This window comes from Lithobates pipiens, unplaced genomic scaffold (genome assembly GCF_037356315.1).
Source record: "Lithobates pipiens isolate NorthernLeopardFrog02 unplaced genomic scaffold, aLitPip1_a1.2 Scaffold_13, whole genome shotgun sequence".
In the NCBI taxonomy this organism is placed as follows: domain Eukaryota; kingdom Metazoa; phylum Chordata; class Amphibia; order Anura; family Ranidae; genus Lithobates; species Lithobates pipiens.
The window spans coordinates 383898890-384043068 of record NW_027507718.1 but is presented as its reverse complement, the minus strand read 5'-3'; the positions used below and the strand labels follow the sequence as shown (position 1 = coordinate 384043068).

The 144179-nt window shown below is 44.2% G+C and overlaps 1 protein-coding gene across 2 annotated transcripts; it reads left to right on the top strand.

Moving 5' to 3' along the window:
* Positions 1 to 76314: 76314 nt before the first annotated feature.
* Positions 76315 to 132595, top strand: LOC143975179 (cytochrome P450 3A24-like). Of its 2 annotated transcripts, XM_077477278.1 has the most exons (13): positions 76315 to 76477; positions 84546 to 84639; positions 93377 to 93429; positions 100835 to 100934; positions 101960 to 102073; positions 107734 to 107822; positions 109270 to 109418; positions 109538 to 109665; positions 111092 to 111176; positions 125699 to 125859; positions 126953 to 127179; positions 131414 to 131576; positions 131821 to 132595. In XM_077477278.1, exons 1-13 carry the CDS (start codon positions 76407 to 76409, stop codon positions 131914 to 131916), a joined length of 1530 nt encoding a protein of 509 aa, XP_077333404.1. In that variant the 5' UTR covers positions 76315 to 76406; the 3' UTR covers positions 131917 to 132595. The 2 variants fall into 2 exon arrangements, with proteins under 2 accessions (XP_077333404.1, XP_077333405.1); XM_077477279.1 differs by lacking the exons at positions 76315 to 76477; positions 84546 to 84639; positions 93377 to 93429 and adding an exon at positions 99622 to 99780.
* The last annotated feature ends 11584 nt before the right edge of the window (positions 132596 to 144179 follow it).

Below are 144179 nucleotides of genomic sequence, written 5' to 3'. Positions count from 1 at the left end.
CTCCCACTGGGCTGGTTTCGAGAAAGAATGGCACTCAATGTGCCTAGCTAAACTGCAGTCTCACACTTGCCAGTAGTGACAGCGACACCTGTGGCCAAGCAGAACCCAGTGCAATGCAGCTAGACTGGCACTAAAACCATAATTTGGTATAATTTACCCTAAAACCCAACTGTGGCTTTAGGAATTTTAAATAGAAAAACCCACATAGCGAGTGCTTTTCAGGAGCCGGCGCTACATAAAATTAAACAAATCCATCAAAAATACAGAAACATAAGTAGGGGAAGGGAGAGCAGTGGTTCTTAACTGTGACCATGCCCAGCCAAGGTAACTGTGCCAATAAAAGTTCCCCTGTGGCGACCAGGGGTAGATGCAAAGTCTGGACGTATATCTAAATATAATGGGATAGTTGGAAAAAAATAAATAAAAAGATTGCTCATACAACATGAGATGAGAGAGAGAAGGAAAGAAGGAGATAAAAGAAAAAAGAAAAAGGAAAATAAAGGAGTATAATAAAAGAAGAGAAAGAAGGAAGTGGAAAGCAGTAAGAAAAAAGTAAAAAAAAAAAAGTAAAATAAATCCAGAATGAATAAAGCTAAAGAATGGGGAAGGAAACGAGGAGGAACAAAGAAAGGAGAGAAAAAGAAAAGAAGAAAAAGGGAGGGGGGAGGAAATAGAGGAGAGGAAGAGGGGGAGTGAAGGAGGGGGGTCTGAAAGGGAAGGGGATCTGGGAAGGAAGGAAGGGAGGGGAAGGGGGGAGAGCGGAGATGAGAGAGTGGAAACAGAGAAGAAATATGGGGGGGGGAGGGGAGGAAAAGGAAGGGGGAGCAAAGTAAAAAGCGAAAGAGCAAAGTTGTGTAGATAAACTAACCTTAAGGATAATAAAGCATGATAAGGATAAGGGGCAGGAATGAACTCAATATTAAGAGTCCACTCCTGCAAAGGACTGGCTGCCACATTGAGGGGGGGGGGTAATCAGAGCTGGTGGTCAAAGCCAGCTGCTGAAGAGGGAGATCCCCCAGTGAGGTTATCTATAAAAAAAGTTGTTGCCAGAATATGGTAAAAATATAGGGCTACCTGAGTCTACTCAGAGGCACAAGGTGAGGGCTTGGATATGGAAGATACTTACTTGGATATGAGAAGTACAGCCAGAGCCCCCTGGAATCCACACCCAGCAGCATCAAGAAGCAGGAGGATTCCCCGCTGACGTAAGTCCGCAGGGGAGGAGAAGAGAAGGAGAGAGCCAGCGGGTCAAGTGAGTGGCAATCGCTGCTCTGAGAACTGGTAAAGAACAGTTTATTTTTTATCAAACACAGGCACAAGGGCACATAGACGTATAAATAGGCAGGATGGCATAAACATTAACTGAAATTTCAGCAGAAAGATGGGAGGGGGGTGGCACTGACACAGGAGCAGACAGGCAGGGTGAGAGCGGTGTCAGGGCACAGCAGCCATTATACATTGTGGTCAGTTAACAGGGGGAGGGCAGAACCAGGCAGAATCAGTCAGGGTTTTTAGTTATTACAGGGGGCCAAATGACACAGCACAAGCACTGTGCTGTATACCATGCTTTCGGGGAACAGGATCGATATTATGGCCACAAAAATGTCTGTAAAAATGCTGTACCAAAAAAAAAGAAAAAAACACCCTCAGCTCAAATGTGGCTGCAAAGGTTGACAACATTTACATACATATTGACATTATGCAGTATTGCTTCTTTTATTATACACTCTGGATATAAGTCTCTGTTTTTGTGTTTTGTATGAAAATTGAACACACTCACATCACCTGCCCTGCCATCTAGTGTCATTATTGCTTATTGCAATAATTAATATAACAATAGGCGTTACCAAATAATTTAGTTAACACATGAAGCTGAGGGAGGGTGAGGGAGGGTGAGGTAGAGGGGGCTGAATGAGCTTTTAAAGGAAGGTACATGAGCTTTTTTTTAAGACCAAAATCATTGGCATGTTATTCATAGTTACATTGGTCGAACCTGAAAAAGTGCAAACATGCTTAAAAAAATGCTCAAAACTGCTCCCATCCCATGTTTTTATTCCCTGGTCATGAGCTTTTATAGGCAAAAAAGTATTAGGAGAATACGCTGAATGCTCAAATGGCCAAAAAATGGAACAAAAATGTCTGTAGAAACGTTGTACAAAAAAAGTAGCCTGCAGAACTACCCCTAGATCAAACGTGAATGGAAAGTTTGACAACATTTAAATAAATATTGACATCACATAGCAGAGCTTCTTTTATTATACACTCTGGATATAATTCTCTGTTTTTGTGCTTCGTACGGAAATCTAACACATTATCACTTCACATCCTCTGTATGCTGGGTGTAATTGTCAGTATCTGTTCTTATTCTGCAGGTATGGACACCGCACTTCTCTTGTTCGGTATGTGGGATGTAATCCTCAGTACACGGCTCTTACTGTTCCTATTCTGTATGCTGAGAGTCGGGGACATAAGTAGGAATTTGAAAGATCCGGTGAACCCCCTGGGCACCCTAATGCTGGCCATACACTATATGAAAAATCAGCCGAAATTCAGTAATTTTTTGTTCAGTTAATGGGCACAAAATTGATAATCGCTGAGACATTTTTGAGCTGAAAAAACAAAGGACAAGTTTGAAAATTTTCAGCTGAACGAACGGTAAATTGAAAGGTTATTGTGTTTCCTGTCCGAACTGTTTGCACTAGGTATATGTAAAAAAACTAACAAAAAATTGATTCATTTATGTCCACTATCATTTGCTCTCACGGCTGAATGTTCGTTTTTTAAGAAAATGGATTTGGCCAATTTTTCGTATGGTGTATGGCCAGCATAAGGAGTGCAACAATGCAATGTGCTTGGCACGTCACAATAATGGTCGGTGTGGTTAAATTGTCCTTACAATGGGAGGAGCTTAAAGTGGTATGGTTAAACCCTTTATGATCAAGGTCAAAACAAAACTTAAAGCGGAAATAAAGTTTCACTGTCACAAACAGAGAACAGGCAGGCTCTTTATTGCAGAAGAGACATGCAATGCACATGTGCAGCTCAGCTTACACCTCTGGCTTGGTCTCTGTGTGCTGGAATGACTGATTCCTGTGTATGCACAGGAGTGATGTCATACTACGCTGGCCCATGAAGAAAACTGAAGACCGGCACACAGCTGAAGATGCTGGCACTGTTGAGGGGCGGTGCCGCTGAAGCAAAGGTAAGTTTAGTTCTGTTTTAATGTGATTATAAAGTCTGGAAATCTTTTACCTTAATGCATTCCCTGCATAAAGCTAAAAAGTTTCCCAGTGTTTGTATCACCCAATCACCCAATTTTATACTTACCTATGTCCTTTCTCAATCCAGGTAAGCGTTTCCAGTCCGACAAGGTGCCCCCTGAGGTACAAAAATGTCCCTGGTTTCTTCTGGATACAAGATAGTGTTTCTTTCTTGTCCGCCAAACAGATTTTTTCCCTCCAACCTTCAACTCGTCGGGAAGCCCTGTTTGGGGCAGTACAGTACAGGCAGTACAGGACCTGCAGCTGCACGGGGTGATAATGCCTGTGCCAAAAGGTTTCAGGGATTCTACTCCAATCTTTTTGTAGTCCCAAAGAATAAAGGGGTCCGTCCGGTCCTGGATCTCAAGGCCCTCAACAGCTTTGTGAAAGTACAAAGGTTCAGGATGGAATCAGTTCGCTCAGTGGTCACTGCACTCCATCAGGGGGATTTCCTGGCGTCCCTGAACATCAAGGATGCATTGTAGCTGGCCAGCTAAAACCTGTCCTAGGTTGCTAATGTGATTTACATGCATATACAGATGGACCTGCTAATAACCTTAATACAGTTTATATGCTCACATGTGAGAGATATAAACAGAGTTATTTACTGTGACTTTATATATGAATGTCATATAACAGTTATATATTGTGTTCAAATAACCAAACAAGAAACATATGCCTTTTAAGATTCATTAAATGACAGTAATAGGTAAGCTCAAAAAACAGCAGAATTGAACCAGAAAGCATAGAGTTAAACTTTTGTGACTCATCGTGAGTTTTGGCCAATCACAGCCAATCTCACACTGATCAAGAGTCTTGGCCAATCACAGCCAGCCTTACACCTATTATTTTGTGTGCAAATTACCCAGCACATGGCTAGAACTCATTACACCAGAGAGAGGGGATCTGTACAGATTAACCCCCCTGACGGTATTCCCGAGTCTGACTCGGGGTGGATTTTTCATACCAAAAGCGGTATCCCCGAGTCAGACTCGGGACGGCATCGCTGGATCCAGGAGGAGGTTTACTTACCTTCTCCCTCGGATCCAGCGTTGTCTCCCCGCTGTACGAGCGAGCCGTGTCTCGCTCGATGCATTACATTGCCGATCTCCGTGCCCTGCGAGCGTTGCGACGCACGGGCACGGAGATCGGCGCCAAATTCAAAAAGTGAAACAAACAGTAAACATACAGTATAATGTAATCTTACAGATTACATTGCTGTATGTAAATATTTCACATTCCCTTTGTCCCTAGTGGTCTGCCCAGTGTCCTGCATGCAGTTTTATATAATAAAAACTGTTCTTTATGCCTGGAAACTGGAGATTGTCCATAGCAACCAAACTGTCATTTTACATCAAAAATTATTTTAGACCAGCTAGAAAACAGCGATAATAAATTAGAATCACTCGCAGAATTGAGCGATAGCGATTTGTGGGGAGATCCGTCATCAAATACTGAAAAGTAATGACAGTGACAATTCTGCAACTGAGCAAATTTCAGTGTTTTTGATTTGATAAAATTATTGAATAATTTTTATTATTGTTATATTATTATTTGGTACAATTATTTATAATTATTTATTATATTATAATTTATGATTTAATTTTTCAAACTTTATCATACCCGGGATGTCTGCTAGACTCTGGTTTGGACAGATTTAAGAGAGTTATTCCTAAGAATTACAGGACTACAATATAAAACGCCAAATTTTCATGCAAAATAATGGTACTGCTTTTAGCACCTAAAATCCGAAATAATCGTACCGCCAGGGAGGTTAAAGATCCAGCCAGAGTTCAGTTTTATGGAAGCAAGTGGCCAAAATAGGTATTTAATTCAGTTATATGTGTTACTATTGTTAAATAATGTGATTAGAACTGTATACTGAACTAGTTATGTGTTCACTTGTAGTTCCACCAGACAAACAAACAAGCATTATCAAACAAACAATCGAGCAAACAGACATCATAGCAAGCGTTCAAACAAAACTATTTCTTGAGCCTCAGATATACCTCTCAGAGAGATCATAAAGTGTCTAAAGTATTTAAAGTGAAAGTACAGATACTGAAGAGAGAACTATACCTACCATTTTATGTAGATTGAACAGTAGAACCGCTGTTTGTTATACTTTATTCAACACGTTTGTACATGCACTGCCTGCTGCTAAATTGTCAAGTGTTATATATGAAGAAAAGCTGCAGTTAATAAAGAAGATATCATAGAGGTTTGGTGTGTTCTTTAAACCTACTGCTTCCATAGAATAGTGCTAGAGGAATTATAGAGTAAGAAATAGTCCTGTTTGGACTAAAAGGTCAGAGATTAAAATTCTTCTAATACCACAGCGCATAAGGCACTTCATAGTGCCGTGCCTGCCACATGCATACTTGCATGTCCCCATATGCGTCAGCCATCAGAGGTTTCTGCGATTTGCGGTGGGACGAGCGCTACTAATTTGTAGCTCAAACTTTGGCCTAGCGTCAGCACCAAGGGTCTTCACCAAGGTGCTAGCCCCAATTCTGGCATTGCTAAGGCAACCAGAGATCACAATCATGGGTTAACTGGACGACCTTTAGACTTTTTAGCTTAATGCAGCGAATGCATTAAGGTAAAAGATTTCCAGACTTTATAATCTCTTTAAAACAGAACTTAACTTACCTTTGCTTGACGAAAAATCTGCTTCTAGGGGGAAAAGGAGGGCGTGGCTCCTTACCTTTCCTGGACAAAAAAAAAAGGGGGGGGGGGATTTTTGGTACTTTAAATGATAGTATAACACATGCCTCCATCCCTAATTCAAGTGAAAATTGGAAAGGTTAGGACTTTAAAATGAGACCATGGGCATTGTGGAGGTGATTTAGATAAAAATACATATTTATTAACCATAATGAAATGCATGACCACAATCAAATCAAAGACAGAAACCACATGTAAGAAAGACATTGTAATAAATATAATTTCATAAGTTTTTACACCAACATATGTATGTATATATGTAATACTGACATCAGAGGTACATCACATATATAACGACCTGCCGTCACATAGTGGTCTCAATTGATAGATTGTACATTAAAAAATGTCATATATATACATATCAAATAATTGCAGCACTTGCAAAGGGAATAAAAAATTTCATAAAAATAACACCATAGAACCATGATTAAGAGGTGAAAAGGTATCCAGAGTTGATAATGTATTGTAAGCGATAAGTCTGCATCCAAATTTCCGACGCGTTTCATGTAAATAACACTCATCAGGGGCGGATGCTCTAAAAGAGATGTAACAAAATATAATTACTCAAGTTGTACCTAATCATAAACAAGGAGAGCAGGTAAGCCCATTCTAAGTACTCACATAAAATGCAAATAAGGTGAAGCGGGTGTAAAGGCCAGGGCCAGCAGGAATGTCCGTGCCGGGAGCTGAGGTATAGTGGGGCTGTGCGCTAGCGGGGCGCATACAAAAAGCCCCCCCTAGAACATAGAAACTTGGGTTGATGGTATCCATGGTGAGACAAGAGGCTACGGCAGTAATAACTGCCTAAAAGTAAAAGGATATATAATCAATGTATCAAAATATACCAAAAAAATCTAAAGATAATATCTATCTATTGGTAATATTTGGAGATCGAAAAACTGTGTGAATGAAAAAAATAAAATAAATAATAATAAAAAAATATAAAAAAGAGTATAATCACATCCAAACACATAGTAAGTGTGGTGTGCGAAAAACAATAAGTAAAAAAAAAAAAAACACACACATTAAAAAGTCGTTACGGTTGCCTCCAAAACCAAGTAGATAACAGAAAACTGGCTAACAAAATAGTGGGTAATGAACCCTTATATTGACTTGCATAAAGCCCAAAAGAAAAATGGGGAAGATACAGATATAGTAAAATGTAGCATCTCTCATCCATGAAACCCAAACTATGGCAGGGGGGCAAGATATACCCAGCCCACACACGCGCACACCGCACCCACACCAGCGTCACACGAAGGCACGGCACCGAGTGGGGAGGGGCTCCAAAGCGGGTGGTATACACCGCTCGTTAGGAACACCTACATTCCCCACCTAAACTGGCTGAGGAAGAAAAAAGGTCATGCTCCACATCATGACGCAAATATTAGCGTCAGATGTGCAGTAGAGAGTGTAGCGCCGATGCTCCGTGGGTGCCTGCACCCCCCCCCCCCAATGCATACACTCCCACCTGCACAAATGGGGCGGGGGAGGAGAAACCCAGAGGGCATCGCAGATTGCGATTGCATATTCACGCTATAGTAAATTACCCCCCTGAGTGTCGGTGTAATTTACTACATGAAAATCCTGTTCAGACCAGTGCACAGCTTACCACCAGTAGCATTCATAGCTTAGTGCCTGCCAGGAGGATGTCCTTTGATTCTCCTTAACCAGGTGATTCATAAAAAAGGTGACTCATTCCAGGAAGCAAGGTATGACCTTAAATGTCCCCATTCTCTTTTGTTGTAAAGCATACACATACACAACTTAGTAGACTACTACTCCGTATTTCTTGTAAAGGTACTTAATAAAGGTGTAGAGTATGAAGAAACTTAAAGAGAGGCCTTTTGTCTTCGTATATAAAAAATATTTATTGTGTACAATAATCCTTATCTAAATGATAGAATAAGCAGCGCTGCTTATTCTATTGTTTATATAAGGATTATTGTACACATTTTTTTATAAAGTGGCGTAGTTAGTTTAAAGTTTTTGCTCATCGCAGTGGTTATACACAGTAGATGGGGAAAGAGTGAGTATCTTTGTTTTACAAGAAATATTTATTAGATCACTTGGATAAAATAACATGCATATGGATCCCCCTTTTATGAAAAAGAGATCCAATCTCATAAACTGAGCATACCTGTATATATTCAAATATAAAAAAAAAACATGTAGATATGTGCTGATATTTACCCAATGGGTAGCAAATATTGAAACACTGGCCCACCCAAACAGAATGATAAATCATATAAGATGATCCCCCTACAAGATACAATACCATAAAGAGAATTCAAACATAATATTGTAATTGTAACAATCGACCTTAGACAAATAGACTTGCCAATAATAGTCAACAATATGTTATGATTGATTCCACGAACAGTACGCTGCTTGGATGGAAAGGTAGCTTTTTGTTGAAGACCTAAACAATGTTCAAATAGAACTGCTTCAAGAGCAGGGCCGTTTAAAAAAAAAAAAAAGTCAGCAGCTGCAAACACTGCAGCTGCTGACTTAATAAGCACACCTACCTGTCCAGGGCGCCCGCGATGTCGGCCGCCCGAGGTCGACCCGTCCCTCGGCTCTCGGGTCCGGGCGCCGCCATTCCTTCTAAGGGAAACAGGCAGTGGAGCCTTACGGCTTCACTGCCCATTTCCTACTGCGCATGCGCGAGTGAACGGTTTCTGGAACACACAGTTCGCAGAACACAGCGCGATCCATTACCCAGAAGACAACACGACGAGGAGAGAAGACCAGAAGATCTCCGCGGAGGAGGAAGAGGAAGATTAGGATTATGTGCCTAGCAACAGGCATTTCTGGTAAGTAAAAAAAATATATATTTTTTTATTTTTATTTTTTCAGGGTGGCTCTCCACTTTCACTAGTATAAAATACATGTAAACATAACACCAACGTCATTTAAGCAGAAGAAAGGCAAAGCACAATATCACTGGAAATAGATATGTCATACAAAAGGTGTCCTTGAAATAAGATGATTCACCACAATATGAGACTACACATGGAAATCATTCTTGTTGCCCCTATGTGCTGCCAGTGCTAGAACCTGTATTGCACCCAAACTGCATATTTATGTAGCACTAACCCCCGAAGGAGCTGCTGAATTTTTCTGGGCTTACCAATTACCTCCTCCAGCTTGCACTTGTTGTCCTTGTCTAGGGGTTCCCAGGGTTGATGACCCAGTAACTGTAGAGACCGACACCTGAATTCCTTGTTAGGATTTTATATTTTGCATAAAACAGTTGAACAAACTCAGTCTCTAAGTTGGGAATAGAGAGTATCAGGGTAAAGTTTAGTTCAGGTGCTTGGATTGGCTGACTTCAATAAAAGTCTCTCTCTCTCTCTCTCTTTAACTGTTGAATAAATCCTTAAAGTGGCGTTGCCACCAAAAAAAAAAAATTGTTTAAAATTCTTTAAAAAAAGTAAAAAAAAAAAAGAAAATTGGAATTTTTTTTTTTTTTTTACTCACCTCGAAATACCTGTTGCTAGGGGGTCCCTCGTAGTCTGCCTTCTTCCTTGCCCAGGCTAGTGACATCACTTCCCCTCGTGCCGCACAGCCATCTGGGACCTGTCACGTGTCCCAGGTGACTGTGCGGCGTATCACGTCGCCCTGCGCCGCTCGCGCATGCGCAGTGGGTGCCTAGGCTGTGAAGCCACAGCCGGGTGCCCACAGTACGAATGACGGCACCGCGAGCAGAGCGGGGAACGGGAGGGAGCTTCGTTCCCCCGCATCGCTGGACCCTGGGACAGGTAAGTGTCCGATTATTAAAAGTCAGCAGCTGCAGTATTTGTAGCTGCTGACTTTTAATTTTTTTTTTCTAGGAGCACCCCACTTTAAGTTTGGGTTTAGCAGCCAACAGGTAATTCTAGCTTTTTCAAAGTCTCTCATACAGACTTGGTTGGAAACTTGGAAATGTAGTTACAATTGGAAGGATAGAAGTAGGAACCTTTCTTACTGTACCAGAATCTTTCAGACGGTACTGTAAGAATTGTGGATTCAATCAATGTCCATGGCAGCTCAGCTTCCAGGCTCTTACCAAGCAGCCAGTCTTGAGCGTGGCTCTCTTACTAAAGAGTCCTCCCCTGGTCGCGTGTAGAGTTGCTGGGCCTCTCCAAACCCGAGATGGCACTGGAACACCTTAGAATCCTCCTTCCAGTTACTGTGCCTCGAACTAGCCAGTTTTGAGGCTCGGAAACAGATGGATCTGCACCCCAGGGCCCCCGGGGCTGGTCAGGAGGACCAGGACCATGGAGTCAGCAATAGGGCTGAAATGATTAATCGATATTATCATTATTTTCATTATCGATTAGTTGGTCCGCACCATGTGATCCGCGGAGCAGGCCGCGGCCTTAGAAAAGGCCGCGGCTTCGGCCTAGCTTCGGAGCTGGCGGCCATCTTGGTACACCCGGTGGCGCCGAGCTGCGCGCTGACGTCACCCCCACCCCAGCGTGGCGTTCAGCCTGTGTCAGCCCAAGTGAATGAATTCTGGAGGAGTTCTTCTGTCCCCGCACATCCCCCGTCCTCTTCTTCTGTCCCCGCACATCCCTCATCCTCTTCTTCTGTCCCCGCACATCCCCCGTGGCGGGACTACCGGTCGGTTCTCCCTGCTGTCTGTCAGTGTTATTGTACAGTGCAGGATGAGTTCCTCAGTTCTCACATTGCTGGGGTCTGTGTATGGGGGGAGGGGGATTACTCTAACATTAACCCTTTCCATACAGCCTGCCTTGTCAAGTAGCAGAAGTTCAGCCCGCACAGACTTCACATCTTCCCTCCAACTTTCCTAAAAAGTCCTGAACTCTTCTGTCCCTGTGCGGTCTCCTTCTTCTGTCCCCACACATCCCCGTCCTCTTCTTCTGTCCCCGCACATCCCCGTCCTCTTCTTCTGTCCCCGCACATCCCCGTCCTCTTCTTCTGTCCCCGCACATCCCCGTCCTCTTCTTCTGTCCCTGCACATCCCCGTCCTCTTCTTCTGTCCCCGCACATCCCCGTCCTCTTCTTCTGTCCCCGCACATCCCCCGTCCTCTTCTTCTGTCCCCGCACATCCCCCGTCCTCTTCTTCTGTCCCCGCACATCCCCGTCCTCTTCTTCTGTCCCCGCACATCCCCCGTCCTCTTCTTCTGTCCCCGCACATCCCCCATCCTCTTCTTCTGTCCCCGTACATCCCCGTCCTCTTCTTCTGTCCCCGCACATCCCAGTCCTCTTCTTCTGTCCCCGCACATCCCCTGTCCTCTTCTTCTGTCCCCGCACATCCCCCGTCCTCTTCCTCTGTCCCCGCACATCCCCGTCCTCTTCTTCTGTCCCCGCACATCCCCCGTCCTCTTCTTCTGTCCCCGCACATCCCCCGTCCTCTTCTTCTGTCCCCGCACATCCCCGTCCTCTTCTTCTGTCCCCGCACATCCCCGTCCTCTTCTTCTGTCCCCGCACATCCCCCGTCCTCTTCTTCTGTCCCCGCACATCCCCGTGGCGGGACTACCGGTCGGTTCTCCCAGCTGTCTGTCAGTGTTATTGTACAGTGCAGGATGAGTTCCTCAGTCCTCACATTGCTGGGGTCTGTGTATGGGGGAGGGGGATTACTCTAACATTAACCCTTTCCTTACAGCCTGCCTTGTCAAGTAGCAGAAGTTCAGCCCGCACAGACTTCACATCTTCCCTCCAACTTTCCTAAAAAGTCCTGAATTCTTCTGTCCCTGTGCGGTCTCCTTCTTCTGTCCCCACACATCCCCGTCCTCTTCTTCTGTCCCCGCACATCCCCGTCCTCTTCTTCTGTCCCCGCACATCCCCGTCCTCTTCTTCTGTCTCCGCACATCCCCCGTCCTCTTCTTCTGTCCCCGCACATCCCCGTCCTCTTCTTCTGTCCCCGCACATCCCGGTCCTCTTCTTCTGTCCCCGCACATCCCCCGTCCTCTTCTTCTGTCCCCGCACATCCCCCGTCCTCTTCCTCTGTCCCCGCACATCCCCGTCCTCTTCCTCTGTCCCCGCACATCCCCGTCCTCTTCTTCTGTCCCCGCACATCCCCCGTCCTCTTCTGTCCCCGCACATCCCCCGTCCTCTTCTTCTGTCCCCGCACATCCCCGTCCTCTTCTTCTGTCCCCGCACATCCCCCGTCCTCTTCTTCTGTCCCCGCACATCCCCGTCCTCTTCTTCTGTCCCCGCACATCCCCGTCCTCTTCTTCTGTCCCCGCACATCCCCGTCCTCTTCTTCTGTCCCCACACATCCCCGTCCTCTTCTTCTGTCCCCGCACATCCCCGTCCTCTTCCTCTGTCCCCGCACATCCCCCGTCCTCTTCTTCTGTCCCCGCACATCCCCGTCCCCTTCTTCTGTCCCCGCACATCCCCGTACTCTTCTTCTGTCCCCGCACATCCCCGTCCTCTTCTTCTGTCCCCGCACATCCCCCGTCCTCTTCTTCTGTCCCCGCACATCCTGGTCCTCTTCTTCTGTCCCCGCACATCCTGGTCCTCTTCTTCTGTCCCCGCACATCCCCCGTCCTCTTCTTCTGTCCCCGCACATCCCCCGTCCTCTTCTTCTGTCCCCGCACATCCCCGTCCTCTTCTTCTGTCCCCGCACATCCCCCGTCCTCTTCTTCTGTCCCCGCACATCCCCCGTCCTCTTCTTCTGTCCCCGCACATCCCCCGTCCTCTTCTTCTGTCCCCGCACATCCCCGTCCTCTTCTTCTGTCCCCGCACATCCCCCGTCCCCTTCTTCTGTCCCCGCACATCCCCCGTCCTCTTCCTCTGTCCCCGCACATCCCCCGTCCTCTTCTTCGGTCCCCGCACATCCCCCGTCCTCTTCTTCTGTCCCCGCACATCCCCCGTCCTCTTCTTCTGTCCCCGCACATCCCCCGTCCTCTTCTTCTGTCCCCGCACATCCCCCGTCCTCTTCTTCTGTCCCCGCACATCCCCCGTCCTCTTCTTCTGTCCCCGCACATCCCCCGTCCTCTTCTTCTGTCCCCGCACATCCCCCGTCCTCTTCTTCTGTCCCCGCACATCCCCCGTCCTCTTCTTCTGTCCCCGCACATCCCCATCCTCTTCTTCTGTCCCCGCACATCCCTGTCCTCTTCTTCTGTCCCCGCACATCCCCCGTCCTCTTCTTCTGTCCCCGCACATCCCCCGTCCTCTTCTTCTGTCCCCGCTTTCCAGTGCTGCCGTGATTGGAGGTTGTGCTCTGCAAATGCGTGCATCCATCTCCCGGCTTCGGGGTGCCCTTCGCTCCATTTGGAGGAGTCGGCCGAGTCAGGTGTGGCGGGTCCGGACTGAGACTCCGCCCCACACCACCCCGGCACACCGAGGAGGAGCCGCTGTCACCATGAAGGGGTGAGAAAACCAGAGACACCGGAGGGGGGGAGGGGAGCACTGAGAGGAGGTGGGGCAGTGACACCATGTGAGAGGGGAGGAATGTGTCATCTATACTGGGGGGGGACACGTGTGTGTGCGTGTGTGTGTGTGTGTGCGCGCGCGCGTGCGTATATATATATTTCCCCCCCCTTTTTTTATCCGATTAATCGAAAAAATAATCAGCCGATTAATCGATTATGAAAATAATCGTTAGTTGCAGCCCTAGTCAGCAACAACTTCTGGACCGGAACCCAGAACCACGTGACTACGGCACCTTTAGTACCCTTTCCCGGATTATGCAGTGAGACAAACGTGCCCACTGATTGGCTCCGAGATAGAGATTGGTACCCAATGCGTCCAACCAGACTGCGTTCTAAAGCCACCGACAGGTGTACAACCCAACTTATGACCAGGCAGAACTTCTATACAGCCCAGCCAAACTGATGCCAAAGTACAATTTAGCACAATTAACCCCAAAACTTACTACAGTTTTGAGCAAAAACTAGATTTAAACACATAGTGCATACTCATTAGGAGTACCGGCGCTACATTTAATATTGTCATACTGACCTGTATTCTGAGAGATATTTTATTACGAGTAGATCTTGCAGCAGGCACAGAAGGTCGAGATTACAGTCAGGACCAAGGTAACAGGAATTTGGGTATTTGACCCTGTGGTCATAGCTCCCAACTGTCCCTGATTTCAAGAGACTGTCCCTGATTTGCATCCTTTTTCTCCCTCATTTGTCCCTCATTTTGGTCTGATCCATATATTGTATATAAAACACAAGTAGAGAGGCGCCTCTCTACTTGTGTTTTATTGCAGCTGAGGAATTGGTTTCTACCCTATCATGATGGTAGCCCTGTTTGCATTTTTTGGACGCTTTTTTTCCTTCGTCACCATTCCTAAATAGACTTTCAGCTGATATTTATTTTATGGACTGACCAGACTCTATTTTTATCATTACTTCCCTCCTTTTTTTTTCCTTTTTTTTTATTTTAGCAGATTTGTATCAGAATGTTTATGATGTCTGACTTGTTTTGCACCTATACTTGTTATAATATATATATTGTATATAAAATGCACTATTTATCTTTCAAAAAGTGTTTCACAGTGCTAAACCTTTCATCCAATTTCTAAATTGCTGCATTTGTAAATGTCAAAAGATTTCATAAAATGAATAATAGTGGTAAAAAAAAGCACTTGTGTATTTAACCAATTATTTTTGTATAATTCTCCTTCAATCAATTGCCGACCACACTATAGCCGAATGACAGCTACGGCACGGACGACTAGTTCCGGGAGGCCGTCATATGATAGTGCCCACCAGTGCTGCCAATGTGTGCCAACCATTGCTGCTCATGTTTGCCAGCCAGTGCTGCCAATCAGTGCCCATAGTGCTGTCAATAAGTGCCCATCAGTGCTGCCAATCAGTGTCCATCAGTGTCACCTATTAGTGCCGCCTACCAGTGCCCACCAGTGCCGCCTACCAGTGCCACCTATCATTGCCTATCAGTGATACCTATCAGTGCCTGTCAATGCCACCTATTGCCACCTATCAGTGCAGCCTCATCAGTGCCCACCAGTGCGTCCTCCTCATTAGTGCCCATCAGTGCAGCCTCATCAGTGCACATCAGTGAAGGAGAAAAATGACCTGTTTCCAAAATTTTAGAACAAATTTTGATTTTTTTTTTAGGAAACAATAAAAAAAACTGTGGTGAATAAATACCACCAAACGTAAGCTCTATTTGTGTGTATCACTGTTTGGGTACAGTGTTGAATAACCATGCAATTTTTAAAAGTGTGACAGCGCTGAAAGCGGAAAATTGCCCTGGTCAGGAAGAGGGTAAAAGTGCCCAGTAGACAAGTGGCTAAGGGGGTGTGTCAGGAGGATGTGTCAAATGACTACATACATTTGCCAATAGGTGTCCTTCATTCCCATCTCAAAAGTTGGAAGGTATGCCTGTGGCCAATTCCCTCCCCATGCATTATCCTAGTGAGGGCATATGGGGTGGCAAGGCCCCAGAAAGACCACTATATGGTAGTCAATTATGCAGGATTCAAATCTGTTTACTTTCAGTCCAATATATAGACTGTATGCAGGGGCGTAACTATAGGGGGTGCAGCAGTCGCGACCGCAACTGGGCCCTGTGATGCAGGGGGCCCATGCAGCCCCCTCTACATATGGCTGGCAGCAGCATAGGCAGCTAGCACACACTATTACATACCCCCTCCATATCCCCCCCTGGGGACAGGGACCCCTTCTCATGTGGGGACAGGGACCCCCACCTCCCCTGGAGACAGGGACCCCTTCTCACCTGGGGGCAGTAACTTCATCTGCCCTGGAGAAAAAGACCTCATCTCTTCTGGGGACGGGGACCCAATCCTGCCTAGGGACAGTCCCCCAATGGGGCACCTAAAAATTTAAAAAAAATAAATAAATAAAAACTACTGATACCAGTGGTGGAACTACAGGGCTAACAAAGGTCATACCTGTGATCACGCCCTGGAGTTCCACCGCCGGACTCGGAGGGAAGGGCCCTGGCTGGGGTTCAGGGGGGCCCTTCATGGTTTCTTGCACCGGGGCCCTGAAGCTTCTAGTTACGCCACTGACTGTATGTTCAAAATATACTAGGTTGAATAGGTTAGCTGGGCAGAGTTAAATAGTAGTAAAGCATTTTAAGGAATTTATCTGCATAGTAAAATAAATTAAAGATAAAATGCTGAAGCTTCACTTTAGGAAAATGGCACTGGGATTCCATCATAATGTAGTCCCAGAATGGCAGTAGCATTGGGGCAACATATATTATTAATGATTTCCATCTGCATCTTCAAACAACTCTTCTAATTGTCTGCTCTACTAGACCCCTCACCTAACTGCTGTGGGTCTCTCACAAAATGGCAGTAATTTTGCACATGCACAATTTACACCATCCAGTCAGCAGGTTTACTAAAATAGGGTGGCATTACTGCACATGCACGTTAGTAACTTTGGACACATCAAAATGGTGCCGCTCTTGTGTGAATTTGCAGTAATGGCTTTCAGGCCAGCAGAACTTTGAAGAACTATTAGAAAATGGCACCAGGTATACTTGCACACTCACCTCCTTTCTATATAAAAGGAACAAACAGTGATAAACAATAAATCTTTAAAACAGAAGGCTGGTGTACATCAATAATCAGTATATAACAAATATTGGCTGTTTGACAACCTACACACAAGACAAGGACGCAACAAACCTAATGCAAAGGAGACAGAATGCATCTGTGGGGATGAGGTGATAGAGGTCATCACAAAAACATTGTAGCCATGGAAAAATGTGACAGGACAAAAATCCTTCATACAGTTTGAAAAAAAAATAAGAAAAACAATTCAAACTAACAGTGTACACAACAATCAGAGGGTAAGTATCAAAGAGGAGCGATGCCCAAGGTATGGTGTATGTTGCAGAAATATGTCATCACATATATGACTGGTCTATATAATCATAATGAATGATGAAAATATACAGAGTATATTGCTAAAGGGGTTGGAAACATTTGCAAAATGTAAAACAAATATCATAGCTATGGCTCCTTGTCTTGAAAGCTTGCAGTTATCCATTAAATGGTCCCCATAACATCAGTGCTCCCCAAAGTCCTCACTTGTCCTTGTTCTTGCCAAATCCTCAGCCCATTCAAAACTGTCCATTTCACTTTTACTGAAAAATACAGGCATATACATTATCTCACAAAAGTACACCCCTCACAAATTTGTAACTATATCTTTCCATGTGACAACACTGAAGATTACACTTTGCTACAATGTAGAATAGTAAATGTACACTAGTTACTGTCCCTTCAAAATAACTCAACACACAGCCATTAATGTCGAAACCGCTGGCAACAAACGTGAGTACACCCGCTAATTGAAATTGTTTAAATTGGGCCCAATTAGCCATTTCCCCTGCCTGGTGTTATGTGGTGTGAATGGGTAGCAGGTGTTAAATTTGGTGTTATGCCCCTCACTGTCTCATACTGGTCACTGGAAGTTCAACATGGCACCTCATGGCAAAAAACTCTGACAATCTGGAAAAAAGATTTGTTGCTCTACATAAAGATGGGCTAGGCTATAAGAAGATTGCCAAGACCCTGAAACTGAGCTGCAGCATGATGGCCAAGACCATACAGCGGTTTAACAGGACAGGTTCCATTCAGAACAGGCCTCGCCATGGTCAACCACAGAAGTTGAGTTCACGTGCTTAGCATCATATCTAGATGTTGTCTTTGGTAAATAGATGTATGAGTGCTGCCAGCATTGCTGCAGAGGTTGAAGAAGGTGGGGGGCTCAGCCTGTCAGTGCTCAGACCATACACCGTACACTGCATCAAATTGTCTGCGTGGCTGTCGTCCCAGAAGGAAGCTTCTTCTAAAGATGATGCACAAGAAAGCCTTTAAACAGTTTGCGGAAGACAAGCAGACTAAGGACATGGATTACTGGAAGCATGTCCTGTGGTCTGAGACCAAGGTAACCTTTTTGGTTCAGATGGTGTCAAGCATGTGTGGCGGCAACCAGGTGAGGAGTACAAAGACAAGTGTATCTTGCCTACAGTCAAACATGGTGGCGGAGTGTCATGGTCTGGGGCTGCACCAGTGCTGCCGGCACTGGGGAGCTACAGTTTATTGATAGAACCATGAATGCCAACATGTACTGTGACACACTGAAGCAGAGCATGATCCCCTCCCTTCGGAGACTGGGCCACAGGCAGTATTCCAACATAACAACCCCAAACACACCTCAAACACAACAACTGCCTTGCTAAAGAAGCTCAGGGTAAAGGTGATGGACTGGCCAAGCATGTCTCCAGACCTAAACCCTATTGAGGATCTGTGGGGCATCCTCAAACAAAAGGTGGAAGAGCCCAAGGTTTCTAACATCCACCAGCTCGGTGATTTCATCATGGAGGAGTGGAAGAGGACTCCAGTGGCAAACTGTGAAGCTCTGGTGAACTCCATGCTGAAGGGAGTTAAGGCAGTGCTGGAAAATAATGGTGGCTACATAAAATATTGACACTTTGGGCCCAATTTGGACATTTTCACATAGGGGTGTACTCACGTTTGTTGCCAGTGGTTTAGACATTAATGGCTGTGTGTTGAGTTATTTTGAGGGGACAGAAAATTTACACTGTTATACAAGCTGTAGACTCACTACTGTACATTGTAGCAAAGAGTAATTTCTTCAGTGTCACATGAAAAGATATAATAAAATATTTACAAAAATGTGAGGGGTGTACTCACTTTTATGAAATACTGTATGCATGTACTTATGTTTTTATGGTTTTGTGTAGTCGGGTGATGTGTCCATCAAACCAAATGGAGAGAGATAAAAGGTATAGGAGGCGTATGGTGATGTGTGGGCATAGAAGAACCAGTCAGTGATCCAACTTAAAGTGGAACTACACTGTATCTGAGCACCACAAACGAAAAAACTATTTAATTCATGTTAATATTCAAAGTAAACTCACCCTTCCATCCATGTCTCCATGTTTTATATTGCTGAGAAACCAGTTTGAAAAACACCCTCCTAGCATTTCTGGCCATGGCCATCCTGAGAAAGGGCAGATGATTCATGTAGCACTTACTTCCTGGAATCTATCTTCCCTTAGATCATGCATGCAGGCGTGAGGGTGTGTTTAACTGAGAAATCCCCTCCTCTCCTCTTCCTCTCCTGAAGACTCCGGGGATGTATGACATAATTTGCCTAGACCTGAAAACCAGTAAGTAACTAAAGAAATGTAAACAAAAGTTTAAAACAAGTAAATATGATATACTTTCCTATTTCTATTTACTAATGTTAGCAGCATAAGCATTAAAAACTGTCATTGTTGATTGAGAGAGTGAAGCTCCACTTTAAGACTGCTACAGTGTGATAAATTTGAAGATATGATAGACTCGCTCCACCCTCTAGATTTGTTGGACCAAACTATCATGGCATAGATGAGCTGCAGTTTGTCCAGAGATAGTTAATTAAGGCTGTCCTTAACATGGCAAGATGTCCCTTTTTATTTTTTTTTTTATTTTTTTAGAGGGACATCCTGCCAATTCAAGAGTGTTTCGTTGTGGTCCAAGAAAGTAGCCTACATTAGGTAGAGACCAATAGGATAGGTAAATAAGCTCATACATTTTATCTATGTGTGAAGAAATGTGCACATCCATTTATTTAATTGAGTGGGATGCCTATGTAGTGTTCAAAAAGTCATGAGGGTTGATTTACTCAGGGTCAGTTCACACCAGATGCAGTTCCATGTGCTTTTTTCTGCACTAAAAATGCATGCAGTGTTTTCCATGTATTTTAATGGCTCTAGTTCACACCAATGCAGTTAGTTGCAGGTCAGTTTCTGGTGCAGAAACTGACCGGAAATTTACTGGACCTGACCGCACTGGTGTGAAATAGAGCCATTGGAATACATGGAAAACACTGTGCATGCATTTTTACGGCCAGTTCACACCACAAAAATGCACTCCTGATATGTTCCAGATCAATTTTTGCTTACAGTTCGCACTACTAGGGATGAGCCGAACACCCCCGGTGCAGTTCGCACCAGAACCTTCGAATGGACCAAAAATTTGTCTGAACTTTAGAACCCTATTAAAGTCTATGGGACTCGAACATTCAAAATCAAAAGTGCTAATTTTAAAGGCTAATATGCAAGATATGCAACAGACAACACCCACTTTAACTCCTGCAGATGCCTGTATTAGAGAACACCAGCAATAAAGGGTAGATACAGGTATATACTGTGCTGTGCTGGAGGCACACAGCACCCACTAACTCCTGCAGATGCCTGTATTAGAGAACACCAGCATAAAAGGGTAACTACAGGTGTATACTGTGCTGGAGGCACACAACACCCACTTTAACTCCTGCAGATGCCTGAGAAAAGAACACTGTCCCTGCCTATCTTGCTCTTTCCCTGCACATTGGAACACACTACACAAGGCCACCGCGCTGGTGGCCTTATATAGTGTGAGGAATGTACTAAACCCCCTGAGTTATAATTGGCCACAGGCAATTATGGCTCTCCTCGCTGCCGGCGCTGTGATTGGCCAAGCATGCGGGGTCACAGTGCATGCTTGGCCAATCATGAGCCAGCAATGCACTTCGATGGCGTAGCTTGTGGGCCGTTTGTGCCATATGAATTTGGTGCGAACGGTCCACAAAGTTCTGAATTCGCCGCACAGACGATCGGCCGATGTTCGAGTCGAACATGCATTCGAGTCGAACACCGAGCTCATCCCTACACACCACATGTCATTCCAACGCAATTCTAACACAGTTGCGTTTTTGATACAATTTGCTATGTTCCGGTACAGTTCTGTGCAGAAAAAATGCAGAATGCTCTACTTTTGTTTCTGTGCCGGAAACTGACCTGGAACTGACTTCACTGGTGTGAACTAGAGCCATTGAAATACATGGAAAACACTGTGCATGCATTATTAGTGCAGAAAAAAAAGCACACGGAACTGTACCTGGTGTGAACTAGCACTTACTGGAGAATGTGAAAATCTGGTGCAGGTGTGCATGGTAATCAATCAGCTTCTAACTTCAGCTTGCTCAATTACTGTAGGATTTGACAAAAAAACAAACAAACTGGAAGCTGATTGGTTTCTATGCACAGTTGCACCAGAGTTTGCACTCTCCAGTTTTAGTAAATCAACCCCTATGGTCTTTAGGCAGCATAGAGACATCTAGGCATTGTGACTTTGTGGTATCATTTGGAAATTAACCAAGTGTCCAAACTCTTAATTCTTTCAATATAGAGGGAAATCCAATTTGGAGGTTTGACACATATACGAGCGGGTCATCTTTAAAAAGGCTTCATTTGTGTGAAGTGTCTTTAATTGTATTGCCTTCTATGTAGGTACTTGCTTTCAAGGCATTGGCCAAGTGATCCATGGCTAAGATGCATAAAGATGGAGAAAGGAGGCATTATGTTATAATAAAATGGACACAGAGGTGGTGAAAAGGACATTAATCCTTCCCTCAAGGATCAACCAAACATAATGAAAGCGGTAGTTAAATAAAAGTAACTTAATGCAAATAAATATGCAGTTAATGCACAATAAGTACAACCATTGAAAATATTGGTGAATTTCATATAAACTAATAGTTCATAAGTAAAAAAGGGCCTATTACCAGATCAAAATGATCTTGAATTACAGAGCTCTAATGCGCTTGTTGTATATCACAGGCAAGATCAACACTCTCACAGTCAGAACCTTAGGGTAATTAAAATGGATGGAGATAGAACACTTCGCATGTGGGAAGATCCTGTTACATCCTCAACTCCGACTGCCGGTAACCAACACTTACATGTATAGGGCATGAATAAGGAGAGCGCTCATAGTGCAGTATGGTTCAACAAAGTTTTATTGAAAGAAAATATTGCACTTACATTAATGTTGAATAAAACAGGCATTAAACGAATCAATGTTGCCGCTAAAACCAGCCGAAGTGCCACAATATCATGACCGACGCGTTTCCACACAACTGGCATCTTCTGGGATTGGAGATCCTCGAGCATGTGGGTCATCTTCTGTTAATTTGTGTTAACTAAATTTTGGGTGCACACTTGTTTTGTACAGCTGCACAATCTGCATTATTTTCACTGAATTCAGGGCTTTCTGTGATCGAAATAGGGAAGATTTTGATGTCGATCTGTCCTCCAATCACAGAGCCCAACCCTAACGACTTTTAGGTACCTAAAGCACTGTTTTCGTATTGCTTTCCTTTGCTGCATCACCTTGCCACCGACCTCCTGCAGCCTTTTTCAACCACTTCCTTCCTACCGGCATAGACTTCCATAAATGTAATTTATTTTATATTATTTTGAAAGAATATTAATTGCTCAAAAAATTATGATTTCCTTCTGTGTAATGCTAAACAAAATGACATACATACATTACTTATTAATAAGGCTTTATACTATCTGGCTGTTACAGGATTATTAGTATCTAATTTAACTTCTGTAAACTTCTGTAAACCATAAACTGACTCCAAGGATGAAAACAAAAATTGTCATCAAGTCATAGTGACACCTACAATATCAGAATGTGTTCAGGTTATATATTACCTTAGAACTCAGATAAGGTTAATGTTTGCATTGAACTATATACATACAACGTGCTATAACTCACATCCATATCTGGAAAATATTAAAGGTTAATCATAAAACATTAAATAAAAATATTTGTAAAAACTGCGCTAAGAAACATCTAACAAATACATTTAAAAAGCAGCAATTAACATGTGCAACACAACACAAACGGTGATAAAAATAAGTAAAAAATTGCGATGAATTCGTAAAAAAATCTACAAATGATTTGATAAATGTGTGCAAATAACATAAAGTCCAAAAAAAAAATATATATATATATATATATATATATATATATATATATATATATATATATATATATATATATATTAGAAAGACGCTTAATTGTTAAGTGAACAAAAAAACAGAAAATCTAAATAATCTGAAAGTACAAATGCAAACGTGTCCACAGTAACGATGTGATGAAATAAATCGATCTAATTGGTGTCATATTCCATCCCCCATCACCAAACCAATGTGAATCCACCAACAGCTGTATGAACTGCTTACCAGCTCCTATTGACCCCTTGTTATAGGAGCCAATATACTCCTGTGGCTTAACACCCAGCCGGGGCCTTTCTCCACGTCTCGACACTGCTCCGCACTTCCGGTGTCACCCGTCAGATAAGTATGGAGTGGGGTACCAGAAAAAGAGACTAAGAGGCTCTGTATAGCGTAAAATCCTTTTGGAGGTTTATTATATAAAATCCATAATCTCATAGCATAAAAATGAAGTAAAACGGCATACTCCATACTTATCTGATGGGTGACACTGGAAGCCCACGTACACACGGTCGGAGATTTTGCCAACCAAATCCGTCGGATTTTGCCCGTCGGATTTAGTCCGACGGATTGTGTCTGAAACTGTTGCATACACACGGTCGGGCCAAGTTGGCAAAAAATCCGATCTTTCAGAACGTGATGACGTAATTTCGTTACGATGGGACTACATTCAGGCTAGTAGCCAATAGCTTTGATGTAGGAATTTGATCTGAGCATGCGTGGCACTTGGTCCGATCAAAATGCTATACACATGATCGGATTAGGTCCGTCCGGCCCAGTTGGTCGGGAAATATTTCCAACATGTTGGAAAATTGGGTCAGACGGAGATTCGGACGGAATCAGTCCGATGCATACCACACACAGTCGGATTATCTGACGACACGGTCCGATAAGACTCATTCCGACAGATTCTCCGACCGTGTGTACAAGGGCGAAGAGCGGAGCAGTGCCGAGACGTGGAGAAATCCTGAGGCTATGTCATCCTTTTATGTCCTCACATTGCTGTCTATGGGATTAGAAGAGCAAACCCTAAATGTTGTAATTCACATTATGAACACCGCTATCCTTTACATTACCTTAATGGCGTTAAAAAAAAAATGTTTTTATTATTTATCTATTATTTATATTTATAAGACATAATAATATTCTGTAGAATTTTACTTTAGAGCAGGAATCACTAAATGGCTGAACGTAGTCTGCAGACGGACCAAGTCACTGTCTCGTTTGGTTGCACCACATAGAAGCTGATTCTCCCCCTCCAGCTGTCACCACCATCACCCTCATAGCAGAGCCAACACAGTTCTGGACAGACAGTGGGAGCTGCCCGCTTTTCAAATTAAGAAGCAGGTGATTGGTTGCCAGGATACAGAGCAGTCCTTACAACCAAGCTTCACCCCTCAGTCCAGAACGGCTGTGCCTCCCACCCTGTATATCTGTGTAAGGTAGGACAGGAAAGAGGGCTACAATTCCTGTGAATTTTAATAACAAATACTTTAGGGAATGCCATGCCATGCAAAACAAGCTCAGGGTATTGTCCCTTCACTGCAAATAAGGGGCCAAGCCCAATCTCTGAAAAACAACTCCACACTATAATCCCCCCTCCACCAAATGATTTGGACCTGTGCACAAAGAAAGGTCCATAAAGACAGAAGTTTGGGGTGGAGAAACTTGACTGGCCTGCACAACGCCCTAACCTCAACCCTATAGAACACCTTTGGGAAGAATTAGAGCAGAGACTGCGAGCCAGGCCTTCTCCTTCAACATCATTGCCTGACCTCACAAATTTTTCAAGCAGGCTTATACTGGATTGCCATAAAGAACTATTGTTTCTATTGCTATTACAAAGCTGATGGTATAAAATGAAAGTGTATACTGTGACCATAGAACTCCTTTCAGTTTTCATCTTCTCTCTGCTCAGGTAAGCTAAGCAATGCACTTGATTAAAGGGGTTGTAAAGTTTTTTTTTTTTTAATAACAAACCTGTTATACTCCTGTGTACAAGGGTTTTGCACACAGCGGCCACGATCCTCCTTTTCTGGGGTCCTCAATTGGCGCTCCTGGCTCCTCCTCCAGATCTCAAATTTTGTGTTTTGGAAATTCTGATGGAAAATGTCCGATGGAGCCTACACATGGTCAGAATTTCTGACAGCAAGCTCCCATCGAACATTTTCCGTCGGAAAATCCGACCGTGTGTACGAGGCATTAGAATTCTTGTCAGGTTTTACAGGTGCCCCACTCATCCTTCCCACAAATCCTGTCCAAGGGACAAACTTTTCACCAGACAGACGTGAGTGGGACTCTCAAACTGCTACACAGAGAGAAGTAAAAATGTTTTTATGTTTTTTTATTTTTTTATTTTAAGTAAGGGAATGTTAGAACTTTCTCTAAGGCCCTGATCACACCTGAGCATAGCAGAAATGAGCCTTTCTGCTTGTGTTTCTGCGAATGTGGTTAAAAACATGTTAAACACACATTGCGCTTGAGGTACCATGACCAGTGTAGACTAAATGTTCCCCTCTCTCTCGTAATCCTGTTAAACCGATATATTGCAACCCCCTTTACCTTCCAACATAAAAGATGAGACCACACCTTTCTTTGGAGTAAAATGGCCACAACAGCCTTTATTAACAAACTTAATATCACTCCAAACAAAATATATAAATATATATACAACATTAAAATAACCAACCTTAACATGCCCAGTCTGGTTATCTTTGACGGTGACCCATAATTCCAGCAGTATTCCATCCACCGTTCTGGAATACAACGGAAGGGCCGATACTATCGATGAGCCCCTCACACCTTCAGATCACCTCTGACTTACTGTCAACTGTCAAAGACCACCAGAAACACCGCCACAGCTCGAAAGGGGGGCTACCTCAACCTTGAGGGCAATCCCACACCCACAGAGCCTTCTGAATTCCCTCCTGTAGACCCAAGGACCATAAGTCTATGCCCACGTCAGAGAGATGCACGCCATCTCTCCTCAAATAGAGCCCTGACATTAATCTCCAGCTCTCTGTGCCGAATGACGATCCTGCCATTCTGTACCACGAACCTCCCCACCACCTTATTGATCTTGATCCTGGTTTTATTAATACTTGCTACAGACCTGGCCCCTCTCCACACTTTTCTGACCACTATGTCTGAACAAAGCAGAATGGTATCTGGGAACTGTACCCGGAGTCGCATAAAATCTGCCTTGCGCACCCCCAGATCATTCCCAACCGCATGGATCACTAGGATGTCCGGGGAACTGTCCCTCAACTCATACCTCTCCACCTCCCCCATCACTCTCCCACTTCATCCCTGGGGACCCCAGCCACCTTAGACAAGCTTCCCTCCTGGAAATACCCAGTTGCCTGCCATCCGGTCTTGCGTCACCTCTCCTGGCCCCCCAACACACATAGGAGTGCCCTAAGATCCAAACAAGGCATGCCGAACCTCCATCTGGAACAAAAATCATAACAAATAACATTTGTGGCAAACACATCCCAAACTACACAGATCTACGGTCCCCTGCATAAATATTCCCCCCCCCCCCCCGTTTTTTTTTTTTTTTTAAAGTTAAATTTACTCCACTGCCAACTGTGGCCATATATAAGTACGGAATCTTCTGGATTCCCATCGCCCTATCCTGCAAACTGCGCCTCGTCCAACCCGCATCTGGCAGCTTCCGTGGCAGCCCCAAGGCGGAAGGAGTGCGACGCGTATTCCTTGCTATCCAAACCCACTTCCTTCAAACACCTTCTGAAAACGGACATGAACTGGAATATCGACAGAAACGACCCGTCCTCATGCTGCAGGAATGGTCTTTCCCCTCCCGGCCTCACCTTTCGAAACTCCCGAACAGCCGCTATGGGGGCACACGCTAGATCCAGGTAACGCAAAGAGTGACACCACCATCCCCTTACCCTGTTGGTCAGTTTTCGACCTACGCAACCGTATACCAACTTCCCCTGTACATCCTGATCCAGCAGTCCCCCGGCTGAACCCTTGGACGGGCTCACAAACTCCCCGATCCTAAAAGCCCCATAAAACGCCAAAGAGAACGCCGCTCTAAACAGCAACGCCTCGTAGCGTGATTTACAAACAAAGCTCAACCGGTCACAAATTGCCGTCAAGTTAGCGAATGTGACCGGCCACCTTGCACCCCTATTCCTATGCAGTTTCCCATAGTCCTTCAGCGTTTGCCGAACCCAAAAATCCTTCGTCCAATCCTCCCCCAAGCAACTTGAATAAAATGCCAATCCCGCCAGCTTACGGTCAATAGATGTGACCGACAACCCCCTTTCCATGTTCCTAGCCACCAAGTACAACACCAATAACCGCCAATCGGATCCCTGATCACTTACCCCTGCCTCCTGAACCAACTCCAACCACTCCATCCATACCTTTGAGTATGCTAACCAACTGGACTCACTCAAGGACTGCCGAATCCTTGCGATTCCAAAGGCAGCTCCCAAATCCTGTTCGGGCAAGGTTCCCCTGTCTTCTCCGCACCTGGTGCCAGCTCCCTAAACTTGTCCCACTGAAAACGAGACAGTGAGTCAGCCAATGAGTTTTCGACCCCTGGGATGTGGATGGTATAAACATCCCTGATTGTGGCTTGCATGTGGATTTTCTGAACATAAGTGGATTTTTTTGAACTAAAGTGGAGAGTTAATAACCAGGAGTTGTGCTTTGACTGCTTCTGCTTGACTGCTTCTGCTTGCAAGTGTTGTTTTTGGGGGTGTTTTATTTTCTCCCCTCCTTTATTTGATACATTTGCTAGCAGTTTTTAAAAGACCTTTTTTGCTGACACTTTTTAAACAGCATTTTTTTTCTCCCTTCTTTCTTCCTCCCAAATTAGGGGAGGGGTTATTTGTTCACAGGTGTATAAAGGTAGTTATACAAACTCCCCCTTGAGCTTGCTCCCTGATTGTGGCTTGCATGTGGATTTTCTGAACATAAGTGGATTTTTTTGAACTAAAGTGGAGAGTTAATAACCAGGAGTTGTGCTTTGACTGCTTCTGCTTGACTGCTTCTGCTTGCAAGTGTTGTTTTTGGGGGTGTTTTATTTTCTCCCCTCCTTTATTTGATACATTTGCTAGCAGTTTTTAAAAGACCTTTTTTGCTGACACTTTTTAAACAGCATTTTTTTTCTCCCTTCTTTCTTCCTCCCAAATTAGGGGAGGGGTTATTTGTTCACAGGTGTATAAAGGTAGTTATACAAACTCCCCCTTGAGCTTGCTCCCTGATTGTGGCTTGCATGTGGATTTTCTGAACACAAGTGGAGAGTTAACAACCAGGAGTTGAAAACAGGAGTAAAGACAGGAGTCTCTAACCTCTATCCTACATCCATCCTCCCCTCCATTTTAAAGATCCCACTGCAAGGGGCAACCAGACAGCTTTCCAGAAATGTCAGGCTGACAGCAAGCCAGATTCACCGGATCAGAGTGTTTTAAGGGGACAACCGCAGCCAGGTAAGCTCACACCTCCACTCCCCCCCCCCCCCCCCCCAGTGATTGTTCCAGGGACTCCGTCCGACCGCCTACGGGGATCAGGAAGGAATTTTTGCCCCACTGGTGCATTTGGCTGCTACTGTCAGGGGTTTTTTTGCCTTCCTCTGGAACAACCATAGGTTAGCATACCCCTACCTCCGGCCTCCTTTCCATTTTTTACGCTATCCTAGGACGACTATTCCAGATCACAGCCAGACTTCTTTTCTAAGCGGAGACCTCCACCTTAAGTAAAGGCAGCTGGAACAGCCAGCAACCGAATACAACAACTCCTTCCGCATCCATATAGGCATTCCCTGATCAACTTGCGCGCTAATAGCCTCAAGCACGGCGGCAAGTCTGATACCTAGCCCCACCTCAGGATCAATACCCTGATCAGGATCATAATCTTAAGCCCATAGTACCATCAACAGCATCCACAAACCATGTGCTACTTCAAATACTCAGCTGAAGTTCTGCACAGACTAAGGAACATTAACACCACATTGCCATCTTCCATACAAAAAATACTTCAAAGAGAACAACTATTAAAAACCGGACGACAAGCAGCTCCCAACCACAGGAAGACATCTACTCGACCACTACAATTAGATTGCGCCTTGATTAACGCCAGGTCTGCAGTCAAACATAGACTGGAAGTACACGACTTCATCATCGAGAACAATGTAGACTGCCTCTTCATCACCGAAAGCTGGTTAACCTCTGACTGCAACACCATCCTCACCGAATTGGTGCCGGAAAACTACAGGATCCTAACCGAACACCGGATAGGGAAAAAAGGAGGAGGCCTAGCAGTGATCTTTAAAGGTCACCTGGATCTCACTAAACCATCATCTCAGAACCCAGTGTCTTTTATGGAAACCCTGACGCTACATTTTCAACCAACACCCCATGACACCACTCATATACTACTGTGCTACAGACCACCGGGACCAAAGTCTAATCTTCTTTCACCCCTCACGGAATCCTTTGCAATGCACACCCTAAAATTCAAAAATTTCCTGGCACTCGGAGATTTCAACCTTTGGGCAAACGAGCCTAAAGACCCCATCGCGACTGCCTGCATCAATCAACTAGAAGAACTGGGTCTACAGCAACTGATAAAGACTCCCACACATGGGTCAGGACACACCCTGGACCTCATTTTCAAACAGAACATCGACGTCAACATACTCGACAACATAACTCTGCCATGGACGGATCACCACGCCATCAAATTCAAAATCACTACCAACATCACCAACGCAAAACGGAAGCCTGTAACAACGCACTGGACCAGATCGCATAAAAAACTGTACTCCGAAGCCTTCAAAACCACTCTGTCCAAAAAAATATCTACAATAACCTTAAACCACTCTACGGAGGAAACACTCAACTCCCTGAACAAGGCATTACTGCAATCAGCAGACTCGGTAGCACCAAAACGCAGGGCTCTCATCAGGAAGAAAAATGCTGGATGGTTTAATAGCTCCCTCTCCGTACTAAAGCAAGAACGCAGAAGAGCGGAAAGAACATGGAGAAGAAATCCCACCGAGGAAATCCTATTTAACTACAAAGGTCTGACAGAGAATTATCGGAAAGCAATCTTCAAAGCCAAAAAGGACCACTTCTCATATACAATCTCAACGGCCGCAAACCAACCACGGGAACTGTTTAAACTGGTTAATCAATCAATGAATCCGGTGTGCCTAGAACCCCCAGAAAGCGAATCCCAGGATTACTGTGACAAACTGTCAGATTTTTTCATCGATAAAGTCAAAACCATCAGGGAAACAATTTGTCAGAAGAAAACATCCAACCTCAGCCAGCAAATACATAAAGAGGATGTCCGCACCAACATACCGCAACCGCCAAAATTTTCACTATCCCCAATTACCGTAGACACCGCAAAAAACATCATTAATAAACTGCGTGACAGTACCTCACCTATTGACATCATCCCCACAAAACTACTGAAAGAATGCTCCGACATCGTGGCTCCAACCATAACCCACCTCATAAACCGATCATTCCACGAAGGGATTGTTCCCAGCATCCTCAAACAAGGCATCGTCAAACCTCTACTCAAGAAACCAAACTTGGACCCTCAGGATCCAAACAACCGTAGGCCAATTACAAGCATCAACACCATTTCTAAGATCATGGAGAAAGCTGTAGTACATCAGCTACAACTTCACCTGGATACTCACAAACTCCTGGACCCGCTGCAATCAGGCTTCCGCCCGGGTCATGGAACAGAAACAGCTCTCCTCAAGATTTGGGATGACGCCCTCGAAGCGGCAGATGACGGAGAGCCGTGTCTCCTCGTACTGCTAGACCTAAGTGCAGCGTTTGATACAGTAGATCACAATACTCTACTCGTCCGCCTCACAGAAGTAGCCGGAGTCCAAGACATAGATCTCCATTGGTTCACGTCCTTCCTAGGAAATCGGTCACAGACAGTGAAACTAGGAAAATTCCTCTCCGAAACTCGGGCAGTCACCTGCGGAGTCCCTCAAGGCTCTCCGTTGTCACCCGTTCTCTTCAACATTTACATTCGCCCACTCCTTCAAATCATCAGATGCTCAGATCTCTGCTTCCACTCTTACGCTGACGACACGCAACTTTATTTCCGGATCAATGGAAAAAAAGATCACCAACAACAACTTGAAAACTGCCTCAAATCAATAGAGGACTGGATGACCACCAACTCCCTCCAGCTGAACCAATCAAAGACAGAGCTTCTTATCTTACACCCAAATCATAAGCCCGCAACCAAAACCTCCTGGTCTCCACCAACCGTCTTTGGGCAGACTATCTCCCCAAAGACCAAAGCGAAGAGTCTCGGGGTTATTTTAGACGCACAAATGTCAATGGATGCGCAAATAGGATCTGTAGTCAGTGGATCTCACCATCTGCTGCGCATGCTTCGCAGACTCATCCCTTTTATCCCAAAGAATGACAAAGCAGTGGTAGTTGGAACAATCATTAATTCACGACTGGACTACGCAAACTCGCTTTACATAGGATTACCACAATATCAACTTGCGCGATTACAACTGATCCAAAACACAGCGGCAAGGCTGATAACAGGAAAAAAACCCTGGGAATCCATCTCTCCTTCACTGAGGAGCTTACATTGGCTAACTGTAAAAAATCGGATCACGTTCAAGACCCTTTGCCTCACCCACAAATGCGTGCATAGAGAAGCTCCGCAATACCTAATGGAGAAAATAAATCATTACACACCAAACCGCAGTCTTCGATCAGCCAACAAAAACCTCCTCCTCGTGCCCAAAGCCCGGTATAAATCCAAGGGGGATCGGAGATTCGCTGTCCAAGGGCCTCGGCTATGGAATGCTCTACCAATCAACATCCGCCTGGAAGAAAATCACCTGGCTTTTAGGAAAAAACTCAAGACCTTCCTCTTTTAGCAGATGATCAAAGCTCGCCACAGCGCCTAGAGGCGATTCAGTTCGCATTGTGCGCTATATAAGTATTTCATTCATTCATTCATTCATTCAAAAACATTCAACTGTAAGCACCTAAACACCAATTGCCTCAGCAGCCGAATGACCGGAGGTGATGAAGCCGACATGCGATTAACGACCTGTACGACCCCCATATTATTGTAATTTATGTGCAGTTTCAGATTTTTGAAGTCCTCCCCCCACAATTCCAAGTCCAGCACCACCGGGAAGAGTTTGAGCAACACCAGGTTCCCCAGAAACCCAGCCCTACCCCAGGACTGCGGCCAAGGTTCTGCACTTAATTTTCCCCAAAAGAATGCCCCATAGCCCGTTGAGCCCGCCTTATCAGTGACCAAGTCCACATCAAAATTGCTCACTGGGCCAGACATCCACATTGCCCTGCCGTTATAAGAAGACAAGAAATCATGCCACACACACAAGTCCTCCCTGTGTTCCTTACGCAAACGAACAAAGTGATTAGGAACCTTAACCCCTGCAGTGGCTGCCGACAGCCGTTGGCAGAAAACCCTCCCCATGGGGATGATCCTGCAAGCAAAATTCAGCTTGCCCAGCAATGACTGCATAGTCCTCAGTTGCACCTTGTGCCGTCCCTGGATCTCCCTGATCTCCCTCTGTAAATCCTCCAGCTTATTTATTGGCAACCGGCACTCCATAGTCCCTGAGTCTATCACTATCCCCAAGAAACTCAGCTCAGATGTTGGGCCTTCCCTTTTGTCCTCCGCCAGGGGTACCTCAAACCTGCCTGCAATGTGCTGCAACGTGGAAAGCAGAATTGCACACACAGCGGAGGCAGGTGGGTCCACGCACAGAAAGTCATACAAATAGTGGATGACTGACTCCAGGCCCGAAACATCCCTCACCACCCATTCCAAAAAGGAGCTAAATGCTTCAAAAAATGTGCACGAAATGGAGCAACCCATGGCCAGACACTTATCCACGTAGAACTGGTCTAGCCAGCGGCACCCCAGGAGCTGAAAGCTGTCCGGATGGACCGGAAGCAGGCGGAAAGCCGATTCAATATCCGCCTTCGCCATAAGTGCTCCCCAACCGTAGCACCTCACCCATCTGACCGCAGCGTCAAATGACGTGTAAGAAACCGTGCATGCTTCCGGGTCAATAAAGTCATTGACCGAGCTCCCTTTTGGAAAGGACAAGTGATGTATCAGGCGAAACTTAGCAGTCTCCTTCTTGGGGACCACCCACAATGGGGACACCACCAAGTCCTCCCAAGGTTTAGTTACAAATGGCCCCCCCATGCATCCCAAGGCCACCTCTTTTCCCAATTTCTCATCCACCACCCCCGGGTGCTGCAACGCCGATTTCAAGTTCCTTGCCACTGGCAGTGCCACCGCCAATGAACATGGTATCCTGAAAAACCCAAAGCCAGTAAACGTGCCATCTCCCTGTCTGTATACTTACTTAGAAAGGGAAGCATCCTTTCCACTTTCACCAGCGTTGTCCCTTTGGTGGGCAGGGTCGCTGGCCCGCTTCCCTCTCTTGAAACACCTGGACAGCATGTGGGCTCCCCCAAATGCTGAGCACTCGTGCTTGAACTTGCACGCTCCACCGAATTTGCAGGTTCCTTCATTGAACTGCCAGCATACTCCCCACATCTTTCTGGCCGGCAGTCCTGAGGACGGCGCACTCCCGCCCCCCCCCCTGGAGAAACTGAGGCGGGGCCTGCGCCGATGACATAAGCCTCATCCAGAGGCTGATGTCCTTGTGGTCCCATCGCAACTCCGGCCCGCCTTCTGCTGCCTGAATTGCTCGTCGTAACAAAGCCAGGCCACTCCCCCATACACGCTATGGACCTCCCCTCTATATAGCAGAATAACACAGAGCAATGCTCGGGGTTCTTCTCGCCTATGATGCTAGCCAGAATGGCGAACGCCTGTACCCAATTCGCAAAAGTGCTGGTAGCCGATACCGCCGCTTTTCCTCATCTTTCTTGGAGCTATCAGGTTTCACCCTATCGAGATTAAATTTCTCCAATGGGAGCAGCGAGAAGATCTCCACATACTCACCCTTACATATCATCACGCGTACCTCCTGTTTCAAGTGCGCTCCCAGCAGGGCCCTTGAAGCACACATATACCTCGCACCTTGCCGCATCAACAATCCTGACCACGTCGGTCCTTACAGCTGGCTCCTTGTCACCTTTCTCTGCCGCCTTGTCTGCGACCACCCCCTCCCCCGACTGTCCCACTTCTGGAGTTGCGGAGGGCGCATCCCCCCAGCACCCCCGGAAAACTTTTCATGAGCAGCGACCACTGGAGCCACCCCACGGGGCGACCTGTCTATGCTGTCCTTGTCCCCCTTCAAATCTCCCCACCAGAGCCCGCAGCCCCTCCAACAAATCCTTCACCTGTGCAGCGGGCCCAGCCACGGCAGGGACGTTCCCTGCCGGTTGGCTGGTCCGCTGCCGCCCCTTATGCACTCGTGCTAGGCACTGCAGACTCCCCCGTGCCCACCCGGACCACCCCCAAAAAATCTTGTAATGCATTAGACACAGAAAGTGTATTAGTAGACTCACCAGGCTGACCGGGAGCTCTCCCCACAACCGGTCCGCTGCTCTCCCTCGCTGGCACCTGCGGCTCCTCATCCTCAGAAATCTCTCCCTGGGACCTTTCCTCACCTTCCCAGGCTGGTGATGCTGGAAGCTCCTCGGGGGAAGGAACCCCGGAGGCCGCGCCCCCAGGCAGCAATTGGTCTTGACTTCTTGCTGGCATACCCTCTGATTCAGGCCGGCGGAGCAAACCGGACCTGGGAGCCTCACGGTAGCCTGCTCACTGACTTCCCTCGCCTGATCCTCCTGCCGAACGACCTTCCGGTGGGCCCCGCCCCTTTGCCATCTGCCTTGATCCCCGTTCTTGCTGTTGGCCCCCTTGGTCCCTCTGCTCAGCTCCCCGTCTCTCCTGGCTGTCCCACTGGCATTGCTGGGCCCTGCGGTAGCTGCCACCGTCGCTGCCTTGCCGCATGTCCCAGGCAGGGAGACATCGCCATGCCGGCCCATAGCCCCTCCCCCCACGATAGGCTGGCGGCGTTCGGACCGCCCGAGGCCTACTGCATCCTACTGTGCTCGTTTTGCAGGGGGGATCAATCTGTCCTCCCCTGGGCTCCTGATCACACGAGGTAGCCAAGGTGCAGGCCCAGGAGAAAAACGCTCCGGAGGCCGCGACCTCCGTTCGTGCTGCTGCTGCTCACCCGCCCACGATCCCTCATCCTCCTCTGCTGTCATGGCCACCACTTGCCTTTGCAGCCATGCCGATCCTTTCATTACTGCGGCCCTCCTCAGCTTTGTCAAGAGAACTTCTACATCTGCCATGTTTGGAGGAACAGTTGAGAAAAAACTGCCTCCTCCTTCAGCTTCCCTTTTGCAAGTGACTCTCTGCTCCTCCCACCCCCTTTATATGGCTCCTCCCCTTCCTTTTCCAGTTAACTTACGTGCATACCTCCTTTGCTCTGCTTCACCCTGCTGCACTTTTAACCCTATTTGTCCCCATTAGTCATCCCTGTCATGTCCGGCCCTCCATTAACCCTTGCAGTCTCATGCGCAGTGGGTATCCGGCTGCGAAGCCACAGCTGGGTGCCCACAGTTACAATGCCGGCGCCACCGAACGAAGGGGGAGACGAGCAGGGCTTCGATCCCCCGCATCCCTGGACCCCGGGACAGGTAAGTATCCAGTTATTAAAAGTCAGCAGCTGCAGCATTTGTAGCTGCTGACTTTTAATTTTTTTTTTATATAATGGGAACACCTCTTTAACTAAAAAGTGCATTCTAACCATCCAAAAATATAGAAAATATACCAAATCAAATCATTATTTAACCAAAAAAATAATGTCAAAGCAGTAACTCCAAGGCCAATAATAAATAACACGTTATCTCCTTCGATTCCGCAACATGTCTGGTTGACGAATGGCCCTTCAGAAACTAACTGAAAAGTGTGAATTGAAAATCACGAAATGAAAAGCGAGACGCAACACTCACCAAACTTCTATTAAGGCGAAATTAGCAGAAGGAGCCCAAAGGGTGGCGCTAAAGAGCTGAAAAAACACTTAGTATGTCAGTACATTTGTGTTTGTTGGCCGTTTGTTGAACTTTCCTCCAGTTACTTTGAGGTCAGTCCCTGTGTTCTTCATTTTGGCTTCATATTGAAAAAAACTGTCTTCCTGAGCTTTATTGTTTCCCCTTTCCCTTCTTTCCTCCAGACTGTACATATTAAGACAGCAATTATGTACCATAATGGGACCCTCCAGCACAACAAGCCCTCCCCAACAAATAAGCCCCAAGTTCGTCCAATACAACAGCTGACTCCATTACTCCCTTTTACCATTAAAGTTGGCTTTAGAAAATTGATACAGCCATGTAGCTGGATTATTCAACCTAATTACACTGTTGATAACATATAATCAAAGAAAATAAAACATACAATAAAATATTATTAAGTAAAAGATTTGTCTTGCGCAAACCAGTAAAAGTTTCAAGACTGGGATGACTCACCGCAGAGGCATGTCAAAACAAGTTGCCAACGTTCAATCCAGTTCAACCACTTCAGTACCAGCCTGTAATACCTGTTTATTAGCAAAATATGGTTAAAACATGGAGATTGGTAATGGTGTACTATATACAGCACATCATTAATGTATGCGTGGTATAAATTGGGAATGGTTTAAGGGGGGTTTGGTTTAATAGAGTCTGAGATTACTTTCATAGTGCAGAATGTAGTCATGTTAAATAGGGAATGTACAGTGCAGAGTGTACGGCGGTAGGTAGTATGTGCTAGAGGGGTATAGGGGTATAGAGTGTATGGTGGTGAGTAGTATGTGCAGGAGAGGAGGAGTGCAGAGTTTAAGGAGGTAGGTAGTATGGGCAGGAGAGGAGTGTGGAGTGTATGGAGGTTGAGAGTATGTGGAGGAGAGGAGGGTGGAATGTACGCCTGTGGGTAGTATGTGCAGGACAGTGTCAGTAGGGCAGTGGGCAGTGTCAGTAGTTCTTTATTTTTATTTATTTATTTATTTTTTACAATTATTTTGTATTTTTAATTTTTTCAAAATGTTTTTGGGGGCCCGTGGATGGTGTCAGTAGAGTAATGGGCATTGTCAGAATTTTTTTTATTTTACAATTTATTTGTGTATTTTTTTTTCACAGCAATTTACTATGCTCAGTTATCAAAGGACACAGGAGCAATCGATAGCAGGAGGTCGGAGGAGGAGGACACAGGGACCAGAAGAGGAGCACACAGGAGGGTCACGGAGGACAATCAGGAATGATTGTGGGGACAGTTGCAAACACCAATCTTCCTGTATGGATTTTCAGATAACAGCTTCGGGAGGGAGAGTAGGATAAGTGGCTGTCAGCTGCTTCATTAAAGGCTATACAGGAAAATCAATGCTTGCAACTGCCCCCTCTACCTGCACCGATCACCCCCGCCTATCAACCAGGGACAACCATCCATGGATACAGTGTGGGTCACAGTGCCCCCCCCCCCCCCCCGGGTCCGTGTTCAGTGAACACCCTGCACCTATGGATGATATGCCACTGAGTGGGAGGATGTAGATGAAATGTATAAGGTAGGAGGGGGTTGAAAGGGTCATTAAAACCCCTCAATAAGATAATTATGCGTAAGATAATTTTACAATCTAAGAGAGAGGGTCAAGTGATACAAAAGGTAATAACTGTGGGGGAAGAGCTGATGGAAAATGTAAAAAGACAGTTTATTAGTTACGTTTATTACAGGCATACCCACCTTTACGTACCCTCACTTTATGTACACTCGCAAGTACAGATATACCCGTGAGTCTACTGCCTCGCAAGTACAGACACATTGGCGTCTATGGGAAATCTTGGTTAGCTTGACATGGCACTGCTCCTGAATAGGGAGGGACACCAAACTTGGGGAGCACCGAGAGAGGGCCCAGGACTACAACACAACTGGAATCGGCCAGCTTGCCTGGGTAATCTACCATGTCATAGTCCTGGGTCCCCAAGTTTGTTGTCCCTGTCACTTATGGTTTGGGATCACTGCCATGTCAAGCTGACCAAGATTTCCTATAGAGCTACTGTATTTGCATGCATTGAAAACATTTAAAAAAGATATTGCTTCAATTTAAGTACATTTTTGTTTTCTTGTTTTTTTTTCAAAACTATTTTCATTGAATCCAAATAAGGTGTACAATGAATACAGTTATACATCATTTAATAGCGTATAAAAAAAAAAAAAACTGTGTTAGAATATTTTATGGATAAAGCATGAGGCTACGGGAGCTGTTAGGTGAATGCATATATATCAATGCAAGAGTATAATTGACATAACATGATATAAGCAGATATGGATTTTCCTATCTAGAAGTATAGTTGATAACCATGGAGGAGGGGTTAGGAGTCCAGAACCTTTCCAGACACCCTGCGTGGAAGAAGTTCCAGAGGATGGGAGAGGCTCTGGAGAAATCCTAGAGGCAAGCATGGGAGGAAGTGACAAGGAAGCTATAGAGCAGGAGGTTTTGGAAAGAGCAGAGAGAATGGTTTGGTTGGTATTTTGAGACAGGGTTGTTGATGTAACTAGGGGCAGAGTTGTGGATGGCTTTGTTGTTAGTGTAACCTTGCTTTGCAAATTTATGCATTGCAGTAAGATTATAAGTAAGAGTTTGGCTTTCTCTAGCGTCCTTTCCATTTTAAGACTTTTGTTTGGTCTCATTAAAGCCATGTTCCAAAGCATTGTGGGAGATATAGTGATTGAGGAAATTACTCATGTACTAAAACTCAGTTTGTGAACTACCTACCCACAATTCCAGGTCACAGAGCAGCCTGCTGGGTAGTGACATAAAAGGGGCAGTGTGGCCATTTTCCGGTCTCTTGGGGCGCCGTTTAAAACCTGCCTGCAGTGAGGTCTGTGTGTGTGACTGGGCCGGTAAGGTGCAGAATGGAATACTTTGGCCTCTGAGGACTTCCAGAGCACAGTCAGCTGGACCAGCGTGCGGATGTACCAGAGAACCCCAGATTTCTAGAGGTTTCCTGCATTACAGTCACCAGCCATCAGAAGGAGCTGTGTGGTGTGATGGTGCCAGCTTGGACCGGACTGAGACATCAGGAAAAGAGCCTCACAAGCATCTGGGCCATTGTGGTGAGCGGGCACTTGCTTAGATCAATAAAGTACACTGTCACTGTGTGAATTAGTAGCAGACTGCTGGTGGGACTTGTAGTCCCACAGGAGCGATCTCACATATCCATAAGCTGTATACAGTGGAACTTCAGGGTCCGCCTTCCCTGTGTTATAAAGCCAAATGCTGAATCACATTCACTGCTAAGGAGGAAGTATTATAAGTGCCTTATAGTAGCAAGTACACAATTACCAGTGCATCATTTACCCTACAGTCTGCTGTCTACTGTTTCCCTGTTTGAATTTGCAGTCTAATACCATAAGCTAGCTGAAGATCAAGAAGACAAAGGAACTTTTATCACCTGTTACAAAGCTTTACAGTTCACTTTGCATTTGGGACATTGCATTACAACCCAGGGGGAGCCCTTGAGTATAGGATATATACATATATAAAATTATAAATTATATTGTACCATTGCATGCTCATAACTTTTGCTGCGGTTCTGGTGTGTGCATTGAGGTTTCAGAGGAAAGGTGTTCAGTACCAGTTTCAATGATATTGAGCACTTGTCCTACTGCACGCCTGTTTGCATATACCTCCTATGGTAATCTTTGAATCCTCAGTTTTTGCACATATTGGCTGTTATCTATTGTCATCCATTATATCTGAATTGTCACAGTGTTCATTGTGCTAACTATATTCTTAGTAAATTTCCTAAGTGGTTAATTAACAATTTGCGTGAGACAACATCTATTACTACAGTTGGTGGAGTGACGGATCCCAAAGCTACGGTAAATATATTGCACAGTGAATCATCACTGTAATCTTTGTTCAGTTATACTGTGTGTGTGGCTCTCATTGATAACGTTGCAAACTTTCTAGAAAAATGGAACCTGAGGAGTCAGAGGTGAGAGAGGACCTGCAGAGTCGGGGTAGCTAGTGGGGTTTACAGTCAGTCAGCAGTCCCTACGGGGGTACCACTACATTAGCATTTTGAATTTTATTAGTTGGGCGAGCGGAAACCAATGGAGGGATTGGCAGAGGAGGGTAACAGACACAGCATTTGGTAAGGCGGGTAAATCTAGAAGCAGAATTCATAATGGACTGAAGGGAGTATAGTCTGTGTAAGGAGATTAGGGTAAAGAGATTACACCTAAACACTCTGGCATGAAGGGACGGACTGATAGTTCCTGTAAAAAGAACACACAGGAGGGTGCAAACGCTTAGTGTATTGCCAAAAGTTTTTATTAAACTGAAACACAAATGCAGTCAATCACACCAAACACAATGCGACGTTCAGTTGGCAGGCTGATGCATTTCAGAGGACACGCCCCCTTCTTCCGAGTTATGATTTAGTGACACTTCATTTGGTTTGTATTTGGTGTGATTTACTGCCCGTATCTTATCACTTTTGTGAGTATTCAATTGGAATTTGCATTTCAGTTTAACAAAAGCTTTTGGTTATGTACTAGGTGGTTGTACCCTCCTGTTTGTTCTCTTTATGCTGCGTACACATGGCTGGACTTTGTGGCAGACTAAGTTCGAAGGAATCAGTCCGTCAGACAATCCGATCGTGTGTGGGCTAATCCGATATTTCTTCATTTAAAAAATCCAACGGACCTAGAAATAGAACATGTTTCAAATCTGTCCGACGGACTCGATTCCTATTGGGAAAACCATCCGTCTGTATGCTGGTCCGACAGAGCAAATACGACGCAAGGGCAGCTATTGTCTACTGGCTATTGAACTTCCCTTTTTAGTCGCGTCTTACGTCATCATGTTCAAAACTAACGGACTTTCGAACGGACTTCGTCTGTTCGTGTATGGCCAAGTCCGTTCGTTTGGAAGTCCATCGGAACTCCGCTGAGAAGCCCGTCGGGAAGACCATCAGACCTAGTCTGCCGGAAAGTCCAGTCATGTGTACACGGCATTACAGTTGTTTGTTGAGATTTCCCAGTCCAAAGAGGGCTGCAACGGCATAACATTCCAGCTGAAAAAACATGAGTGTTCCAAATTTTGCACATTATTGGGACTATGTGGATGCATTTATCATATGAGAGCTGACATTTTTTACTCATGAAAAAAATCAAAAATCATTAAAAAAGAAATATATGTGTGTGTGTGTGTGTGTGTGTGTGTGTGTGTGTGTGTGTGTGTGTGTGTGTGTATATATATATATATATATATATATATATATATATTGTGAGGGGGTTAGCTCGGTAGCGGGTGTGTGTGACCCCCTGGATGGGTTCACAACACAAAGTCAGGCACAGCAGACAGCGGTGTAGGTGCAAAAAACAAAAGATCCGGTTTATTTAGGCTACATGCAGTGATACATATAACAGCCAAACAAAATAAAACAAGAAAATAAATCCTGGTCAGCTTGACCTCTAACTACACACGTAGACTCCCTGTCTAACAACTGGGTGCAGCCTTGTGCTGCCCCAGTCCCTGTCTCTATTGTAGGGGTTTGCCACACAGGCGTTAACTCACCGCACAGAACAGATCTCAGACTCCCCAGTCTATACACACAAAACTGGTTCCAGGATGGAGCATTTCCCTATGCATGCTGGGGTTTTTTGTAGAGGCCTTAATGAGCCCACTTAATTCAGCTGGGCTCATTAACTCTTCCCCTCTAATTGTAAAAGTCTGCATAAAGCCTGAATCTAGGACACACATTTACCATCCTGGATACAACCAGGTGACTTTACCTGCCTGCTGCCACATACCCCCCCTCTTGTTTCAACCTTGGGGTTGTAACACCAGCAGTCAGACACGCATGTATCCGAGACAAAGCATCCACATTCCCCATTTTAACACCAGGGCGATGCTTAACTGTAAAGTTAAATTCCTGTAGGGCTAGGAACCACCTATTTACCCTTCTATTGGTCTCCTTGTTCTGAGCCATCCACTTTAAAGGAGCGTGATCAGTCACCAGGTCAAAGTGCCTACCTAGCAGATAGTACCGAAGGGAATCTAGAGCCCACTTCACTGCTAAACATTCCTTCTCAATCGTGGAGTAATTTACCTCATGGGACTTTAACTTCCTGCTGAGGTAAATGACTGGGTGCTCTTCCCCGTTCCAGACCTGGGATAACACTGCTCCTAACCCAACGTCTGATGCATCAGTTTGTACAACAAAGTCCTTAGAGAAGTCTGGTGAGTACAACACTGGCTGGCTACATAAGGCTGTTTTTAAGGACTGAAATGCTTCCTCAGCCTCTGGGGACCATTTAACCATAACCGACTCTTTCCCTTTTGTCAGGTTGGTGAGGGGCACAGCCTGAGAAGCAAAATGGGGAATAAATCGTCGATAATAGCCAGCGATTCCCAGAAAGGCTCGTACCTGTTTCTTGCTGTTGGGACGTGGCCAACTCTGTATGGCCTCGACTTTATTGACTTGGGGTTTTATCACCCCCCTCCCAATAGTGTACCCAAGATATTTGGCCTCCTCCTGTCCAATGGTACACTTCTTTGGATTGGCCGTAAACCCAGCTTCCCGGATAGAGTCTAGGACTGCTTGTACTTTTGGCAAATGTGAGACCCAGTCTGTGCTATGGATAATCACATCATCCAGGTAAGCTGCAGTATATTTCTGATGGGGCCTCAGAATCTTATCCATTTTCCGCTGGAATGTTGCCGGTGCATTCTGTAACCCAAACGGCATTCTCTTATATTGGAATGCCCCATCTGGGGTTACAAACGCAGTTTTCTCCTTGGCCGACTCGGCCAGGGGAATTTGCCAATACCCTTTGGTGAGATCAAGAGTTGTCATATATCGGGCTGTTCCCAGCCGGTCAATCAACTCATCTATACGTGGCATGGGGTAGGTGTCAAATTTTGTAACTTTATTTAATTGTCTAAAATCGTTACAAAACCGCCAGCTCCCATCAGGTTTGGGCACTAGTACAATAGGACTGGACCAGTCACTCTGGGACTCCTCTATCACACCCAATTCCAGCATCCTTTGAACCTCCCCACGTATTGCCTCCCGTCGGGCCTCTGGTATTCTATAAGGTTTTAGTTTTACCCTTTCTCCTGGCGGGGTGATAATGTCATGCTCTACGCCAGATGTTTGTCCCGGAAGCTCAGAGAAAATCTCTTTGTTACGAAGTACAAACTCTTTAACCTCCTGTTGTTGGGGTTTCGATAAGGTGTCTGCTATTCCAACCTCAGGAACTAAGCAATCAGGCTGTACTTGTGACAAAGTCTCTGCGACTAGGGATTCCCTATCCCTCCAGGCTTTCAGCAGATTGACGTGATAGATCTGCTCCGGCTTTCGCCTTCCTGGCTGTCTAACCCTGTAGTTCACCTCACTAATTTTTTCAATTACTTCATATGGACCTTGCCATTTGGCCAGAAATTTGCTTTCAACCGTAGGGACTAGCACCAAGACCCTATCCCCCGGGGAAAAAGTACGGGTCTTGGCCCCACAGTTGTACACTCTCTGCTGTGCTAACTGCGCTTGGGTTAAATGTTCCTTTACAATTGGCATTACCTGTGCAATTCTATCTTGCATCAGGGCGACGTGCTCAATCACACTCCTGTGAGGAGAACTCTCATTTTCCCAAGTTTCCTTGGCGATATCCAGCAGCCCTCTTGGGTGTCTCCCATAGAGCAACTCGAAGGGTGAGAAACCCGTAGAGGATTGGGGTACCTCCCTAATGGCAAACATCAGATAGGGTATTAGACAATCCCAATTCTTTCCATCTCTATCCACCACCTTCTTTAACATTTGTTTTAGGGTCTTGTTGAATCTTTCAACCAACCCATCTGTTTGGGGGTGATACACAGATGTACGCAATTGCTTCACTTTGTACAACTTGCATAATTCTTTCATAACCCGGGACATAAAGGGTGTACCTTGGTCCGTAAGCAGTTCCTTACAAATACCCACGCGGCTAAAAACAAGGGATAGCTCTTTGGCTATGGTTTTGGCCGAGGTATTTCGGAGAGGAATTGCTTCCGGATAACGTGTGGCATAGTCCAATATAACCAAAATGTACTGATGCCCCCTAGCAGACTTCATTATCGGACCTACCAAATCCATTGCGATCCTCTCAAAGGGGACCTCAATGATAGGAAGAGGTACCAGTGGGTTACGGAAATGTGGCATAGGTGCCGACTTCTGACACACAGGGCAGGAGGAACAATACTTTTCTATTTCCTTCATGACCCCAGGCCAATAGAATCTCTGCAATACCCTCTCTCCGGTTTTCTCTGTCCCCAGATGACCTCCCAGAATGTGTCCATGAGCCAATTCTAACACCAACTTCCTGTAAGGTTTGGGCACTACAAGTTGCTCAATGGTTTCTTCTGCCCTTTGAGCCACTCGATATAGCAGGTCCCTTTCCATAGTGAAGTAAGGATAAGGGCAAGTCTTATCTGGGTTCACTAACTCGCCATCTACTTTCACCACATTTCCCCGTGCCTTTATTAGGGTGGGGTCTTTTAACTGTTCTGTGGCAAAATTTTCCCTGTGAACCTCAAGATCCGAAAACTCCACAGACGGCATGTTTTCATCTGAGGATGTTGGCTCCTCCCCAGTTTCTCGAGTTTCCCCCGCCAATACCGACAAGGGAAATTCAGGAGAGTCCTCACCACTCCCAGAGGAATTCTGGTCATCTTCCTGGTTTATAGGGGCACCAATGGGGGCCTCAGGACAATCCCAGATTTCCCAGAATTTTGGAAAATCCCTTCCCACAATAGCATCATGTGGTAACTGAGAAACTAACCCCACCTGATGAGAGAGGTTACCTTTGGGGGTCTCAAAAAACACTGAAGTTACAGGATACTCTCGGGTGTCCCCATGCACACAAATAACAGCCACCCTGTTCTTCCCAGAGACCTCTGTAGTAACTAATTCAGCTTTTATCAATGTTACCAGGCTACCTGAATCTAGCAACACATCAACATGTCTACCATTAATACACATTTTACATAAATGTTTCTCAGGTCCCCGAATGGCAGTGCATGCAACTGTCGCAAACAGCGACTGACGTCTCTCCTTTATAAAGTCACATTGCATAGGCTCATCCACAACTGGGCAATTGGCTGCAATATGTCCCTCTTGTCGGCAGCGGTAGCAAATAATCTTTTTCGCTGCCTCTTGCAGCATGGGCTTCCTGGGCTGCTCCCGCCAGACCTTAGGTAGAACTCCCACCCTCTCACTCTCTCCACCCTCACCCCTTGGAGTCATCTTACCCGCCACTGGGGATGATCTGGTCTTAGGGGGGAAAGTCCGTGAGTCCCTGGAAGAGGTGGTCAAGTTCTCTGTAGCCAAGTACCTCTCAACCAGATCCACAAGTTTATTTGCATTTTCTGGGTCTCCATGGCTTACCCATTTTTGGATGGCAGTAGGAAGAGCTCTCAGGAAACGATCCATAGTAACACGTTCCACAATGTTTGGTGCGGTCAAAGTCTCTGGCTGCAGCCACTTCCTGCTCAGGTGAATGAGGTCATACATTTGAGACCTGGGGGGTTTTTCAACCTGAAAAGTCCAGTTATGCACACGCTGAGCCCGGACTGCCAGGGTGACACCCAGCCGTGCCAATATTTCTGCTTTTACCACCACATAGTCTTTTGCTTGGTCAGGCTCTAGGTCATAATAAGCTTTCTGCGATTCCCCAGTTAACAGAGGGGCCACCAGTCCAGCCCATTGCTCCTTAGGCCACTTTTCCCTTTCAGCAGTCCTTTCAAATGTGGTCAAAAACACCTCCGGATCATCCTCTCCAGTCATTTTTGTCAGTAAACGGCTCACACCAAAGGATGCGGTATTATTGTAACCACTTGCTTCATTGGTCTGCGGACGTTGCTGTATTAATGTCTCTATTTTCTGTTGAAAATTCTGCTCTTGCTTCTGCAACAGGTCTATGAAGCGGGCTTCAGATCGCTGCTGGGCTTGTTGCTGAGCTTCCAAACTCTGCTGCAAAGTTGCATTTGTCTGCTGCTGATTTGCATTTGCCTGCTGCTGGGCTTCCAAACTCTGCTGCAAAGTTGCATTTGTCTGCTGCTGATTTGCATTTGCCTGCTGCTGGGCTTGTTGTTGAGCTGCAAGGCTCTTTTGTAAAGCTGCATTTATTTGCTGCTGGTTTGCATTTGCTAGAGCCAGCTGTCTCAGTATCTCCTCCATGCTGGCCTTAACAAAAAAAAAAAAAAAACTGCCAAAATTCTCCACCAACTGTGAGGGGGTTAGCTCGGTAGCGGGTGTGTGTGACCCCCTGGATGGGTTCAAAACACAAAGTCAGGCACAGCAGACAGCGGTGTAGGTGCAAAAAACAAAAGATCCGGTTTATTTAGGCTACATGCAGTGATACATATAACAGCCAAACAAAATAAAACAAGAAAATAAATCCTGGTCAGCTTGACCTCTAACTACACACGTAGACTCCCTGTCTAACAACTGGGTGCAGCCTTGTGCTGCCCCAGTCCCTGTCTCTATTGTAGGGGTTTGCCACACAGGCGTTAACTCACCGCACAGAACAGATCTCAGACTCCCCAGTCTATACACACAAAACTGGTTCCAGGATGGAGCATCTCCCTATGCATGCTGGGGTTTTTTGTAGAGGCCTTAATGAGCCCACTTAATTCAGCTGGGCTCATTAACTCTTCCCCTCTAATTGTAAAAGTCTGCATAAAGCCTGAATCTAGGACACACATATTTACCATCCTGGATACAACCAGGTGACTTTACCTGCCTGCTGCCACAATATATACATAAATACACACAGACTTTTTGCAATGTTTAGAATAACATACCTGAGCGTGACAAGGAGATGTTCTTCAGCTGACATATTCATCCTCAGTTGGATGTCTATGTGATTCAGAGTGGGTTGCAGATGTTCAAGAAGCTCATCAAAGGTACCAATGGAAATCCTCATAAAATTGAAAAAATTTTCAGGATATTTTCGTAGCTCCCCATAAATACTTGTAAAGTATCCTGAAGAAAGACACTGTGACATTAAAGACTTTGTCCACTAACGACGACTGGTTTGCTTCTCTTCCAGTTGTCTCTGTCTTTTCACCCTCTGCAACAAAATCAGCAGGATTATTTTATGAACCATGTAAGTGATGGGATCCATGCTGAATGCAATCTAAAAAGACATACAGCTCTCTGCTCGTATAGGTAAGTTTAGTCTACTGCTCCCCTGAAGATGGTACTATTTCTTAGCTGCACTGCAGCTGGAGGGGAAGCCAGAAGGAGCATGGTTCCTCTATGATTTCCTGAGTCACTGGGGAAATGATCCAATTGGATGCTGCTGCCCCATGTGACTCAAGCAGCCATCTTGGGTCAGGCAGAGTTGATTTAACTGCTTGCCGACCCCGCCCACCATCAAATGATGGCGGGGCAGTGCGGCTCTCATTCTGAGACACCATCATATGACGGCGTCCCAGAACAGCCGCTCTTGCGCACCTGCAGGGTGTGCAGCAGCAATTGCGGCAATCGCGGCTGCACCGCGTTTCTAGGACATGGCACGACCCCGATCTCTGTAAAGAGCCAAGTCCATGGTTCTTTAACCTTGTGATCGGTTGTATCCAGTCACAGCCGGTCACATGTAAACAAGGAAGTCCCGGTAATCGGCTCTCCTCGCCTCACACTGACAGAGCGTGAGGAGAGGAGAGCCGATCAGCGGCATCTACTCAAAGAGGGACATGTAGGAATGTAATCAGGTCAGTGCCCATAAGTGCGACATATTAGTGCCTCCTCATCAGTGCCACCTAATTAGTGCCCATAAGTGCTGCCTCATCAGTACCCATAAGTGCCACCTCATCAATGTCCACCAGTTCAGCCTATCAGTGCCGCCTCATCAGCGCACATCAGTGAAGGCAAAAAATTACTTTGTTACAAAATTTACTGACAGAAAAAAAGTAAAAAACATTTTTTTTCAAAATTATTGGTCTTTTTTTTTTGTAAAAAATAAAAAACTCAGCAAAGATTAAATACCACCAAAAGAAAGCCCTATTTGTGTGAAGAAAATGATAAAAATTTAATCTGGGTACAGTGTAGCACGAGTGTGACAGCTCTGAAAGCTGAATAATGGCTTGGGCAGGAAGGGGGTGTAAGTGCCTGGTAGGCAAGTGGTTAAGGCCCTGACTCCCAGGCTTGGTGTGCATTTTGCAAGTTGGCAGAATAGGGATAGGTACCCTGTCTGTAAACGTTAGGGAAAGGTTCCTTATGAGGAGGGGAAACATAGGGTAGCTTCTATTCTATACACTTTCCAGATTGGGCACTAGACAGCCAGGCCGAATTCTGTCCCCTCTCAACAGACGCTGTCATTCCAGCTGGAATCTGCTTCTTCCACATGGCTGGAAACTGTGAGTGCACCTTGCTGGGTAGCCTTCCCATTTGTTGTGAATTGTTACGGCATTACTTCAATACAAGTGTTCTTCTATTGCATCTGCATGTGTGAATTATTGCCTCTGCACCACGCTGCACCAAATCTACACTCTCACAATGCTCATACTGACAGACTGGGAGAAGGATTATGACTAGAGATGGGCTCGGGCAAGTTTGGCATCCCACATGCCCGATCCTGCCAGGAAGCCGACACTGCAGACCGCTAATCACAAGCAGTGAGACATTTCCTGCTCTGTGCAGCTGTGGACTGGGAATTATCTGACTCCCTGTAATTAGTAGTGTGCAGTGTCGGCTTCCTGACGGGATCGGGCTGGTTGGATCCCAAACACGGCCAAGTCCATTCTTAATTATGACAGAAGGGATCAATGGGGTATTTTCCATTCTAAAAAACCTGCTTGTCAGTGTTTTTTTTTTTTTGTTGGAGAATTTAATTCCACTTTAAATGAATGAATGAATGAATGAATGATTTGTATAGCGCTACAAATGCGAACTGAATCGCCTCAAGGCACTTGGTCCGTCCTGTGTTGTCCCACTTATTATGCCGCGTACACACGGTCGGAGAATCCGTCGGAATGCGTCTTATCGGACCGTGTCGTCAGATAATCCGACTGTGTGTGGTATGCATCGGACTGATTCCGTCCGAATCTCCGTCGGACCCAATTTTCCAACATGTTGGAAATATTTCCCGACCAACTGGGCCGGTCGGACGTAATCCGATCATGTGTAGAGAATTTTGATCGGACCAAGTGCCACGCATGCTCAGATCAAATTCCTACATCAAAGCTATTGGCTACTAGCCTGAATCTAGTCCCATCGTAACGAAATGACGTCATCACGTTCTGAAAGATCGGATTTTTCGACAACTTAGTCCGACCGTGTGTATGCAACAGTTTCGGACACAAACCGTCAGACTAAATCTGACGGACAAAATCCGACAGATTTGGTTGTGGAAATCTCCGACCGTGTGTACAGGGGCTTAGAAGAGGTGGGTCTTGAGTTTTTTTCTGAAGGCCCGATGGTTTTCTTCCATGCGGATGTTCGTGGGTAGAACGTTCCATAGCTGTGGTCCTTGGACTGCGAATCTTCGTTCTCCCTTATATTTGTAGCGGGACTTGGGGATGAGGAGGCGGTTTTGGTTTGTTGATCAGAGGCTGCAATTGGGGGTGTAGTGTTTTATTTTCTCACATAGGTATCGGGGAGCGTTTCCTTGTGTGCATTTGTGGGTAAGGCAGAGGGTCTTGAATGTGATCCTATCCTTTACCGTTAGCCAATGTAGGGTCCTCAGGGATGGGGAGATGGATTCCCAGTGTTTTTTTTAACGTGACTAGTCTTGCTGCTGTGTATTGGATGACTTGTAGGCGTGCAATCTGGTATTTAGGTAGTCCTATGTAGAGGGAATTTGCGTAGTCGAGTCGCAAATTGATGATTGTTTTGACTACTACCGCTTTCTCCTTTTCTGAAATGAAGGAGGTGAGTCTATGTAGCAGGCAGAGAAGATGGTGGGATCCACTGACTACTGATCCCATTTGTGCATCCATAGACAACTCTGTGTCAAAGATGACTCCGAGACTTTTGGCTTTGGTGCTTGGGAAGATGGTCTGTCCAAGGATGGTGGGTGGTGTTCATGGGGTCTTAGTTTTTGTATTTCAGTTTGCGTTGAGGAGCAGAAGCTCTGCTTTTGATCCATTGAGTTTGAAGCAGCTTGTGGTCATCCAGTCATCTATCAATGTGAGGCATTTTTCTAGTTTCTGATATTGGTCTTTTTGTCCGGTGATGCAGAAGTAGAGTTGAGTGTCGTCAGCGTATGAATGGAAGCATAGATTCGATTTGCTGATGATTTTGAGGCGTGGACGGATGTAGATGTTGAACAGCACCGGTGACAAGGGTGATCCTTGAGGGACTCCATAAGAAATTGCCTGAGTTTCAGAGGTGAAGGCTCCTAGTTTCACTGTCCGTGAACGATTTCCTAAGAAGGAAGCGAACCATGGTAGATCTGAATCTGTAACTCCTGCTACTTCTTTGAGGCAGATGAGAAGAGTATTGTGGTCCACTGTGTCGAACGCTGCACTAAGGTCCAGCAGTACCAGGAGAAAAGATTCTCCATCATCAGCTGCTTTAAGGACGTCGTCCCATGTTTTTAGAAGTGCTCTTTTTCTGTGCCATGGCCTGGGCGGAAGCCTGATTGCAGTGGGTCCAGGAGTTTGTGTGTGTCCAGGTGGAGTTGTAGCTGTTGTACTACGGCTTTCTCCATAATCTTGGAGATGATGTTCAGGCTTGTTACCGTTCTGCGGTAGTTAGGATCTTTGGGGTCGAGGTTGGGTTTCTTTAGCAGGGGTTTGACTATGCCTTGCCTGAGGGCGATCGGAACAATCCCTTCTACAACTGAGTTAATAGATGTGTTATAGTAGGAGCCAAGATGTCGGAACATTCTTTCAGGAGTTTTGTGGGAATGATGTCATTGGATGATGTGCTGTCTCAGAGGCTCCTGATGATGTTTTTGGTGGTGTCAGTGGTGATCGGGATCTGCGAAAAATTTGGTGATTGTGTGATGTTCGAGCGGATTTCCTCTATTTGCTTTGGTTGAATAAGGTTGCTTGTTTTTTTTTTGTTGAATTATTTTCTGAATGTTGTCGATTTTGTTGATAAAAAAATACGATAACTCGTTTCAGAATTCTTGAGTTTCGTTTGCCGGGGGCTCAAGGCAGGTAGGGTTCATAGTCTGAGCGACTAGTTTGAAAAGTTCACGCCGGTGGTTTAAGGCTTTTGCAATGGTGTTTGAGAAATGTTCTTTTTTTGCTTTGAAGATTGCTTTGTGATATTTCTTTGTGAGTGCTTTGTAATTTTTGTGATTTTCCTTTGTAGTATTTCTTCTCCAGGCTCTTTCAGCTTTTCTGTGTTCCCGTTTCAGTAGCGTAAGTGTGCCATTAAACTATCCAGAATTTTTTCTGCAGATGAGTTCTCTACGTTTCGGAGCGACTGAGTCTGCTGTTTGTAGTAATGCCTTTTTTTAAGGAGCTGAGTGTTTGTTCTGTTGAGTGGTTTAGATTTAGCGTTGCTATTTTGTTTGATAATGTGGTTTTAAAGAGTTCCGAGTGTAGTTTATTCTGAGATCTGGTCCAGTGTGTTGTTGTTGACTGTTTCGATTTCTGGAGGGGGGTGTTGGTGGCAATTTCAAATTTGATAGCATGGTGGTCCGTTCATTTTAGCGGTACGTTGTTTAGTATGTTGATGTTCATATTTTGTTTGAACATGAGGTTCAGAATGTGCCCTGACCCAATCGTGGGGGCATTTATTATTTGCTGAAGACCTAGTTCTTCCAGTTGGTTAATGCAGGCGGTGGCGTTGGGGTCTTCGGTGGAGTTTGCCCAGAGATTGAAATCCCCTAGTACCAGAACCTTATTGGTTTTCAGGGTGTGTAACTAAATGAATTCAGTGAAGGGTATCGGTATATTTGTCTTTGGTCCTGGTGGTCTGTAGCATAGCAGTATGTGAATGGTGTCTTGGGGTGTTGTTTGAAGATGTAGAGTAATGAAAGACACAGAGTTCTGTAGAGTTGGTTTGATGAGCGCCAGGTGAGATTTGAAGATCACTTCTAGGCCTCCTCCTTTTTTTCCTATTCTATGCTCAGTTAGGATCCTGTAGTTTTCAGGCACCAATTCTGTTAGGATGGTGTTGCAGTCGGGTGTTAGCCAACTTTCTATGATGAAAAGGCAATCTATGTTGTTTTGGGTGATGAAATCATGGATTTCCTGTCTGTGCTTGACTGCAGATCTGGTGTTAATCAGGGCGAAAGCTAAATGTCGCGGTTAAATTGTAGTCTTCCTGTGTTTGTTGGTTGATTGTGGATTGATCTTTAGTAGTTGTTCTTTTCGTAGTATTTTTTGAACGTAGGTCGGTAATGTTGAGGTGATATTTCTTATGCCGCGTACACACGACCAGACTTTTCAACATCAAAGGTCTGACGGAACGATTCCGGCAGACCATTCGATCGTGTGTGGGCTGCAGTGGACTTTTGATTTGCAAAAGTCTGACAGACTTTAGAAATGGAACATGTTTCAAATTTTTCCGCCGGAACTCCGCCGGACCCAGTTCCTACCGAGAAATCAGCTCGTGTGTGTGCTAGTCCGATGGACAAAAACCGACGCGAGGGCAGCTATTGGCTACTGGCTATGAACTTCCTTATTCTAGTCCGGTCGTACGTCATCACGTTCGAATCCGTCGGACTTTGGTGTGATTGTGTGTGGCCAAGACCGTTCATTCGGAAGTCCGTCAGAACTCCGTCGAAAGTCTGTCGGACCTAGTCCCTCGAAAAGTCCGGTCGTGTGTACGTGGCATTAGTCTATGGAGGGTATCTGCTGAGTATTTGAAGTTGCATGATGAGAGAAAAAAATTGATGTTGATAGGATGATACAAAGAAGAACTGATGTAGTGACAATGAGGTTGCTGAGGAGATGATGGTCCTGCGAGAAGTGGCTGATAATGGGGGTGGTGATGCTGATGGTCCTGCTGATGGTCTGATCTGAGCTGGAGGAGAATCCCTGTTGACCTAAACCACGCTCCCGCGATCCAGAGGAATGTGAAAAACCCCTAGCTGAGCTGGCCAATTGCTGCAGCAGAGGGAAAAATTCCTTCCTGACCCCCCGAGAGGCGATTGGATGTTGGTTCCTGGATCAACTGCTAAGTAGGTGGCCCCCAAGATACTTACCTGACCGGGGGTGGTCCAGGGATGAAGAGAGGGTGGATCAAGATGGTTGCAGGGGCTAGGCCTAAGCCGTAGTTATCCTGGCGCTCGGTAGCTCCCAGTGTCGCTACGGTGTGGTCCTGTAGTGGAGGGGATGGGAGGGGTGCTCCAGGGTTTAAAAGGGTCTGCTGGTCCACTGGGGGGTCAGAGGATGCTTTTTGGATGGTGCCGCAGTGTAGTTTTGCTGTGAAGGATGGTTTTGGGATGGCTGGTGAAGTGCTGTGGTTAGTGCTGTGGCTGGGTCTGTGTGTACCAAGATGGACGCCGGGCTAGGCCCAAGCCGCCACCTGTCCAGAATCCTGGAGCGGATTGCAGTCCGGTCTGCTGATGCCGGTGTTGGGTTCAGGTAGGAGGGAGTGTGCAGGGCTGCCGAGCATGGATGGAGGAGCGTGGTGAGGCGGTGAGGTGGTTTGGCAGGCACTGGGCCGGATGTTAGGCCGGAGCCGCGGTTAGCCTATGCGGCTAGCGGGCTTTGGCCGCGTACACACGGGCGGACTGTCTGTCCAACTTAGTCCGCTGAAACAATCCGCTCGTGTGTGGGCTTCAGCTGACTTTTTCAGCGGACAGTCTGGCGGACTAAGTCTTTCGGAATTTCTGTAATACAGTCTGTCCAAACTTGGTTTCAGCGGACAGTCCGCTCGTGAGTAGGCAAGTTGGATGGACTAAGTATGGCGCATGCTCAGAAAGGATTTACACGGCCGAAGGTTGCATTGCAGTGTATTGGACGTCGTATTTCTAGTCCCGTCGTACGTGCTGTACACGTCATCGCGCAAGCTTTCAGCGGACTGTCTGTTCATCGTGTGTGGTCAAGTCCGTTCATTCAAAAGTAGGACGGACTGTCTGTCGGATTGTCTGACGAACTTAGTTGGCCAGACAATCCGCCCGTGTGTACGCGGCCTTAGAGGCGCGGCGTCCGGATCGCATCTGTGGACAGCACGCTGGAGGGCTGAGCTGAGGAGTGGGGGGGAGGGTCGTGTGGTCCCGTGTGGTCCATTCCACTTCCCCCCGTTCCCGGTACAAGCTGCTGGGGGGTCCGGAATGAGTCCTGGCTGGCTAGCCGGCTAGATTGGCTGGATGGCTGGAGCTGCTGATACCTATTTCCGTCGTAAATCTTGCTACTGATGTTTTACACTGGCATCAGTGGCAAAAGGACCCGCTTCTTGATGCCAAAAATAACCCCTAGAAAAAAATGCATTTTTTTTTTAAATGCACACTATTGGGTTTTTAAGGCCCCTTTCTTTTCAAATATTTTATTGAATATAATGCAATAAAAAGAGTCATACAATAGATTTATAGTTAAGTAGAATGTATAAAAGTGTGAAATGAGGCTTCTCAGTATATTAACAGGAGGTGAATACTATAATAACAGTCATGTAATTTGGGATATATTAGTTTAACACATTTTAGCTAAAGATAAACATGTATAAAGTTTAATAACTGGATTAGATACATAGTAAAAATTGTAGTTTCAAAGTTTAGGGTTGGAGGAGATTTGGTATAATATAGGGTAAAAGAAAGGTTGTTACCAGGAAGGTATAGAGAGGTAAGTAGATAATTCAGGGCCAAGATCCAACCATGTGGCTTGGTTATTCCCTGAATAAAAGATACTTAATTAAACCATCCCTAAAATCTCCTCTATAGTAATAACATTAGGGAATATATAACTCATTAATTTAGCTTGTACATCTATATATAGTAAACGGAGAGGGTGTGGGGAAAGCAAGGGTGGGGGAAGCATATATAAGGGTTGTGGAGGGAGGAGACCACTCCGAAATAAAATGGTATGTTAATAAATTCTACATGTAACATAGGGGTAAGATTTATGTTTGATTAGTTGTTTCATGAGAATATAAGAGATTGGTCTAGACCATGTGGTAAGTAGTGTTCAATCCAAGGAAGCCATAATGATTCGAACATGGGAACTTTATCTAGTACCGTTGCCTCTATTTTAGCGTGAATCATGGCTTGCGTCACTCTGTTTGAATGATACCATGCATAAAGTGGGTGTTTTGCAGGCTTTTGCAATATTTTGTTTGGCAGCCGTGGTTATCGATAATAGAAGTTTAAATTGGTGGTGAGTTAAAGTTTGAGGTTTATTATTCAGGAGTGCTACCGTAGGGTCTGGTTCTACTGTGGTTTTGAAAATGATAGAAAGAATTTAGAATATTTCTAACCAAAAAGCTCTGACTATGGGACAATCCCACCAAATGTGTAAGTGTGTGCCTAAGTCAGCACATCCTCGAAAGCAGTTAGCTGGGTATTGCGGGAGGAATTTTGAAATCCTAGCAGGTACTAAGTACCATCTAGAAAGCACCTTATAGTTAGTTTCTGAAGCTACTATATTCGGGGAGGCCGATCTAGTAGCCTGCCATATGTGAGTCCAGTTTAGTTTGTCTGGTTTAAGATTTAAATCATTTTCGCATTTAGATGTATAGGTTGGAGGGGAAGAGGTTGTATGCTATAATAGTTGGTTGTACAGATTTGAAATGAGCCCTCGTTTGTGAGGATCAGATTTGCAAGCTTGTTCACAAAAAGTGAACTTGGGGTAGATGGATTTGAAGGAGTGTTTTGGATTAGAAATTGTTTTATTTGTAAGTATCTAAATGTTTCTTTTTGAGGTATAGCATGTGTTTTTTGTAATGCAGCAAAAGGGGTAATAGAAGAGGATTCAAAAAAGTGATGAGAACGGGTTAATTCTGGATTTGACCAAGTAATGAAAGATGATGGAGAAGTCCAGGCAGGATAAAAAGATGGGTTATTAAGGAAGGAAAGAAGGGGGTTATGTTCGGATTGGAGACCAAAACGAGCTCTTAGTCTGTCCCAAATTGAAAGGCTATGCTTAGTAATAGGGTTAGTAATTGTTTGGCGTTGTGCTGGTGGGAGCCAAAGAAGGTTTGCAGTTGATAAAGGATCACATTCTACTGATTCAATTATAACCCAAAGGGGAATTTCTTTTGTAGCGTGGTATTTAGGTAACATGGCTAATTGGGCAGCATAATAATATTTAGAGAAATTAGGAACGCTCAATCCACCACCAATACGTGGAGTGTGAAGGGTAGATTGTGGGAGGCGGGGCTTAAGTTTTCCCCAAATGAATTGGGAAACTTTCCTCTGTAATATGCGTAAGAAATATGCTGGAACCTGTATTGGAAGCATTCTGAAGAGATATAGGATCTTAGGAAGTATTGTCATCTTAATTACAGAAATTCTACCCATCCATGCCAATGGGAGAGAAGACCAGGTTTTCATTAATGTTGAGAGGTGAGTTAGCATGGAGGGGTAGTTTGCCGAATATAGATTAGTTGGGTTAGCTGTAAATATAATTCCAAGATAAGCAATTTGTGTTGATGACCATGTGAATGGGAGGGAGTCTTGCAATTGCGCCTGCAAGTCAGGTGGGATAGAAATGTTTAAGGCTTTGGACTTATGAGTATTTATTTTGAGTCCTGATATTGATTCAAATTTGGTTAGGATATCTATAAGATTTGGGGCTGAGGTAAGTGGTGAAGTTAGGAAAATAAGAACGTCGTCAGAAAACATACATAGTTTGTGTTGATAACCTCCTAGTTCGAGGCCTTTAATATTTATATTGGAGCGTATAAGCTGTACGAGAGGTTCGATTGCCAAAGCAAATATAAGAGGGGAAAGGGGGCATCCTTGTCTGGTTCCTCTCTCAATGGCAAAGGATTCGGAATGGTATCCAGAATATGAAACATATGCTTTTGGCTTTTGATACAGAGAAGAGATCCAACCTCTAAATTGTGTTCCGAATCCCCATCGGATTAGGATGGAGTTGAGATAGCACCAAGAAATAGAATCGAATGTAAATATAATTCCAAGATAAGCAATTTGTGTTGATGACCATGTGAATGGGAGGGAGTCTTGCAATTGCGCCTGCAAGTCAGGTGGAATAGAAATGTTTAAGGCTTTGGACTTATGAGTATTTATTTTGAGTCCTGATATTGATTCAAATTTGGTTAGGATATCTATAAGATTTGGGGCTGAGGTAAGTGGTGAAGTTAGGAAAATAAGAACGTCGTCAGCAAACATACATAGTTTGTGTTGATAACCTCCTAGTTCGAGGCCTTTAATATTTATATTGGAGCGTATAAGCTGTACGAGAGGTTCGATTGCCAAAGCAAATATAAGAGGGGAAAGGGGGCATCCTTGTCTGGTTCCTCTCTCAATGGCAAAGGATTCGGAACGGTATCCAGAATATGAAACATATGCTTTTGGCTTTTGATACAGAGAAGAGATCCAACCTCTAAATTGTGTTCCGAATCCCCATCGGATTAGGATGGAGTTGAGATAGCACCAAGAAATAGAATCGAATGCCTTTCTTATGTCTATTGAGAGGAAGCAGGTAGGTATACGACGGGATCTTGCTATGTGGGCTAGGAGGGTAGCACGGCGAATGTTATCACCTGCTTGTCTAGAGGGAATAAACCCTGTCTGATCTTTGTGAGTGAGGGAGCCTATTATTGGATTTAGTCGGTTAGAGAGGATCTTGGCTAGAATTTTAATATCTAAATTAAGTATTGAAATTGGTCTATAATTGGACCAAGAAGTGTCATCAGTGTTCGGCTTTGGAATCATGGCTATGGATGCTAATAAGGATTCATCACGAAAGGAATGGTTTGTGAGAAGGGATTTAAAGGCCTCTACCATAAGGGGAGATAGTATAGTAGTAAAATTTTTATAAAATATAGCTGAGAAACCATCAGGGCCTGGACGTTTGTGGATTTTCAGAGTTTTTATTGCTGTTTGGACTTCAAAATCTGAGATAGGTTGATCAAGAAGTTCTTTTTGAGCAGTCGAAAGGGAGGGGAGTTGTATAGAGGAGAGAAGGGTATCAAATTTTGCTTGGTCAAATTTATGAGTATCTTGGTATAGGTCAGTGAGTCCTTTACTAAACTTATGGATAATTTTGAGAGGGTTACTAGAATAATAATCTTTGGATAATTGGAGGCGGATCGGTTTAGGGGTATAGTTTGCCTTGCGTAGGGCTAAGGCTAAGAAAGTAGTCGGCTTATTGGCTTTCATATAAAAATGTGCTGATTTTCGGAGAATCTTTTCAGCGGAGTCTGTTAAGAATAGGTCGAGTTCTAATTTGGCTTTTTCATATAATTGTTTATTTTGCTGTGAGGGTGAGTTTTGAAAATTCTCAGAGGCTTTATAAAAAGCATCATCAAGTTGTGCATGTAGTTGTTTTTGTTTTTTCCGATGATATGTTGCTTGGCTAATGCAGACCCCTCTGATAGATGGTTTAAGGGCTTCCCAAAGTGTCAAAGGGTTTGTATCTAGGGGATTGTTGTTAGCAAGGTAGTCTTGTATAGCATTTTCTATATCTTGTCTGTATTTAGGTTTGGTTAGTAGACTGTCATTTATACACCAGGCACGGTAATTAGGTCTTGGAATTAATGATGAAAAGGATGTCATTACAGCATCATGATCTGACCAAGAGCATGGTACAATTTGAGAGTTAAGGATAAGGGAAGAGGTACTAGTGTTTATAAGGAGATGGTCAATTCGAGAGAATTGTTTGTGAGGATGAGAATAGTGCGTATATTGTTTCCTTATAGGGTTATGTTCACGCCAAGTATCTAGTAAGGAATGCTGATTAAGAAGGTTTTGGTATGAAAGGCGCTGAGCATTTATTGGAGTCGGGGATTTGTCTAGGAATGGATATATCACTTGATTAGAGTCTCCACAGAGCGTTAGGGTACCAGTTTTATCTGTATCCACTAGTGAGAACAAGTGAGAGAGGAAAGACAATGGATTCTTATTCGGGGCATAGTAAGAGACTATGGTAACTTCGCAGTCTAGCAAGTGGCCAGAGAGTAGTAGGTATCTTCCCTCGGGATCTTTAATTTCTTTTTTAAGTATAAACGGTGTGGTACGGTGAAAAGCTATTAAGTCACCTCTCTGTTTGGTAGAGGCCGAGGCAGTATATGTCTGGGGGTATTGTTGACTGAAGAATTTTGGGAAGGATTGTGTTGAGAAGTGTGTTTCCTGTAAACATACCACTTGTGCTTTAAGCTTGGAAAAGTATTGGAACGCTTTAGTTCTCTTTGAGGGGGAGTTGAGTCCCTGTACATTTAGGGTTAGAATATTTAAAGTCATTTTTATGAAGAAGTGGAATATCAGGAGAGTTGTGGGTATTTGGTTAGGGCAAGGAAGGGTATATGGGGTAATGTAGATAGGAAATGAAAAGTATGAGTTGAATCTGGTAGTTGAAAGGGGTATGAGAAGCTTTGGTGTAGAAAAAAGGGTGGCTCCTATGTGGAGCAAGTATTCAGTGGGTGGTAAAAATCACCAACCAATGGATACTGTAGGTCCAAAGAGTATCCGATTACAGCATCGGGTACTCGAGGATCAAGTTGAATGCACAGTACGTTATGACCGGGATTATGACAGCCATTCAAAATAGTCTATAAATTTGTAAACAAGCAAGTTTTTAGAACTATTATATAACTATATAATTATACTCTGTACATTAACAAAAGTACTAAAAAAAAAAAAAAGTGTATGAAATAAAAATAGAATTAGTGAAGCATCTCTGAGGTCGATTTTAAGATGATTTATAGTGCTTGTCTCATTAATTATAGCTGTCTTGTACCCATTAATCAGAAGTAAAACCCCCGACAACAGGTCCAGGAGAGGATAATAATATATATAATTTCTCATGAAATGAAGGTGTTGCAAATATACTGAGTATTGGCACTATATTAGCATTTAAATTAAGAACGTTATATTATGTTATGGTGTAAGACCCATCGCAGTGTTATTTACTGATGATGTCACTGATTATATGATTTAAGGCAGAACATGCCCTAGGGCATGGGCCCTCAAACTGCGGCCCTCCAGTTGTTTAGGAACTACAATTCCCATCATGCCTGGTCATGTCTGTGAATGTCAGAGTTTTACAATGCCTCATGGGATGTGTAGTTTCACAACAGCTGGAGGGCCGTAGTTTGAGGATCCCTGCCCTAGGGGTTCTATATCACATATAAGAATATTAACATCAGTCCATCTGTTCTTCTTGAGCTGATGGAGGTGAAGCAGTACGGCACCTTTTATGCATACTGGGATGATCTGAAAGATTCGAAGTGTCCTGTGGTTGTTTAGGAGAGTTAGATGTTGCTCGACGTTTGGATCCTTCAGCTGTTCCCTCTGATGTTGACAGGCGAAGATCTTGAATTGCTTCAATGAGATCATCTTCCGTTTTACAGGTGAAGGTAGAACCTTGGTGAGCAAATGGGAAGTTCCAGCGATAAGAGATGCAATGAAGTTGGAGAATCTGCAAATGTGGCTTCATCGCCTTTCTTTTCATTAGAGTTTGCTGTGAGAGGTCTTGAAAAATCTGATATTTATGCCCCTGAAAGATTAAGGAATCTTTACTACGGGCTGCTTCCATTATTTGTGCTTTAGTACGGAAATAGTGTAATTTTATTACAATGTCCATCCTCTTTTCTGGGAGCCAGGGTTCTATGAAACCTGTCCATTTCCAGGCGCTCTATAGGAATTGATGGGACTAATTCCTGGAAAAGCACAGTAATAGCGGATTGGAGATCTTCTATAGCCTCAGGGATGCCACGGATAGGAAGATTAGATCTCCTGGCTCTATTTTCAAATTCCTCGAGTTGGCTGCTGAGGGAAGAATTTTCTTCCCTAAGGGCTTCTATTTCTTCTTTTTGATTATTTGTAATAACTTCCAATTCATCCATTCTCTGTTCTAGGACAGATGTGCGACGGCCCACCTCACAAATCTCTCGTGTAAGTCTCTCAGTAATTGTATCTGAGGTGTTTTGTAAAGCCTTTTGTAAAACTCTCTCAAATTGACATAATAAGTCAGAGCCAGGAGGAGAGTTCTGTAAAGTAATGGGAGTCATTCCAAAATCAAAATCTGTCTCACCTTTCTGTGTAGAGGGAGAAATCCTTATTTGTGTCTTTTTCTGTGAGGAAATATTGCAGGGGGATGATGTTGTCGCCATTTTAGCAGTGGTTCCAGTCAGAGATGTTTGGGCTTTTAAAGTTTTAGATTTAGATTTTTTCCCACTGTACATAGTATCAAAATGTGCCCTGATGTCTCAGTGACAAATGTAACAGTTTTGTAAAGCGGTGTGCTGCTATAACTTGCCGTTATTAGCTGTCAGGTCCCGGTATCCACAGAGCTCTAAGCAGCCATGTACTGCTCAGTTAGCCGCGCGCATGTGCACCCCATTTAAGGCCCCTTTCACATTGATCAGTTTTTCTTTCGTTTTTGTCTTACCAAAAGTGAAACAAAAGTGCATGACCATTAAATCCTATGGAGCTTTTTACACTAGTCAATTGCAGGTCAGTTGTATTTTGCATTTTTGATGTTTGTTTGGCGCAGTACCAAAAACACATCACCCCATTGAAAGGCAAGGAAAATGCACCAAAAAGGCATCCAAGGTCCTTTTTTCACAGCTGCAAAATGCACTGGAAACGCAGAAAAAAGACATGCGTTTTTACCATGTTTTTGCAATGGAGTAGTATGAAAGCAGCCTAAAATGAACATAGGTTTAAATGATTTACTAATATTCAATCTGCAAAGTAGATGTAGTACCTTGATGTTTAGGCAGGGTTGCCCTTAAATGTATCTGCCAAGTGATAGTTGCTTTGGCCAATTGCTAGGAGATCAATTTATTTTGCCCTAATTCTGGAAGAGCCTATTTATTTGGGTGAATTCAGGTGATCGGGGGTTCTATGCCACCTGGACGGCTGTCTGGGTGGACGTGTGTTGTATTGTTTGGGCCAGGGGCCTAAGGCCTATCCGGGGGGCATCTGGCTGCTAGGCTGTCTGGGGGCCTATCCAGAAGCAGGAGAGCACTGTAGGATTGGGATTGCGGCTTGCAGTTCAACCAGAAGTGACGGTTCTGCCGGCCGGAGAACCTCTTGTGGTCGAATGTAGAGGGGAAGCTGTCGCCAGTAAGGGACCAACCACCTTATTACCAGGGACCACTGTGAGTAGCTGAAGCAAGTACCGGAGCAGTATTCTCACCACCGGGGACTGTGAAGAATTGAGAAACTTCAGCAGATATGAAGCCAGGGACCCGGACAGTGGAGGTGACGCTTGCAGAGCAATATTGTGTGCCAAGCCAGAGACCGAACAGGCCAGTGGGGTGAAGCTTGAGGAGTGTTTGTGAGTGCCAAACTAGGAACCCAGCAGGGATGCAGAGGTGATGCTTGAGGAACATACTCGGTGAGAAGAGCTCAGGAGATCCAGTGGCAGTGGATCAGCGGTTCTAAGTGATAGACTGGGAGCTCAGTTGAGTGAAGATCTAAAAAGGAGATTTTGAAGGAAGTGAAAGAGTTCATTACAACCTTTGTTAGAAACTGTTCAAGATTGTTGCCATAGGAGACAGCGTTTCTACCCATGCAGATGTGGGGTCCGGCTGGGTGCCTTTCCCTGCATGGCTGTCTACCTATAGAAGTCTCAAAGTCTGCTAATTAACATTGCAACTACTCAAGGGTGTCCTGGCCCTAACCCTCTCTCCCACAGATCTGTTTAATAGAAAATAAATCTCTTTGCATTCAAGAAGTGTCTGGTGCCCATTAATCTACCTTAAATTGCACCCACCATACCTCGTAACCCACTCTACACAGAAGGATGTCAGCTGTCCCTAACTCTGGAGGTCACCATTAGGCCTGGAGAGGCCCAGGACTTGGCTACATAAACAACATACACTTGCTAAGTGAACAGACTTTACTCCTTCAATAAATAAGACCCATGGTGTATTTATTGCTGGGTAGATTACAGTATATTACAATCTATTCCTAATTATTTTACAGCAGTCCTGATGTGAGACTTTGACCTAGGGTCATCAAAGGCAAAGTTGTAGAGATACATAGGCTTCACTAGGTCTCAGCAGGTCTCTGAATTAACCAGTTCCCGACCAGCGCATGCCGATGTACGTCGGCAGAATGGCACGGGCAGGCATATTGGCGTACAGGTACGTCCAATCTTCAATGCCGCCCTGCCACTCACCCCCGTGAGTCCGGTCACGGGACCCGCGGACTCTATCGCCGCGGGGATACCCGCGATCGTCTCACGGGACGGCTGAATGGAGGAAATGCCGTGTAAACAGAATTTTTCCATTCTGCCTAGCAACTAGTGACGCTGATCTCTGCTCCATGTGATTGGAGCAGAGATCAGTGTTCACTAAATGAAAGCCCAACCCCCCCCACAGTTAGCAACACACCCCTAGGAACACTTAACCCCTACACTGCCACCCACTGGTTAACCCCTTCACTGCCAGTGTCATTTACACAGGAATCACTGCATTTATATAGCAGTGATTACTGTAGAAATGACAATAGTCCCAAAAATGTGTCAAAAATGTCCGATGTGTCTGCCACAATGTCGCAGTCACAATAAAAATCGCTGATCACCGCCATTACTAGTAAAAAAAATAATAATAAAAAATGATTAATAAAAATGCCATAAAACTATCCCTATTTTGTAAACGCTATAACTTTTGCGCAAACCAATCAATAATCGCTTATTGCGATTTTTTTTACCAAAAATATTTAGAAGAATACGTATCCGCCTAAACTGAGTGAAAAAAAATGTTTTTTTATATATTTTTGGGGGATTTTTGTTTATTTATATATTTGTTTGTTTATAGCGCAAAAAATAAAAACCGCAGAGGTGATCAAATACCACCAAAAGAAAGCTCTATTTGTGGGAAAAAAAGGACGTCAATTTTGTTTGGGAGCCACGTCGCACAACCGCGCAATTGTCAGTTAAAGCGACGCAGTGCCGAATCGCAAAAAGGGGTCTGGTCTTTGACCAGCAAAATGGTCCGGTCTGTAAGTGGTTAAGCCGCAACATGAAACTGTACTAAAAACAACCATGATGCTGAATCCTATTTTAGCAATTTTTTTCATGAATGATTTAAGTTGCTTTATCATTATGTACTGATGGACAATTCATTATTTGTACACAGTCTCACTACTATTATGCAATCTGTTGTATACTGCACAGTAAGAACCCTTTCACACCGGTGCGCCTAAAAATATGCATATTGTGTTTTAATCCAGCTCCTTAACATCCAATGTCTCGTCCCTTCTGCTGACTCGTTAGTACACTGACAAGTCCTAGCTGATTTAAATGAAAGGTGCATTTTTGGTGCGCTTATTTACCACTTAAGGACAGCCCCACATACATATACTGTGGCAGGGTGGCCCTTAAGCGCAAAATCACATACCTGTGGCTCTGGGACGCGTGTGGCACAGCAGGAGCAAATCAACAGGTCCGGCAGACCTGATGTACACTGGAAAGCGGCGATCATTCTGAGAGAGGCAGAAAGGCGGTCTCTCTCTTCCTCCAGTTAAGCCAACCCACACAGTAAGGCCGCGTACACCCGCGGGGACTGTTCGCTCAACTTTGTCCGTCAAACAGTTTCAGCGGACAGTCCGCTCAAAATTAGCATGGACGGACTTGCCCACACACGACGAACGAACCAGATCTCAAATTTTATGTTTCAGAAATTCCGATGGAAAATGTCCGATGGAGTCTACACACCATTGGAATTTCCAACAACAAGCTCCCATCGAACATTTTCCATCGGAAAATCCGACCGTGTGTACGGGGCATTAGTGTCAGATTTGTCCGTCGCAATGTCGAAGTCCCTCTAAAAATCGCTGATCGCAGCCATTACTAGTAAAAAAAATAAAAAGTCCATAAATGTATCCTATAATTTGTAGACGCTATAAAGTTTGTGCAAACCAATCAATATACGCTTATTGTGTATGTTTTATAGCAGAAAGTAAAATTTTTTATTTTTTTTGTTTATAGGGCAAAAACTAAAAACCGCAGAGGTGATCAAATACCACCAAAAGAAAGCTCTATTTGTAGGGGAAAATGGACGTCAGTTTTACCTGGGTACAGCATAGCAATAGTAAGTTAAAGCAATGCAGTACAGTATTGCAAAATATGGCCTGGTCATTGAGGGGGTAAAACCCTCCGGGGCTGAAGTGGTTAAACAATGCACCAAAGGACTTTTCAAAATGCACGTTAAACACAGCGCATCAATGTGAACAGCTTCATAGGATTTAAAGGGGAATCATTTTCATGCACTTTTGTCACCCTGGAAAGATATGTTCAAGCATGGCAAAAGTCCACCTGTTCGAAAGGGTCTGAAGAAAAGTATTCTGACAAACGCTGGATGTGCAGACTATAACATTTTTGTTGGATGTGAACACAACGTCCAATTTTTGTATAATTAGTATGATTTTCTTTTAAAAATAAATCGTAAGAGCAAGACTACGCATGCTCAGAAATGAAAGAATGCATACAAAACTATTCAAACACATTACGTCACTTCTGAAGTTGTATTCTGTCGTACGAGAATTTTCATATGGTGAGTAGGGATGGGCGAACGGTTCGGCCCGAGCATAAGTTCTGGCCAAACTTTCGTTGTTTGGTCGTTCACTGAACAGCCGAACAAACGGGATGTTCAACCGTTTGTTCGCCCCCCCCCCCCTCCCAAACCAACCACAATGCATTGCGGCGCTGAACAGTCCATTGCAAGCCCTGATTGGCTGAAGCAGTGAAAGCTTCAGCCAATCAGGGCACAGAGCACTGTCAGAGTCATAATTGGACACTGTCATCATGACTTTATCCAATCATGGCTCATTCACGCCTCATATTATAAAAGTATTCTTTCAATGGCAGCCATTTTCAGTGTGATTTTGGCGTGGAGATAGAACAGGGCTCTGTTTAGTGCTATTAGTTAGTGTGCCATACTGTGCTATTTTGCTTCAATTGTCAGTGTAGAATATTAGTTTAGTGTCTGTCTAGGGATAGTGTGAGTGTAGTGAGGAGGACCATCATTCAACTTTGCATAGTGTGCAGATAGAGTAGCTCAGATAGTTTCACTGTAGTGTAGCAAGACCGTGCCATTCATACATACAGTAGTGTAGAGTAAGAACAGCTCATATAGTTTCAGTGTAGTGTAGTGAGGCCATGTCAGTAATCTAGACTTTAGTGTATAGCTAGGGTAGGGACAGTTCAGATTCAGAGTATAATGGTTGGCAGGTCCACGGAACACACTCGCAATGGATATTATATGGCAATGATCACATGTCCCATGCCCTTTGTAGCTGCAGGCACTGTGGAGCAATTAATTCACAATGTTCACTGCAGAACCACTCAGTGACTCAACTCCTCATGCTCCTCCCATCAGCAACTCAACAATGGTGGAGGAGGAAACTGAAGGTGAGGCGGCATAACCCCAAGGAAGCTGACATCAAGGAAGAGTAGAGGGCAGCCACCCTATTCCATCAAATTTTGCAGCTGTTATCTCCCGGCCCACTCCCCAAAGCTCAGCTGTCTGGGCCTTTTTCAGCACATCTGCAGCAGATCGCACTGTTGCTATCTGCAAACTGTGTCTCAGGCACATCAAACATGGCAAAAACACCAACATTTGGGTACCACATGCCTAACAAGGCATTTAACGTCCAACCACTAAGCCCATTGGCAAGAGCACCTAAAAGCCACACAAAAGGGGCACAAATCTGTCCTTCCTCCTCCTCATCCACTTCAGTCTGCCCTGCGATACAGAGTCATTAGCTTTCAGCAGCCTTCACTGACAGGGATGATGATATAGCACAGGGTGTCCCAGGTCCTAGCAGCGCATCTACCAACAGCACACCACCAGCTGTAGACTGTAGCTGTCAAATTTCTCTGCCCCATCTGCTGCAGCGGGAAAAAAAAATACAGTCCCTGCCACCCACATGCCCAGCATCTGAATGCTAGCTTGTCAAAGCTGTTGCCTCTCCAACTTCTGACTTTTAGCCTGGTGGATTCTGGCCCCTTCCATGAATTCGCACAATGTGCTGTACCACAATGGCAGGTTCCCAGTCGCACTTCCTGTGCTGATGTCTGATGTCATCCCACACCGATCAATTAAGAGGCCTGAAGATGCTGACACTGGCGAGGGACCATTGGGCAGGTGAGTATTAATCCTTTAATTCCCACTATAAATTGTTAATCAAGTCTATCCAAATCTACTAAACCTCTTTCCAGATTGGCAATGTGTGAAAAACAAGTATATTGTAGTGCAAAAGGCGAACCAGTATTTACAACATAAAAATAATTCAATAACCAAATGTCCATAACCAGTCTTAAACAGTTTAGGCTGTGTCCACGAAAGACCAAGAACATATAATATAGGTAGTCAGGTGATGCCACCCATCCAGAACTATCCTCTTCATATGGCTCCAGAGAAGGCAGCAACACAGATCAGGTGCAGCAGTGATTGTAGACCTACTATTACTGGTGCACTGTGTTCTGCTAAATGCTGAGATGCTGTCAGGGCTGGGGAAAGGTCATCTAGAGCCCAGGTGAACATGCCAAACTGCACCTCCCCCCCCCCTCCCCCCCCAAGATATATGAGCATTATGTGTCAGCAAAAATCTCCACACAGAAACACTGAGCACTAGTCTGCATGCTTAACATCTAAGCATAAATCCCCCTACTCCCAGTCCAAACTGCCCATTCTGAAATCCCCCCACTCAGTACAAATATTTGCCCAAATCCCTCTTCCACACACACAAAAAATTCCCCCCCTCCCAGCACAAATTCCTCCCCCACCTAGCACAAACTTTCTTCCCCCTATCCCTCTGCCCAACACAAATCACCACTATTAGCACTCCACCCCCCAAAAAAATTCCTAGAACAGTACTTACCCCCTGCCTCCCCCCACATTCCCCCTTCCAACACAAATCCCCTCCCCCAATTCTCCTTGTGGTGCCCCTCCCCCCCCCCACTTCACATAATACCACAGTGCCCAGGGCAGCCGTTCCTCCTGCCCACTCCCTGTCCCAATCTCGTATGCTGTTATCTTCAGTTTGAAGAGTTACAGTTTACTTGTATAATTTCTTGACCTCATATTATTTGGTTTTAGGTAAATCTAATGCCACGTACACATGATCGGAATTTCGGCCAGCAAAAGGCGGATGAGAGCTTTTCATCAGAAAATGCGACCGTGTGTATGCTCCATCGGAATTTAGCTGGCCGAATTCCTGCCAGCAAAAACTTTCTATCGGAAATTCTGATCATGGGTATGCAATTCCGACATGCAAAAACTCACGTATGCTCAGATTCAACTACGAGATAGAAGCTATTGGCTACTGGCTATTGATCTTCATTTTTCTAGTCCCGTCGTATGTGTTGTACGTCACCGCATTCTTGGCGGTCGGAATTTGTTGTGACCATGTGTAGGCAAGACAGCTTGAGTGGAGTTCCATCGGAATTCTGTCAGGAAAACCATCAGACCTTTTGCCAACCAAAATTCCGATCGTAGAAAATTGTATATTGTATGGCCAGCATAAGTGGGTATCTTTTATTGCTTATTTAACCACTTGCCAACCACCCGCTGCAGATGTACTGAGGTAAGGTGGCTCGGCTGCACAAATCAACATACTCGTACGGGAATTCGTGCACTTGTTTTTGTTAGTGCGTATGGCTCCCACCAGCGGGGGAGCCAATCAGCGCTCGATCGTTCACCACAGAGACAGAATGGGGATCTGCCGAAAGAAAACAAGGCAAGCCTCCATTCTGTCAGGTGATGACACTGAGATCTGTTGTCCTGCTAAGCAGGAAGATGGATCTGTGTGTTTCCCCAGTCACACAGTCCCCTGTACAGTTAGAAAATACAAACAGGGAATACATTTAACCCCTTGATCGCCCCTGATGTTAACCCCTTCTCTGCCAGTGTCAGTACAATGTCAGTGCATATTTTTAGCACTGATTACTGTAATAATGTCACCGGTTCCCAAAAAAAGTTTCAAAAATGTCAGTTAGGTGTCCGATCTGTCCGCCGCAATGTCGCAATCCTAGTAAAAATCACCGATCGCCGCCATTACTAATAAAAAATAAAATGCCATAAATCCATTCCCTATTTTGTAGGGTTGTGGAAATTAAAGATTAATTCCTCGATTAATTGATTAATTTTTTTGATCGATCAAAATTATTTTGATCGGTACTCTCCGCCGGGTTCCGGATCTTTGGGAAGTTACGTCGGAGATCCGGTGACCTCACCGACATCGACGTCACCAGACTCCTCCCCCTTCCCTAAGTGCCTCCGTCTGCTAACAGGAGACAAAAAAGGGAAGGGAGGAAGAGTCCGGTGACATTGAAGTTCTGATTGAACGTAACGTGTACGGGAGAGGAGCTACGCATGACGTCACCCACTGCTGCCCTACGGATCTAACACGATTGTCAGTTTTACATGCTGTGTTTTTATCTTTATGTGAGTAGTTTGTGTTTGAACACAAAAACGTAATATTATACTTAAGCGGTGAGCACTTAGATCTTTTCTTTCTGCCCATGAGCTGGCGTCCTTGCTGAGATTTAAGGAGACGTCAGAGAAGTTTATGGTCCGTGTTGACCCTTTTGATACCCGTTTGCATGGCCACCTGTTTGCACAGGGGTCCATACCATAAGGCGAGAGTGATTAGTTAGACTGGGGGTGGAGGAATTGTCACGCTACTGTAGAAAAAAAATTACTTACGTCAGTGCTATAGTTTGAATTTAAAACGTATTTGTGTGAACTGTGAAGTTAAGTCATGGATTGTGGAAACTAACTAGTGTCAGGTGATTGTATATTGTGTATACCACATATACCACTGACTAATGCAGAGTTGCAATGCAAGGAGATCAGTTAAAAGTAGTTGGATCTGTATGTGCATTATAATTAATCAAAAATCACATAAATTTTAATCATTAACAGCCCACTATTTTTTAGATGCTATAACTTTTGCGCAAACCAATCAATATATGCTTATTGTGATTTTTGTTTACCAAAAATATGTAGAAGAATACATATTTGCCTAAACTGATGAATACATTTGTTTTGTTTTTTGGATATGTATTATAGCAGAAAGTAAAAAATATTGTGTTTTTATTTTCAAAATTTGCAGTCTTTTTTTTTGTTTATAGCGCAAAAAATAAAAACCAGAGGTGATTAAATACCATCAAAAGAAAGCTCTATGTGTGGGAAAAAAGGACATCAATTTTGTCGGGGTACAACATCGCACGACCATGCAATTGTCAGTTAAAGTAACGCAGTGCCATATTGCAAAAAATGGCCTGGTCATTAACCACTTGCCGCCCGCCCACCGCCAAATGATAGCGGGGCGGTGCGGCTCTAGTTCTGGGGTGACTTCATATGAAAGCGTCCCAGAATGGCTGCTGTTGCGAGCCCACGGGAGTATGCAGCACGGCGATCGCAGCCGCTCCCTTTTTCAACATTTTTGGTCATTGTTTTTGTAAAAAATAAAAAACCCAGAAGTAATTAGATACCACCAAAAGAATGTTCTATTTGTGTGAAAGAAATGATAAAATATTTAATTTGGGTACAGTGTAGCATGACCGCGCAATTGTCATTCAGAGTGCAACAGGGCTGACACCTGAAAAATGGCCTGCGCAGGAAGGGGGTGTAAGCGCCCTGAAGTGGTTAAGGGGTAAATCCTTCCGTGGCTGAAGTGGCTAAACATTGGGTATCACTGACACCTTCCTGCTCTCTGGGCTTGTGTCTCCGGAGTAGGGATGGGCTCCGGCGTGTTCGCACAGCCAGGGCCATTTGAAGTTATTGGGGGGGCCCCAAGCAAAATGAAACAATTGAACATTTGAAAAAAAACACCACTGTACCATAAAATCAAATATACATTAAAAAAGTGCACAATAACTAAATCCAACTTAAAACACATGCACACACACACTCACATTAACATTTTTCAGTTCTCACAAACGTTCAAATTATCTAAAACTGCTGTTTGCGAGCCTTGTTTTCTGCAAAGGCAATCACAATGTCCTCCATGTCCAAAGACTGGCAAACATCACGCTCAAAGGTATTCAATCTTGAAAACCTGTCACTTAGCCTTCTGATGGCTGTGTCAACCATGGATAGAAAGAAGTCTCTTCTTAAAGTCTTGCCTGGCGTAGACTGAGTGACCTCTGTAGCTTCATATAGAGACTGTCTTTTCTTTTTACGCTGCATTTTCTCAGGAAGGGTCATTTCCATATTCAGTTGGATTTCAATGGGCTGCAATGGTGAAGGAGCGGTAAACCGTTCCTCCGCTCCTTTTTTACCATCCTGCTAGCGCAACGCTCCAGTGTGAAAGCCAGAGGGCTTTCACACTGGAGTGAATGTGACAGCACTTTAACCACTTAAGCCCCGGACCATTTTCCAGCTAAAGGACCAGGCCCCTTTTTTGCGATTCGGCACTGCGTCGCTTTAACTGACAATTGCGCGGTCGTGAGACGTGGCTCCCAAACAAAATTGGTGTCCTTTTTTTCCCACAAATAGAGCTTTCTTTTGGTGGTATTTGATGGTGGTATTTGATCACCTCAGCGGTTTTTATTTTTTGCACTATAAACAAAAATAGAGCGACAATTTTAAAAAAAATTCAATATTGCTTACTTTTTGCTATAATAAATATCCCCAAAAAACATACAAAAAAATTTTTTTCCCTCAGTTTAGGTCGATACATAATCTTCTACATATTTTTGGTAAAAAAAATCACAATAAGCATTTATTAATTGGTTTGCGCAAAAGTTATAGCGTCTCAGAGCTAGAGCTCAGGACCTGGTTGCGAATGCGCCACCAGAGGCGCACGTGCGACCCACGGCTGGACTCTTAGGCCCCATTCACACCTGAGCGTTTTGTAGCTTGAAGCCTGAAGCTACCAGACGCTCTAGGGGAAAAAAATCCATAATTCTCAATAGAGATGGTTCACATCTCCACTCCAAGTTGCCTGAAGCCCTACGCCTGAAGCTCAAACAAGTTCTATTAATCTGCACCCCTGTAGATTTGGTTTTACCGCCATGGATTGCATTCAGGCCTGCCTCTTCTTCTCCTCCTCCTACTCCATCCTCCCTCTCCTCTCCCCCCCTCTCCTCCTCTTCCGCTGCGCCACCCAAGATGCCCAGAACCTATTCGACATGCCAGGTGAGATGTTGCCATGCTGTGCTGCATCTGTTGTGCCTGGAAGCCAAGAGCCACACTGGCCCTGCACTATTTTCAGCTTTGCATTCACAGACAGATCAGTGGCTAACACCACTCAATTTGACAGTTGGTAAAGTGGTGTGTGGCAACGGTGCTAATCTGCTTAGTGCATTGAAACAGGGCAAAATTACACACGTTCCATGCATGGCACACGTCTTAACATCTTGCGGCAGGCAAGGAAAATCTCGGCCCATTTTATTTCTTACACGGCCATGGCTCGCCTTGCTGACATTCAGCACCGACACAATCTGCCGGTCAGATGTCTTATTTGCGATTGCCCGACGTGATGGAACTCAACCTTCTATATGCTTGATAGGCTGCTCCAGCAGAAACGTGCAGTTAACGACTACCTGTACGAACTCTGCGGCAGAACAGATTCTGGGGAGCTTGGTTTTTTTTCACCGCCCCAGTGGCTGCTCATCCGCGACGCATGCAGACTTCTGCGGCCATTTGATAAGATCACCAAACTGGTCAGTCGCAGCCATGGCGCCATTAGTGACATCGTACCTTATGCCTTCTTTATGGAGCGTGCCTTGCGTCGTGTCATTGATGAAGCCGTGGAAGAGCAGGAGCAGGAAGATGAGGAAGTCGTAATGCTGGATCAATTCCCAGGGGGGGCTTCTCTATCTGAGACAAGTCAACAACAGGAGTCTGAAGAGGAGTCAGAGGAGGATGGTGCCGGGGCGGATGAGGAGGAGCAAGAAAAGCATGCTTTAAACCTTTCTGGGATCCCTGTTGTTGTCCGTGGATGGGGAGAGGAGAACGAGGAGGACGACATTATCCTGGATGATGAGCAGGAGCCAGGTCACCACACCGCTTCCAGTTTAGTGCAAATGGGGGCCTTCATGCTCCAGAGTTTTAACAGGGACCCCCGTATATAAAGCATAAAGGTCAAGGACCAGTACTGGGTGGCAACGTACTTAGACCCCCGGTACAAACACAAAAAGTCAGAAATGTTAACACCATCACAGAGGGCTGTTAGAATGGAGCACTTCCAGGCCTTGCTCAGAGAAATGCTGCATTCTGCTTCTGCGTGTGCTGGCAGAGGAATTCCCACTCCCAGAGAAGGAGTTGCGGGTACCAATCCAACAGCACCTGCAAGAAGAGGGCGGTTTGAAGATGTGTTGGTCACTTCTGATATGAGATCATTCTTTCAGCCGACCCATCGACAGGTGTCATCCAGATCCAGCATCAGGGAACGCCTAGACCGACAGGTGTCCGACTACATCGGGTTAACGGCCGATGTGGACGCTCTGAGAAGTGATGAAGCCCTGGACTACTGGGTTGACTTCTGGCCAGAGCTTGCCCAATTTGCAATGGAACTGTTGGCTTGCCCCTCGTCCAGTGTCCTGGACGTTCAGCGCAGCAGGAGGGATCATGACCAATAAGCGTACTCGCCTAGCTCACAACAGTGTTGACTACCTCACATTTCTAAAAATGAATGGATCTCGGAGGAATTCAACACATGTGACCAGTAGACCATGTATATGCATAACTCTATAAATTATTTATATAATCTAGCACACGGACCTTTTTCTACCTTTGGCTCACTTCCTTGTACAAAAAAAGCACACGTACTATATGCCCGTACCCTCCTGTTTGAAGAGGTTGAGCGGTGTCATATTTTTGGGTCCTGCAGCGAGTTGCTGGTATCAGTGCTGGTGTCAGTGCTCTCTATCTCGATGCTGGTGTGGTGTCAGTGCTCTCTCTCTATCTCAGTGATGGTGTCAGTGCTCTCTCTCTATCTCGATGCTGGTGTGGTGTCAGTGCTCTCTATCTCGGTGCTGGTGTTGTCTCAGTGCTCTCTATCACGGTGCTGGTGTCAGTGCTCTCTATCTCGGTGCTGGTGTCAGTGCTCAGTCTCTATCACGGTGCTGGTGTCAGTGCTCAGTCTCTATCGCAGTGCTGGTTTCAGACAGTGAGGGAGATAGCAGCGGAGAAGCCAATCAGCAGGCAGTGCCAGCACCGTGGCTGAGGATCAGCACTGGACTGACACCTCCAGACCACCGCAGTGGAGCCCTGCATAGGTGGGGGTAAGGGCCGGACAGAGGGAGGGGCTCATGCAAAGGTTGGCACACTGGGACACTGGCACAGGACTGTGCTGCCCTGACTGTGGCACTGATCATCTCCTGCACCCCCTTCATAGCCTGCCCTGACCTTGCCTCTCCTCCATGGCCTTTATGCGCTCTTGAATTGTCAAAATTTCACAGATAAAAAAAGAATGCTTGTCGTTGTTGATCCCAGATTTACTTAATACTTTTGTTATGTCAGTGTCCATGTTGTGGGACTATGTGTGCAAGGCTAGTAAGTATTTTGTGGCTGAAAATATGACCTGGAGGTTTTTAAGATTCGCCTGCCATTAAAGTCAATGGGGTCCGCCGCAAACCTTGTGGTTCGAAGTTTTGGCCGCGTTTGCGGTTCGTGTTCGCGAAAAGTCCCGTCGGAAGTTTGTCCATCACTAGTGATAACAGAGGATGCTGCTACAAAACACACCATCTCATCGTCACTCATCTTTGCAGAAGATAGTAGAAACAGATGGAGCAAGAAGCACAATGCTGAACCGGAAGTACAATATTCATCCAGGAAGCAGATGAAAAAATCTAAAAACATAGCAACAAATGATGACAGAGCTGATCATTTTTCCTATTGGCTAAAAAATGCCAAAGTTAAAAAACGCCGGAAAACGCTGTATGCAAACGCGCAAATATGCGTGACAAAACGCTGGAAAAAAAGCTCAAAAACGCTACGCTCAGGTGTGAATGCAGCCTTAAAGGGCAACATACCTGTACATGCCTGTGCCCAGCCATGCCATTCTGCCGATGTACATCGGAGTGAGGCGGTCCTTAAGTGGTTAAGGGCGGATTGCCCTATAGTGCCTGCAATACGATCCAATGTGAAAGGGGTCTTATGTACACACCAACATGGAAGCATTGTGGCAGTAAACAATGAGGTCATAAAGCACCCATATGGCTGGGCATATAAATTATGGATAAGGGATAACATCTTGTACAGTGGACACAGTATATCTAACGATATCTAATGAGGAGAGCAAAAAACAAAAAATTTACCATAGGTTTACCATAGAAACAATTACCATAGCTTTCTATCCATTTTCTTTCTTTACCATCCCATTTCCATCTTATTACCTGATTCAAAATAGAAGCAATATGCTTAGAAAAGACTCTACAGTAGAGTGTACTGTAGAGTCTTTTCTCTGCTTTGTAAATTTTTTGCAAAAAGCTTTAATACATATTGCTTCTATTTTGAATCAGGTAAAAAAATGGAAATGGGATGGTAAAGAAAGGAAAATGGAAACAAAGCTATGGTAATTGTTTTTATTATGGTCAGCAAGCTACCATCTATTTATTACTAAATGGGTCTTAATGACTGCCTCCCCCCCTTACTACTCCCCCCCCCGTGTTCTTTTTAACCCCCCCTCCCTACCGCAAACCGTGCCGCAGGAGATTCAGTTCCTGGCCTGCTGGACTCAGTGTGTGCACTTCCTGTCAGTCTGGCCAGGACCAGGAAACTGAATCTCCTGTACCGCGTGGACTGCAGGAGGAAGGAAGAGGAGCTTGGCCATGCTACAGGCTGCAGCTTATAGGAAGCAGCGGTCAGCGGCGCGGCTGGGGTCCCAGGCCAGCTCGGGGGCCCCAAGCAATTGTTTGTTTTGCCTGTCCTGTTATGACGGGCCTGCGCACAGCCCACGTGCAGAGCCCGCCAAGAAGTCAGCATTGCGCTGCGCTAATCACAGGCAGTGAGACATTTCCAGATCTCTGCAGCCGCGCAATGTCTCACTGCCTGTGATTAGCGAAGCGCAGTGCCGACTTCCTGGCGGGCTCTGCACGTGGGCTGTGCGAACACGCCGCAGCGCAACCCCTACTCCAGATTGACAATGCTGCTGTCCAAAGACGTCTCTGTTGCTCTTCCATCACCAGGTGAAAAAGAAAAACAAAAGTTTTACAAGAGAAAATTAATACAGCTACTGCATTTAAAGATTGGTAAACTGCAACATATTATAGTTTTGTTTTTTGGTTTATACTCTTATTTTGTAATGTAATGCTATTGATCCCAAATGGGTGAGAATGAGCACCCATTTGGGATTAGTAACATTACAAAATAAAAGTATAAAGTACGGTGTATGTGTACCTCAGACTCCAGAGACATAAGCTGAACATTTGATACTCTGTAATATTCCTTCCTTATCTGTATTCCCTCCTCCAAGCTTAGTGCTCTCAGTAAAACATTAATATGTGTTTTCTCTGCACACACCCATAGCTGGGCCTCTGACCTTGTCACTGATCTCCACCTATATTATGACGTCACCACTCTACAGGAAACAGTATATCAACAGCTGCCATAGTGCAGACAGTCAGAAGAAGAAGAAGAAGGGAAAGACCTAGTATATACAAGGGAAGGTCCAACAACTAAAGAAGATATAAACATGTATTTCCTCCCAGATTTCTCCAAGGAAACATGGATTCTGCTAATCCTTTTGCTGGCACTTCTCACTTAGTGAGTATATCATTGTTTCCTAATGAACCAATTACTTTTTCATACTCTGTCTGCACATTTTTCTGCGTTTTTTATTTATATAGTTTTTGTATAATTCATTTTTTGCTGTGTATTCATTTTAAATTGTGACTGCTTTAAAAGACATTGTTTGTTATTATTCAATTTTATACCTTTTCCCCAAATCAAAAGCACAAAATGATATGATATTCTTGTTGCCTTTTAAACACTGACTGCATAATGACACTTGAAAGTTGTCTGGTTGATACAGGCAATGAGAATTGTTTTTTTATTAGAACAAATTTTATACATGAGTTTCATAGTGACACTTCTATATATAAACAGCAGCCTTCTGAAAAAAAAAAAAATCAATAGTGCCACAGCCCAGTAAAAACAGGACTGTCAGCTCTGATTATGGGATTAGTATATTGGATATTATTAAAACTTAACCATATCCACGCTCAGCAACCTGAAATGAACTTCAATGCTCAACACCAGAATCCCATGTTATTCTATTGTGCGCGCTCACGTCTGAGCAATGTGTTGTTGCTAAACACTCAGAAAAAGTAGAGAAACTTTTTGGCTCCATGCACACGTGGCTTAAAGAGGAAGTAAACCCTGATGGGTTTACTTCCTCTTTTTTTCCCTGCAAAGGTAAAGCATAATGGACTACTATGCATCGCATAGTAGCTCATTATGTGTCACTTACCTGACACAGGAGCCAGCGAAGTCGCCGCTGTCCCCTGTAGTCCGCCGCATCCATGTTGCTGGTGGCGTCTCGCAGCTCCGACGAATCACAGCGGCGCAGCCGCGATGACGTCACTCCCGCGCATGCGCACGGGAGTCGCGTCTCGCAGCTCCGCCGCTGCCATACGGCGAAGCCGCGATGACGTCACTCCCGCGCATGCGCACGGGAGTCGACAAATTAGGCAAATCCATTCTTGGATTTGCCGCATTTAGTGCGCCTGCGCGCCGCTGTCTACGGCGCATGCGCCGTAGACAGCGGTGCCCATTTTCGGGCAAATATCTCCTAAACCATATAGGTTTAGGAGATATTGCTTGGACCTACAGGTAAGCCTTAATCTAGGCTTACCTATAGGTCCAAGTTGTTTGGAAGGGTTTACTTCCTCTTTAAAAAAAACCCAAAAAATGCCAGTTCCCTTGCCAGAAAAAAAACACTCATATAGAGCGGTTTTGTACACTGTTTAGGCAAGTTTAGAAGCGTTTTGCATTTTTTCTGCCAGAAAGCTCCAAATCAGAAACACAAACCAGAAAGGTTTTTTTCTCCTGTCTCTTAATGCTGAGCTTAAAATATACCTGTAATCATCCTAATGTGCACGGACACATAGGATAACATGGAGCTGCTTCTACAGGCAAAAATGCAAAACTCCTGTAGAAACAGCGATTTTGAAGCCCAGTGTGCATGGACCTTAAGGCTGGATTCACACCTATGCATTTTTAGTGCTTTTTGCAGATTTGTACTACAGAACGTGTTCCATAAGAAACCATGTTAAATGGATGTAGTGCAAATCTGCAAAATGCAAAAAGCACTAACAATGCATCCTTAGGGCATGATCACCTGTTTTGGCCTCTATAGACTTTAATTTGAGCCCCTGAAAAATGCCTGAAAACATGGATCTAACAACCATCTCCTCCTCCTAGGAAGTAAATTTCCATTGGCTAAATAAAAAATGCTCAAGCCTAAAAATGCTTAAATAAATGCACAAAAAAATGCTTTAGGCTCCATGCATGCTGGCTTAAAAATCGCTAGTTCTACAGTTTGTTTGAGTTTTGTGTTTTGCCTGTAGAAGTAGCTCTGTTATCCTATGTGTCCATGTACATTAGGATGATTACAGGCATATTTTGAGCTCAACGTTTAGAGGCTGGAAAAAAAAACAAAAAACTTTTGGTTTGCGTTTTTGATTGGACAACAATGAACAACGATGCAAAACTCTTTTAAACTTTGTACATAAAAACATTCTATATGAGCGTTTTTTTCTGACAGGGAAACAGTAATTTTTTTTTAAGCCCATTGTGCATAGAACCTAAAGCCTCATACACACGATCGGATTTTCCGACGGGAAATGTGTGATGACAGGCTGTTGCCAGAAAATCCAACTGGCTGTACGCTCCATCGGAACAATTGTTGTTGGATTTTCCGCGGACAAATGTTGGATGGCAGGCTTTAAAATTTCCTCAGACAAATATCTGTTGCCAGATTTTCCCAGCGTGTGTACACAAGTCCGTCGGACAAAAGTCCAAAGTACAAACACGCATGCTCAGAAGCAAGGACAAGCCAGAAGCGATTGGTCTTGTAAACTAGCCTTTCGTAATGGAGAATTAACATTCGTGACGCGGCAAATTATGAAGTCTCGAAATGCAGCACACAATTTTCTTCTTCCTTAATGGGATAATAATGAAGCTGCTTTGCTGGTGATACTGATGGAGTTATTGCAAACAAATTTTCAAAGGCTTTTTTTTTCTAGTGATATCAACAATAATATTATTACCACAACACCATTATCCTGTCGTTTTTAAGATCAAAGATACAACTATGTTGGTGTCAATTTTACATTGTATTTTTGGTCCAAGAAATCCTTCTCCTCCTGTTCCTGGATTAGACTTGGGTCAAAGCAATAACTCCAAGGTCAATAATAAACACGTTATCGCCTCCAATTCCGCAACATGACTGGTTGACGAACGGCCGTCCAGAAATGAACTGAAAAGTGCAAACTGAAAAGCGTGAAAAGAAAAGCACAAATCAGCACTCACCAAACTTCTACTAACACAAAATTAGCAGAAGGTGCCTAGAGGGTGGCGCTAAAAATCTGAAAACCATGTAGTATGTCATTACGTTCATGCTTGTCGGCAAACAATTCCTTGCCGTTTGTATGTAAGACAAGTTCCTGGCCAATGCCCTTCGGACAAAAGTCCGAGGTTTTGTCTGCGGAAAATCTGATTATGTGTACGAGGCTTAAGGCTGGATTCACACCTATGCAGTTTTAGTGCTTTTTGCATTTTGTAGATTTGCACTACAGAATATGCTCCACAGGAAACCATGTTAACTAGACTTTAGTAAAAATCTGCAAAATGCAAAAAGCACAAAAAATGCATAGGTGTGAATCTAGCCTAAGCTAAACCGTCGGAATGTGTCCGATCGGAGCGTTTTGTCGGATATTCTGACTGTGTGTGGTCTGCATTGGACTGTTTCCGTCGGAATATCCTTCGAACCAACTTTTCCAACTTGCTGGAAATATTTTCTGACAAAATGCTCCGATCGGACATACTCCGATCATGTGTAGAGAATTCCGATTGGACAAAGTGCCACGCATGCTCAGATCAAATTCCTACACCAAAGCTATTGGCTACTAGCGTGAACATAGTCCCGTCGTAACTAAATAACGTCAGCACGTTGGATTTTCCGACAACTTTGTCCGACCGTGTGTATACAACAGTTTCGGACAAAATCCGTCGGACAAAATCCGTCGGACAAAATCCGACGGATTTGGTTGTCGGAATCTCCGACCGTGTGTACAAGGGCTTAGGCTCCATGCACATTAGGAGCAGAAAAAAAGTCCTATGCATTAAGGTGAAAAAACTGCTGTCACTGACCGGCCCCCTGAGTTTTACTCACTTGAGCCCATTTGTTCCCATGCCGGACACACGCAAAACCTTCTCTGGCCGGGGTCTCGGCTCTTGATTGGATAGATTAATAGCGGTGCAGCCATTGGCTTCCGCTGCTGTCAATCAAACCCAATGATGCGGAGGGTGGGGCCGGGTCTGCATTCTATGTCTAAGGATGCACGGTAACCCCCAGGGAGAGCACTTCTCCTAGGGGGTTTTCTGATGTGTGGAGGAGCCGCGAGCGCCGTTGGGGGACCCCAAAAGTCCAGAATCAGCGCCACTCTGTGCAAAACGAACTTCACAGTGGAAGTAAGTATGATATGTTTGTTATTTAAAAAAAAAAAATGGAGGGTTTACAACCCCTTTGACTTCAAAATAAAAAAAACTTTGAAACTTGACGTTCATAAGAGATAACAAGAGTTTAGGAGCGATTGACATTTTTACAGCTCCTAAACGTCTCCAGAAAACACGATTGAGAAGGTTTTATTTTCCCTGCCTCTGAACGTCCCTGTCAGAAAATGCCTGTAATCGTCATAATGTGCAAATACACATACAATACAATAGAAGTGCTTCTACAGGCAGGTGAAAAAAACATCAAACGCCTGTAGAATCAAGTTGTTGTTTTTTTGCCAGTGTGCATGGAACCTTAGGGTCCATTTACACTACAAGCAGAAAAGATGCCCATAGTAGTTTTTATTGCACAACAGTTTAGGAGAGTTTATGGACATTTGCTTTTATAAGCGTTTTTCTCCAAAACAGTCCCCTCTGTACACTTGAAAATGTTGGTAGCTCCTAAACGTGTGTGTTTATGAGTGTTTTGCATTTTTATGCCCAAAAACGCCTCTCAAAAAGGCATTTTTTGATGGAATTTTTTTTTTGTTTATGCCTTTAAAAAGCCCTAATGTGCATGAGCAGGATAACATTAAGCTGCTTCTACAGCCAGGAGAAAAAAAAATGCAAATCTACTGTGAAAGCAGTGTTTTTTTAAGCACAGAGTGTATGGATCCTTAAAAGTCACGTAAATACACAATACAGTCAATAGTGAACAGGGGCTTACTGCTCTGAGCTTGTCTTTCTTTTTCAACGGGAATCTCGCTGTATAAAGTTTGGCACTGAATTTCAGTGATGACCTTAAGGGCCGGTTCACACTGCGGCGCGAGGCGAGGCGACACGGCTCGCCTCGCCTCGCTCCCGCAAGTCGTCCCCATTGAGTACAATGGAACCGTTCTGAGAGGAGCGACTCGAGTCGCTCCGACTCAGAAAAAAGGTTCCTGTACTACTTCGGGGCGACTTCGGGGGCGACTTGCATTGACTTCTATGCAGAAGTCCTCTGCAAGTCGCCGCTGACCCCCCCTGCAAGTCGCGGCGAGGAAGTCGGAGACGCCTCGCTGCGGCTCGCAGTGTGAACCGGCCCTTAAGGACACCATTGTCCTATATAGATAATATTATGGCAACAAAATTGTTGCTTAATTACAGGGAGGGACAGACAGGGACACAGGAAGTACAGGGAGAGGTAATCCATAAAATGTAATCTATTCTTATGCCATGTACAGTCAGACGGAATCATTTCATCGGATATTCCGATCGTGTGTGCGCTTCAGCTGACTTTTTTTTCTGAAAATTCTGATGGACCTATAAATAGAACATGTTTTAAATCTTTCCGACAGAATCAATTTTTATTGGGAAAACCGTTTGTCTGTATGCTGTTCCAATGGACCAAAAATGACACAAGGGCAGTTATTGACTACTGGGTATTGAACTTCCTTTTTCTAGTCCCATCGTACGCGTTGTACGTCACTGCGTTCTAAACAATCAGACTTTGGTGTGATCATGTATAGGCCAGTCCGTTTCAGCGGAAGTCCGTCAGAACTCTGTCAGAAAAACCGTAATGCCCTGTACACACGGTCGGAAATTCTGATGGAAAAAGTCAGATAGGATTATGTTGTCGGAAAATCCGATAATGTGTGGGCTCTATGGGACTTTTTCTGTCGGATTTTCCGACGCACAAAGTTTGAGAGCAGGTTCTAAAATTTTCCGGCGGCAAAATCCAATTGCATACATTCCGATCGTGTGTAGAAAATTCCGATGGACAAAGTGCCACACATGCTCAGAATAAACTAAGACGAAAGCTATTGGCTACTGGCCCGTTTATAGTCCCGACATACGTGTTTGACGTCACCTCATTCAGAAGGATCGGATTTTCCGACAACTTTGTGTGACCCTGTTTCGGACAAAATCCGTTGGAAAAAAACAGACGGATTTTGTGGTCGGAATGTCCGACCGTGTGTATGAGGCATAAGAGTTGTTAAGGGTCGTGTGTACGCAGCATTAGGGCTAGTTACTGTGCCAATTCACAAGAGAAATGTTGCAGCAACATCTTGTTGCTCTGCAGGTTCTGCAATTAGCAGTGAAGTAGTTCAGTCCGTCCTATAATACTTAAAGCCCAACCTCAGCCAAAATCTTTTGTTGTAGTTTTGGATAGAGTATAGAAGGGTTGAAGTGACACTAATCTCTGGTTTTAAAAATATAAAGGTCTATTTGAGTATCTATCCTTAAAGAGGGATTCCACCAAAAAAATAAATATTAAAAGCCAGCAGCTATAAATACTACAGCTGCTGACTTTTAATAAATGGACACTCACCTGTCCCGGGTTCCAGCGATGCCGGCAGCCGAGGCCGATCGATCACTCGGCTCTCGGCTGCTGCAGTCACCATTCTAGGTGAGGGAATCAGGAAGTGAAGCGAATCGGCTTCACTTCCCGGTTCCCTACTGCGCATGCGCGAGCCGCGCCGCGCAATAGGAAATCTCCGCCCCCCTCCCCCCTGAAAGGTGTCAATTGTGACACCGGAGGGGGGGAGGGATCCGATCAGCGGAGGTTCCACTTTGGGGTGGAATCCCGCTTTAAATGCATTTGTAAAGGGGAAAAAAATAAAAATAACAAAGATCTCTATGCTTACATGTATGTGGAATTTCACACAGCGTTCCAAAACCTCCTCTTCTCGCATTCCCCCGCTGGCGCTCCTGGCTCCTCTTCTATGTCCAGGGCCCCCATAGGAAGCTACTACCCATGGGGGCACTCATGTGTGCTCGCTCCCTAGCCCAGCTGCTGCGTCCATTGATGCAGACAGCAGGACTCGACCCCGCCCCCTGGCCACTGGAGTTTATTAAAAGGAGCAGAAGCCAATGGCTCCCGCTGCTATCAATCTGCCCAATGAGGAGGGAGACAGCAGCAAGTGTTGATGCTGTCATGCAGGTCGTTAGATCAGATCAGGCTCAGGTAAGAGTAAGGAGGGCTGGGGTCCTACAGCAGAGAAGGTTTTTTACCTTAATGCATAATGCATTAAGGTAAAAAAAAACCTTGAGGCTTTAGAACCACTTTAACTCAAAAAAGTGCCATCTATTGCTCTTAGGCCCATCTAAATCTTCAAATTCCTTTATTTTTTCTTTTGCTTCTTGGAGGCGGCTTCCTGTTAGAGGATGGCTAAATACGTTCCCTACACTGTATGTAGGAAGGTAGCCACCCCCTCTTGATTGCTCCTGAGATGGACTAGATCAGTGGCAGCCTGTCCATAAGGGGCACCGGGGCGCCTTACCCCCTAATCCATGCGCCTGGCCCTTAATCTCTATGCAGGATGCCAGACGCATGCATTTCAACTTTTTTTTTTTAAGCATGTGTTTACAGCTTGAGGCTCTAATTGGCTTCAAAAAGGGTGAGCCCACCCACTTGGGTGACATTAGCAAATTAATATTTGCTAATGTCTTTTCCCGCCAATCAGAAAGTGGGTCCTGAAACCCGATTGGCCAGGAATCCTAAGACCCAATTAGTAGGGGGTTCTAAGACCAGATTGTCCGGGAGTAGAAGCGCCTGCCGAGACTTGGGAGGAAATGCAGGGGGAAGGCCGCGACCTGGATGTGGTAAGTGCGGGCCGATGGGCAAGCAAAGAGGCGATCAAATGGGTGATTGATGGATCGAGAGACGGGGTGGATGGGGTAGTGAGGGGGCAAGGTTTGTTTGTCGCCCCCACCCCCCAAAAAAAAATGAGCACCAGTCGCCACTGGACTAGATGCTATGGATTATAGACTATGGGATTTGTAATGTGCATAGAGCAATGCACATGATCACAACTAACATCTACTGCTCATTATAAACAAACAGAGAATGAAAAGGAGAGGTTCTGGAGCTCACAGAGGACCTTAGAAGGAGGCAGAAAAACCACAATAAGAATCAATCACATGAAATATAAATTACAGGGCCATTAAGCAGTGGATGTGTATGAATTATATGTGCAGAAAAAGGGTATTGTTTAATGTCACTTTAAGCTGAACTTCTGTCTGTTATTTATTTATTTATTTACTTAGCTGTTTTTCTATTTATTTCCCCATTGACATCTGACATTTCATGTTTACTCACATCTGTCATCTGCTGTTTTTTTGTTTTGTTTTTTAGCTATGGGATTTGGCCTTACAGAATTTTCAAAAAGTATGGAATACCAGGTCCTAAACCCCTGCCATTTATTGGGACTTTTCTTGAAAACAAAAATGTAAGTATACAATCTTAACCTGTTTATGGCAAAGTTTTATGTTAATCAGATTTAGAATTATCTTTTAAAACAAAGGACTTTAAAAGAAAGGGATTGAGAAATGCAAGAGGTTTATTCACATTTATACTACATTCATATATACTGTATTTGACATTTTGACAATTTTGGTTCAACTTGATCCAAAGTAATAAATACTTTTATATGGTGAAAAAAGGAAGTGATACTTTATGGATAACATGATACATTCTTTTAAGCCCTCCACACACATTACCAGTTGATTGTGTAATCCCCTTTATGCTAGCCATACATGGCTTGAATTTTGGAGGATTCCAATAAATATATTCCATACCGCAGCAAAAAGTCAATAAAAAAAAATGACTGAGCTGGGTGGAAAATCACCAGCATAACAGTGACTGAATCCAGAAGGAGTCGCTGTCTGGGTATTCAGACAGCCTCAGGTGCTGCAGCTGTCTGAATACAATAGCCAGCAGTACAGATTACTCCATCTATGTTGTTCAGGGTGGATGGAGGAACCTCTTTATTTTTTAATCTAAGCCTAGCCAAAAATGGATTGAAATTTGGCCAAATCAGCAAGGACCAGATGAATTTTGATCCATCTATGGCCATTTCTGACAAAAGTTGCTCTTAACGATTTGCTTTTGTCAAATGGGATGTTGTAAAATGTTCATTCGATCAGCAGCTGCCGTGCTGATTACTGTATTGTTACAGAGGAGGAGTCCCCGCTGTCAGAATACAACACAGTGGGAAGGATTCCTCCATCCACCTTGCATGTGTGGATGGAGAAATCCGTTCAGCTGTTTTTGATCGGCTTTCTGATGATCGAAAAATAGATCTATATATGGCCTTCTGTAGTGTGTATGGCTAGTCTTATGCCGCGTACACATGATTGGAATTTTGGTCGAAAAAAGCTCTGATGGTTTTCCCGACGGAATTCCGACGGGATTTCGCTCAAGCTGGCTTGCGTACACAGGATCACACCAAATTCCGACCGTCAAGAATGTGGTAACTTACAACACGTACGACGGGACCAGAAAGAGGAAGTTAAATACCCAGTTGCCAATAGCTTCCATCTCGTAGTTGAATCTGAGCAAGCGTGGGTTTTTGCGCGTCGGAATTGCATACACACAATCGAAGTTTCCAAATTAAAGTTTTTCTGTCGGAAAAATTGAGAACATGCTCTCAAATTTTTGCTGGTGGGAATTCGGCCAGCTAAATTCCGATGGAGCATACACACGGTGGCATTTTCCGATGAAAAGCTCTCATCGATCTTTTGCTGGCCGAAATTCCGATTGTGTGTGCGCGGCAATAGATTTACCAACCACTATGAAATCAAAGGCACCTAACTGATCAGATATAAATGTAATTACTGTTTTCAAATGACTTAATTGTTAATTCTTAAGGATATTGTACAGTGTGTGGCTAGCATTAATGTACATCATTGGAGTGCATCATTTGGCCACTAATCAAGGAAACTTTTACACAACTTTAAACACACTGGCAAAAATTCTTTCCTCATACAATAAACTAAAAATGTGTACACAGGTTTTCCAGAAATAAGCAGTTGGGTCCAATGGCTATTGGCCAGAATCAGATCACGGTTGGTGCTCTTGACTTTCCTGACCTTGATAAATGAAAACCTTCACGGTATAATGAGAAAATAAACGATACGCCTTTATGAACAGATCAGGAAACATACAAATCAAACATACTAATCAGGGAGATTAGCAATGATTAACTTAAAATATATGTGACAAAATATAGCAGAGTACATAGTTTCCCAGGTTACATATCGTGAGAAATTACAATAAATGGAATAGGAACAGATTGTGTTTAGGGAACAAGGCTAAAGTCCAATCATTTCAGCAACAGTCTGAAGCCACATTTACACTAGCAGTTGTCACTGCCACAACTAAGAAATCTGTGGTTGGATTGCTTTTCAGAGATGTTTGACAGGCGGCAAGGAGGCGATATGTGGCTTCACCACTCCTTGTGTTAGCCCCATATATGCTGCTCCAGTTTCCGAGTGGCCCCATTCACTTGAATGGGGGATAATTTTCTTGAACGGGGTGATATTTTTTATTAGTACCACCTCGCTGATAATAGCCTTCTTGATCCCCTTCAGTCTGGATTTCGTCCTCAACACTCAACAGAAACTGCTCTCCTAAAACTAACAAACAATCTACTAACGGCCAAAACCAATCAACATTATTCTGTACTCCTCCTCCTGGACCTCTCTGCTGCCTTTGATATGGTTGACCACCCCCTCCTTCTCAAAAAACTCCACACCTTTGATCTCCGTGACCGTACTCTACGATGGTTCTCTTCCTACTTATCCAACAGCACCTTTAGCGTTTCTTACAATTCTACTTCCTCCTCTCCTCTTCCTTTCTCTGTTGGGGTCCCCCAAGGTTCTGTTCTTGGACCACTCCTATTTTCAATCTATACCTCCTCCCTGGGTCAACCTCCCACCGCTTCCAATACCACCTCTATGCTGACGACACCCAAATCTATTTCTCTACCCCTCAGCTCACTCCCTCTGTCTCCTCACGTATCACTAATTTACTATCAAATATATCAGTCTGGATGTCACATCACTTCCTCAAAATCAATCTATCCAAAACCGAACTTATAATTTTTCCTCCCCCATATGCCCCTTCCCCTGATCTCACTGTCAAAATTGATGGCACAACCATAAGCCCATCCCTTCACGCCAAGGTTCTAGGTGTAGTCCTGGACTCTGAACTCTCCTTCAAGCAACACATCCAATCACTGTCCAAATCCTGCCGCCTCAACCCCCGCAACATCTCCAAAATACGCCCCTTTCTAACCAATGACACAACAAAGCTCTTAATTCACTCACTGGTCATCTCCCGCCTCGACTACTGCAACTCCCTTCTCATTGGCTTACCTCTACATAGTCTATCACCTCTTCAATCCATCATGAATGCTGCTGCCAGACTCATCCACCTTACCAATCACTCTGTGTCTGCCACTCCTCTCTGTCAATCCCTCCACTGGCTTCCGCTCAGCCAAAGAATTAAATTCAAAATACTAACAACTACATACAAAGCCATCCACAATTTCGCCCCCAGCTACATCATCACTAGCTTAGGCCGCGTACACACGGGCGGATTGTCTGCCCAACTAAGTTCGTCAGACAATCCGACAGACAGTCCGTCCAAACTTTTGAACGAACGGACTTGCCCACACACGGCACTTTTTAAGCGGACTAATACGGCGGACTAAGTCCGCCATACAAGTCCGCCATACAATTTTGAGCGCGTCTCCAGGTAGGCGGGGCCCGCGAAGGAGACGTCGCTGGCCCCGCCGCCTGGAATGGACTTAAAGGGGAACCCCAACGCTGAAAAAAATCGGCGTGGGGGTGCCCCCCAAGTCCACAACAGACCCTTGTCCGAGCACGCTACCCGGCCGGCCAGGAAAGGGGGGTGAGCGAGCGCCCCCCCCTCCTGAGCCGTACCAGGCCGCGTGCCCTCAACATGGGGGGTGCCTTGGGAAAGGGGGGGCCACGCGGCCCCCCCACCCCAAAGCACCTTGTCCCCATGTTGATGAGGACAAGGGCCTCTTCCCGACAACCCTGGCCGTTGGTTGTCGGGGTCTGCGGGCGGGGGGCTTATCGGAATCCGGGAGCCCCCTTTAATAAGGGGGCCCCCGGATACTGGCCCCCCACCCTATGTGAATGAGTATGGGGTACAATGTACCCCTACCCATTCACCTGTGAAAAAAAGTACAAAAAAAAACACAACACAGGGTTAAAATATTTTATTGCACAGCTCCGGGGGTCTTCCGTCTTCGGGGGTCTTCTCGCCGGACTCCTCCGCTATCTTCTTGTAGCTCTTTTGCTAGCGGAGGAGTCCGGCTTTCTTCCTCCCCACCGCCGGCCTCTTCTCCCGACTTCGGGGGTCTTGTCCCCCTCTTCGGTTCTTCTGCCGGGCCACCGCGCCTTCTTATAGCTCTTTTACAGGCGGTGGCCCGGTCTTCTGTCGCCGCTGTCGCCGCCGCCTTCCGTTCTTCTTCTTCTTCTTCTTCTTCTTCTCCAGGAGATGTTGCCTCGACGATCTCTCCGGCCGGAATGCCAGAACCGCGCTGCGCGGCCACTTATACAGTGACAATGGGGCGGTGTCACATGGTATATGTCACATGGGTTGGTGTCACATGGTGACCCCGCCCCCTTACGATGTCATAGTCCCCATGTGACATCAACCCATGTGACCAACCCATGTGACATATACCATGTGACACCGCCCCATTGTCACTATATAAGTGGCCACGCAGCGCGGCTCTGGCATTCCGGCCAGGGAGATCGTCGAGGCAACATCTCCTGGAGAAGAAGAAGAAGAAGAAGAAGAATGGAAGGCGGCGGCGACAGCGGCGACAGAAGACCGGGCCACCGCCTGTAAAAGAGCTATAAGAAGGCGCGGTGGCCCGGCAGAAGAACCGAAGAGGGGGACAAGACCCCCGAAGTCGGGAGAAAAGGCCGGCGGCGGGGAGGAAGAAAGCCGGACTCCTTCGCTAGCAAAAGAGCTACAAGAAGATAGCGGAGGAGTCCGGCGAGAAGACCCCCGAAGACGGAAGACCCCCCGGAGCTGTGCAATAAAGTATTTTATCTCGTGTGTTGTGTTTTTTTTTTGGTACTTTTATTTTACAGGTGAATGGGTAGGGGTACATTGTACCTCATACTCATTCACATAGGGTTCGGATAAGCCCCCCGCCCGCAGACCCCGACAACCAACGGCCAGGGTTGTCGGGAAGAGGCCCTTGTCCTCATCAACATGGGGACAAGGTGCTTTGGGGTGGGGGGGCCACGCGGCCCCCCCTTCCCCAAGGCACCCCCCCATGTTGAGGGCACGCAGCCTGGTACGGCTCAGGAGGGGGGGCGCTCGCTCGCCCCCCTTTCCTGGCCGGCCGGGTAGCGTGCTCGGACGAGGGTCTGTTGTGGACTTAGGGGGGACCCCCACGCCGATTTTTTTCGGCGTTGGTGTTCCCCTTTAAGTCCATACCAGGCGGCGGGGCCAGTGACGTCTCCGTCGCGGGCCCCGCCTACCTGGATACCCGCTCGAAATGAGCGGACTTTTCTCCGGGCGGGAAAAGTCCGCTCATTTCAAAAGTTGTCCGCCCAAATGCGAGTCCAGCGTACAGTCTTTCCAACATTCCGAAAGACTTAGTCCGCCAGACTGTCCGCTGAAAAAGTCTGCTGAAGCCCACACACGAGCGGACTGTCCGCTAAAATGTGTTTCGGCGGACTAAGTTGGGCAGACAGTCCGCCCGTGTGTACGCGGCCTTAGTCTCTAAATACCAACCTACTCGTTCTCTTCGTTCCTCTCAAGACCTCCTGCTCTCTAGCTCCCTCATCACCTCCTCCCATACTCGCCTCCAGGACTTTTCCAAAGCCTCTCCAATCCTATGGAATGCCCTACCCCAATCTGTCCGCCTATCTCCTACTTTATTAGCTTTTAGACGATCCCTGAAAACACTTCTCTTCAGAGAAGCCTACCCCACCCACACCTAACTGTATTTTCATTTTCTCCATCAGCTCATCCCCCCACAGTTATTACCTTTTTGTTTCAACTTGACCATCCCTTCTAGATTGTAAGCTCTAACGAGCAGGGCCCTCTGATCCCTCCTGTATTGATTTGTATTGTAAGTGTACTGTCTGCCCTCATATTGTAAAGCGCTGCGCAAACTGTTGGCGCTATATAAATCCTGAATAATAATAATAATAATTAGTAAAAACGTGAAAGATTTATTAGATTTGAAGAAAAACCAGAGTATTATTGTTTTTTCTCCAATATCGCCCCCCCTCATGTGAATGAGTAAAGGGTACATAGTACCCCTATTCTTGGGGCCCTAATACTGTCCCCCCCAGTATGAAGAAGTTAGGAGTACATGGTACCCCTTTTCATGGACCCCTAATAATGTCCCCTCAGTGTGAATGAGTAGGGGTTCATAGTACTCCTACTCATGGGACCCCAATACTATCCCATGTGAATAAGTAAGGGGTACATAGTACCCCTATTCATGGCACCCAATACTTATACTGCACCTACCCAATGTGAATGTGTAAGGGGCACACGCCACCGATACTTATGGGTCCCTGATACCACCCCCATGGAAATGAGCAAGATGTACTGTGCACACCTACCCATTCACATGTCCCTCCACTCATCCACATATTGCTGTGCCCTCCCATATCCCCGTTGCAAAGCATCACAGACACGGCATATGTGCAACCCCATGTGCTGCCTTTGCAGATTAAGAAGGAGAAGTTAGGAGGGTGTAAAAATGCGACTCTATCGCCTTCCCCCAACTGCAAGTCTAAATATAATTTTATACACTTGCAAACTTTGTAGAAGCCTTTAGTTGATCTGTGTTACATGTTTGCAGAATTGGAAGTTTTGCCATTTCTTTAGTGGAATACGATCCTATAAACAAATGTCAGATGTTCAGGAAGTAAGGGATTCAAATATGTCTGCCAATTTCTGTCTAAATATTTACAAATTTACTCTAGAAAGCAGTGTCAGTATTTTAAAAAGATCTGTTTTTAGTTTAATTCTCATTAACACTGGAAACACAAAATAACCTTCAAGTCAACTAAAGGCAAAACATTTATTTTTATTTTGGATAGAGTAAGGGAGGGTTTTTTGCCATCTGTGTCCTATTGAGGAGCTTTCTCTTGACTTCCTGTCACATAGCTAAAACAGGAAATGAAAGGACACCCCCCCCCCCCCAAAGTGAGGGACTCTCTGTTTTTTACCAGCACTAGTGTCCCCATTGGAAGATTTCCCCTCTATTCCTTTTCCGGTGACAACCGAAATTTGGCGTTTTTCTTTCATTTTCTGTAATAACAGTAAACAAGTCAAATGAGGCACTCCATAGCAGGGGCACCGACAATAAAAACCTGACAGTTATTGTAATTACTCTGTACTCTATCCCGAACTAAAAAAAAAAAATGCCTTGCTTTCAGTCTTCCACAGTTGTGTAAGCTCTTCTTCAGTATGGAAATCGCCTGCTCTAACTTTACTGCACACTGTAAGAAACTCACAGTTCCTATTAAAGGCTCTATTCCTGCCTGGAGAATGGCCGCATCATCTAGCTCTTTCTTTCCCAGCCTTAGGCCGGGTTCACATATGTGCGAATTGGATGTTGCTTTCCCCGCATCCAATTCGCATAACATGCAAGTGGGACCGGCTCTCAATGGAGCCAGTCACACATATCTGGGGCGGCCATGGTCCAGAATCCAAAAGGGTCCTATGTGTGCTTGGGTCCGGTTCAGGTGTGAATTCACGCGAAAATTCGGCCTGATTCGCACCTGAACAGGAACGCACCGGACTCCATGCTGGGAACTGCGGCCGCACATATCTGAACCTGGCCTTAATATCCCTTGCTCACCTCTTTCATTTAATTAATTCCAGTTCAATCAAACGATAGGCTCAGCATCACATGTGGGCAAATGCACATCCCTGCCCTTAGTCCGCATTCACACTGATACAGTGCGGAAAACCTCATGCGATTCAGACAGGAAATCACATACGATTCTTTGCAGTGAGATTTGAGCCTATTCATTTTCTATGGCTCAAGCTGCACTGCACCTGCACGAAAAAGGTACCTTTTTTTGCTACACTGCAATCGAATCAGATGGGTTTGAACACCCATGCGATCCAAATCATCCGATTCAGCCAATTGCACTGCGTTTTGTGAACAGTTTTTGGGGTGACGTTAAATTAACATTGACACCCACAGCTGTTCGCATGAATGGAGTGTGTTTGTCATGCTGTGTGGGAAACACACAGGAATCGCTGCAAATTCTGCACCACAATAGTGTGACCCGGGACTTAAATGTCCTCAGTCTAATGACCAGCATCATTCAACCTGCTCATTTCTGAACCCAGGTTATCCTGGGCCCTTCCCCATCTGTTAGCCCTTGTACAGACAGTCGGAGATTCTGACAACCAAATCCGTCGGATTTTGTCTGTCGGATTTTGTCCGACGGATTTTGTCCGAAACTGTTGCATACACACGGTCGGACAAAGTTGTTGGAAAATCCAACGTGATGACGTTATTTCGTTACGATAGGACTACGTTCACACTAGTAGCCAATAGCTTTGGTGTAGGAATTTGATCTGAGCATGCGTGACACTTTGTCCGATCGGAATTCTCTACACATGATCGGAGTATGTCTGATCGGAGCATTTTGTCTGAAAATTTTACCAACAAGTTGGAAAACTTGGTCCGTCGGATACTCCGATGGAAACAGTCCGATGTAGACCACACACACAGTCGGAATATCCGACAAAATGGTCCGATCGGACACATTCACTCGGAATCTCCGACCGTGTGTATAAGGACTCTGAAAGGAATGGACACTGAAAGGAGAAGTAGCACAGCAATGAGCTCACTTTTCTGCTTTTCTCTTCCTATTAGCATGCTTCTTGTTTCTATGTGCTGCTTCTTCCTCTTACACTCCAGCCTTACTGTACAGGGGCTGCAATAGGCTAAACCAGGTCAAATTCAAGTACTTACACTTTAAAAACGAAAAAAATTTAAGATATTAATGATTATAGAACTGCATTTTGTGTCTTTTATATCTGACTACAGTTCAACATTAAATAGTTTTCACAAAATATACTGTATATTCTAACTTATGCCTGCTGTACCATATTTTGCACTGTCTCACTTTTTGTGAACTTCTCTTTACCAGGGTCTCGCTGAATTTGACATGGAATGTTTTAAAAAATATGGCAAAATATGGGGGTAAGTTCTTTCTTTATTGTGTTACCCAAATACATTACCTTGCAGAAACAGCTGAGCAATTAGTTGTGTATTTCACTGGTCTTTGAAAGTTGCGGGCTCTGCTTCTATCCAGAGTCCCAGTCTAAATTTGCTTACTGGATCTTATAGAAGGCACAGGTGTCCATAGAAATTAGATGACGGTCTCCTGGATCAGATGACAACTTAAAGCGGTGTTCCAGGCGCAAACATTTTTTATTAAAAAAGTCAGCAGCTACAAACACTGTAGCTGCTGACTTTTAGTAAAGACACTTACCTGTCCAGGGAGCCCACGATGTTGCCCATACCCCCCCCCCTTCCCCAAGGCCGATCCGTCCATCGTATCAGGTGCAGGCGCTACCATTCTAACTGAGGGAAACCAGCAGTGGAGCCTTCAGGCTTCACCACCTCTTCCCTACTGCGCATGTGCAAGCCGCGTGGCGCTTTCTGAATGACCCTGTCGTCTTCGGGAGCACACACAGGTCCCAGAAACCAGCATGGGACAGGAGAAAATGACGCCTTGGGCTGCAGTGAAATAGGACACTCAGTACTTCAGAAAAGGCAAGAAAGAAAAAAAAAAGTTATCCAAAAACAAGTGGTGGAGGGGTGGTCTTTCCTTTAAGATAAAGTTGTAAAAGGTTTCAGTCTGAAACTGTAGTTCCCTGCTGAAGGCACACTAGAGATGTGACACTGATGGTTCAGAAGCCGGGATCTAGTTTAGGTATATGAAGAAAGCAGCTTTACATTTTTACATAACCTCAGATAGCCACAGATATCCACAAAACCTTGATTTTTGTATTACTACTTAATAAAAGGCCTACTGGTGTGCCAATCCCACATCAAACTTTGAGCCCTCTGTGGCCAATATTTTGCATAGTACATAAGCACCATCATTTTAATGTGCAGATTTGTGTTTTTTTTTCCCCCGGAAAATGGCAATTTGTGGCAAGAATTAGGGGCACAATATGAAACGACAATGCTAAGCTGCGGTGATTGTTTTAGAAAGGGAAATCTGGGGCTGTGTGGTCATTGATGGAATTGAGATAGATAGTGGACTTGGAGCACTTTGTAGTTTCAAGTTAGGTATTTTATACAGTTGCAATAAAAAGTATGTGAACCCTTTTGGAATTATATGGATTTCTGGACAAATTGGTCATAAAATATGATCTGATCTTCCTAAGTCACAACAATAGATAATCACAGTCTGCTTAAACTAATAACACACAAAGAATTAAATGTTACCATGTTTTTATTGAACACATCATGTAAACATTCACAGTGCGGGTGGAAAAAGTATGTGAACCCCTAGACTAATGAGATCTCCAAGAGCTAATTGGAGTGAGGTGTCAGCCAACTGGAGTGCAATCAATGAGATGAGATTGGAGGTGTTGGTTACAGCTGCCCTGCCCTATAAAAAGCCCACACCAGTTCTGGGTTTGCTTTTCACAAGAAGCAATGCCTGATGTGAATGATGCCTCGCACAAAAGAGCTCTCAGAAGACCTACGATTAAGAATTGTTGACTTGCATAAAGCTGGAAAGTGTTATAAAAGTATCTCCAAAAGCCTTGCTGTTCATCAGTCCATGGTAAGACAAATTGTCTATAAATTGAGAAAGTACAGCAGTTCTGCTACTCTCCTTAGGAGTGGGCGTCCTGTAAAGATGACTGCATGAGCACAGCGCAGACTGCTCAATAAGGTGAAGAAGAATCCTAGAGTGTCAGCTAAAGCCTTAAAAAAGTCTCTAGCATATGCTAACATCCCTGTTAGCGAATCTACGATATGTAAAATACTAAACAAGAATGGATTTCATGGAAGGATACCACAGAGGAAGCCACTGCTGTCAAAAAAAAAATCATTGCTGCACGTTTACAGTTTGCACAAGAGCACCTGGATGTTCCACAGCAGTACTAACAAAATATTCTGTGGACAGATGAAAACCAAGTTGAGTTGTTTGGAAGAAACACACAATACTATGTGTGGAGAAAAAGAGGCACAACACAACAACATCAAAACCTCATCCCAACTGTGAAGTATGGTGGTGGGGGCATTGTGCTTTGGGGCTGCTTTGCTGCTTCAGGGCCTGGACGGATTGCTATCATCAAAAGAAAAATGAATTCCCAAGTTTATCAAGACATTGCAGGACACATGCAGGAGAACTTAAGGTTATCTGTCCACCAGCTGAAGCTCAACAGAAGATGGGTGTTGCAACAGGACAAGGACCCAAAGCATAGAAGTAAATCAACAACAGAATGGCTTGAACAGAAGAAAATACGCCTTCTGGAGTGGCCCTGTCAGAGTCCTGACCTCAACCAGATTAAGATGATGCTATGCATACTAGCTCAAACATTATACATATTGTTTTAGCAGACACAACAGGGAATAAAATTGTGGTCGTTGAAACGTTTTACGTCACATGGTATTTGTGCAGCAATTTTTTTTTTACTGTGTTTTTTTTTTTTTGAGGAAAAGAAAACATTATCATTAGCCCAATTTTTTTGTAGAATGTGAAATATGAAGTTATGCTGAGTAAAAAGATACCTAATATGTCACACTTTAAAATTGCACATGCTTGTGGAATGGCACCAAACTTCAGTAATTCTAAATCTCCATAAGTGTTGCCTTCAAATTTTTTACAGGTTAATTGTTTAGAGTTACAGAGGAGGTCTAGTGCTAGAATTATTGCTCTCACTCCAACGATCGCAGTGTATGTAACCTGTGTGTATCTGGCTCTGATACTAACCAGTACCTCACCAGCCACTGACCTTACTGCACGTCCCTGGTATATATAGCACTTGATTCCACTCTGATTTGCGGATTCCTCAGGGATAATAAAGTGTTTCTGACTGTGTTTACTGTTGCACAACGGGAAGTTCAAACTCATAAAAAAATCACTGTGTGCTGGATACTGGAGATAAAATTGTTATCTATGTCGTTACTGACACAAAAAAATGTTAAAGTAGAACTATAGGCAAATGGTATTTTTTTTTTTTGGCTAGAGCAAGGAAGGATTATAACCCTTTTTATTTTTTTTCCCCCACCATATACTGTTGTGCTCATAAGTTTACATTTACCTATCCTACCAAATCCTATCTCTAGCACCTACCTGCCTAGAGAGTGCTACACTTGTACCTGCTGTATGCCCATATTTTTATATACTGGATTAAGAATATTTAGATAGGTTTTTGTATACAAAGGTGGATATATTGTATATAAGGTGGATATTTCACAACAATACTTTTGTCAATCGTTCCCCATTGCAGAGATTTCCCTTCACTTCCTGTCCCATAGCCAAACAGGAAGTGAGAGAAAAGCCCTGCAAATAAAGGGAATTTATTGGGGACCTCCAGGTCACAAGAACTAGTGTTCCCATTGGAAGATTTTCCTTCTAACTTTTATGGGAACAACCCAAAATTTGTGATTTATTTTACTTTCACTTTCAATGGTAATGGTAAACAGGACAAATTGAATATAATAATCCTGTCATGGAAGAAACCGGTGTCCCCTACAATTATGGCAAATAGAGAAACGGAATCCCCTTAATGGGGGCACAGACAGCAATAAAATCTGCCAGGTGTTCTAATCCACCTATACTCTATCCAAAACAAAAACAAAAAAAAAGTTTTGCCTTTAGTTATACTTTGACTATGCACAAAATGCTATGTTACTTAGGCCAAGTCAAGAGTAAAAATGGATGTAATGTTAAAACACATATTTTCTTAACTTGAATATGCATGTGAGAACTAAAAATAAATATGATTGTACCGTGTTTCCCTGAAAATCAAACCAGGTCTTATATTAATTTTGGCTACAAAAAAATGCATTAGGGCTTATTTTCAGGGGATGTCTTATTTGTCCCCTGTCTTCTCTCCCCCCTCTCCCTCCCTGTCAGCTCAGGAGTCAGCATCTCTGTAATCCCCAAAATAAACTTTAGGTAAAGTCCTTGTAAAATCATATAATCCGCTCTGTGAATGGATTATATAATGTCCAGTATGTGTCTTTATGTAACATTGTAGAAAATACCTTATTTACAGTACTGCTGGGCGCTCACATGACTTGTCGGAGCTCTTCTTCCCCGCTCCAAGCATTGCTGAGGGAGATGCCAAGATCCCCCTTGATGCCAGCTGGGAGGAGAGCTCCAGCGGGTCACATGGGCACCCAGTGGCGCTGTAAATAAGATATTTAATACAATATTGTGAGGCCGCGTACACACGGGCGGACTGTTCGCCCAACTTTGTCCGTCAAACAGTTTCGGCAAACAGTCCGCTCAAAATTAGCATGGACGGACATGGCCACACACGACGAACGAACAGTTTGCTGAAACCGTGCGCGATGACGTGAACGGCACGTACGACGGGACGAAAAATACGACGTCCTATACACTGCATTATAACTTTCGGCGTGAAAATCCTTTCTGAGCATGCGCGCAACTTTGTTTGACGAACAAGCCTACACACGAGCGGACTGTTCGCTGAAACAAGGTTTCAGCGGACAGTTTTACGGAATTTCCGAAAAACCTTGTTCGTCAAACTGTCCGCTGAAACTGTCCGCTGAAAGCCCACACACGAGCGGACTGTCCGCCCAAACACTGTTCAGCGGACAAAGTTGGGCGAACAGTCCGCCCGTGTGTACGCGGCCTTACATAAAGACACACACGGGACAATATGTAATCCTTTTACAGCGTGGATTACATGATTTTGCAAGGACCTTGACTAGGGCTTATTTCCGGGGTAGGGCTTATATTGCAGCCATCCTAGAAAATTTAGATTATCTTGAGATAATTATTGAGATAATTGAGAGGTCTTATTTTCGGGGTAGGTCTTATTTTCAGAGAAACACTGTATTTTTTACTTTCTCATCAGATAAATATGAAATCTTGTAGAAATATTTTACATTTGCCACTTGTAGCCAGAAGTTGGTCTGCTCAAGGTCACGTTCTTTGCAGAGTGATTTACTGGTTTGTGAGGCTTTATGAGCCTCTGTTGTACATAGATCTGAGTAGCTGGAAATCAAATTATATTCACAAATAGCGGAATACGACATGCATACTTTTACCTCTCTCCTAGCAGATAGGGAGCCTTCTGGGTTTTCATGTAAGAACATACAACAAGTGAGAAAGCCCCATGTAAAAAGTTGGTCATAAACGGCTCAAATTTCTGCGGAATCTTTCTGAAAGGTCAAAATTTGAACCATGAATGGCCAGCTCAACAAAAGTTGACTTTATTTGAAGAAGCTATCAGCTGAACGGTGACTTCATCCAATTAGATGCTGTCACTGTTTGGCTATTCAGGCAGCTTTGGATGCTGTAGCTGTCCGAATACAGTAGCCATCAGTGCAGATTCCTCCATATGCATTAACCTTAAGGCTGGGTTCACACTATCCTTGCATGCGGCTCACACTGTCCTCACATGCGGCTCACAGTAGGGGTCTGGTGCATCCTTGTTCACCGTTTCAGGTCCGATTTCAGCCTGAATTTTTGGCTGAAATCAGACCTGAAACGGACCAGAAGACGCACAGGGCTCCTGTGCAAATTTGCACAGGAGGTGGTCAAAATTTCCTGCTATTGCAAATTGGATGCAAGGAACCTGCATCAAATTGGCAATAGTGTGAACCCAGCCTAAATGTTTGTAAATATTGTTCTAGGTCATGTACAACAAATAATGTTGTTGTTGATCATGTCAAAAAGATCGGTAGTCGGATAAAAGCACAGGTCAAATGCATACAAATATTCAGGTGATTCAAACATTTTCCAATTGGGTCACCAATAGCTAGGAGATAATTGGGTTTCGATAGGGCAGTATGAATAGTGTTATACGTTTGCAATTGTTTGCTGTTGTTCTTGCAGGTCCTTTGCATAGATTGTGTGCCTCAGCCTGAGCCTTGTTATGTTTAACTGTGATGTCATATATTGATTGGTAGTGTTGGTGTTCAGTTGGTATCAATGGCAGCATATAGGTGCCTTTAATTCAATACCTATATGTGCATGGTGTCCTGAAATGTTAGAGTAGTTGATTAGCTAATATTATTTCTGGTAAGTTCCCAGTATGACCTACAGGTCCATGTATTGTGTTTTGAGTCTTGTACAATTAATGTGCGTTACACCTTTTCGTTATGTATAAGGATGTGCCCCTAAACTATTGTATGTATTTATTTTTTTCTTAAAGGTTATTGGGTTTCTGAACCTACCACAGACTGAGTGCGTTGGGCCGGCTGTCCGGTGATCCATGTAGTGTCTCAGTTATCTGCTCCTGAGGCTGAGTGCGATGGTCCAGTAGTCGGAAAACCATGCTGTGTCTCAGCTACTACTTGAGCCTGATTAGGCTTTGGCCAGATTGTGTGGTACCGTTCTTCATGATTTCTTGGTTCTGTTTCCTTTTGTACTATATTTATTTTTTCTACATTCGTTCTTCATTTCGGGCAAACCGTTTGCAGTGTATGGATTAGGGTAACTGCAATCTTCTCTATTACCTTGAGTTGAAGTTTAGTAGTTACAGTAAGTACTGCATTTTCTAAAATAAACCAGTAAATGTCTTATTATCATCAATAATTTAAAGCGGAGCTCCACCTTAAAGTGGAACTTCCGCTCATTGGAACCCTTTGGTACAGTACATTGGTACAGTACAGGTATTTGCACCCACTTCCGGCATAGATATCCACAGAATCTGTGGATATTTAAGCCACTTCCTGCGGGTCCCCCGCTGTCTGCTGGTAAACACACGGATCCCAGAGACAGCGGGGACCATCCTTATTGCGCAGCGCGACTCGCACATGCGCAGTAGGGAACTGGGAAATGAAGCCACAAGGCTCCACTTCCTGATTCCCATACCCAAGATGGCGGCGGCAGCACCCAAGAGACGATCGAGAGATCGGCTTCAGGTGCCGACATCGCGGGCACGCTGGGCGTCCTTATTTTAAAAGTCAGCAGCTGCAGTATTTGTAGCTGCTGACTTTTTTTTTTTTTTAAACGGCGGAACTCCCGCTTTAAGATAACTGCCATTCTGTACTTCCATTAGTAGCAGTAGCCCACTCTACAAAATGGCTTCCTTCTCAGCATCTGATGCTGAAACCTGTCTTAAGAAATGACCTTGCCAGAACAACCAACAGCAACTGTTCAGGTTTAAGTGACACTTCACCATTAAGTGACACTCGCAAAATAAACGTTTGAATCTTCTTGGCTGCTATTGTTAGCCTGAACCATTAATTAAGAGTTATTCATATTATAATTGTATACAGTTCTAGGTACGTTAAATCTGATCACTACAGCATACATTAGGCCAAAGACAGGCTACATTACCTGCAATCACTGGGTATTGAATTGATCAGCTTCTGTAGATCATATGACATAAGCTCACAGATCATCATAATACTTATTAAAATATTTTTTTTTCTGCAGGTTTTTTGATGGTAGACAGCCAGTTCTAGCTATTATGGATCCAGTAATCATAAAAACCATTCTTGTAAAGGAATGTTACAGTGTTTTCACCAACAGAAGGGTAAGTGGCTGTACTGCATATGAATCTTACTACAGTTTGTGAAATATTTTTAGCTTTTAAGTGTTTCTCCATAATGTTTTCTTTCAGCCAAGGTGCCTGTTTTACTTATTCTCATATCTATTTTTATTCATTTTATAAATCCTGTATAAAAATAGCTTTAAATTACATTGTTAGGCTTCATGCACATACGCTATTTTTCAGCCTGTAAATGCTCCTCTTCAATACGACTGTAAACCCTTATGTGTGTATATATAGACACAGACGTACATAGGAGTTGCATTTACAGGAAAATAATACACAGCGGCATTTTTAAGCTCTGTGTGCAGGCCTGCAGGAGGCCTCATTGTAAATTCTAAAAATAATAGATTTTTCTGAAATGCTGAGGTAGAGATGCCAAAAAAAACATGTCAAAGTCATTCTTTTTCAGGGGTAACCTTGTTGCAAAATATACAGTGTTAAAAAAATGCAAGTTTTTGGAGCTATAAAGCCCTATGGTCAGTTAATATGACAAAAAAAATTCAGAAAATAGAAAATAAATATATTTTGCCATTTTTATAATTTTACGTGTCTTAATACCTTAAGAAGGGACTTTATAGTTCTTAAAGCCTGTGTTTTTAAATATTTTAGTTAGCTGCTAAAAGGCATCATTTTGACTATTTTTGCCTTCTGTACCTCTGTCCTTATTCCCGAGCTAGAATGGTTGCTTTCTGAATTGCTGAAGCTACACAACAACATAAGCAAATGATTCAGTTTATCTAATGCTACAGATCCAGGCATGGTGTTTCCCTTCTTCTAATGATCCCCATATAACAACTGCAAATGGCATTCACTATTGGTAATGAATGAAGGATGGCTTCAGCTGCAACTGGCAGCCAGTTAAAGACAGTTGCATGGGGAGTCCTTCCTGTATAGACACACAGGTTGAATGGGAAAGTTGGCTGACTGAGTATACTTTTCTTTTGTCCTCCAAAGAATTAGAATTTATTTCTAACCCAGTTCTCACCTGTACATTCTACCCAATTTAGAATTTTGGACTAAATGGGCCTTTAAATTCTGCGGTATCAATTGCTGAGAATGAACAATGGAAGCGAATACGAACTGTGCTTTCGCCTACATTCACCAGTGGAAAACTGAAACAGGTGAGTCTTGCCTGTATACATGATATATATATAATTCACCACATCTTTACCACTGCAATAAGAAAAATAGCAGTGCAACAATTATGTTCTTACCTTTGGGTGGCACAGTGGTGTAGTGGTTAGCACTCTCACCTAGCAGTAAAAAGGGTCACTGGTTTGAATCCCAGCCACCCCACGACACTACCTGCCTGGAGTTTGCATTTTCTCCCTGTGCCTGTGTGGGTTTCCTCCGGTACTCCGGTTTCCTGCCATACTCCAAAGACATGCAGGTAGGTTAATTGGCTTCTGTCCCAAATTGGCCCTAGTATATGAATGGGGACCTTGGATTGTGGGCTCATTGAGGGTAGGGACCAATGTGAGTGTGCAATGTACAGGGATAGGGACAATTGTAGACACTCACTTAGTCAAAGCACGCAACCATCTGCAGTCTCTGGGTTGTATTCTGAACCTCCAGAAGTCCTCCCTAGACCTGTCCCAGGAGGTTTGGTTTCTAGGCTATCGAATCCATTCGATATAGCAGAAAAAAATTACCTGCAAGAAAAGGTCAAGTGCATGGCTGCTATGCTGCAGACCAACCAACTGGTAACAATAAGGAAAATAATGTCAGCAATAGGGGTCCTGACCTCATCAATGCTGGCTATTCAGTGGGCAAGACTACACTTCAGGAGTCTATAAGCCTTCCTCCTAAGGCAGTGGTTCTTAACCTTGTTGGAGGTACTGACCCCACCAGTTTCATATGCGCATTCACCGAACCCTTCTTAATTTGAAAAATAAAATATGATTTATTCAACTTCAAAACATAGGTATATATTTATACTTAGGTATATTTTTATACATAGGTGCACAAAATGTGAGACCATTAAGAACAAAGAACAAAACCATCAAAATATTGAAACATGATTTTCACACAAAAAACAAAACCATAATAATGAATATTTACTGCAAATCAGTGCGACTTCTGCTGTTGCCTTTCAGAGACCAGTTCAGAAATGCGCAGCTTTACCTTGGCAAGTGCCACTCTCATGTCATTTTCGCAACAAAGTCTGTTCCTTTTCTTCGTTTTTATGTCCAGCATCCTCGAAAAGGTCTGCTCGCAAAGATATGTTGTAACAAACGGTATGAAAATCTCCAGAGCTTTCTTAGCAATAACAGGGTACTTTACCATTTGTTGACACCAAAACGTTGAGAGCGTTGTTGTGCTGAAGAGTTGCTGTTGAACCTGGCTTTGCTGAATTTCAATGATTTCATCAAGGTATTCATCATTGACATCTGTTGTCTCAACACTAAACCTGAACGGCTGTCTCACCCATGCTGGATATGACTCTCTTGTAGGAAAGTATCCATCGAGAGACTTTGCAAGCGAATCTAAGTGTGTGGCAATTGCTTGCTTCAGTTCCGCGGGTACAGAAATGTCTCCGATTCCAGATACATCTTCGATCTTACTTACACAGTCGTCTAGCAGGGGAAAGTTTGCAAAGTTATCGTTCTCTATTCGTCGTTTCCATAACGGTAGCTTTTTTTTTAAAAGCCTTCAGGTTTTCTTCCGCTTCGATGATGTTGACTCCACCGCTCTGCATCTGTTGATTGAGATTATTGAGAGCTGCGAAGATTTCAGCCATGTACGCTAAAATGAGAATGAACTCTGAATTTTTGAAGCAATCTGCATGACAATGTTGGTACTCTTGCAAAAACAGGGCTAATTCCACATGCACAGCAAAAACACGATTCAGCACCTGTCCCCGGGATAACCACCGAACGTTAGAATGGTACAGAAGTACCTCAAATTCAGATCCCATTTCTTTACACAGCTCCCTGAAGATGCAGTGCCTCAGAGCACTATTTCGCACATAGTTCACGCATTCCACTACAATTTTTAATAATTCTGCCAGTTTTAAAGGCAAGTTTTTTGTTGCCAACGCATGCCTGTGCAGAATACAATGCGTAACAATGATGTGTGGTGCATCGGCTTTCACTAGCGCACCAAAACCAGACTTTCTTCCCAGCATGGCTGGAGCTCCGTCCGAACAAACTGCAGAAACCATATCCCACGAAAGATTGTTGTCTTTGAAGAAGTCATCCACAAGTTTCTTCACAGCGGCTGCCTTAGTTGTTGTTGTAAGAGGCTTACAAAATAAAAAATATTCCTTTATCATATCGTCTTTCACATAGCGCACGAATACTGCAAGCTGGCTTAGATTGGAAACGTCTGTTCTCTCGTCGAGTTGAAGGCTGAATTTTGCCGGGCTTGAAATCAGATCTGCAAATACTTGAACCAAGATGTCTTTGCCCATGTCCTCTATTCTGTCGCTGATGGTGTCATTTGAAAGAGGAATTTGGGATAACTTAACTTCAGCCGCTTTTCCCAGCATGATATTCGCCATCCGTAGCACAGCTGGTTTTATGAGTGTTTCAGCAATTGTGTGTGGTTTGCGATCAGGTAAGCAACTTCGTACTATGCTGTGAGGATTGGTTTGTTGATGGGTACAAAGGCGAGAACAGGCAGAGTAGCCTTTTCATCGAATCTAGCTCTCTTCACCTTGAATTCAGCGAGCGTTATATTCTTGTGATTTCCATGCAGCTTAAAGAGGAAGTAAACCCTGATGAGTTTACTTCCTCTTTCATTCCCTGTAAAGGCAAAGCATAATGGACTACTATGCATCGCATAGTAGTCCATTATGTGTCACTTACCTGACACAGGAGCCAGCGAAGTCACCGCCGTCCCCTGTAGTTCCGAGCGTCCATCTTCTTGGTGGGTCTCCATGGGTCTCGCTGCTCCGGCGCTGTGATTCGCCGGAGCAGCGATGACGTCACTCCCACGCATGCGCACGGGAGCCGAGACTCGCGGCATTGCCGTCATCAACGATGCCCCGCTCAGTGCGCCTGCGCGCCGCTGTCTACGGCGCATGCGCCGTAGATAGTGGTGCCTGTCTTCGGGCAAATATCTCCTAAACCATATAGGTTTGGGAGATATTTCTTGGACCTACAGGTAAGCCTTAATCTAGGCTTAACTGTAGGTCAAAGTGGTTTGTAAGGGCAGGAAGTAAAGGAAAGGGTGTTCTCTTAGTTTTGCCGGTGCTAGACTAGAATTGCTCAACTTGGCATTGCAAATCATGCAGTTAGGACGCTGACTCCCATTACATTCCGTTATACATGTGAATCCATATTGTACATATTCGTCCAACCACTTTCTTTTTTTGCTTGACATAGTATGAAGGGATTAAAATATTAAGAAAGAAATCACACGACGTACCATCACGACAGTTACAATTCGACTACTGGGTGCACCAAATTCCCTGCAGCACAGATAGGCCGCCTAGTGATGTGGCATTATCACCTGCAGCCAATGATGGATGAGCAGGGCGTGTCATCACGAATCATATGAATTAGATGTGTGTTTTGACTTCCGCCGAACCCACGAGACTGACTCACCGAACCCCTGGTGTTCGATCGAACCCAGGTTAAGAACCACTGTCCTAAGGTCATGTGATCACAGCTTAAGTTCCCTGGACACGAAGGTGAAGATTCCAGCCAAGGTGAAAGGTTCTCTATGGTGGTGGAGGAATCAGGAGATCCTATCAAGGGGACTGGCTTGGGGCTTCCCAGTTGAAAGAAGACTAACAATGGACGCCAGCTCTTGGGGATGGGGGGCCCATCTAGAGGAAAATTTCACACAGGGAACTTGGTCCAAGAAGGAAGCAATAAGGTCCTCAAATTGGAGAGCGTTGAAGGAGATCACTTTATCTCTAGTGATATTCGCACAAGTTCTCCAGTATCACCATGTGCAAGTGTTGACAGACAGTGCCACGGCCGTGGCTTATCTAAACAGACAGGGGGGCACAAGGAGCAGGTCATTAGAAGCACTGGCAACAGAGATTCTTATATGGGCAGAGAAACATTTACTATCCTTGTCGGCAATCCACCTAAAGGGGACCCTGAACAAAGTGGTGGACTTCCTAAGCAGGTACACCATTCAGGAGGCAGAGTTGTCTCTGTCGCTTGCAGCATGGCATCTGTAGAACAGCTCCTAAAGTGCGAGCGGATTTTCCATCCAAGATTTTTCTGACGGAATTCCGCTCAAGCTTGGCTTGCATACACACGGTCACACAAAAGTTTGCGATGCGGTGATGTACAACACTACGACGAGCTGAGAAAATGAAGTTCAATGCTTCCAAGCATGCGTAGGAGTTTTGCGCATAGGAATTGCTACAGATGATCGGAATTTCCGATCAAAACATCGAAGGAGCATACACACGGTGGCATTTTCCAACCAAAAGCTCTCATCTGTCTTTTGCTGGCCGAAATGCCGATCGTATGTACGCGGCATAGGGGGTTCTCAGATCGTCTGGTTGCAACATTGCTATCGAGTAGGAAAAAAAGTAACAGGAGCTATCTATACTAAGGTCTGGAAGGTCTATAACTCATGGTGCAATTCATCTACCCAAGGAGCCTTGCTTCCATCTTGGAGTTTTTACAGGATGGGGCAGATAAGGGACTAGCAGTCAGTACCTTAAAGGTACAGGTTGCTGCACGAGCAGCTTTTTTTGAGAAATATGTGGCCTCTGAACCGCTGGTAGTTAGATTTTTTTAAAGCTCTTGCACGATCAAGGCTAGCACCAGTTAATAGTTTCCCAAAATGGGATCTGTCAGTAGTCCTGCAATCCCTAGCAAAAAGTCCATTTGAATCTCTGGATGCAGCATCACTCAAATGTCTCACTTTTAAAGCTGTGTTCCTGATCGTCATTACTTCAGCACGCAGGATCAGTGAGCTACACACTCTGTCAATTAGGAAACCTTATCTGCCAGTGTTTCTTTCATAGAACAGACCCAAAATTCTTAGCCTCAATGCATAATAGTTCACATGGCATTGTGCTCCCAACCTCCTGTGCTAACTCATCAGGGGAGAAGGAGACTTTTTTTTCATATGCTGGATGTCAAAAGGATTTTGTTATGTTACCTAGAAATAACAAAGGACTTTAGACGTACAGATTCAGTATTTGTCATTTTTTCAGGCAACAAGAAAGGTTGCCAGGCTTCTAAAGGATCATTAGCCAGATGGCTGAAATTATCCATCCTGGAGGCATACTCACATGCAGGTTTGTCTCTGTCAGCTGGAATTCGTGCACACTCAACCAGAGTTTGAGTTTTCACACCTTTGTGCGACATTACAGGCTGGACCTCACATCTGTAAGCGATCAGGCATTCGGCAGGAAGGTCCTGCAGGCTGTTGTCCCACCCAAGGGGGTAAGTCTCTGTTATCCTCTCAGGTGCTGTCCTGAAAGACGCTTTGGGAAAATTCAAGTTAGACTTACCGGTAACTTGTTTTCCATAAGTCTTTCAGGACAGCAACGAGCTGCCGTATTAGTTTCTATGTACTATGCTGCGACTAACATACGTGTTTATGTGTTCCAGCCGGGGCAGGAGGTTCTCTTCTGCAACTGATGTGTTGCCTCCCTTTAAAGATCTGGAGGAAGGAGGTATTTCCTATGGTCCAGTGGGTGGAGTCACGATCTCTCAGGTGCTGTCCTAAAAGACTTATGGAAAACAAGTTACCAAGAAGTCTAACTTGAATTTTCTGAATTTGGCAATATAAATTTGAAAGTCTAGTTCTTGGTACCATACATTTAAAAAAAAAAATTAAAAATATCTTGTCATCCCCACAGATGTTCCCAATAATTAAAACTTATGGAGCCCTTTTAGTGAAGAATGTCCAGAAGAAAGTTGATAACAAAGAATTTATGAACATGAAGGAGTAAGTATATGGTATATGAATAATTGAATACCATCTGACAGAATGCTAATTGCAAAAATAATTAGATATCCATTTGTTAAACATTATATCAGAAAATTGATGACAACGAAAAGTTAAAGGGGTTGTAAAGGTAAATGTTTTTTCACCTTAATGCATTCTATGCATTAAGGTGAAAAAACATCTGACAGTGCCGGCGCCCCCAGCCCCCCGTTTTACTTACCTCACCCCTCAAATCCCGTGCTCGCCCCCGTCGTCCTTTCCACCGTTCAGCCTGGTCGCTGATTGGCTGGAGTGGATGGATGGAAAGCAGCGCAGCCATTGGCTCGTGCTGCTGTCAATCACATCCACTGACGCGGAGCGGCGGGGCGGGGCCGTGTGATACAGCGAGCGGCTATAGCCGCCGGCTGTATCACGGCAATCTGTGCAAAACGAGCTGCACAGTGGAGGTAAGTATAACATGTTTGTTATTTTTAATTTTTTTTTTTTTTAAATCACTTTACAATCCCTTTAAGTTAAATCAACCACACTCATTGGGGCCCATTTGTAATATGACTTTGTACTTATTTTCTGTTGTTGTTTTAAGACTAAATAGTTAACATCAGTCTACACTGAACTGCTATTTGCCAAATAAATATTTTGTGCTAGACTGGATGGTGTTAGTATCTATTTTATGCATCTTCGCCTGAGTTGTGTTATCATTGGCTAGAATGATGAATGGGAAAGAGGTGTATGCAAATAGGGCTAATGTAGCATTTAAATTTTTTAGCACAGCCAGTATAATTCTGTAGGAACACAGGATTTTAGGAATATAGGATAGGAGTGACTAGAGCTGCACGATTCTGGCCAAAATTAGAATCATGATTTTTTTTGCTTAGAATGAAAAGATAACGATTCTCTCGCGATTCTCGCGCCGTAAAATCTTTCACATTATACAAAAAAAAAAAAAATGGGTTAAATTGCATTTGAAAGGCCGCTGCGCAAATACATTGTGACATAAAGTATTTCAACAACCACCATTTTATTTTCTAGGGTGTCTACTAAACAATATATAGAATGTTTGGGGGTTCTAAGTAATTTTCTAGCAAAAAAAATGATTTTAATGTGAAACCTACAAACATCAGAAAAAGGTTTAGTGTTTAAGTGGTTAAACTTTTTTCACTTACACACAAAGTCTATTCCATTGACAAATTGTTACAATGTTTATACTTAAGTTTAACTTATAAAGAATGTTTTGATTCTTGGCAGACTACCCAGTTTTTCTCTTCCTTTTTTTTGAGGGGGGTGGCTTCAGAAAAGAGAGAATTCTTTGCATAGAATGAATTGTGAAACACTTTAGTCAAGATTGCCATAACGATTCTTGACGATTAATTGTGCAGCTCCAGGATTGACACTGGTTGATATCATGTGGGCTATTTTTTGATTACTAATGCTTTGTTATTTGTGTCAGCATCTTTGGAAGCTACACCATGGACATTGTTCTAAGTACATCATTCAGTGTGAATGTGGATTCACAGAACAATCCCAACGATCCATTTGTGGCCAATGCCAAGAAGCTTTTCACATTTTCCTTTTTCAATCCATTGTTCTTAACTACATGTAAGTTATTCAGTCTCCTATTTACAAATATTTATTATCTAAGGCTGCAATCCTATATATTAGCAGGCATTTGGTCCATTTTCAGAACATTTAACCATTAATTATCTCTTTTTTTTCAGTGCTATGTCCATTCCTTATACCTCTATTGGACAAACTGAATTTCTGCTTCCTTCCTTTAAGTGTTCTCAACTTTTTCCAAGATGCCATTAAAAGTATCAAGAAAGACAGGCAGAAGGGTATTCATTCAGTAAGTAAACTTGAAGTAGTTTTACTTAATTTGTGTTAGTGCAAACAGGTATTTCTTTTTCTTCATTGATGCACTGATGGACATGAATTGGCAGGACTGGTAGGCTACACTGATGGGTACTGATAGGCTGCACTGATGAGGCAGCATGGATGAGGAGACACTGGTGGGCACTGATGAGGAGGCACTGATGGGCAGCACTAATGGACACTGACAGCACTGATGGGCACTGATTGGCAGCACTGATGGGCACGGATTCGCACCACTGATGGGCACTGATTGGCAGCACTTATGGGCACTGATCATCAGTGTAGATGTCCCCTTTCACACTGGCCAGTTACCCAAAATTCTGATAACCGGCAAGTGTATTTACATTGGAATCAGCTGTGATTGGACACACCTAATCACATGGTAAAGGGCCGCTGTGATTGGCTCTTAACTCCAAACTGTGATCAACTGTGCCCAAAGGACACAGTGATCACAGAGCACGCCGCAGCAGGGGGGTCTAGGTGCTGGAAGGGCATCAATAGACGCCCTCCCAGAACTGGATGACCGCGCTGTAGATGTCATTCGGCTATAGCACAGTCAGCAAGTGGTTATTTAGCTGGGGGAGAAGGAGGCCTTTTTAAGATGTGAACAAATTAAGTTGGCTGTATCCATGACTTCTTTGTTCTTTTAAATAACAATAGTAGAAGAACAAGGATGCAGTTTTGTATTCATCTTTTATTTGCACGGTGATTTTTTTCTGAATATTTAAAAATTCCATTAGTGACTGCTGTCTGCTGTCTGCATATCTGTGCATGTTTAAAAGAAATTAGATACAGCTATTGCATTCTCAAGAGTCTTATCATGGGAAAATGTTGAATCTCATGGCACAATACAATTTGTACATGAGAGATATGAGTGATGTTGATGGCTTTTGTAGGTCATAAAAAAATGTATGCTTATAGGCATTACATACAGTACATATGTAATTAGGATGGGAGTTTTTTTTTTATTGTTAACTTCTTATCTGCTATCCAAAAGCTATGGCTACCTCCTTGGCCATAGATGTACAGTTATGAAAAACTTAGTGAGAGTAGTTATCTACACATCCTCCAGCAGGTCATCAAGTGCCAGTACCTGCTATGTTTCTCAATGACAACGAACGTGTAGTATTTTGATCCTTCTCTCTTCTGCCCTCTGACTACCCTCCCACTCATAGAAAGATTTTCCATAGGTGAGAAAATGTCTGTATGAATTAATGAGCACTGTTGACAGACGTTACTGCTCTCAGCATTACAGAGGTCCATATTTTCACAAATGATTCTCAAATCAGTAGTCTCATTTGGGTGATCCTTAAATTGCTGTTCTTCAAGTCATAAAATAACTTTTCTGTGCATGTGATATAAAATATGAGCTCACTATTATCTTCTTTTCTTTTGCTTAGGACCGAGTGGATTTTCTGCAACTCATGGTTGATTCTCAGACCAAAGATAGAACATCATCAGAAGAGGAGACTCATGCTTACAAAGGTAAAACTAATTATGTAAGCTTTTTAGAACTAGAAGCACCACAGACTGCATATTACTATGGAGTTAATTATACATTTTCTGCAACAGCAATGCACTTTTCATTGGATAGAAGGTCTTCACAACAAATCTAGTTGAGGCACATCAAACAACTGCAATTATGCATTAACCTGTTCCCGACCGGCTCGCATACATACATGGTGGCACAATGGCACCGCTGCGTGAAACCCAGTACAGGTACGGGGCATGCCCCCACCGCGCTCACGACTATCGGATTTGACCGAGAACCGATCAATCTTCAGGTCCAGCCAATGATTTATGGCCTGAACCTGCTGATTGGTTCTGACAAATGAAATCCTTCCCCTGCCTGTAAGTGTAAACACAGACAATGATGTCATCTTCCCTAGTGGAACTCTTTTCGTTCCAGAGAGAGGAGAGGAGACATCTCTCAGTAAGTTGCACCAACACTAAACTAACATCAGTACACGTAGGTGCACTTGTCACCCCCCCCATCGCCCCCCAGGTAACCCCTTTACTCCCTGTCACAGTGTCACCCAGTGCAGTGTTCATATTTTTGTTTGATCACTGTACTGGTTTCATTTGTGACACTAATCAGCATTAAGGAAGTTAGTGGTAGGCCCAGGTAGTTTTAGGGTACCCCCTAACCCCCCCAATAAAGGTTTAACCCCTTGATCACGCCCTGTCACCAGTGATCACCATATTAGTGTTACGGGTGATGCTGGTTAGTTCCTTATTTTTTATAGCATCAGGGTACCCGCCGTATATATTACCTGAATAAACCCACCTGATCACCCGGCGGGTGATTTCAATTCGGTTTTAGCACCAGTTAGGGTCTGCGTCACCCCAGGCAGTGTCAGATTAGTGCCAATAGCGCTAACACCCGTGCACGCACCATACACCTCCCTTAGTAGTATGGTGTGTATGGATCAATAACTTTGATCTGATCAGATCTATACTGGCTTCCCCAGTAGTTAAGTACTCCAAAAAACGCAGTGTTAACGGGATCAGCCCAGATACCGGCTAGCACCTGCATTTAGCCCCTCTGCCCAGGCCACCCATGTGCAGTATCAATCGATTACTGTCACTGACAAAACACTAAACACATAACAGCAGCGATCGCAGAGTAAAGCCTGATCCCTGCGAATGGTAACAGTTTTTTTGGTAGCATTTGAATCAGTCGCTGACAATCAGGTGCTCTTTTTTTTCTGTGAGTCTCACTAGTTATACAAGTAAATTTAGAGGCAAAAATTTCCAATCGAAGGTACACTAGTGAAGAGGCCTACACATTTCTAAGCATGACAGATGAGAGTGAAGAGGAAGTCACCCATCTGTCAGATTCAGGCTCAGACTTTTATCCTGTAAACAGCAGCGGCACCCTGACAGATAGCTCTGACGATGGAGTAGTGGTCCCTGCCAAGGTCAGGCGTACCCGACACCATTCTTCTGCTGTTGTTGAGGTGCAAGAACCGCAGGGCTCTCTTATGGAGCAGAAAGCCAGTACTAGTGCCGCTCATCCTTCTGGTGAACTGGCAAGCACCAGCGGCCTAGTACATCCTGGTCGTACATCCAGCACTGCACTTGGTGATGTGGTGAGTCCCATAAGTGCAGTTCAAGCTGGTGAGGTGGCTAGCACATGTAGTGTCCTGCAGCCACCAAGAAGACAAAGACAGGCCTGTTGAGCCCATAGTGCCCTTCCCGCTGCATTTTGCCAATCCAAATTGGGAGCCCACCACTTCTGCAGCATCACCAGCATTACGAGGTAAGAGATAGTTGTGTAGAGCCAAAGAACTGCCCAGACTATATAGGGAGCACTGGTAAGATTGTGTGGGACTTGGTGTCATCATTATTTGGAAAGGGGTACCACTTGTACATGGACAATTATTACACAAGCGTGCCACTTTTTAGTCACTTGTTTGATCAAGGAATTGGCGCATGTGGCACCTTGTGATCTAATCGCCGGGGCTTACCCCAGCGGCTTGTAGATTCCTGTCTTAGGCTGGGGGAGAGAGCCTGCTAGAGATGTAAAAATTTGCTTGCTGTGAAGTGGAGGAATAATAAGAATATTTTCATTCTGTCATTCTGTCATCCCTTCACGCAGACACGACGATCCAAATTTCTAAGGCGATTGGTGTTGTGGAGAAACCCCTCTGCGTCCACAAATATGACCTTAATATGGGAGGGGTGGACCTCAACGACCAGTTGATGGTGCTGTACTTAATTGCCTGTAAGGCCAGACTCTGGTACAAAAAAGTGTCTGTATACTTATTCCAGTTGGCTCTGTTGAACGCTTATGTGCTATACAAAGCTTCAGGATGAACTGGATCCTTTCTTAAATTCCATGAAGAGATCATCACAGCCATTCTGTTTCCAGACGGTGCTGTGGTTCCGCCAGCTGACCATAGAGCTGATTGAAGACCAGAATGGTTCCAATCATCTCTATGGCCTAAGTAATTGGAAGCTACGAGCATTTCAAGTCTTTGGTTTCGCCGGATATAAACAGCGCCATTGGGAAATTAGGAAAGCATTGTATCACATTGATCTTGGTGTGGTCAGATGCTTTGAGGGCAGAGGAGAGATCTAGAGTCTAATAGGCCTTTTTTTTTTTTTTTAAAGAGTATCTGTCACTACCTATTGTTATAACAATAAAAATGATTTAAAAAAAATTCAAGGAACAGTGTAAAATAAAATAAAAAAAGCAAAATAAATAATAATAATAAAAAAAGCTAATTTTTGTCATTATTCAATCACTTATGACAAAAAATAAAATATTCAATGTGCTTAACAAGTCTCTCAAAGTTGGATCATTTTTTGTTTTAGAACCGCAGTCATAAACTAAAAGCTGCGTAAATTCCAGAAAATGTAGACACTATAACCTTTGGGCAAACCAATAAATATATGCTTATTGAATTCTTTTTTTAGCCGAGACTTGTGGCTGAATGCTTTTCGGCCTAAATGTATGACTAAGATTGAGTTTATTGTATTTTTTATAACAAAAAGTAGAATATACCTTTTTTTTTCAAAATGTTCAGTCTTTTTTTGTTTATATCGCAAAAAATAAAAACCGCAGAGGTGATTAAATACCACCAAAAGAAAGCTCTATTTGTACAACATTCCATGACTGTGCAATTACCAGTTAAATAGCACAGTGCCAAATTGTAAAAAGTGCTATGGTCAGGAAGGGGGTAAAACTTTAAATGGTTAAACTTAAAAAAAAAGTGATATAATAAGATCAATGACTATACTCGTATATAAAATGTTGAAAGTGTTTGTAGCTGCAATGGTCCAGGTTCTAGTTGTTTCCTGGCACAGATTATTTTAATAGCAAAGAACAGCCATGTGATGGAATGAAGTGGTGTTTTTGCAGTGAGACAAACGCTAGCATCCACTTCCTGGCCTGGTGCACTATTGCAGTTGTTTGATGTTCCTTAAAGTGTAACTATGATACATTGTATCTGAGCATCATAAACCAAAAATTCTATTTAAATAGAACTATAGGGAAAACATCAAATGCAGCCACTGTGCCCATCAATTGCCATCACTGTGCCATCAAACACAGCCACTGTGCCCAACAAATACAGCCACTGTGTCATATAAAATGCTCCCCCTGTGCCATCAAATGCAGCCACTGTGCCCACCTTATGCAGCCAATGTGCCCATCTTAAGCAGCCACTGTGCCCATCTTGTGCAGCCAATGTGCAGCCAATGTGCCCCATCAAATGCAGCCTCACTGTGCCCATCAAATGCAGCCACTGTGCCATATCAAATGCTGCCAGTGTGCCTCCGCCTGTACTTACCCTGTCTCTGTGGCAGTGGGACAGCTCCTCGATGTCTTCTCCCATCCTCTGCTATGATTGGACACCCGATAGGCGTCCAATCACAGCGCCTGTCATTTCAGCCAATCAGGTGAATGAAATACTTGTATAGCGCACAATGCGAACTGAATCGCCTCTAGGCGCTGTGGCAAGCTTTGATCATCTGCTAAAAGAGGAAGGTCTTGAGTTTTTTCCTAAAAGCCAGGTGATTTTCTTCCAGGCGGATGTTGATTGGTAGAGCATTCCATAGCCGAGGCCCTTGGACAGCGAATCTCCGATCCCCCTTGGATTATACCGGGCTTTGGGCACGAGGAGGAGGTTTTTGTTGGCTGATCGAAGAACTCGGTTTGGTGTGTAATGATTTATTTTCTCCATTAGGTATTGTGGAGCTTCTCTATGCACGCATTTGTGGGTGAGGCAAAGGGTCTTGAACGTGATCCGATTTTTTACGGTTAGCCAATGTAAGCTCCTCTGCGAAGGAGAGATGGATTCTCAGGGTTTTTTCCCTGTTATCAGCCTTGCCACCGTGTTTTGGATCAGTTGTAAACGCGCAAGTTGATATTGTGGTAAACCTATGTAAAGCGAATTTGCGTAGTCCAGTCGTGAATTAATGATTGTTCCAACTACCACTGCTTTGTCATTCTTTGGGATAAAAGGGATGAGTCTGCGAAGCATGCGCAGCAGATGGTGAGATCCACTGACTACTGCTCCTATTTGTGCATCCATTGACATTTGTGCGTCTAAAATAACCCCGAGACTCTTCGCATTGGTCTTTGGGGAGATAGTTTGCCCAAAGACGGTTGGTGGAGACCAGGAGGTTTTGGTTGCGGGCTTATGATTTGGGTGTAAGATAAGAAGCTCTGTCTTTGATTCGTCCAGCTGGAGGGAGTTAGTGGTCATCCAGTCCTCTATTGATTTGAGGCAGTTTTTAAGTTGTTGTTGGTGATCTTTTTTTCCATTGATCCGGAAATAAAGTTGCGTGTCGTCAGCGTAAGAGTGGAAGCAGAGATCTGAGCATCTGATGATTTGAAGGAGTGGGCGAATGTAAATGTTGAAGAGAATGGGTGACAAAGGAGAGCCTTGAGGGACTCCGCAGGTGACTGCCCGAGTTTTCGAGAGGAATTTTCCTAGTTTCACTGTCTGTGACCGATTGCCTAGGATGGACGCGAACCATTGGAGATCTATGTCTTGGACTCCGGCTACTTCTGTGAGGCGGACGAGTAGAGTATTGTGATCTACTGTATCAAACTCTGCACTTAGGTCTAGCAGTACGAGGAGACGCGGCTCTCCGTCATCTGCTGCTTCGAGGGCGTCGTCCCAAATCTTGAGGAGAGCTGTTTCTGTTCCATGACCCGGGCAGAAGCCTGATTGCAGCGGGTCCAGGAGTTTGTGAGTATCCAGGTGGAGTTGTAGCTGATGTACTACAGCTTTCTCCATGATCTTAGAAATGGTGTTGAGGCTTGTAATTGGCTTACGGTTGTGTGGATCCTGAGGGTCCAGGTTTGGTTTCTTGAGTAGAGGTTTGACGATGCCTTGTTTGAGGATGCTGGGAACAATCCCTTCATGGAATGATCGATTTATGAGGTGGGTTATGGTTGGAGCCACGATGTCGGAGCATTCTTTCAGTAGTTTTGTGGGGATGATGTCAATAGGTGAGGTACTGTCACGCAGTTTATTAATGATGTTTTTTGCGGTGCCTACGGTAATTGGGGATAGTGAAAATTTCGGCGGTTGCGGTATGTTGGTGCAAACATCCTCTTTATGTATTTGCTGGCTGAGGTCGGATGTTTTCTTCTGACAGATTGTTTCCCTGATGGTTTTGACTTTATCGATGAAAAAATCCGACAGTTTGTCACAGTAATCCTGGGATTCACTTTCTGGGGGTTCTAGGCACACCGGATTCATTGATTGATTAACCAGTTTAAACAGTTCCCGTGGTTGGTTTGCGGCCGTTGAGATTGTATATGAGAAGTGGTCCTTTTTGGCTTTGAAGATTGCTTTCCGATAATTCTCTGTGAGACCTTTGTGGTTAAAGTGGTTTTCCTCTGTGGTATTTCTTCTCCATGTTCTTTCCGCTCTTCTACGTTTTTGCTTTAGTACGGCGAGGGAGCTATTAAACCATCCAGAGTTTTTCTTCTTGATGAGAGCCCTGCGTTTTGGTGCTACCGAGTCTGCTGATTGCAGCAATGCCCTGTTCAGGGAGTTGAGTGTTTCCTCCGTAGAGTGGTTTAAGGTTATTGTAGCTATCTTGTTGGACAGAGTGGATTTGAAGGATTCGGAGTACAGTTTTTTATGCGATCTGGTCCAGTGCGTTGTTGTTACAGGATTCCGTTTTTCGTTGGTGATGTTGGTAGCGATTTTGAATTTGATGGCGTGGTGATCCGTCCATGGCAATGTTATGTTGTCGAGTATGTTGACGTCAATGTTCTGTTTGAAAATGAGGTCCAGGGTGTGTCCTGACCCATGTGTGGGAGTCTTTATCAGTTGCTGGAGACCCAGTTCTTCTAGTTGATTTATGGAGGCAGTCGCGATGGGGTCTCGTTTGCCCAAAGTTAGAAATCTCCGAGTGCCAGGAAATTTTTGAATTTTAGGGTGTGCATTGCAAAGGATTCCGTGAGGGGTGAAAGAAGATTGGACTTTGGTCCCGGTGGTCTGTAGTACAGTAGAATATGAGTGGTGTCATGGGGCGTTGTTTGAAGATGTAGCATCAGGGTTTCCATAAAAGGCACTGGGTTCTGAGATGATGTTTTAGTGAGATCCAGGTTAAAGATCACTGCTAGGCCTCCTCCTTTTTTCCCTATCCGATGTTCGGTTAGGATCCTGTAGTTTTCCGGCACCAATTCGGTGAGGATGGTGTTGCAGTCAGAGGTTAACCAGCTTTCGGTGATGAAGAGGCAGTCTGCATTGTTCTCGATGATGAAGTCGTGTACTTCCAGTCTATGTTTGACTGCAGACCTGGCGTTAATCAAGGCGCAATCTAATTGTAGTGGTCGAGTAGATGTCTTCCTGTGGTTGGGAGTTGCTTGTCGTCCGGTTTTTAATAGTTGTTCTCTTTTAAGTATTTTTTGTATGGAAGATGGCAATGTGGTGTTGATGTTCCTTAGTCTGTGCAGAACTTCAGCTGAGTATTTGAAGTGGCACATGGTTTGTGGATGCTGTTGATGGTACTATGGACCTAAGATGATGATCCTGATCAGGGTATTGATCCTGAGGAGGGGCTAGGTATCAGACTTGCCGCTGTGCTTGAGGCTATTAGCGCGCAAGTTGATCAGGGGATGCCTATGTGGATGCGGAAGGAGTTGTATTCGGTTGCTGGCTGTTCCGGCTACCTTTACTTGAGGTGAAGGTCTCCGCTCAGAAAAGAAGTCTGGCTGTGATCTGGAGTAGTCGTGCAATGCATGAATCTATCTATTGGTCATAGAGGGGTGGCTGGAGAGAGGGGGCGGCGACCGTGCACCCTTATTAACGCACCAGCACTGCATGCCAGCAGACAGATTGAGATAGTCGGAGTCCATATTTCCATTCATGTCTGTCTATGGTCAGATACACCTTGGTGGGGATGAAGAAGATTGAGTTACATTGTGAAAATAGATGAGGATGACTCTGGGCGGGGATGAGAGTTACATAGTGAAGAGGGGCTCTCCACAATGTAACTTTTATCTCCACCCAGAGTCATCCTCATCCATTTTCACAATGTAACTTAATCATGCCAGCTTGTCAGCCTCAGGTGTCCCATCGAATGAGATTAAAATAAAGTCAAAATATACAGCACAGTTCAGCACAATAGCACACAGCTTTGGGAGAAGACTAATGCCCTGTACACACGACCGGTTTTCCCATCAGAATAAACTCTGAAGGTTTTTCCAATGGAATTCCACTGAAGCTGTCTTGCGTACACAGGACGCACGATCAAGAACGAGGTGACATACAACATGTACGATGGGACTAGAGAAAGGAAGTTCAATAGTCAGTAGCCAATAGCTTCTGTCTCGTACTTGCTTCAGAGCATGCGCCGTTTTTGGTTCGTCGGAACAGCATACAGACGAGCGGTTTTGCTGATAGAAATTTGTTCCGTCTGAAAAATATAGAACATGTTCTCTTTCTAGGTCCATCGGAATTTTCGACGTAAAAAGTCCAATGGGGCATACACACGATCGGAATTTACAATGAAAAGCTTTCATCTGACTTTTTCTGTCGGAAATTCCAACCGTGTGTACGCGGCATAAGTCACTACAAAGGGCACTGCTTCAATTGTCTCCAGGGTACTGAGCTTCCAGTGGGGTGGTCCTGCACCTACAGACATCTACAGCATGGGTGTTCAGACCACAGACTCTTCGTGCTTCTTGTCTGTGGACATTGTAATGCCGCGTACACACGATCTGAATTTTCTGATAAAAAGCTCTCACCGGTCTTTTTCTGATTTTGATCGTGTGTATGCGGCATAATAGTTGCATTGCCTGCTATTATTTGTTCTTTGCTTATAGCATAACCATTATGATCCTGCCTGCACTGTCAATTAGACATGTGCGATTCGTTTACGAAATACGTATTTTTATGCATACGAATTCTGTATGAAATTTCGTTTACGAATTTCGGATCCAAATTCATAACGATAATTCGTAATTGTTACGAAAAGTTAACAAACCTAAAAGTTAAAAACCCAGGAAGTCAGCACAGCACAGAGATGGTGGGAACCCCTCATAATGATAAATTCATCATAACGAAAGTTCGTAATTGTTACGAAAAGTTAACGAACTTAAAAGTTAAATCGCCAGGAACTCAGCACAGGGATGATGGGAACCCTATGGGGAATTTCTATGCTTACAAATTTTAAACGAAATACGAAATTTCGGATCCAAATTAATAGAAACATGACTGGTGTTTTGTTCACCAATCAGAGGAAGTCAGCATAGCACAGGGATGGTGGGAACCCTTCATAATGGGCACATCGGGTGTACACTCAGACCCAGGAACTCAGCACAGGGATGGTGGGAACCCCTCATAATGGATGCAGCAGGTGTACAGACCTGGGAACTCAGCACAGGGATGGTGGGAACCCTATGGGAATTTCTGTGCTCACGAATTTCATACGAAATTTTGTTAATGAATTTCGGATCCAAATTAACAGAAGCGTGACTGGTGTTTTGTTCACCAATCAGAGGAAGTCAGCACAGCACAGGGATGGTGGGAACTCCTCGTAATGGGCACAGCAGGTGTACACTCAGACCCAGGAACTCAGCAAAGGGATGGTGGGAACCCCTCATAATGGACACAGCAAGTGTACAGACCTGGGAACTCAGCACAGGGATGGTGGGGACCCCTCATAATGATAAATTCATCATAACGAACATTCGTAATTGTTACAAAAAGTTAACAAACCTAAAAGTTAAAAACCCAGGAAGTCAGCACAGCACAGGGATGGTGGGAACCCCTCATAATGATAAATTCATCATAACAGACTTTTGTTATTTTAACGAAAAGTTAACAAATCTAACGTAAATTCGTATTTTGTACAAATCCAAATTGAATTTCGTACACGAAATACGATTTTTTTTTCGTACGGAACAAAACGAAACAAATTACTGTCAATTGATCGTGCATTTGTTAAATTTCAAGCTGAAAAAAATATATATATTTACAGCGCAGTTTACAGGTATAGTGTTGCATTGTCCATCTGTCCATTTTGTCATTCAAAATGTGAGAGCACCGAAGCTGAAAATTGGTCTGGTTAGGAAGGGGGTTTAAGTGCCCAGTGGTCAAGTGGTTAAGAGAGTGAAGTTCTGCTTTAACCACTTGCCGACCGCCTCACGCCGATGTACGTCGGCAGAATGGCACGGGCAGGCATAAGCACGTACATGTACGTGATTTGCCTCCCGCGGGTCGGGGGCCCGATCGGGCCCCCGCCCGGTGCCTGCGGCGGTCGGTTTTCGTTCGGGAGCGATCCCGGACGAGGGGACGGCCATTCATTCATGGCCACCCCCTCGCGATCGCTCCCGACGAATGGAAATCCCCGGTGACATCACTTCCTCTCCTGTAATGTAAACACAGGAGAGGAAGTGATGTATTCTCTCCTCCGTGTCGGTATTTTTCGTTCCGACACGGAGGAGAGCGGATCAGTGAGTTGCACCAACACATCCCACACACAGTAGAACATGCCAGGCACACTCACACCCCCCCTTTACCCCCCGATCACCCCCCCAATTACCCCTGCCCCCCAGTCACAGTGACACCAATGTCATTTTTTTTTTTTTTTTTTTTTTTTTGCATTGGTGTCATTTGTGACTGTAATAACTGTTAGGGCAGTTAGGGTTAGCCCCCTTTAGTTCTAATGTACCCCCCTAACCCCCCCAATAAAGGTTTAACCCCGTGATCACCCCCCGTCGCCAGTGTCACTAAGGCTGGGTTCACATTGCAGCGGTTTATGAGAACGAATGTGATTCGCACCGCACTGCAGTGCAAATCACATCCGATCTCTGTGCGATTCGAGTTCAGCCATTCGCCGCACCCGCCGCACCCGCCACACCCGCCGCACCCGCCGCAAATTCGCACGGGACCCTTTTTTTGGCCCGCAGCAGAATCGGATCGCATGGGTGTTCACACCATGCGATCCGAGTTTGCAGATCGCACTGCGATATGCGAACTGATCTGGGGGTGTCAGTAACATTTCACTGACACTCCCAGCAGTTCGCATAGGGCAGTGTGAACTGCCGCCGGGAGGCATGCGATGCGGGAACCCGCCGCGGATTCGCGGCGTTTCCGCATCGCTCCAGTGTGAACCCAGCCTAATAAGCGATCATTTTTCTGATCGCCGTATTAGTGTCACAGGTGACGCTAGTTAGGCAGGTAGGTATTTAGGTTCGCCGCAGCTTTTTATAGCGCTAGGGACCCCCATATACTACCGCATAAAGCCCCCTGATTGCCCCCTAGTTAACCCTTTCACCAGTGATCACCATATAACTGTTACAGGTGACGCTGGTTGGTTAGTTATTTTTTTATAGTTTCAGGGCACCCGCCATTTATTACCTAATAAAGGTTTAACCCCCTGATCACCCGGCAGGTGTCATTTGTGACTAATAACTGTTAGGGCAGTTAGGGTTAGCCCCCTTTAGTTCTAAGGTACCCCCCTAACCCCCCCAATAAAGGTTTAACCCCGTGATCACCCCCCGTCGCCAGTGTCACTAAGGCTGGGTTCACATTGCAGCGGTTTATGAGAACGGATGTGATTCGCACCGCACTGCAGTGCAAATCACATCCGATCTCTGTGCGATTCGAGTTCAGCTATACAGATAGTATGGCTGAATTCGTGTCGCACCCGCCGCACCCGCCGCAAACTCGCACGGGACCCTTTTTTTGGTCCGCAGCAGAATCGGATCGCATGGGTGTTCACACCATGCGATCCAAGTTTGCAGATCGCACTGCGATATGCGAACTGATCTGGGGGTGTCATTAACATTTCACTGACACTCCCAGCAGTTCGCATAGGGCAGTGGGAACTGCCGCCGGGAGGCATGCGATGCGGGAACCCGCCGCGCATTCGTGGCGTTCCCGCATCGCTCCAGTGTGAACCCAGCCTAATAAGCGATCGTTTTTCTGATCGCTGTATTAGTGTCACAGGTGACGCTAGTTAGGCAGGTAGGTATTTAGGTTCGCCGCAGCTTTTTATAGCGCCAGGGACCCCCATATACTACCGCATAAAGCCCCCTGATTGCCCCCTAGTTAACCCTTTCACCAGTGATCACCATATAACTGTTACAGGTGACGCTGGTTGGTTAGTTATTTTTTTATAGTTTCAGGGCACCCGCCATTTATTACCTAGTCTCACTAGTGTACCCCTAAATTTAGGGGTGTCTACTTTCTAAAATGGGGTCATTTGGGGGGGGGGGTTTGTGCCATCTTGGCATTTTATGGCCTTCAAAACTGTAACGCCCTTAGAAAGCCTGAAGGCGGTGCTTGGTTTTTGGGGCCCCGTACGCGGCTAGGCTCCCAAAAAGTCCCACATATGTGGTATCCCCGTACTCAGGAGAAGCAGCAGAATTTATTTTGGGGTGTCATTTCACATATGCCCATGGCATGCGTGAGCAATATATCATTTAGTGACAACTTTGTGAAAAAAAAAAAAAGTTTGTAATTTTCCCGCAACTTGTGGCAAAATATAAAATATTCCATGGACTCAACATGCCTCTCAGCAAATAGCTTGGGGTGTCTACTTTCTAAAATGGGGTCATTTGTGGGGGTTTTGTGCCATCTTGGCATTTTATGGCCTTCAAAACTGTAATAGGTAGTGAGAAGTGAACTCAAAAAATTACGCCCTTAGAAAGCCTGAAGGCGGTGCTTGGTTTTCGGGGCCCCGTACGCGGCTAGGCTCCCAAAAAGTCCCACATATGTGGTATCCCCGTACTCAGGAGAAGCAGCAGAATTTATTTTGGGGTGTCATTTCACATATGCCCATGGCATGCATGAGCAATATATCATTTAGTGACAACTTTGTGAAAAAAAAAAAAAAAAAAAAAAAGTTTGTAATTTTCCCGCAACTTGTGGCAAAATATAAAATATTCCATGGACTCAACATGCCTCTCAGCAAATAGCTTGGGGTGTCTACTTTCTAAAATGGGGTCATTTGTGGGGGTTTTGTGCCATCTTGGCATTTTATGGCCTTCAAAACTGTAATAGGTAGTGAGGCGTGAAATCAAAAATTTACGCCCTTAGAAAGCCTGAAGGCGGTGCTTGGTTTTCGGGGCCCTGTACGCGGCTAGGCTCCCAAAAAGTCCCACATATGTGGTATCCCCGTACTCAGGAGAAGCAGCAGAATTTATTTTGGGGTGTCATTTCACATACGCCCATAGCATGTGTGAGCAATATATCATTTAGTGACAACTTTGTGTAAAAAAAAAAAAAAAATTTTTTTTTTGTCATTATTCAATCGCTTGAGGCAAAAAAATAAAATATTCAATGGGCTCAACATGCCTCTTATCAATTTCCTTAGGGGGTCTACTTTCCAAAATGGGGTCATTTGGGGGGGTTTTGTACTGCCCTGTCATTTTAGCACCTCAAGAAATGAGATAGGCAGTCGTAAACTAAAAGCTGCGTAAATTCCAGAAAACGTACCTTAGTTTGTAGATGTGACAACTTTTGCGCAAACCAATAAATATACAATTATTGACTTTTTTTTTACCAAAGACATGTGGCTGAATACATTTTGTCCTAAATGTATGACTAAAATTGAGTTTATTGGATTTTTCTAATAACAAAAAGTAGAAAATATCATTTTTTTTCAAAATTTGCGGTCTTTTTACGTTTATATCGCAAAAAATAAAAATCGCAGAGGCAATCAAATACCATCAAAAGAAAGCTCTATTTGTGGGAAGAAAAGGACGCAAATTTTGTTTGGGTACAACATTGCATGACCGCGCAATTACCAGTTAAAGCAGCGCAGTGCCAAAGTGTAAAAAGACCTCTGGTCATTTACCAGCAAAATGGTCCGGTCTGAAAGTGGTTAACTAGCGTACTTGTGAAGACCTTCTAGCCAGTTATTATTTCCTTACTTTTACCATGGGCATTTTGTAATAGTTAGCTAAGTGTGAAATAGTTAGCTAATTGTGAAATACACACATATGTAATAGGTTTATTTTGAAATTTACACTTGAAACAATATATTACAACATATACCAGGTGTCTCCAAACTTTCAAAACAAAGGGCCAGTTTACTGCCCTTCAAACTTTAGGGGGCTGGACTGTGGCCAGTGGGAAAAGAAAATGCCCTGGCATCGGTGGGACTAAACAATGCATAGCTCCCAACTGTCCCTGATTTCGAGGGACTGTCCCTGATTTGGAGCAATGTCCCTCTGTCCCTCTTTCCTCCTCATTTGTCCCACATTTTAGTCTGATCTATAGAGTTTTATATAAAATGCACTATTCAAAAAGTGTTTCCCAATCGCATACCTTTCATCCAATTTCTAAATTTCTGCATTTGTAAATTTCAAAAGCCAATATAAAGGAATAGTAATGGTAAAAAAAAAAAAAAAGCACTTGTGGGCTTAACTAATATTTTTTTGGGCTAATTGTCCTTTAATTGGACGTGGCAGGGGGTGTGTCCTATGCTTACATACTTTAGCTAATAGGTGTACCTTGTTCCCATCTCAAAAAGTTTGGAGGTATGACAATGCCCTGGGCTTGGCGATCAGTAGGAGTAAAAAAATGACACCGTTGGTGTCATTGGGAGGAATAGTGCCCCATCATTGATGTCATCAAATACAATGCAGAGCCCATAAACAAGCATTTAACTCTTGCAGTTTTAGGGCAGCTCCACTGTGGGAGGATTGCTGCTTTCACTGGAGATAGGCTGGAGACTTTTAAGGTACCATAAGATTATACAAATCAGTATGTCAAATTTTCTTAAAATAGTAATTTATTCATACAGTTAATGGCAGCAGTAAAAGCTGGTTTGCAGTAGGGTTTGAGTACAAATTCTGTGTTTAGTTAGGTTGCAAGTACAAGGGGTTTTCAAAACAAGCTGTTCTGTAGGTCTACAGAAGCAGATCTACGCAGGTATTAAATGCGCAATTTTCACTCTTTCCCTTCTACTGCCTTTGCATCAACATGTAAACTGAAAAGTGTTACGCCCTCCATTTATCTGCAGTTACAATGTAATATTGAATCTATGATTACCAGGTAAAACTGTTCTTTTTTTCGTAGAACTGACGGACAGTGAGATCATGGCCCAGGGACTTATCTTCGTCATAGCAGGCTATGAGACAACTAGCACTACCCTTATGTTCACGGCCTACCTCCTCGCAACACACCCTGATGTCCAAACTAAGCTGCAAGAGGAAATTGAGACCCATTTACCTAACAAGGTAAACCATAAAGCTTTCTTTTCCTTTTCTTTTTTTTAAATACACTAACGTGTGTGTTCCAAAGAAAAGACACATCATTACAATGTGGTTAGTGGTTTAGGACAGATTACTCTACTAAACGACGACTTGTCAGCAACTCTGTAAATGGTTATTTAGATACCATAATTAATTATCTAAATAGAGCATTAAGCTAGCCATAGGTGGATCAAAATTCGGCTGGTTCAGCAGGAACCAGACAAATTTTGATTCATGTATGGCCATCCCCCTTTGTTAGAAGTTGACTGTTAGATCGACTTTTGTTGAACAGGAATGTTGGAAAACTTTTGTCGATCTGCTGCAGCCACTGATCAGTGTATTCTGACAGCGGAAGAGTACCGCTGTCAGAATCCAATGTCTCAGTTGGGAGGATTCCTTTATCCTCCTCTTATGTGGACGGAGGAATACATTCTTTTTTTTTTTTAATCAGCCCTCTGGCTGTTTGAAAAAAATTGATATCTATGGTCAGTTTTAAGTTTGCCATACACTGTATGAATTTTGTCTGATTCCAAATTTTGCTCAGTGGGTGGCCCTGTTGGCTGCCTCCTGCCTGTTATCCCTTGATAGAAAAATCGCAGGGGCTTAGTGGAAAATTGTCAGGCAAAAGTGAATGCATTCAATCAGATGCAGTTGCGGTTTGTGTATTTTAACAGCCAGCAGGACCGACCTTCAAAATACAATAGGCACTGGAAGAGATTTGTCCTTCTGCAGGCTGAGGGCCTGAATGAATAAAAAAACTATCAGTTTATGGGCAGCTTTAGGAGACTATAATATGTGTAATATTTGTAATATTTGATGTGTACGCGAGACTCCAGCGTAGCTGCACAAATATGGAAGTCAATGAACAAACGTGCACAGAGGTAGGAATTTAAAAGGTTTTAATTACCTCATTATATACAGTAATTTAAAGCATTGTTAAACAAATTCGAATGCAGTTCTATTGTATTCCACTAAGTCTTTATTAGCATCCTTTAGTTCTACTTTAAGCTGATATATAACTAATACTATGTTGGAATTTATGTCCTGGTACATTAAGAATGTTTTATTTTTTATACAGGCTCCTCCCACTTATGAAGCTGTGATGCAGATGGAATATTTGGACATGGTGATTCATGAAACTCTGCGAATGTACCCTGCAGCTGGGAGACTTGAAAGAGTTTGTAAGAAAACAATAGAGATCAATGGAGTAACCATCCCAGAGGGAGTTGTGACTGTGATCCCAGCTTATGTTTTACACCGGGACCCTTCACTGTGGGCTGAGCCAGAGGAGTTCCGACCTGAAAGGTAACTTAGTTTTGCTACATATACTGGAAATGAAAGGATTTTCTTAAAGCATGTGTAGCGGTACCCCCGTAGGGGCTGCTGAGAATTATGGTTTGTCTGTCACCCTGCCCAGCCCTGCATTCACTCTCAGGCACTCTGAGACATAAAATAGTCAGTGAACTTTTTTATTTTCAGTTTTATTGAGGGGTATAGCTTGGATGGGGATGGGAGCTATGGGATGCCCAGCGAGGATAAATAAAAACAGCAATTGGTTTTGGGACAACTATGTACATACTCCTTCAGCTTCCTCCTGAACAAACTTGCTTGATTACTCCTCACTCCACCAGCACATCACTTACTGCAGACTGTTACTTATAGTCACCTCCAGCACATCACTTTGTTCCCCAGGAACAACTAGTGCTATTTGTTGGTTAGGCCTGACACTGACTCAGCCAGGCCTCAGCAAATGCCCTTTGCAGGCTGGGACTGTGTGCCCCATTGATGTAGCAGAAAGGTCCTTGTGCTAGCTGCCCTACTGTGGCTACTGATCCCAGTTAGCCCTCTTCAGGTCCTGCCAGCCCTCCTGGCTGCAGCTGCCTCTTTACACTGCCCCTTCCACCACAGTCTACACTTCTGGTTCTGCACCCATCTCAGACTGCAAACTCCCAGTCCTCTCAGACGTACCTCCTCAGTCCTCTTGACTGTGCCTCACCCACCAGCCCTCCTGGCTGTGACCAGTTGTCATTCCTGGACTCTCTCCGCAGTGCTTTCTCCCACCACTCCTTGCTCTCTCTTGTGCCTCTGGTCCAGGACCTCTTCATGTGTAACTGAAAGTGGTCCCAACTGCACCTGAGCCCAGGCCCAAGGTCACCCACCCCTCCTGCAGACTGGGAAGCTCCCTCAAAGGCCCTGACAGCCTCTGCACCCTCTCACTCCAGCTCTTCCATCCGACAACTCCTCCTCAGCTGGGCTGACCCTGGCGATTTAAGGAGGTCTGCCCCCTGCCAATCCAGATTGGGAATTGGTCAGGGCTCCTCAAACACCCCAGGTGGCTCCACCTCCTCTCCCACCTCTCTTTCCAGAAGGCACTAGAAAATTCTGGAAGAAATAGGAGGTCCCGATGACACCACCTGTGAGTCGCCCAGCCCTACCCATAGCTACTCTCAGCCCAAAATGAAAACAAACAGGCCTAGCAGCCAACCATGTCTGTTAATTTACCTATCCTCTTTAGCACAGATTCCTAAAAACAATATTAAAGTAGTTAGGAGAGAATAAAATAAACTCAACTTATCCTTCTAAGCCCAGGTTCACTCAGTGTGAGGAACTGCATGTGATTCGGGCATTGGCACATGTACCAATGCAAAAAAAACTTTTAAAAAATATAGTTTTTAAAGGCGCAGTGATTTTAATGATGCTTAAATTGGAACAATAAAAATGAAAAATTCCTTTAAATAAGGGACCTGGGGGCCCACTTAGTCTGCCTGTAAAGTGGTGCACTTGTACATTGTATAGAACCTGCTGCAGCAAAACTGACATTTTAAAAGAAAAAAAAATGACATTTAAATTGATTTTCCCTGCAATCTTTCTTTAGTTGGACAAGCTGGAATTTATACACGGAACATGTGGGTGACAGGGGGTGTATTTTTTATTTTTTTTTCGCTGCAGCACCTGGGGAAGAGAAATTTGCCTGCTATACTTTACAGCTGGTGGTGTGCTGATGGTAGACGTATTGCAAGGGCCTGTGACATCCTTTGCTATACCATCATCCCTTTCAATACAGGCTGCTGAGAGGTCATGAGATATAGCGGGGGTAGACATGAAAGGTGAGGAGTAAGGAGGAGAAGAATTGTGTCCCTTGTGTGTAGCTTTCAGGTGCTCTTGCAATGGCCTGAATGGTGGGAGGGTAAATGCTTTGTCAAGCATATTGAAAAATAAAAAAAATAAAAAAATAAAGAAAAGTGGGACTTTATATGAAGCACATCAGTAGACTGAATGAGCCAATCAATATACACATTGTTTATTATCAAAATTCATACACATATATACCACCATAGATAATAAATTGATGTAGCAATAAAATGATGGATCTCAATTGATAAATATAGACATAACATGATTAGTTCAATAAAGAAACATTGTTTAAAAAAAATCATAAATATCAATAAATAAAATCTAAACATTTCATGATAATACACAATTATTTCAATATAGTGTGTATATATAGTAATAGACCTTTAGTATGTAGACCGAGGTATACATCATAGTAACATTTAAACGTTAGCAATAATGGTAGATTGGTTCATTAAGGTATGATAAAGTCCAGGTATGCATATATGAATACTGTGACAATGCATCATGAGAAATCTCTACGCGTTTCGTGGTTACAATACCACTCATCAGGAGCAGATTCAGGATTTTTGGGGTATCTATCTGTAGTGTATGAGTACAATTGTTGATGATGGCATCAGAAGGTAAAAAACATTTTAGAGAACGTTACTCCCGGGAGCTGAGAAGGAGAACCCTAAGGCACGGCTATAACACCACTGACCAATAGTAGACGTAGGGGGAGAGTGAACAGTTTCCAGCCATGGTATGTGTACTTGATGGTATGCATAATTCATCTTACAGGCATATAAGAAGGTTGCAAAACGTGCAGTGGTAGCTTGTAGGTAAGGCCAGGTGTATGTATATAATTCATATCGCCTCATATAAAGTCACACTTTTAGTTTTGGTTCAGCATTTTTGTTTGTCAAGCATATGGTACTCAAATGGCTAGTGTTTTTGCCATGCTTGATCTGCTTGCGGTAGAGATTGAAAATGGCAACGGTGTGATTGGCTGCACAGGTGCTAAAAAAGGTCCTCTCTGCTGAGCTGTGGGAAGTGGGCAGGGAAATAACAGCTCCACAATCTGCTGGAATAGGGTGGCTGCTCTCTACTCAAAGTCTATGATGGCTGACTCATTTGGGTTGTTTTTCCCCCTCACTTTCCTCCTCTGCTCTATCCGGCACCCAAGTTGCATCACTAACCACATCATCCTCGTCCCCTCCATCCTCATCATCACTGGAGCCTACTTGACAAAACGCTGTGGCTGGGGGAACATTACTGCCAATTTCTTGTTTGTCAGTGTTCTCCCATCTCTGTAGGCTCATGTTACTCCCTTCCTCAAACTCAGAACCAAAACAGAGACAAATGTGCCCTGCCTGAGGACCGACCACGTCCACCTTGGTTAAACACTGCACTACACTAACACACTATACTGACACACTATACTCACACACTACACAACACTCTACACTCAGAGCCAAATGCTATGTAAGGCTGTGTTAAACAATGCACTAGCATACTATACTAACACTACACCAGTGGCGACTGGTAAAGTTTTACGATGGGGGGCCAGACCCTGCCCTTCTTTCCGGGGAGGAATGTTAGTGTGAAAATAGCAAAAATGTATTCGCTATGGTCACACAATTTCGAAGCCTATTAGAGCCTGTGGCTCTAATCAGGCGCTTCAAAAATAAACACCCCTGCCATAGGAATCCATGTACCCGGCATCCTGAAAGGGGCCGGGTGCATGTTTATGGGCGCCGGCAAGGATGGGGGAGCGGCGCCTGTGCACCCACTATGCACGGGCTGTCACTGTACTACACTAATACTCTACACTCAGATTCACAATAAGTAAACACACTAACTCGCTATTAGCAAACTGAGCCCTGCTCTATCTATTTCCACTCCAACACAATTCAAAAGCTTCCTTTGGAAAGTTACCTTTTATAGTGTGGGGTGGGACTATAAGCACTGAGCTGTGACTGGAGAAAGTCATCATAACTTTGTCCAATCAGGGCTCTGACAGTGCCTTGGTGCTCTAATTGGCAAAGCCTTACACCTGACCAGCGGACAGGTGCAAGGCTTCATCCAATTAGGGCACTAGAATGTACTGTGAAGCTCGCAGTGCACTGCGCGGTATTTGGCGGGTGAACAGCCCGTCGAACGACTCACAAATTTGGGTATTCGCCAAATGGCGGAATAGGCGATGTTCAGGCTGAACTTTTACTCAGCACGAACCATTTGGCCAACACTAGTCACCAAGCAGCAGAGTAAAGCAGACCATAAATGAGTCATTTTTTATTTTTAGTAGTATCAATTCCTCTGAGATTTTAAGGACATGAGTCTGTATCTATATGCAAGGCCTCCACCATATTTACAGGGACACAGAGAGACATTGACAAGGTACTAATGCTTATTTTATTTTTTTTAGATTCAGTAAAGAGAATAAAGAAACCCAAGACCCTTACACCTTTCTTCCTTTTGGATTTGGCCCCCGCAACTGCATCGGGATGAGATTTGCTATGGTCAACATGAAGGCAGCCATCATTCTGCTCCTACAGAACTTCAGCTTCCGTACATGCAAGGATACTCCAGTAAGAAATCACTTTTCTTTATTAGAAAAGTAAATTCAGCAAAGTAAAATTACCAATAGAGGTATATAATTTACCTAGTTGCAGCTAAAAGTTGGTTGGTGTCACTTTTCTGAAACGGTGATACTTACTGGGTACTGATTTCTATATGGACAACAGCCTTTTAAATCCCATAGAAGAAATAAAAGATCATGTAATATTAGAATTTACTTTACCTGTTCTGTTAATTCTGCCACTTGTATTACAGATCCCCCTGCAAATTGACACCACAGGGTTTCTAAAGACAACAAAACCTGTTATACTCAATCTGGTGCCCAGAGAAGACCAAAAGACAGAAAAATAGATCTTGAAGATAACAAAGAATGAATGACGTGACTCAGGATGAACGTTTTGGATATCAGCGCAACATATAATACTTTTTTATATTAGATATAATATTGAGATAAAAAAACATCCATTAGTCAAGTTTTAAGAGCTCATGTCATTAATGCCCTGTACACACGGTCGGACATTCTGACCACAAAATCCGTCGGATTTTATCCGAAATTTGTGTTGTATACACTCGGTCGCACTAAGTTGTTGGAAAATCTGATCGTTCTGAATGAGGTGACGTGATACGTCGGGACTATAAACGGGCCAGTAGCCAATAGCTTTCTTCTCTTAGTTTATTCAGAGCATGCGTGGCACTTTGTCCGTCGGAATTGTCTACACACGATCAGAATTTTAGATCCTGCTCTCAAACTTTGTGCGTCGGAAAATCCGTCAGAAAAAGTCCGATAGCGCCTACATACGAAACGGATTTTCCGACAACATAATCCGATCAGACTTTTTCCATCGGAATTTCCGACCGTGTGTACAGGGCATTACTCTTTTTTTTCCAGCATCGGACCAACAGTATATGTATTGGTTGTATCACACAAGTTTTTTAGTGTTGTTGGTTTTTTGGTGGCTAATACAGTGGCTGAATTTGGATTTAGACATTTGTGTTTAGAAATAATAAAGTGTGTTGATATTCACTTTAATGATCCAATCAAGAAATTCATGTACACTTTGAATGCTCACTTCATGGACAGATGAAATAAGTAAACAGGAATTAGCTTTTCACACGATTGGGTAATTGAAGTATATTTACACAAGTTACAGTGTGAAGATTCTCAACTTCTCTTGTTTAAAGTGCAAGTTCACCTTTACAAAAAATCTGTAAGTTGAACTTACACTGGACCCTCTCCCCATCCCCCCGGTCCTGCTATACCAGAGTCCCGTGATCCCCCGCTGTGAAACACCGGGACACCGCTTTACCGGTCCGGGGATTTGAAATCCTCCTGGCTTTCTCTTCTCCAGCACTGACAGGACGGTCTAGGCAGTTTATGATTGGTCAGCACCATCCATGCCTGTACCGCTGAGAGATACAGATAGGAGATTACGTCAAATCCCCGGACCGGTGAAGCGGCTCAATGTCTCACAGCGGGGGATCGTGGGACCGGGGGTGGGGGGGGAATAGGGAGGGAATCCAGTGTAAGTTCACCTTACAGATTTTACCCTTTAAGCGATATTGTATTCATGATACACCACATAATAAAGTCTATAAAAATCAAGGACTGCAGTAAGAGTAAAATGAGGCAGCCATCCTGGGCTCCCTTAGGGAACTCAGTAATTTAGTATATAGGGGTCCAAAAGCATATCCATCCCTCCCTGATCCCACTAAAGTAACCCTGAAAGTCTGGGTGGTAGCTAGAAAACGGTGTATGAGCCCCAACCAGTGGTCTCTCTTCTGTCCATTATGGGGAACTCCTTCCCTCCCACAGTTTAGAGAGATACCAGATCCACATCTATGGGCTTGGTCTGAAATTAAGATACTAAGGGATATAATGTCCACTGGAATACTTTTATCATTCCGGGAACTTGCGGTCAAATATAATTTCCCTAGATGGATGATTTTTCACTACTATCAGCTGAGTCATGCGGCCAGAGCACAATTTGCATCCTACTTTGTCTTAAGACTGACCCTATAGAAGAATTGCTATCGCAGGAATCCTTGGATAAAGCTCTCTCCTCGTATTTAGCACTTCTCAGAGTGGACTTCCCCAAAATGGAGGCACTATGGGAGAAGTGGAAGACGGATATTTCAACTCTAGATAGGGAAACATGGGAGGAGTGTTTTTAGGATAGTTCCAAACTAGTGATCTCCTCTAGAGACAAATTATTACAGGCAAAATGTCTGCACAGAATTTACTACACGCCTCAGAGACTGCATAAGATATATCCACAGCGCTCACAGGATTGTCAGTCCCTTGATAGCACTTGCTTCCATATGTTTTAGTCCTGCCTTAAGTGGGTACAATACTGGACTGCAGTTTTGGGTTGCATTAATACTCGCTTACAATTGTCCATCCCACTGTCAGCCGAATTAGCCTTATTGGGTATTCAGCATGATGAACGGCGTCCTTGATACACCAAACTCTTGATTTCATTTCTGTTATTTTATGGCAAAAAAAGAGATACTGATTAAATGGGCTTCCCCCTCTTCCCCTACGGTGGAATCATTGGAATCATCTGTCGTTGCACTGCTGCCCATGTATAAGCTAACATATATCAACAGGGCATGTCCTTGCAAATACGACCAGGTTTGGCAGCCATAAACAGAGCAGGATTGATTTTCATCAGCTCCCTAGCTGTCCATTCTCGTTCCAGCTATGCTGCAGCATGTACTAGTCTGTCACTTCCTCCCCCGGATGATCCAAGTGCGTAATGTCATATTGTATTCATCAGGGGTCAAGTCCTGGGGAAAAAAGTGTGGGAACTCCCACCCAAGATCCACTCCCCCACCAAAAAATAATAAAAAATGATACACTCATATGCATGAACATTTCAAAAGTTGTATTTTTCATCCAATTTTCGTATTGTGTGTATGAAGCTTAACAGTTAGTACATAAAAAAAAAAACAATCCTCAATAAACATAAATACGGTAATTCTCTGAATAATCAGCATTCATTCAATTGTGCTTCCATGCAAATGTGAACATCGTGTTCTGATCTTTATTGGGGAATTTTATTTTGTATATGGAGTGTTTATGTGGTGAGTTTACACTTTTCATTGAACAGAGTTTGGATAACACAGGGTTAAACGGAAAGGTCATAAATTAACTGCACATTATCTGGACAGAATGCTTAGGGAGATAGTGATGTGTTCCTGCTTAGGAGATGTATGTTAGCTTGGGGGGCTGCAACTCTGTAGGGCTCCAACGCACACTCGCTGCTATTCCAACCCTTCACATATTTCCACATAAACTTCCCTCCTGGCATTAAACTTTGCCAGGCATTGTACTCAGCTTACCACCCCAAACTGATGTTCCTCCCTTAGCTCACCTCTCTCCCTGCATGTCCTGTGAGCAGAATAGCGGTGCTCCTCCTCTGGGTTCTCTCATCATATGGCACTGAAGATAGAGGAGGGGGGGGGATTCAGCAGGACACACAGAGCAAATATGCAGGAGCCTGGGGAGGAGGATGAGGAGACAGAAAATCAGGAGGGGTCGGCGGGGAGGAGTGCATGACAAGAGGTCTGACTAAATACAATCTCTTAGCAGCAGGGACCTGATCTACCCATCAGCTAGCTGTGATTGACAGGTAGATCGAAGAGGAAGCTGTCATGGAGCCCCCTACTGGCAATGCTTGAATGGTCAGTCCACCCCTGGTGTGCGGCACTTACTATTGCCAGCTTTATCAGCGGCTGCTGGTGTAGCACCTGCCACACAGCTCACATACTTCAAAGTCTTGCAGGACGCAGCTGCTAACAGGAACTGAGTTCCTGGTGTGGAAAAAGTACAGGAACTCCGTTCCCATGCGTTCCCGCAGGACTTGAGCCCTGGTATTCATGCCATGATCCTCTGACATGAGTATTTACTACTGAATTAGTTGTATGTGCTCCAATATCTATTGTGTTATATTTTATCAATACTTTCATATTATGGATTGTAACATGCCATATTTTTTCCAATAAAGATCAACTTGTTTGCTAAAAATAAGGGTAAATGAGACCACTTGACAAGTAGAGTATTATTTATTGTTGCAGGGATCTGTACTTTAGAACAAAACAACTATTGTTGACGGTGATGGACTTTTTAGGCATAGACACAAAATTTTTAAAATAGGTAATTTAAACAATATTTATTTCTAAAAACAAAAAAAACATACATTACATGCGGTATATGCGGCCAGCTCTGCCTTTTGATTCCTCCCTTGGAAACTTTAAAAGGGAGACCAATATATTTCATACATTAAGGCTGGTTTCTAATTAATACCACCCATTATGATTTAATCCCCCCCCCCCGATAGGGGCACCACCGGACTTGTGCAGCTAGAGGATTATTGGCTGACATTTTAAAATTCTTTAATATTACTCCCTCTCTGGAGTTTCCTGTCCCCTACCTGTATGCCTCTCAAAGTTTACACTACTACCCCCATCTCTATATAGGCGATCCTCGTTTATCCATAAGGAATAAAATGTAGATCACCTCTGAGCTGAACCATCTATGATACACTGTCTTCGAAAAGGAATTCTGTGATTCTTTTGTATCTTATTCCTATATTATATATTTTAACAAAATGGGAATGTATGAATCATTTGGCTAACTGTGATGTACTAGACAGTGTAATCATTATGCTCTGAGATTGAAAAATGTATGTTTTTTTGTTTTTAGAAATAAATATTGTTTAAATTACCTTTTTTTTTTGAATTTTGTGTCTATGCCTAAAAAGTCCATCACCGTCAACAATAGTTGTTTTGTTCTATAGTAAATCTAAATATCGGGACGTGGCATGTTTATTATGTAGTGTATCCACAGTACCACTCTGCGGTTGATACGCCTTCAAATTCAAATCAAGGGATATGTACTTGTTTATTCAACTAAATATTGTGTTGCATTTAACGGGTAGAAATGCATGACTCCAGTGCATCACAGAGCATCCCCAGTCATCTAGTGACTCCTATTGGAAAGTTGGCCATGCATGGGACCGGCCGAACTTCAATGTATGGCCACTGTGGTTGAACAGTTCATCCGCCATTGTTGGAGAATTTCCACTCAGTCAGTGTTGCAGGCTATAGAAGGCTGTAGGTGAAAAAAGTATATTGTATAAAGAAATAAACATGAACAGCTTAGCTATTGACAAGGAAATATTACTTAGAAACAGACAAAGCTTAACAGCTGCATAAAATCACAGACAATGCTTAATAGCAACAATCGATACTATCAAATGATAAAACCTCTGCATTATAGAAGACAAATACCTAAAAAAACTTAGACAATACATTCAACCTTCAGAAACTGGATAGGTCTTCCAAGTCTCTCCCTGAGGTCCTGTTAGGCTAGGTTCACACTGCAGCGATGCGGGAACGCCACGAATCCGCGGCGGGTTCCCGCATCGCATGCCTCCCGGCAGCAGTTCACACTGCCCTATGCGAACTGCTGGGAGTGTCAGTGAAATGTTAATGACACCCCCAGATCAGTTCGCATATCGCAGTGCAATCTGCAAACTCGGACAGGAATCGGATCGCATGGTGTGAACACCCATGCGATCCGATTCTGCTGCGGACCAAAAAAAGGGTCCTGTGCGAATTTGGGGCGGGTGCGATGCGAATTCAGCCATACTATCTGTATGGCTGAACTCGCATCGCACAGAGATCGGATGTGATTTGCACTGCAGTGCGGTGCAAATCACATCCGGTTCTCGTAGCCGCAACAGTGTGAACCCAGCCTTAGTCAGGTCTCTCTCTCCTGTTGTTATCCTAGTTCCTTACATTTGCTATCATTGAAGAATCTCTGACTGATGCAAACTACACAATCCTAACTTTCTAATGAAATTGATTGGATAGCACTCAAAACCCCTTTGAACTGATAACTACTCGGTTTTACTATCCAGGTAAAGTTTCTCCCTCCTATTTCAAGACAGGAAGTCTAGTGCCTGCTTTGAAAATATTCAAGTTCGTTAAAGGCTAAGATCACCTTTTTCTAGCAATATTTAAACTTTCATTACAAACAGTATTTCTATTGTTATCTCTGTGCTTATCTGTGCATCCCAATGTGCTTACCTCATTCAGAGAAGTTTTAAAAATGCATATGTCTTTGAAAAAAAAATGTCTGCTTCTATCACTTCCTTGTAGGTCACATGACATCCAGGAAGTTTTGAATCCCATAATGTGATGCCTTCCCGCATCACAGAAAAGGGCGTGATAGGGCACGTTCTCCATTCTTGACCATACCTCCCTCATTACTATACCACCTTCCACCCACTTTCTCTACAATCTGATTGTACGTCTCCATAAGCTATGTAGAATTGAATGGATTGTTCAGGTGGGTCCTCCTGTTCCATAGTTCTGGTAAATCTAAAGGAAATTGTACAGAGATTGTACAATCAGATTGCATAGTGTATGGTCAGCTTTATACAAGTACAAAGGAGGGAGTGGATGGAGATACTCAGCTGTCAGGCTCCGTTCACATTCCTGCATGCTTTTTTTTGGGGGGGCGTTTTTGCTTGTAACTTATAGGGCAGCACATTCACTTTAATTGGCTGCCCTACACATAAGAATTGCCCCAAAGAAACTCCAGAACTTTTTTTTTTTTTTTTTTTTTTTTAGAGCAGAACATGGTGCATTTTATTGCATTTTCTGTGCTGTGTGCCATGCATTTGAAAACACACAGATGTGAATTGAGCCTCGTTCTTGCATAAACAAAAAGATTTCAGTTTCAGGCCTCATTCACACCTAGTGCACGTTTTTTGGCTAGTTTATCCCGTGACATGAATAGGGCAGCCTGTGGATTTCAATGAGCTGCCCTACATGTGGCAAAGTAGCTCACGAGAAGATGGTTGCATGCTTTTTTACTGTGCGTTTTGCTGTGTTTTTGTTTTTTCATGTGGCAAAATGTGTGTTTGCTTATGCATTACAATCGCTGTACAATACCTTTAGATTTATCAAAACTATATAATAGGACACACCATCTAGCCAATCACTCTGTATCAGGCAGGCCCTTGCACTACATAGTTGATAGTAAAAGTAATGAAAGCAAGGAGATTGTACAGATGGTATAATGAGCTTTACAGAACCCAGGACACACTTCTCCTGTTTTCAATATTACAACTATCCACATAGGCTGTTATTTGATCACTCAGCTCCATGCACCTGAGGAGGTGGGTGGGAGTGATCTTCTGGAAGGGGAAGGCAGATGCATGGCGTGTGCTAATCAGGGCCCCTGGTGAACTCCTTCATGTGTCTTAACAGTTCTCACATTCCAAGCAGTGGCGGTGCATCCATTAAGCATGCCCGGGCGCCTCCCCCTTGGTCATGCCACTTCCTTTGTGTAGAATGGATAGATTCATGCATTGCATCACACAGCTCGCCGCCCTCACCACTGCTTGATCCCCCACCAAGATGGGGTGAGTGCCAGGCAGTGAGGGGGGGGGGGGGGTGTCACAGTGTTTGCATTTGATGGACATAGTGGTTGCATTTGATGGGGCACAGGTGGCTGCATTTGACGGGCACAGGTGGCTGCATTTGACGGGCACAGTGGCTGCATTTGATGGGGCACAAGTGGCTGCATATGATGGGCACAAGTGGCTGCATTTGATGGGCGCAAGTGACTGCATTTGTTGGGCACAGTGACTGCATTTGTTGGGCACAGTGGCTGCATATGATGGGCACAAGTGGCTGCATTTGATGGGCACAAGTGGCTGCATTTGATGGGGCGCAAGTGGCTGCATTTGTTGGTGGCGTAAGTGGCTGCATATGATGGGCACAAGTGGCTACATATGAGGGGCAGTTTCGTTTATTTGCGTCCCCCAAAAATTTTGAGCACCAGCTCCCACTGGTCCCAAGATCTGTCAGGAAGTAATGGAGAACTTTTTTTTATACACCAAGCTGGACACTGGAAGATAATGGCTGTATAGGATAAAAAGAAAGCTTTTTTGTTTTTGCAAAAGAAGTACATTAAAGCTATATTGGTAAATAGGGGAGCTGGAATTTATTTAAAAAAAGGTGAACTTATCCTTTAAACTCTGTCTCCTGACATCCCACATGGACATTTGGATAAACTGTCAGCCAGCCATAGATGGAACAAAATTCAGCCGATTGAGCAGGGACCAGTCAAATTTTCTCAATCAGTTTTGGCGCAATGAGCATGTTTGAAAAGTTTTGCTCAATTAGCCGGAGGTGCTGATGAGCGTATTTTGATGGCAGGGAACTCTCCCTGCTGTCAGAAAACAATAGTTCTGTGGGAGGGATTACCCATCCACCTCGAATGTATGGATGGGGGAATCTACTCATAATCTTTTACTCAACACACTGATTGAACAAAAGAAAATGAATCATATATGGCTTGACTTAGCAAACTAAAACCATATACCCTTCAGGGAGAGAGCACGGACTATTAGTTGGCCTCTACCTATTCCCCTGCCTCAAAAGATGACAAGTTCCTGGCACACATACATACTTTTGGCCTATATCTCATATTATTTACGTATAAATATATTAATCACAAATATTTCCTAAAAATACATATTTTATGGCAAAGGTGCGCTCCCTAAATAAATGTGCCAAAACTGATGTTCCTACGAATAATCTAAACAATACACAAATAGTTCATAAAGTCCAGTAAAATCCAAAAGGTCTTCAATAAAAGTGCCAGCAAAAGCCAAAAGGTCTTCAAACAAAATGGCCTGCTGCTATAAAGTACTTATTTGTGCAATATGGTGCCCTAGGTGCCAAACGGATCTGCCAAAATGTGCTCCACACTTACCAGAAAGATTTCACCCGTTTTCTCAAAGGAAGTCAAACAGCGCTCAAAGGTAAGTGTGTCTCCAAATAAAGCTGGGGTCACTCATCCAACGATATCCCGGATAATGAGGGGCTACAGAGCAATCAGCCTTGGACACTATGATTCTCCTCTCACTTTCAGTAGTATCTCCACAAACTCATCAGCATGGGGAAAATGTAAAGGATAGCCTAATAGTCTAGTAATTTAAGTTAATTTATTAAGATGAGGGCAACAAAACGAATAAAGGGACTGGAAGACATTAGTTATGAGGAAAGGCTACAAGCACTACACTACTACAACTTATTCTTTCTGGAAAAGAGACGCTTGAGAGGGGATATGATTTCAATGTACAAATACTGTACTGGTGACCCAGTTAAAACTTTTCAGCAAAAGGGAATTTAATAACACCTGCGGCCATTCACTAAAATTAGAAGAAAAGCAGTTTACCCTTATACTGCCTAGAGCAGGGATCCTCAAACTACGGCCCTCCAGCTGTTGTGAAACTACACATCCCATGAGGCATTGTAAAACTCTGACATTCACAGACATGACTAGGCATGATGGGAATTGTAGTTCCTGAACAACTGGAGGGCCGTAGTTTGAAGACCCATGGCCTAGAGGGTTCTTTACTGTAAGAGCAGTTTTGTGGAATTCTCTTCCACAGTGGTTTCAGCGGGGAGCATCGATAATTTCAAAATGCTATTAGATAAGCACGTGAACGACCACAACATACAGGGATATACAATGTAATACTGACATAAAATCACACACATAGGTTGGACTTGTGTCATATTTCAACCTAACCTACTATGTAAATATGTAACTGATAAAATATTAAAATTACATCAAATCAGATAAAACGAGCATTGAATAGGAAGTTAGGAGCGCCGGTTTGCATCCCACCTGCATTCCATAGACCGGAAGTGACTTATGCCGGAAGTCCAACCCAACATTTACTCCGTCTGACATCATCAAGGGACCCCATTTGGGAGCACTGGTTGGCAGATCAGTATGGCACCTAAGGCACCATATTGCACAAATAAGCACTTTATAGCAGCAAGCACATTAATTGAACAGCAAGCACTTTATTTAAGATCTTATTTTGTATTTTACTGGACTTTATGAACTATTTGTGTATTGTTTAAATTATTCGTAGGAACATCACGCAGCACAGTTTTGGTTGTCACGTATTATTTAATTTGGCACTTCATAGTTTTGGCACATTTATTTTAACCACTTCAGCCCCGGAAGATTTTACCCCCTTCCTGACCAGAGCACTTTTTGAAATCCAGCACTGAGTCGCTTTAACTGACAATTGCACGGTCGTGCGACGTTGCACCCAAACAAAATTGACATCCTTTTTTCCCACAAATAGAACTTTCTTTTGGTGGTATTTGATCACCTCTGCGATTTTTATTTTTTGTGCAATAAACTAAAAAAAGAGCGACAATTTCGATAAAAATGGCTTATTTTTTATTTTTTGCTATAATAAATATCCCCCAAAAATATATAAAAAAACATTTTTTTTCCTCAGTTTAGGAAAAGTATTCTTCTACATATTTTTGGTAAACAAAAAATCGCAATAAGTGAATTTGGTTTGCCCAAAAGTTATAGCGTCTACAAAATAGGGGATCGTTTTATGACATTTTAATGATTAATTTTTTTTTTTTACTAGTAATGGTGGTGATCTGCTATTTTTATTGGGACTTCAAAATTATGGGGAACACGTCGGTCAATTTTGACACATTTTTGGGACCATTGGCATTTATATAGCGATCAGTGCTATAAAAATGCATTGACGATCTGTCACTTCACCCCTCAGAGAACCGGAAACTGTATGTTTCCACACAGATCCCGGTTCTCTGTGTCGCCCAAGCGATCGCAGGAGCCCGGCGGTGATCACAGGGCCGGGACAAGGGGTGGGCAGAAGGTACGGCTGCCCTGGGCACTGTGGTATCATGTGAGGTGAAGGGGGCAAGGAGATTGGAAGGAGGGAATTTTTGTTACAAGGGGGAACTTGGAGGGTGGCAGAGGGTAAGTATTGTTCTAGAGGGGAAATTTGTGGGGGTATGCTAAGAGTGTTAATTTAGGGGGCTTTGTGTAGGGAAGGGGAATGAGAGAAGAAGATTTGTGCTTAGAGGGAGGATATGGGGGGATTTGTGCTGGGGGGATTGAGAAGATGTGTACTGGGAGGGGAAATTGGGAATTTTTAGGGGTAGAGAATTTGTGCTAGGAGGGGTGATTTTTTTTGTGCTGGGAGGGTGGATTTCAGCAGGGGGAATGATTTGTACTGGGAGGAGGGAAAATTATGCTTAGGCGGAGTGAAAGGGATTAGTGCTCAGTTTTTTTGTTGAGGAGGATCTTTGTTGCCACATAATACTCATACATCTTGGGGGGGCGCAGTTTGACATGTTTAGCCTTGGCTCTAGAAGACCTTGTCCCAGCACTGGGTGATCACGACCACGGGGCACTCGCATCGGCTCCATGGGCAAGCAGGGGGCAAAAAAGGGAACCCACGTAACATGACCGCGTATCGCGCAGCCGATCCATGTTGCGGCGGCTGGTCGGCAATCGGTTAAGGAGCATAATCTTTATCTTTTTTTTCAACATATTTAAGCATTTATAGCTGTAAGACATGCAGCTCCTATACAGGGTATATATTTTGCAAGAGGACCCATTACCATTATACATATAAACACATATTTTATTGCACTTATCATTTCTTACACTAGGGTGGCCTGTAAGCCTCCATGACACTTGCATCTCAATTAAATCTCCTGCACACTCTGCAGTTGTCTGGCCTGCTACATTTCATTGACAATACCTCTGCTGCTTCTCAGCCCTCAGGTATGCTCCTGTAGTCACCCAGACTGCCCTTCCTTCAATGGATACAGAGCTCTGTCCATGACACTTGCTTTGGCAAGTGAATGTAGGAGCTGCAGTATAACTAATTGCAGATTGGGAACCCAAACTAGAGTTAAAGCCCCTAGGTATAGGTGGGTTAAAGTGTTTGTTAACATGAAAAAAAAAATTGGATCCTCTTGCCTTACAGCATGTTATATACAGCACAGTGCTTGTGCTGAATAAATTGCCCCCCTGAAATACCTGACTGATCCTGCCTGGCTATGCCTCCCCCGCCCCCGTAAATGGACCACGGTTTATCACAGCTGCTGAGCCCTGATATTGTGATCAGTTTACTTGCCTCTGTCATCCGCAGTCCTGCACTCCTCTGTGCTCCTGTGTCTTCCTCCCCCATCCCCTCCCTTCCTGTCAGCTTGTACCAGTGTCCACCCCTCCTGCTGGTATCATAACTTATTGTTGTTACGACAATCCCCTCTGTTATAATAAATGCTGTGCCCCACTGTTTTTTCTAAAATATTTGCCTATAAATATCTTATTTCATAGCGCCACTCAGCGGCCATGTGATCGACCATCTCTTTCCTCCTCTCCTTTCCTCCTCCCGGCTGACATTAGTGGGGGTTTCTCGGCTCCGCCCACTTTGCTGTCAGACCTGGAGAAGAGAGAGACGGCCAGTCATGTGACCGCTGATCAGCACTATAAAATAAGGCATTTATCGGCGGATTTTTTAGAAAACGCATACAGTGTGTGCACAGCATTTATTATAACAGAGGGGATTGTAGTAACAACAATAAGTGGGTTAACAACCACTTTAAGGTCAGCAAGTGGCCAACAGTTTGATGGCATAGATAGTAAACTACCCTTTTTTACACTACATTATTTTTAAAGGTAAAATAAAAAAAAAGTCCAAAAACAATGCACACAACACCACCCAACATTCTAT

What these genes read in the sequence shown, in the direction of transcription:
- LOC143975179 (XM_077477278.1), top strand. Translation starts at nt 76,407, where the DNA reads ATGTATTTCCTCCCAGATTTCTCCAAGGAAACATGGATTCTGCTAATC. An exon ending in GGCAGAAGGGTATTCATTCA is followed by an intron (nt 109,666 to 111,091) that starts GTAAGTAAACTT and finishes TCTTTTGCTTAG; the next exon opens with GACCGAGTGGATTTTCTGCA. An exon ending in GAGGAGTTCCGACCTGAAAG is followed by an intron (nt 127,180 to 131,413) that starts GTAACTTAGTTT and finishes TATTTTTTTTAG; the next exon opens with ATTCAGTAAAGAGAATAAAG.